At 43.1% G+C, this 144,179-nt stretch overlaps 1 protein-coding gene and 1 long non-coding RNA gene across 5 annotated transcripts; one reads left to right on the top strand and one right to left on the bottom strand.

Moving 5' to 3' along the window:
- The first annotated feature begins 29,123 nt into the window (after positions 1-29,123).
- Positions 29,124-133,772, top strand: LOC131089582 (uncharacterized). 3 transcript variants are annotated; one of them, XR_009115254.1, is made up of 8 exons: positions 116,251-116,348; positions 116,966-117,021; positions 117,490-117,617; positions 121,178-121,282; positions 122,009-122,173; positions 122,386-122,517; positions 128,466-128,553; positions 129,703-133,772. It is a non-coding gene; the product is annotated as an uncharacterized LOC131089582 (long non-coding RNA). The 3 variants fall into 3 exon arrangements; XR_009115253.1 differs by lacking the exons at positions 116,251-116,348; positions 128,466-128,553 and adding an exon at positions 29,124-29,199; XR_009115252.1 differs by lacking the exon at positions 128,466-128,553.
- IRX5 (iroquois homeobox 5) lies at positions 111,321-114,171 on the bottom strand. Of its 2 annotated transcripts, none has more exons than XM_058034400.1 (3): positions 113,917-114,171; positions 112,314-112,719; positions 111,321-112,066 (listed from the first exon to the last, which is right to left on the bottom strand). In XM_058034400.1, the coding sequence occupies exons 1-3, from the start codon at positions 114,163-114,165 to the stop codon at positions 111,321-111,323; spliced, it is 1,401 nt and encodes a 466-aa protein (XP_057890383.1). In that variant the 5' UTR covers positions 114,166-114,171. The 2 variants fall into 2 exon arrangements, with proteins under 2 accessions (XP_057890383.1, XP_057890382.1); XM_058034399.1 differs by having other exon boundaries at positions 111,321-112,063; positions 113,917-114,165.
- Positions 133,773-144,179: the final 10,407 nt, after the last annotated feature.

Here is a 144,179-nt window from a genome sequence, read left to right as displayed (position 1 = left end):
TCCTGCATTTAAAACAGCTTTGTGTCCGGTCCTGTTAGCTCATAATAACTGTGAGCCTCTTCCTAGACCCAAAATACCATCTCCACCTATGATTGTACCAGCTGCTTTGGCACTGTGCCCAGGAACTGCTCTTCATCCCACGTGGGGAAATGCAGGGAAGGGAGCAGCACAAGGCAGAGCCCAAAGAACAGCAATGGAGCCAGTGAAGGTTTTAGAGCCACAAGTCTTTTCAGGAGCAGCTGAGGTTGCTTAGCCTGGAGAAAAGGAGGCTTTAGGGTGACTTTCTTCTCTCTAGAACTGCCTGAAAGCAGCAGAAAGTGGGTGTTGGTGTCTCCTCCCAGGTAACAAGTTACAGGATAAGAGAAAATGGCCTCAATGTGCCAAAGGAGTTAAGATTGGAGATGAGGACAAAATGGTTGTCCAACACTGGAACAAGCTGCCCAGGGAAGTGGGGGAGTCACCATCCCTGGAGGGATTTAAAACACATGTGAGTGTGGTATGGAGACATGAGTTTGTGATGGACTTGGCAGTGCTGGGCCTTTTCCAAGACAGATACTTCTATAAGGAATGTCCTCTGGCTTCCTGAAGGTACTTGCTGTGGCTGACGTGCCTCTTTTAATAATTATAATGTGAAAAAATTGTCTGTTAATTCCTTTAGGTTACAAAAGCTATTTGGGTGAAGAAGAACATGATTCTCTGTATGTGCACTTGGGGAGGAGAGCTGCAGAAAGACAAACATCTGGCCCCTCAGAGGAAATTTGTGGCAAATCCAAAAATTGAACACAAGTCCTAAGTCCCCTGTTGCTGCTTTAGCCACAAGAATCCTGACATTTTACAGATAGACTGTAAACACATAGTGTAAGATGTTTATTTGAAATTCCAGAGAATCCATCATTAAGAGACCTCATTATCCTTGGCAAATATTTAGGGATCCTAAATACTCCTTAGGAATTTCTGGCCTAAGGGAGATTTGGTTCTGTAAATTCAGTGTCCTAATCATGTATTCTTAATTTTATTTTTTTTTTTTTTTTTTTGCACATGAGATGTCTTACAAATACATGACTGTGTGAAGCCTTTTAGATTTGTGTGTCTGATCCTGGTAGCTGACTGCACTAGTTAGGTGTGCATGACTGCACTCCAAAAGTGCAGACAAAATCATCTCCACTCCTTTCTCTGACCCTACAAGGAAAGCTACTAATTTTGTAACATTGCTCAGTTTCCTCCAAATGAAATCAGTGAGATAAGGATCTGTACTGGCAAATTACTCTCCCTATGCTATAGGGTGCTATAAATCAAAAGAAATTAAAAATAACACCTTCCTGCATTTAGTAGGCCTTATGAAACTGCAGTATGACAGAAAAGTCTGGAATTTTGATCTGAGCTTGATAAATGGGATAAATCTGCTCTTCCTGGAGCCAGCTGTGTTCTGTTCATGTTCCAGTTCAAGTTGAGCTGTTATCCTCCTCTATTCTGTGTTGCCGAGTCTGCACTTGGAATAGTGAATCCAGTTGCACCCCTTTTCTGTTCCCTTGTCCCATTCCTGTTCAGGAGTGATGTGGAGGAGTTGTAGAGGACTGTAATGATGGTCCAGGGCCTGGAATACTCGAGCTGCCAGAAAGAACTGAGAAAGCTGGTGTTGTTCAGTTCCAGGTAAGAGGCTAAAGGGACAATGGCAACTGGCAGTGACCTAAAGAGGGGTGACAAGGATAACAGAGACAGTTTCTTCTCAGTGCTGGCACAAACCATACGAGGGGTAACAGTTGAAAACAGCAGAAAATGGGAGGTTCTGGTTGGAAATTAAGAAACAAATTTCTCTGGGAAGGTAGAACAGGAAAGGTAGTGGGAAAAACCTATGGCAAACTTGGTCAAGTGGGAGGTAGGACTTGAGCCCTCCAGAGGTCTCTTCCACCCAAAATTTCTTTGATTCTGTTACAGAGCATGAATATTCAGTTCATTGACTGTTTTTACTAATTTATATTCTGAGATTTTAGTGGGATTTTGCTCAAGGCCAGATTCCACTGCTTCTGTGTTAAGAAGTAATTTTAATCCTTTGTAATCAATAGGACTATTTTTGGCACAAAGTTCTGGATTGCAAAATCCACAGATATCTATATTACAAATCCTCTTTCTTTCTTTCTTTCTTTCTTTCTTTCTTTCTTTCTTTCTTTCTTTCTTTCTTTCTTTCTTTCTTTCTTTCTTTCTTTCTTTCTTTCTTTCTTTCTTTCTTTCTTTCTTTCGTCTTTTTATAAAACACTGAACTTGTTTAATAAATAAGCAATGAATATAGCAAATAAGAAAATTACTGAAGCTGAAGAAGCTTGATGAAACTTGATTGCATTTCATTTTTTAAAATTCATATTCTGCTTGCTTTTCTTTGAACAGATAGTATGTTTCTCTGAGAAAGTGATGTTTGTGTGTATGCGATTTATCTTCTCGTAACCCATTCTTGTGACCTTTTACTTAAGTAACCTGATCGAAATCTCACTTTGTTAACTTTAATTGACATTGAAAGAAAATTTATTTTTTCAGAAGTCAGGCAGATCAATATGAATTTGCACTCTGCTAATTTTGCTTCCTGGACTTGTCTTGAAAACTGTAAAGCATGATGGAAAACATTGAGTCTCTGTTGTTACTCTACATTTGTTGTGTTAGTGGGTCAACCCAAAACATTTCAAATTGAACTGCAAAATGATAGTGCAGCCATTAGAGATGAAAGCAGCCCTTTAAAATAGTTCACTCTTTAGTGAAGAGAAGTATACACTCCTCCTTCTGTGCTTGATGCAGAATTAGAAGTTTGGGCTGTGATTATTACTTCAGACATTTTAGGCTGTCCAATAAAGTCATTGATCTAATTAAACCAGAGGGTAAATTACAGCTTTCAGCACCTAGATCTCCCAATATATAAGGTGGTGTTAAGAGCACCTTCAAAAGCAGAAATAAATAAGTTAATAGCAAATCTAAAGGGATCAGTTCTATCAAGGTTTAATTAGACAGTAGAAATTATGGCAGAAAAAGCACCATGTCCTTAAAAGTAGCAAGGTCCATTTTTTTCCTAAAAGGATAACATTTGGCTAAATAGTGTGGTCTGACATTAGGTTTCATTAGGTGTAAATGACATTGCAGAGCCTCAGGCTTTAAAGTGGCTTGAAGAGGTAACGGAAGGGTATTTTTCTTTCACCTGTCACCACTTATTTTCCTGAGCTACTGGCCAGTAGCCTGGCATTTTCAGCTAATGGGAATTAAATAATACAGCTGTAATACAAATGTTGTTTGTTGTTGCTTGATCTTATGTGGCAGTCATTAAAGTTTAAATAAAAATCTGGAAAAAGAGCCACATAATGGTTAAGGACCCTCAGCTAACTTTGGATTTTTATGGCCTTCTCATTATAGCCATTATACACTAACACAACCACTAATGAAAGGCTTGGAAACTTTGCGTGGGCTGGGGCTCATTTGGGGCAGGAGGAGAAGGAAGTGACCGTCTGCTCGGAAATAGCCGCGTGTGCCAGCCCCGCACAGAGCCCGCCTGCGTGTCTGCCTGCCCTCCCAAACCCAGCACTCACCTCCCCTTTGTGCTGGGCTGCTGAAGAGGCCACCCTTGTTCCCACTGGGAAGCCCAGGCTGCCCTCTGGGACTCGTCCCCCTCTTTGCACATATCCTCTCACCTCTCCTCCAGGGCAGGGCTTGGCCCAGGAATGGGGACTACTAATGCCGAAGGCTTGTAGAGCCCTTAGTTAAATCCTTAGTAGCAAGAGGTGCTGTTTTTACGGTACTGTGCTCTCAATTACATCATTGATATAATTTCTGTGTTAGTTTTTAGGATTTCTTTCCTGCAAAAAAAAAAAAAAAATTGCTCAGTCTAATACCTTTTGATTCTCATAGTTTGATTTATTTGCTCACTTTATGAAAATTGTACATCCTAGAGATAACAATTGTTGCTATTCCTGGTGAGAAATTTTCTGTTGTCCCCATAAGAAAGCAATTTCAATTTTAGCAAGACATTGTACAACTTGTTTCTGACTGCAGTGGTAGTAAAATAAATCTCAGAAGTAAGGGGGTGGATTTTTGGCATCTCTTTCTGGGCATCTTTATTTTTTTACACCCCAGGATGCTCTCTGAGGATGCAGTGCTGCCTTGCACAGGCCTGCAAGGAGCCACGCTGCTTCTTTGTGCCTCCATCTTCCCATCTGTCAGAGAGGCATTGCAATGCCTACCTCCCCAGTTAAGTACTTTGAAGATTATTGATGTTGCAGCAAAGCTTTTATATGAGCATTTGATTCTAATATTTCTTCCTTCCACAGTATGTTTTATTCAGGCCAAACTCCTACCCACTCTCCTTACAGCTAATGGAGCAGAGAATCTTTTATCCTGGCTGTTCCCTATTGCGGTCTGAGAGGTCTGTTTTGATATGTCAGCACAGGGAACTTTTCTTTTTATAATTACAGATTTTGTCAACCATTTTGACTACTAATCGAGCTGCAGTGTGGATTAGTGCCTTATTAGCAACACGAGCAGTTCTCCAAAACACACAGCCTGAGGCAGAGCCTCATTATGGAAGACTTCAGGCCAGTTTATTTAGCAAAGCTGTAAAGAACTGGAAATAAGATCTTACACTGGGAAATGTTGACACCCTAAGTGTAGGCATAAAGCCCTGCTTCCCATAGGGTAACACCCTATCCAAAGGTGTTTTGCTGTCCATGTGTTATGTGGGTGGTGCATTAGGAGAGAATCCACTCACTGGGGTCAGCCCCAGGGTCAGCCAGAGTGTTTAGGAAAAGGACTGTGAGGTGCTTCTCCTGAAACCTGCCTTCTGAGCAAGACACTTGCCTCAAGAGGAAAGGGAAAAGTGGTCAGTGACATAATTTGAATGCAAAATTAAAGACTAGTGCTGAACATTAAAATATTTCTTGCAGTTCCCCAGGGATTTTGCATGGAATTCACTGTGCTCAGTGTGAATGGCAGAGGGACTATATTTATACTTGGTAAATTGGCTGGATGGGCTCCTGGGATTTGAATTGTTTAACACAGAAAGCTCTTGATTTGAGGATATTTTGTAGCGTCCAGTGGCAAGATCCACCCACAACCCCTCAAGGGATGTATACAAAAGGATGTGTCTAATTTTGCATCATGAGTAGCTGGAGAAGAATATAAGCCAGGCCTTCAAGCTGCATGATTTAAAGAGCAATAAAAAAATATGACATATAAATTAAAATTATCAGAATGAAAGCCTTAGAAGCATACAGAATTGGACTCAATATTTCAATTGGTACTTCCTTTCTCCCTTCCTGGAGTAATTTTGTTCAGGTCACTGAAACTTTTTTGAATTATCTTGATTTTAGTAAACATTTTCAGAGGAAAGAAAATTGGATGCCGCTTCCAACCTTCCAAATAAATTATTATTATTTCTTCAGAATTACCTAATTCAATGTCATTTTTTAATTTTAACATTACTGTTACTAAAAATGTTTTTAAAGATACCTGTGTTTTTAAAATGTAAGTATTAATTTATTACAAATATAATTAAGTCAGAAGATTAAATATTCTGTTGTATTTAAAATATTTGTATATTTACTGCAAATTCTTCATATTTACTCAAATAGAAGTAGAAACCTTTTTATTCTTCTCTGCCAAGAACTGGCATAACTGACACAGCTTTGGCCCTGATCCCTAGTGTGTCAGTTTGATTCCCCAAATTTAGTAGCCTTCAAATTGCATCAATAGCACCACAGCATAGCTGTATTTCAGACTTTCTAGGCACATGTACCTTTAAATGTCTTACTCTGAATTTAGCCCAAAATGAATCTTATTTTTGCATATTTATTTAAGTACCTGGGCAGGATTTTTTTTTCATGAAAATGTTGCCTGTAACTAAGGCAAAAACAAACATTAAGCCACTTTGTTGTTTGTCTACCTTAAATGAAAATGTTACATTGGTATAAAATCACTCTTGAAGTATTTTTTATCTTGTTTCCAAGCAGAAATACTTCAAAAGCACATTTTCATCCACTAAAGTAAACGTTCTCAAAATGAAGGACTTTTAAATGCGAACGGTAGCAGGTAAAGGAAAGAGCCCTGTTAAAACAATTAATGAGAAAATAGCCCAGGAACAGTCTTGTTCTCTTAGACTCATCATTTGCTGTGAAAGTTAACTGAGTTTTGAATGTCTGAAAATGCAAGTGGCAGAGGAGGAGGATTCAGAGGGGTCAGCTTCAGATGCTTCAAAGGAGACAAGGATTCAGGATGGCTTTCTTCCAGCTCAAACCCACCAGGGCTGTCCTGTATCTGACTGTTGAGCTATGTGTCACCAATGGTGGTACAAAAGCTAGCTCCAGTCTGTTCATCTTTGGAGCAAGGACCAAAGGAAATGAGGAAGGGGAGTGATGGAATGAGTTTACACTCTGTGTTCTGTCTTCAATAATTAAGGTTCCCTTTAAAAAGAGACTAGACTTTTTTTACTTTGCCTTCATTGCTGTCACTATTGACTTTTGGTTCACAGTTTTTTGGTCATGTTGTTGTTTCTCCTTCCTATAAGGACTGCCAGACTGTCCAGAGCAGTATCTTGTTTTCAGCCTGGTACAGCAGTGGATCCCAAGGAAGAGGCTAAGATGTAGGACACAGACACAGCAGTGCTTCTCCTAACATGCTCTGTGGGTTTCAGATAGTAGTGGTTAGTGATCATCCGCTGATGGACCTTTATCCTGCATGGATTTGTCTAATCCTGCTTTGAACCTGTTAATACTCCTGACCTCTCCAACACCCTCAGGCAACAAGTCTTGCATGCTAATTGTATGTGGTGTGGTGTTTGAGCTATGTGAAGTAGGTCCAGCCTGTCTTTGGGAGAGCAGTGCCACGATTCATCTTTGTAACTGGAGGACTGGAGCCTAATAAAAGAAAGTAGGCATATTTTGAATTTCAACCCTGAGCAAATAATGAGGTGTAAGACTAAAAAATCCTGAGTTGGAGTCTCAGGGGACACACATTTTCTAACATGGACTTCTTATGCATCAAGACAGTTCAATCACCTAAGTGGGAAAGTTTTTGTGATTAGTGTTGGTCTTCACAGGGGGAAACTGCAAAAAGATAGGGAATATTGCATGCTTTGTGCTTCCATGTGTGCTTCATGTGTCATTTGTGACTTCCTCTGACTATCCCAGGGAAGCAGGAAAAAGATGTCTTGTTTTATTCTGTATCTAGGATTATGGATATTTCTGTTTCTTGATGCTGTTTGACCATCAGCTAAGGTGCAGAGAGTGAGGGAGATTTTTGTTCTAGTTTCATAACAAAGTGAAAGCAAAGTCTGGATGGCTGGGTGGCACTCAGCTCTGATATCTAAGGAGTCTTGTTCCTTATTTGATTATAGAAGAGGTTCAGATTTATATTTATAGGTTTTTCATTTAGTGTCTCTCATTTCTCTCTATGAACCTGTACAGGGTTTCTAACTCCTGCATCTGAGCACCATTCTACCCCAGAGTGGTGGTGGACACATCAGTGCTGTTCCAAAGAAAAGCTCTGAATTAGGATTTCAGCACGGCTGCTGAGTAGAGGCTCTCTGTGCCAGTATAGGTGTAGTGCTGATCTTGTAGACAGAAAACTTGGGTTTCCCAAGCACAGGGAAATCCAGCTGAGACTGAGGGATCTAAATCCTGCCCAGGAGGAATTGATGCTCTCCCTTTCCATGCTCCCACCTACAGCCAGGAACGTGGCAGGGTGGTGGGCTGCACATTGGTTACCAGCACTTCCAGAGCCTTGTGGAGGTGCCAGTGCCAGCTCTGGATTGAGTGTTGCAGTGACCAGAATAACAGGCTCACATTAAAAGTTGAGCAATGCAGACACACTGAGACAGTGGTAGCTCTCTACATCTGTCATGCTGACATGAAGCTGCTTTTAGTAATGCTGAGCAGGAAGAGGATGGCTTTTTGGCCCCTAGCAGTGACTAAAATGTGAGCTGCTTTTGTCCCTTGGTAGTTTTAGCTGTGGAGAACCTAATTTTAGCACAGTGGAGGTTATATATACATATAAACACACACATGTATGTATATATACACATTCAAGCTAAAATTTTAAATCATTGAAAAACCACAAAGTCTTGAATTAGAAGAGAGGTCAGGGGAAAGTTCATGAACCCCAGCTGGTGCAACAAACACAAGCAGCAGCTGATTCACCTCTCTGAGTTCTGTCAGTGTGGTGTGGCTCAGCAGGACCTTCAGCATAACCACAATCACAGGCTGCTCTTACTGGAGCTTCATCTCACACATCCTTGGCGTGTAGTGTCTAAGGCACCCTAATCCTGGCAGAGATGGCATGTTTTACTCAAAAGAGTACTTTGCAATTTAAATTATTTTAAATTGTGGCTTATTAGCAGCAGTTCCTTCCTGAGCAGTGTGTAGTGCAGCTGCATTTGGTGCCATTACTGTAGCACATGGCTTGGCCCAGCCACAGCAATTTTTTCATGGGATAAATAAGGGAGCTATGATTTTCTACATCTGTGAGTACATAAATATTTCTAAACCTTTGGCTCAGATGACTGCTCACCAACTAGAAGACACCCAACTCAGCATATTTATGATTCTATGTTTTACCTAGAGACAGAATCTAGTTGTGCTTTTCTTTTAATATGAATAATTCTGAGGTTATTTTTAATCTCATGGAATAAAATGGACTGTGGCCTTTTAATTTAATTTTTCTTTATTCTTCTGAACTGTAGTACCATTGCATGTTAAAAAAGAAGGGAACATTATGGCAACTCCCTTTTCTACAGAAGTTGCAGAGCATCCCTTTCCAAAGGCCAGCATTACTAGCAGCATGGTAGATGTGTAAAAAGTGAGGCCCATGGAGTTGAAATTACTTTCCTAACTTTGCACAATGGACTGCTGAAAAAGATGGGGCTGAGCAAAATTCTCGACAGACCTAACCTTATGCCAGGACCTGCCATTATTCCTTCACCAGACAGATACTGCTGTCATCTTTGCCTTTGGATGCTATGGTTTAGTGTTTTATAAGATGTACTAGTGGAAGGACAGTAACAAAACCAGAGCAGAGACAGAGAACAGGCTGAGATTGGACATGTTTGAGAGAAATGTTGGTAATCTTGGTCAAGCTTGAGAATAGGAGACATTTGAGCTGAATTCACAATTTCAAATCCCACATTAAATGGCTGCATTTGTTGCCCGCATGTATGTTGTAAATTTGTTTTTTCTTTGGAGACTTGCAGAATTCCTTTAACCTGGCCCTGGTAAGATTAATATGGTATCCTTTCAAATACCTTGAACAAAACAAATGCCAATTTTCTATTGACTATTTTTAGGCTTCCAGCTGGGCCTAAGAATTGAAAAGTTATTAAAGAAAGCCAAGATCTGAGCAAATGTGCCTGTTATAAATTGTAATATAAACCACTTATAAGCATAGGTTTTATCATCCTGGAGTTGTTTCTTAATTTAAATGTTTCATGTGCATATCTTGGAGATGGGGATGTGTTTGGGTGAGGAACTCGATTATAAAAGTTATTTCTTTGTCTGCCAGACTGTGATTGTTCCAGATTGTAAAAATAAAAGTATTACACATCTGTGAAATACCTGACAAACTTCTCTGACAAACCAGATGTTAGGCCATCTAATACTTATTTTACAGATACAAATACAAATGAGAAAATACACGCAAACTTCTTCTGTTGTGATGATAATGTTATTGCTGTAATGTTAATTTGTTTTGCTTTTCATGTCTCCGGCAGCAAGGGCAGTGTCAGTATTTGAATCTGGTTCCTATTTATTTTGCTTGGAATGTGTAGCACTGTCTTGAATATCTTCCATTATTATTTGGACAGTACATGTGCAATAGCTCTCTTAATGTAGGGCACGAAGACATTCTGTAGGTATATGGTGTAATTAACTGCAAAGCTATTTGGGAGCAGCTGTTCCCTATTGTTGTTGCTTAATGTTGTGCAGCACAACAAAGCCTTAAGGCAGCACTTGTTAGTATTTATGGAAACCCATTAGCCAGTCTGTGAATGAGCCTGCAAAAGAAGAGGAAATTCTGATGATAATAATAAACAGGGGTTCCTGTTAAAGCAGGAGAACTCCAGCCATCCCTATCACTCAGTGCTGGTAAAGGCTCTTGGCCCTTTGATTTGTACCACAGACCAGATCCAAACCCTTTCTCTGAATCAGCAATTGAAAATTCAAATTAGTGAAGTCCTTTCCAAGGCAATGCTTTGCTCTTCCCATCCCACTGCATTTTTTAAGGAAATCAGAAACCTTTCCTACTACAATCTCGTTTTGGTGCCAGGATGTACTTAGGAAATACTATTTCCTGCCTGTGCTGGCAAGTTCAGTTATTAAACCACTTCCTCCAAGAGCCAAACTTCTTTGAAGAAGAAATAAAGTTCAAAGTCTTTTTAAGAGACCATTTGTTCTTCTCATGTGCCTAACCTGAACGTTACATTGTGTGCCATTTAAATAAAAAGAACTTAATCTCTTGAAGATGGACTGGCTGTTGTTGTAGGTCACCAGTTTAGGAGAAGCAGACGTGGGTTACAACTGCATTTTTTAGGAAGCTGCTTTCTGAAAGTGGAGGATTTTATTGGACTGAGCAGCCACAGAGCCATGGAGCAGCTTCTTGCAGGACAGCAGTGGCTCTGGGCTGCTGGCAGAGACAAGGATGCTTGTGCTGTCATGGGTGTTTGTTTGGACATTAGGTAGCTCAGAGTCCAGATATAAGGCAGATACCTCACACTACTTTATTCTTTCTATCAAAGTCACTTCACTCTTACTGGAATTCCAGTTTTATGTTTTAACTGACTGTGTCAAGATGAAAGGTACCCATCCTGTTAGGAGTAAAAATGATGCTGTGTGACTGGTGGTCAGTCAAACTCAAGGAGGAGAACTTGGACGATAATCATCAACCAGTCTAAAGACAAAAAATTATTCAGAAGCAAAAATGTTTTCAGAAATCATTTTCTGTCGCTGCTTGTGCTCCAGCTTTGCCTTAAACAGTACAGAGACAATTAGTTGGGAAAAAAGCTTCCAGTAAAAGGTTCCACACTCTGAACTGATAAAAAAATAAGGGAGGTTTGCCAAGTGTGGTAGGCATTGTCTAACCTTGGAGCATGTTAGCAGTAAGGTACATCTGTGAGGAACAGCAGCAGTGAAATGTTTATTATTGTGTGCCTCCATCCTTTTTGTGAGTATTATTCTGTGAGGACAGGGCCTCTTTTCATCTGATCTGTGCTGCCAAGGCGGATAAGAGAGGTTTATGTGATGTCAGATCTGAAACCAAGGAACCTGTAGACAGGTTCTGAGCAGTGATGCCTCTGGCAACTGGTTTCAAGGCAGAGCTTATGTAGAGTGCCTGAGGTTTTAATAAGCGTATAGATGTCTGAGCAGCACATAAAGAGCATGGGAGGTGACAGGCTGACCCAGTCACTTTCATTAATTGGGATCAAGTTACCTTCTTACATCTGGGCAGAGCACTGTACTGGAGATTTAGGAAGTGAACAATAAGTTGCCATTGTCTCTGTGCACTGGGTTCTTGGTGACTGGTAAAGTGGGACATGGAAAGTAAGTTCACAGTAATAGAGGATGTTCATGGCTGAGAGAGCACCACACTGCATAAATCATGCCTGCAAAAGTGCCAGCATAAATCATTGAGATCTTTGTAACGTGGGGTTGTCAAAGGCTACTGTTCACATGTGAGCTCTGCACACACAGAATCAAGTACTCTGTCATGGTTCTCAATGGGTTTTGTTTTATGCTGGTCAGAATTAGGGCTAAATCTTCAGGCGGCTCCATCAAATACTCCATGAGTCAATGAGAAGTATATATGTGTCTACAGAATTATCAACTCAATTGAAAGGATGTTGAGTTCATTTTATTAGTATTAAAAAAAATATATGAAATAGCAGAAAGTCTGTCTCCTGGCTGCTTAATCCTGAGAAGTCATAGTAAAACTAAAAAGAATTATTAGTCTTTTTGGCATAAAGTAAAAATAGGAATATTTCCCTTATTTCATCCCATAACTTAAGACCTGCAACACAAGAAGGACTGTCTGAATGTGCTTAAAAAACATGCATCTTTCCTCAGTGTGGAAAATCTTGCAGTGTTTTGACAAAATTTCTAGAATTGGAGATGAGCTGGCTGATTCAAGAGAAATCCAGGTTTCTTTTTTTAAACTCTGAAAAGTTTACATTTTGAAAAATATTAGTTATTTTACTGTAGTACAAAATCAAATTGCTGATCCTTGCAAAGATATTTTGAGAACTGTCATTTTCTGGGCAGCTTTCCATAACATTCTTAATTATGTTTTTATTAATGCTGAATTGATTTTAACCTACTTTTTGTCTTTTTGACTCTTTAGGATATATTCTGGTCATTTTTGATGCTTTTGCCTAAGTGTAAGGTTAGAAGCCTAAATTAAACAGTCTGCCTGGTTTCAAGCATGTGAGGAGTTGGGGGCTAAATAAAAGCATGCAGTGTGTAAGAGTTGAAACAGAACATTGACAATTGGGAGCACTGGGTTTAGTACAAGTCTTCCATCCCAGTTATAGCAAGTGGAATCAATGATCACTGGCAGTGATCACTTTATTGTTAACATGAATTTGGTCATGCAAAGCTGAATCCAGGCAGGGCAACAGACTGAGGTCTGGGTGTGCATGAAATTTGCTTCTGGAGGTCATGCAGTTCTTGGCAGAGGGGTCTGCAGAGTTTGGTCAATTCAACCTAAAACCTATTAGCATTGTTTCTGTATAGTACAGAGCAAGGTATCATTAATGAATGTATATTTATTATATAGGTGTGTATGTTTCTTCCATGTATAAATTGCGGCTCAGACAGTGAACAGCCCGATGTCACCATGCTGTGTAGCAGGAGGAAATAAAATCTGCTTTCTACCCCATTTGTCCTTGGCAGCAGTTGGTGGTACCTGTGCTGCCCTGCTGGGAGCATTCAGAGTGTGGGCATCCCCTGACCCTGGGGCACTGAGGAGCTCTGGCTGCTGATTCTCTGCCTGGCAGCTCAGTCCCTGCACTGCAGCGTTCCCCAGGAATGTTTGCTTCATCTGCTCTCAGCTGATTGGGAAAGCCTGCTCATCCCCTCTGCAATGGGAATTTGAATCTTGCCAGGTTGGTGAGTGCTGGCTGGTGATGATCTGGCTGTTAATCAAGTCCAGCCTCATTCAGAATTCCTGGGTTAAGTATATCACTGCCACGTTATCTGACTCTTGAACAATATCTCAAAACTCCAGATCAGATACAACAGCATCTTGCTAGGAAACTCTTTTTTGAAATTATAGATTAGATTAAAAGCATGATTTTTTTTTATTTTAAAAGAGAGTATGGGGGAAATTTTCATCTAGCATGCTTGTTTTCAGGCATTTCATTCGAAAATGTTCATATCTACTCAGTTTATTCAAGTTAATCCAATATGGGTTAAAACTAATGAAATGCAGACTGCATTAAATTCCACTGCTATATTTTAAAGTTCAATATAAGTATACTTATTTTTTGTTACTAGTTAATTTTTTTTTATTGCTGCAGATCTTGGAAGCTCTGCTTGGGAATGGGAGGCCATTGTGCAAGTAGCAATGAACAGACACAGAAAAAGTTGTCCTTGTGACTTTCTGAAATTTGCACAACCATGCATCTGAGCACAGATCTAAGTCTCTGTCCTCTGTCTCAGTGTTGAACTCCACTGAAAGAAATTACCAACCCACACTCCTTGAAAATCTCAGGCCTTTTTCAAAATAAGAATGACTCTGTCATCTCTACTATCTGGGTTGTTTTTTTTTAAAGGGGATAAATCTTGTACTTCAGCAACAGAAAGAACTTCCTGTGAAAGATGGTTTCTTTTATCACTTTTATTTTGTACTGATTGAACAAAGATGTTTCATGTTTAACTTCATCTAGTACTTGCAACAACCCGCTGACAGTTGGTCGGGTCCCCATCTTACTGAAACCTGTGGCAGGAATCTAAGGGGTGTAACAAGGCACTATTTTTAGTGCAGGGTATAGGGAAAGACTGCTGGATGGCTGGATTTCATTGGTGATTCTAGTGCCACTTAATGGAACTAAAGTGGCCAGTGGTTTTGGGTGCTCTCATTTCATCAGTCTGTGATCCTTTTTCCCAGACCACAGTTTCACTGCACTGGTCACAGAAAAAAAAAATACTTACAGACTGTGTGAAATCTGTATTTACACTATTATAGCTGCCACAGGAAAATGCCAGACTATTACTTTGGGAGCTCATAGAATAAAACATATCTTGAACTCATAGTTTGGGGGGATTGTGGGGCTTCTGTTTGTTTTTTATCTAGATCCTGCATTAACTTTTTCCATCTGAACGTGTATGACACTAATCTGTCTGACCAACGTAGTCTCAGGAAGGCAAATTTAAGAGCAGATTAAATCTAGTATAGAATACCTTGTCTATTAGCTGTTGTCAACTTTTAGTTCCCCTGCTCAGTGTACTAAATTTGTTCTGACTGCTTTTGTTCGTATATACATAACAAAAGGTGTCTCACAGTACAGTCTTGTTATAAAGCAAAAAAATGTTAAGAAGAAAACACGTTGAACATTAAAGTGACAATCCTATTCCAACTATCAGGGTTGGTGATTTGCACTGTCTGTGCCACGTTTTGTAGCACAGGGAAATAAAGAGAAGCAGACAAGGGCTAGTACTTAAAATTACATGAGCAAAAAATGTAAATAGAAATCAACAGACTGGAGATTTTTTCTTTCATTTGCATAGCCTGAAAAAAATTATCACTGGAAATAAAAAAAAAAAGGCACAAACTTTTAAGCAGAGCTGTTTGCTGGAACAGTACACATCTTCCTTTGGCAGGCATTGATCTATTTTTGACATATAAGCCATACAGTGTATTAGCTGTATATATTAGCTAGGAGAGTAGGAGTTCTCGAAGGAACAGATGGTTATTCCCAGCCTGGACAGCACTTTTTAAGCATTAAGAAATCTATATAACTGTTCAAGTGAATTACTTGGGGTTTGCTACTGCAATTTTAAATCACAGTGGAAGCTTAAGCAGTCCCTACCACCAGCAGCCCCCCAAAAATAAGAAGTTTCCTTTCTTACGCCCTCTTCATTTTCCATGCACTTTAAAATGACAGTTGTCGTCCCTATGAAGATTAGAAGACCCATGTTGGGTATGTCACATGCTTTGATGGTAGTATTGCCCCAGGCATTTGTCATCCAACCTACAGGGATAACAATGTGTAATGGTGGTGCTTTTTTCAGAACACTGTAAGTATACAGATATTATTAAATTTTACAATTACCACAGGGAATGAATCAAAGCCTCCAATAAGCAAATGAACTATATATTATTGCCCTGCCTTTATAATTTTTGTTCAGTTCCATCTGATTGCATTTCTGTTATCACTTATTTGTTCCTCTGCATGTAGTTTTATCTAATTTCTCTTTATTTCAGTCACTTGCAGAGGAGATAAATGGATTACTTCAGACTAATTGCTACTTATTTAGAAACCGTCAACCTTTTGTAAGAGTTTCAAATCAGTGGTTTAAACTAGCTTTTACTATCTGTGGTATTTATCTTGAAGCCTTTTATCACTGAAGAGTCTGTTAATAAGTTGTTTTTATAAAGCCACTTTCAATTTTCCTTTACCTGGTCTGCCAAAATTTTTAACAGATTATGATAGTTAAGTAGATAATGAGATATTTTCTTCTTTTAATATGTGTATGCAATTGAAATACCACTGATAGACCTGGCAGCTGCATGGATTTGATTGTAAAGTGTCTGACAGAGAGAGAACTAGAATAAAAATAAATATTGCATTATCTTGATTTCCCCTACTTATGTGATGGAGGAAGCAGCTGCATTATTTATCTAATTGAAGGAATGTTACGAGTATGTTTAATTAAATGAAGAGTACTTAGTAATAGTGGGGGTGTAAACAAAGGATAAATGACAAAATGAGCTAACATCAGCTCAGATGTTTTAATTACAAGCTCTGTACCCTTTGGTGTAATTATTGCAGAATGTGTTTGTACATTGGAATCAATGTATTCAATCTATATTCAACAACATATCAGTTTCTCATCATGATTAGCAAGCTTTCTTATTTTCTCAATGCAATCAGATGGCAGGTTTATGGAGCCCAATTCTCACATATCCATTTGCACAAAATTTCAGGGAGATTCATCTATTCTTCCCTCAGTGTGAAGGTAAAATCCAGCTTCCTATCACCAGTATATAAAAAATTGTTGAAGTTGTCATGGTTTTAAAACATACCCTAATCCCAAGGTATTGAATGACTTTTGAGTGGGAAATGGGATTTTCATAGGGCACCTGAAATGAATCTTCAGCAACACAAAGTGCCTAATTTAGTCTCACTCATTCTAATTGATGTTCACAGCAATAGATCCAGTATGATAACCTCAGATGAACACAGTCCCACTTAGTGCTGGTATCAGAGGAAAAAGCACAGCACAGGAGTGAAAAATTTACAGGGAGTAGTTGAAATTTCACAGTTAAAATATAGTTTTCCAGGGATGGAAAGCCTTTATTTGTTGAAGACTTCCATATAAGTGGACAGAACATAAAGATTCTGCAGGATCTGGGATGTGAATTCGGATGAAAAGCATGTTCCTTGTGAAAAAGTCTTTATCTTTGCAACCAGCTACCTCAAAAGACTCACTGAAAGACCTAAGACATAATTAGATCATGGAGTTTGATCCCTGCCAAATTCATAATTTAAGTCAACGCTTAAGTCACATCTCTAACAACAACAACAACATAAAGGAGCTGCCATTAGTGCATGGAAGTGATGCTTTCATGTGCTAATACCTTGATCACTCCAATTTTCAGTTAAAATCAGGACTCAGGAAGTCCCAACTAAATCCTCCATCTCAATGAATTCTCTCAGTGGTGGCTTTTCCTTAGCTGTATCCACTTCTTAAAGATTTTTTAAAAATCCTTTACTACATATTTGGCAGTCTATTAAGTGTTTTATGCTAAAGTAAAGTTTAGAAAAAGTGTATTTTGCCTAAGGTTAAGTAACTCTTTGTTCCGAACTTGCTTCAGTAGATCAAGCTTTCCAGCATATCCATTCTTCCTAGGCACTCCCCATCTTTTACAAATACAGCAAAATAAACATGAAGGAATATCATCAAGAAAAAGATATGCTGCTTGTGTAAGTAATTATGTCCCTTGTTAGTTCACTATAAAGTAATTTTCTTTTTTTTTTTCCCCCACTCTTTACATTTCTTAGTGTGCCCTGGAAGGTATTTTTACTTAATTTTGTTTAGAAATTTGAAAAGCAAGAGAAAGTGAGGGATGATTACAGACTTTATTTAAGGTTTTGATTTTGGTTTCTCTCTGTTCTTATATCAAAGATAAAATGGAAGTGGTGGTGTCATGTTCAGGTAATGAGATTTTATATTAAAAAGAATAAATTAAGCTCATAAAGCCAGTGGCAGGAGGGACATGAGGAACCATTTCTAGCTCACAAAAAGGACTTTATACATTAATGCAGTGAGCATCAAGAGTTATTAGGAGTCGAAATTCAAAGCTCAAAGGATGTCAAGTGCTTCAAAAGCAAAGGCTTATTTTGTATTGTTTATATTTAGAAGTGATATGGAGCTCCCTTGAAATATTTTACCCATGATGTCAAAAATCAAAAGCATTAGGGGAAAAGAAGAACTCAGGACATTTCCCTTGCAAACAAGAGTTTTGTCCGTCACACACCAGAGGATTCCTCCAAGGTACAGATTTGTACACAGCACTGCTTACCAAAAAAATACAAACATCCTCTCAGCTTAGCTCTGTGTTGTTTCTTGCCTTGAAAAGTCATAGTATACAGAAAGGTTTTACTGTAATATTCACTTTTTTTTTTTCCTTAGTAAAACCGCAAATCCTGGAGTATCAGTATGTGGTCATTTTTTAAATAGATATTTTTTTGAAAAGCTGTGTGACATTTTTCTTTAATGGCTGATTTTTTTTTAATGTCAGCTACATTTTTAAAGCATGAGGCCTGGTTGTAACTAGCCTCGGCACTGCTACTGTACATCAGACTGTACTATTTGATCATTAATTTATCACAGTTCTAGCAGTTTGTTTGACAGGTGATAGTGCTTTCATCTAATGGCTACACAGCAAGTGTGTGGTGCACTAAAGAGTGGATGCCACTGACTAGAGTTAGAAATCAGCAGACAACAGCCACTTTGCGGAGCTTTATCGATTTACCAGAATCATTTAAAGATGTGAAACAACTGGAATAATGAATGCCAATTCCGCTCACTGTAGGGTTTTTCTTATTAAGTATGGAGTATATTAATATAGTGTTGTTGCTAGTAGTGTTTTTATTATGACTATTTGCAGTGATAAAAGAAGTGCAGAAATCAAGGTGCAAGTTTGAATATTTGTACTAGAAATACAGTCTCTGTGTTCAGTGCAGCTTAGGAAATAGATGCTTGGCAGAAATATGAGACATACTGCAGTATTGTAAATACTTAACCTCTAAATAAAGTCTTTCTTATGCTTATCTGCTGAAAATGTTCTCTGAGTTAGGTGTACAAATATGAATATTGCATGGATGGGAAGAGCAATATAAGGCACCTCTTGCAAGCATGGTGGGGTTCTTGGTGTTGTCCTGTGCTGGGCCAGGAGCTGGACCTGATGGTCCTTCCAAATTGGGACATTTTATGATGCTCCCTTTACTTTTGTCCTCAAAGGAAAGAAAATATTTAACCCATTGGTTCAGTTCCCCACTCTGCTCACGGCAGCGCCCGCGCCATGCTCAGTGTGAGCCGCGCTCGGTGTGAGGAGGGGTCTGTGCCCCAGCCCTGCCTCTGCCAGGGCTCCTGGTGCCAGGCAGGGCAGCACACCCATGGCACAGCCCATCCACCTGCTCCTGTGGCTGCAGAGCTGCTGTGCTGAGATCCTGGCAGGATCTGGGACTGTTGTGTGCATGGAAATCTGCACCTTTGCCTCCTACCCCACGGTGTGGCTGTGGCCAGGGGCCTTGTGTGCTTGAAAACCCAGATTGTTGCATTTGTGCTGGTTTGCCAAAGGTCTGTCTCACAGTTGTTCAGTTGTTCTTGGTTGAACAGTTGTTCTTGCTTTGGGTAAGCTGGCAGGGAAGGTGTGTTAGCATGAATCCAGTACCCTGTTTTACTGCAGCAGAACCTGATACCCCATTTCAGCAAGAAACAGTAACCTGTAAAATGTTAACAGCCCCTCAAACTCAGAGACTCTCAAATCCTGAAGCAGTAGGTTGGCTGCTTGGGTGCAGTAGGTCTTAGTTGAAATTATATCAGAGGTAGAAAGGGTGCTTTGAATTTTAAAGTCAGTGCCAGCAGACTTCTGCCCCTTATGTTGACAAGTCAGCTTAGGCTAAAGCACAGATGAGTCATGGAAGTTAATTAATTTTCTGAGGTGCTGATTGCTCATATGTCCCACTGAAACCAATAGGGAAACTCCCACGTGTTGTAGTGGGAGCTGGAAACTGGCCATGCTGTGTTGTGGGACATCCAGAAGTGGTGGTGCTGCTTTTTTGTAGTGGAGACAGTGGGAGTTGCTTACAAACATGAAGGAAACCAAAATTATGCCAAATGAAATTTTATTTTCCTCCTCCTTGGTGTTTGTTACAAAAATCCCAAGTAAATAGTAAACACAAAAGTTCCTCAAACATTTTTAGTATTTATTTTAAGCACATGTGCTGCCTCATCTCCTTTTAATTGCAAGTCACAGGAACACTGATGCCTGGGGGGTGGCCATGTACGTAGTCCTGAGTGAAATGATGCTCATTAATCATTTCTCTAAACTACACTACACTACAAACCAGTGTCTCTAGGTTTGTAGTAGCTGTGACAATGAGTCTAGGTAAGCCTTGCTGCAGGAAGGGGGACCCCATTCCTTGGTTTCCCATGTTAGGGAGTCATCATCACTGAAGCTGAGAATGATGGTTCCACTAGTTCTTCCCAGAAGAGGTGCCTAGTTCTTTTCAGGAAGAACTATTGGCACTTCCAGGCCCGTAATCCAAGGACAGCAGGCAGAATGATAGCAGAGGCTGAATGACATAGAGCCAGGGATCAGCCTTTTGCTGAACCTACAAAAATTTACACTGGTTCTGAGGTAGACTGGAATATGAGGGTCTCAGTTATAGAGAAATGTGTGTGAATCAATAGAGCTGGTACTGGATGGATCATGAATAATTTTGCTGTAGACTTTCATCTACATGTGTCAATTTGTCACATTTCCAACATAGTAAACCTTGTTTGGTTTGTTTGAAAGAAAGTTCTCTAGTTACTTCTAAGTAAAACCTAGTTAAATGTAATTGCTATTAAAGTGAATCTGATATCATCCTCTCTGCTGAGGAATTAAACCATTTTAGTAATAGTTGAAAAAAAAAGGCAAAGAATAAAGCTGTGCTTTTATCTTGTCTTCTTTCCCTCCATGATGGCACGCTAGTTAGGAGTTACTTAAAGTTCTGTATAAGCTGCAAATCATATTCTGCCTTTCCATTTATCTTCCTGCCTACAGAACCACAAGATAAAAATACTCTGGACGAGCGATTCCCTTCATCTTCTTGCTGCAACTTGCCAATTCCCAGTCCAACTCCTCCTCCTCCCCCTGAGTGCCAGTTTGAGGGGCAATCTTTGCATTTTTGGCTATCACATTTTCAGGAGGTAGGATGGGTTCCTCCACAGCCAGCCTGGTTATAAATAGTGACTTGCCTGAATGAAGAATTGCATCCTTGGCTGGTGGTCTGAAAGGGCAATTGCCATGTGATGGAGCCATATCTTGTCTTATCTTCTCTCAGAAGTGCTGCCTCTGGTTCTGCAAGGTCTTTCCTGGAAGATCCTGCTCATATGATTTCAGCATTAATTCCAGATGCATTTTCACTGTGATGGCAGTGGAAGTGCTCTGTGAATTTTTCCATTTGCAGCTGAGGAAAGAGGTTGGGCTCAGGAGACTAGATTCTCCTCTCCATTGCTGCTGAAAAACAGAAATAATTCAGCTGGAATGAGTGAGGTTCTTCCAGCGATAGCCTTATACCACAGAGATCAAAGTCCGCCCTTCTTCCCTCATATTCTAAGCTATACTTCAATGAATATGCAAACTGCATTTTTACCTTCTCTTTTCCTTCTCCTAATTCCCACAGTTGAAGTCCTGGCTTGAGCCACAATTAATATCCCCCTTCCCTCCAACACAAATGTTGCTTCCCTCCTGTCCCTCCCACATGAAAACCCCAGGCACAGTTTGTGTTTTCAGTGTTATTAATATGTACATCTACAACCCAAATCCTGAAGCTCCATCCCAGGCTGCCCATTCCCAGTGCTGCCAGCCCTCTCAGGGTTTGGCAGACGGGGCAGACGGAGCGGGTGGCCTACATGGATGCAAATGCACGGCGGTGGGCAAGCTTGGCTTGGGCCGGCTTGTTTGTTTGTTGCTGCTGTTTTTGCTGGCCTTGCTCATTAGAGCCCAAATCTCTGGAAAACATCTAGTATGATTCATGTAAACACCAAAGACAAACAGGATCAGACTCACGGAGGGGAGGAATAGAAAGTGGAGGGGAACAAACACTTGGCGGGGGTCGGCTGCCCGCCATGGCCCAGCGAGGACTGGGAGTGAGAGGTATGCCAAGCAGCTCTTTGTCTCACATGCACATTAGGATAAGTAACATTGCTCCTCGCCATCTGTCTCTCTCTATGAACCTCTGCCTCGTTCCCATGTAATAAGAAGATTCATAGAAGTACCAGCTGTGACCTTACAGGAAAGCCTGAGAAACTTTGCCTTTTTTACCAGCACTGGGAGAGTGAGATTTGGCACCGATGAACACAGTTGTGTGTAGTTTTTTTGTTGTTGCTCTGTCGCCATCTCTTCCCCCAGCAGTTGTGCAGTCTTCATAGAAAGATGAAAGCCCCCATGGCAGTTCAGGAGAAGTTGCCAGCTGCCAAACATGATTTTCAGTGGGCTATTTTTTTACACTGTTCTCTTTTATTCACAAGGTGAGGAGGCCGTCAGATGCAGCAAATTCCTACTCCCTGCTTGCTGACATGGGTCAAGAGGACCAAAGCAGGAGTGACCATCTTTATTTATTAACCTGATACAAGGCATAGGGAAAGGATGCCAGCCTTGGGGCTCCCTTACAGACATGGTGATGTGCTCCCCTGTGGGTTAAATATATAAATATGTGTGTCCCTGATGCCACATCCACAGGATGTTTGGCAGCTGAGGTTGCTGGCAGCTGAGCCCATGGGCACGAGTGTGTTGTAGGTGCCTGTGCAGGCTCTGTTGCAGGTAAATTTACAGGGAGCTCTTCCATAAAGCAGCATTCAAGTCCTTCTCTTTCACACATTTGTGGCAGAGAAAACTCAAAATTCACTGACCCATAAATTTGTGGTGACATCTGTGTGAATGACTCACTTTTAATTCAGAATCATGCTGAAAAATTACGGTGAAAAGGTTTCAAAGCAAGAAAAATTTGTTTGTTTGGCTAATCAAAATCTTAAGTAATATATATGAATTCGGCTAAACCATGTAATTTAAACTGAAATTAAGCACTTCATCTTCAAACCTGGTTTTCATACAGTAAAAATAAATTTCAAATTGGAATGTTTCATTTCTTAATATCAAAAGAGGCATTTTTACTTTTGCATTAAAAACAGCCAAGTGAAAACATAATTCATCAGGCTATCAAAGAATATTGCAATAGATATAAACCTACATTTTTACTGTTTAAAAAGTGTGAGATAAAAAGATTTCCATATTATAATTTTGAGGCAACTAAAATTCCATGGATATTTTTTCTGGAAAAAATAAAGGTAAGGTTTATAAAATGGAAGAATTAGACAAAAAGAACTGGAAATTTCCCCTTGGAGCATCTACATTTCTTGGGAAACTTGTTGTAACTGTATAAAACCAGCTCCTCCAAACTTCATAATTGTCAATGTTGAGATATTTCAAAAGCAAATCACCCTTAAAATTATTCAAAAATTTAGAGCAAAAGTCTATTGTCTCCCATCCCTTGAAATTGTCATGCAGGAGGAACTTGGCTTTTCATTGAGACTGTAGGAGTGTATGTTACCGAGGCACTTGAAAATTGCACCCAATATCACCAAGAGCAGCAGATGGATCTGTCAGCTGTTTTGCTGAAAATGGTGAATATCTTCCCTGGAACATTCATAAGTTGCCCGAGGCAAAATTTCACAGTGGAAACAGTGAGATTTCTCTTTACATAACATTCCGAGTACTCACGAAAGCCGAGGTGCCCCCGCCCGACAGACTAAAATCCCCATGAAGCAGATGATGATGAATAGGCACAGCTGGGCTCTGAGGAGGGCGTTTGCAGGAGCCCTTGGCCATAGCCTGACCTCAGGCCATCGCATTGCAGCAAGCAGCAAGTGAGCAGTGTCTTTAGAACTTACTTTTGTCACTTACTTTCCCATTTGGGTGGATACTGAGGTGGGCTCTGATGGTGACTTTGTGCCTCTGTCCAAGCAGAACCTTCCTCATGTGGTCACCTCAGGAGCACAGGAGTGTCTAAGTCTCGAGTTGGAGGTGTCCCAAGTCATGTGCCATTACATATTTACTGCCTTTGATTGTTGATTTGTACATCTAAGAGAGGAGTTGATCGCAGCTGTGGAGCTGTGGGGGAATCTGCTGAGCACGTGAACATATGTAGGTCCTCAGGTAGAGCAACTTCTGGGGCTCAGAGAAAGGGGCCACTCTTCTCATTGTGGAGAGAATAATTTTAACAGTACATTGGCACATTTCCTATCCATTGGGAGAGTTCAAATTGTCTTACTGCAAATATTTGTGAGCCTGATCCAGGGCCTATTTTGTTGGGCTTTGTTTCAGACAGTATGAGTAAGAGCTGATCATATTGGTGTTCACCAGAATAAAACAGTTCTCCTGAATTAGAATGTTTGCTTATAGATACAGTGCAAACCCGGCTCTACAATATTCCATTGGAAATAGAGATTGCAGGCCCACAGCAGCCTGTATTTAACAAAGGGTTATCTATGCTTTCAAGTTGATTTGTTATTAAGGCAAGGTGTGACATTAAAATGCAGTAGCTGCCTCTGAATGCTCTGGAATAAAAATATCTTTTGTTCAAAATGATGTTAAGTGGACAGATGTCAAGTGATATGTGGCCAGGTAGAGCTACTGTAATAAAAGCATCTTAGGAACTGTCTTAATTAATTTTTTTAACTTTATATTTTTTTTACTGTTTTTAATGCATTACAATGTCTTTAGCTAGAAATAATGCTTGAATCTCTCTTAGCTTTCACTGAATTAAATATTTACTGCAAAAAGGAAATCAGAGATGTTTCTGAGAATGAGGTTTGTTGTGGGCCTCTAAGTGTTTGAAGTTGTTTGGAAAATTTGCATAAAAGCCGTGTAAGATTCCAGATACTTCTGTGGGTCTTACACAGTTTTGATAATTCCTTTTCTGATGGCTTTGGAAATTACTGTTTATGAGTTTGCATATTGCTATTGTAGGTAAAAAAGCAGAAACTATCATGTCTGCACTTAGACCAAGGGGGATTTCCATACAGTTTCCAAGGTTCAGCCCCAACTTTTGTTAAATCTTACCCTTGGAAGCCTGAAATATTCAGTGGCCTTGTAAGGAAAAGCATTTGTACATCAGATTTTAACCTTTTCTATCCATTGAGCAAAAGTTATTTTATCCAAAATTCTAGACACTAAGTGGAAGATTTAAGATATTGGGCATCAGTTGTGTGAGATACAGACTCTGGGTCAAGTTTTGAACTCAAATTAATAGGGTAAGGGTTTGTGTGATTAGTCTTAATGGGACCAGACTCCTTCCTAATTGGAGAACTGTTGAGCAAGTGCTTGCATGTGAAGGGACTGCAGTCTGGGTGATGATAAATCAGCCCTGTTTTTTGAGCCAAAAGAAAGCAAGCTCTTGACTCAGGCTGCCATGAATTTCAGTTTATTTGAAATCTGATTGGAAAGTTTGTAGTGTGACTCAGTCCACACAACAAAAACAACAGCAATTTCTGGTGAAATTCCTCCCAACAGGCTTGGCTGTTTGCACTGTCTGTCATCTGCTGTGGGATTGAGCTTTCTTAGGTGACTAAATGCTGGGAAGGTCCAGAGTGGGTGAGAACACCAACCAGGAAAGGCTATGAATAACAGCTCAGGCTGAGTAAAATAATGGAGGTTTGGGGATCTGTGAAAACATGAAAAGTTTTAAAGCTTTCCTCTAGTGTCTTGTTTTCTCTAGGGAAACATGTGGCAGGCTCAGCAAACAAAATGGATAATATTTTATGTTCAAAGCAGACATCTAATTGGATCTCCCAACCACTGGGCTAGAGTATATTTACGAGTTCTCTTCTGTAACCCAGTGCAGCTCTCTCATTTACACGTGTGTGAAGCACAGAGGTGCAGCCACCACATCCCTCTGCTCTGCTGGGCTTGCAGCAGGGACTCAGATGCACATGCCAAACTTGCTTGTAGCGTGGGCATAATAAAGCAGAGGGGAAAAAAATCTAAACAAACCATTTGGAGCCTGATTTCAGCTCCATCTCCACTAACCCAACTATGAATCAAGGACAATTTCTGGTCCTTTGGGAACCTGTCCTTGTTGCGTGCACACCAAATGCAGGCAGAACAGAGAGGTTAGAGAATGAAGGAAAACAAGACCAAAGGTCCTTGTTTTCCTATTTATTGTTAGGCTTTTTTTTTTTTTCAGAAAAGAAAACAAACCTTAGTCCAAACACATAAATCTGAAGAAGTTTATCCTGATTCAGATAATAAATGCAGAGCATAATAATGCAAGATAACAAAAGGAATGACTGTTCATGCCACAGGATATCATCTGTTGAGCCCATCTCACAGTCTTCCAGGCTCTGAACCAGCCTTGGGACTGAGACAGTCGCTGATGATACAGCTGCAAGTTTGATCTTTACTTGCTGCTTTGTTGTGTAGTGTTGGGCAGGCTAAGTCTTCACAGGTAGCTGAGGATCACCAGAAGAATCTACAATTTCTGCTTTCAGTTTGTTTCAAAGGGGTTGCATTCCTTTTTCTTCTGTAGTGAGGAGGATGGTGAAAAGCTGGGAATGATCCTACTAACATCATATAATGTCCTGACTGTGGAAGAACGAGCCACTTAATTAAATTTTTCTACCTTCCTATCTTCTTAGGGCCTATTCAAAAGCAGGTACTCAGAGATTTGTTACTCCCAGCTGACAATGTGAGCAGGTTTAAGTCAGGCTGGAGTCCCATGTCACCAGATGGGAGTGTGCTACCTTTGCATCCTCAGGGTTTGTTCTGTGCAGACATGATCATGTTCCCTGCCAGCAGCTTTGGTCTCTGGGCTGTTCACAAGAAGAATGCACAAACTCATACAAATGGGTGGTAATATGAAAGTAAACCTTTGGTTTTGAGATTCATATTCATTTTTTTCAGAGTCATGGTAAAAAAAAAACATGCTATGAAAAATAGGCAAGCAGTTTTAGCATTGAGAATTTTATGTTAGATTAGGAATCCAGATTCCATATGGGATCCAAGGGAAGAGGTTTATTGTTGTGCTCATTCAGGAGAGTAGCCAGACTATGTAAAATCTGAGAAGAAAGGAAATTCAGTAGCAGTTGTGAGCAATAAAAGAGTATTTTGTGAGTTGGACAAGGGAAAAAAATCTGTTACTAAGTTCAAAAAAAAAAATCAGTGTGTGGAAATCAAATGCATCCAGAGCAGTTAAAGGAGACATAAAGGTAGTTATTAGACAGAATGATATGGGGAGAAATGCAAAAAACATGAATGATACAGCTTTTAGTTTTCACTTTTGGGAGGTTAGAACTTCAAAAGAAACCCACTGAAACAAAATAAAATGCTTCTCCCTCATGCTGAAGTGATTTGGCCCTAGGTGCCCGTGTTCTTTTAATAATTTGGTCCTCTGGAGGGCTCAAGTCCTCCTCCAGCTCACTCCAGGCAGCCTCTCAGGCTCGCTCACCTCAGTGATTAGCGGGAGGCCTGCGGTGCACTGCAGGGTTAGAGGGAGCCTATCAAGGAGCTCATCTCCAGCCCAACAGATTCCTGCCTTGGCAGCATTCCTCTTCCTGGCTTCTGAGATAAAAGGAGGATAGGTAAAGGTAGCATTTCAAAGCATGCAATTTGGGTCTTAAAATATTTGGTGAAATTATTCAAGAATAGTTCATTCATGTGGAAGTAGTGTCTGTGTATTGCTGTTCAGGTCAGTGAAAGCTAAAGTCTGACGCTGGCCAGGCAGGTAAAAACTGGCTGTGGGCTTCCTCAGCTGCATACCTGGGCACTCTGAGCCTGACACAGTGTGGGGAGCAGCATCAGGAACTCACAGGCTTTCTGGAGTCAGCTCTACTGTAGTTTTAAGTTGGACTAAACTCCCCAGTGTCATCAGAAGATGCCAGCATCTACTTCAAGAGTGCCTCTGGGATCTCACTCTGTTCAGGCTCAGGGGCTCCTTCCTTCCCAGCTGCCTCCCTCTCAGCCCAGACCTCTTCCCCACCACAGCACAAACCAAATGATGGCAGTCAGCTAGTGGATGATATATTAAATATTGGCTGTTCTTTCAATACAAAGCTAATGTTCAAACATCCAAGTCTTCAAAATGGCTGAGGTGTTGGATAGTGAGATGCAAGGAACCTGCCAGCTCTCAGCTGTGCTGCAACCATGCCAGCCAGGGATTTTACCCAGTGCATGTTGGGTGACAAGGCAGCTCCTTGTGGCTGGTTATTCAGGGCTGATAACATGAAGCTGTTTACAGGCACTGAACACTTTCAAAGCCAGCTCCTGCTTAGGGCACGGCTAATGACCCCTCATCCCGAGCACGCTGTGAGTGCCAGCAGGTACTGAGCACATTTCTGAAGCCCATAGGGCAAAGCATGGAAATCTCTGCTGAGCATCTGGGTAAGGACTACATGCAAACATTTGTGGAGGCTTAGCAGGTCCTGTTCCTGAGCATCTGATTCTTTGTTTAAGACCTGTATGCCAAGTTGTCACGTGTAAGGTCTCGGGTTCCAGTAGCTTATTGGAAAAAAGGTGCTGAGGAAAGGTTGCTCATAAAGTTGCTTTCTTCAAGTTGAGAAGGAAAGATACAAGAGCTGGGTTTTCAGTGGAGTTGGTTGCTAAGACTTTGGCAAGTGCAGGCAAGCTGAGATTGTGTTATCATTTCACACAGTGTGGTGAATGTTTTAGACTTAAATTGTAGAGATCATTATCTGCAAGCTGAAAATACTTGTTGATATGCCCTCACTGAATGGACATGTCTGCATTGAAGTACAAAACAACCCTCCTGGGATGTATTATCTCCAGCTTTGAAGGTGAATGAAAAGGTGAATAATCTATTGGACTAGCAGTAGTTTGGAAACCATGATACATGAAGTTTATGGGAAATAAATAGTGAGTTTCTATGTGTGCAGTGGGCAATTAAGCAATTCAGTATGATTCATATTGTTATGGAGAATATCTTAGTTTTTTGAGGAAATCAGGTGTGGACATCTGCCATCCAGTAAAGGAACAGGAAACATACATAACTGGTGTTAATAAGTTTCACCCACTGGTGTTTGAGAAAGTCTGTTTGGCAGAACTTGCAGAAGTCCAAAGCAGGCAGTTTTCTGAGACCTCTGTGAAGCTGGGTCATGCACCACATTGATGTTGGACTAGCATGAGCAAGCTTGCACTCAGCCCAAGAGAGCGGATGCAGAAATGTGAATCCAGGTGCCATTCCCCTCTCCACATAGCAAAAGGACTTCTTTGGTGGACTGGGGAAAAAAGAAATTGAGCTCCATCTTCAGTGTCAGTTTGAATCCTATCTTTGTTTCCTGCCATTTTGCTGTTGGATTCCGTAGCATGCCGTGTGATTTTACTGGGCTCGTGCAATGTACGTACTCCAACTTAAAAATCTGCATGTTCCCATCTGTACCCTGAGGATATTTCAAAAGGGGGGATTCAGAAACTGGGGAAGAAAGGTTTCATGAATTTTGCAAACTTTTTCCTTTAAGTGCTTTTTTTCCACTTGAGTGACGCTTACGAATTACTTACACCATCCGCTATAATTTAATGCGTTACACAATAAAGAGTATCTGCTGTTCTTTGTGTATTTCAATACCAATGCTTTCCTTATCTATTTTTCCCAGCTTGCCATTTCGTGCAGTAGAGGTTCTGTCATGTGATATTACTCTGCACCGAGGGAAGTTGGAGAGCCCTGCATGCTGCTTTACTCCACTGGTAAGCAGTCAGAAGGTTTACTTTGGTCATAAATGCAGTTTCACAATGTGTGCCTCTCCTCTCTCTTGCATGTTCAACATGGCATTTCAACAACTGAAAATTCAGTAGTTGTCAGCTGAGTCAGAATTCAAATTAATAGCTTGTGTATTTGTTTGGAATGTTTTCAGCCCCAATATTGATTTGTAGGCATTTCAAACTACACTCATTTGTAAATGCAGGTGTGCAGTTTTTGTGAACATCAGGGAGGTCATCATTTGCATGCTGAATGAAGCATAGATTGTATTTCTTGTCTTCAAGATTTTATTGTCTTCACACAGCTTGGTGTAGTATTTTTCACACTCTTTGAGACCTCTGCAAAATTAGGAACTGTTGCTGCATAAATATTCATGTTTTATACTGCTGTATATGTATTGTCAAAACATCCAAACTGTTGAATTACAGACCCTACCTGCATACATCAGTTACCTGATTCCTAGCCCTGTGCCTCCATACCTGTTTTGCTATTCTTCTGAAATACTTTGCAAGGGGAAAATAAAGTAAGGAATATCTCAGGGTAGACTCAGGCCACAGAGTAGAGTCATTGATAAGAGGTTAAGGGTTTTATTCTGATTTGTCCTTTATCTTTGCCTTCACTTGGCTGTTCATTCCACCTTCATATAGTTAACTAAAACAGCATTCTATCTGTATTTGGAAAGCAATCTAGGTTGACAATTTTTAAGTGGTGTAAGTAATATAAGAAAAATCCATTTATTATGTCCCTGCAATACTTTAGCAATTAAATTTTCCTTCCACCTTCTCCCCCTATATTTTTCCAGTGTCTTTAAATTCAGATATAGGTTTGGGCCCCTTTCCAGAAGATGGACTTCTCAATAATGGGTGTGATTTGTCTCATGTGAGAATCCTGAATAAAGTTACCAATAACGTACTTACATTCAATTAAATGTTTCAACATCCAGATCATTTAGTCACTCAGTAGGAAAATGCTCTCTGTTCAAGGAATGGTGATCAATATATGCTCACTAGTAACATGTCTGAAAATATCAAAACACTGTAAGGAGCAGGGTGATGGAGATGGCTTTGTCTTAGTAAATTGTAGTCTGAGAGCTTCCCTTAGCCCTAATGAATTCCTGTGCCTGCTGTTCAAAGGCAAACTGTGCAGTGCTTTAGTTGGTACTGACTCAGTGTCAGAAATCATGAAGTGCCTCTTCCTTGGGAGGGATGCAATCAGAGAATGAGCAGGACACATCCCATTGAGACAACGTTGAGAAAAAAGTTACATTGAGAGAAAAAGAACCACAGTGAGGTCCAGAGGTGACCTAGATGGGTGTTTTCACCTCTTGAAGTGTCGTACTCTGACACAGGCAGGGACACACAGGGTAAAAACAAGCAACTCAAACAGCCTGTTCACAGAAATGAAGTTTCAGATCTGTACATGCCTATCAAGGAGATGTGAAAGGTGACCTGTGATTCTGGCAGGTTGTTCTGTGCAGGAAAACACTGAGCTTTGGCTGTGGAGAAGTTGTGAGTGCCAGGGGAGCCCAGTCTGCTGGGCATGCAGAGCTTCACTCGAGCCCCTTCACCCTGCAGAAGGGCAGGCAGGTGGGAAAATGGGGAAATCTCTCATCTGAGTTTTCTGAAGGCAGCATGGAGCAGTAGGCAACTGAGAGGGGTGACAGCAGCCTCTGTCCAGAGTCTTTGACCAGTCTGACCCATTCATGCTGCATGTAGGCACCCTTTTGGCCAGTCCTGAGAGGTAAAAGATGAAGTTTTTTGTGATTTTCCTTTGGATTTGGAGGTCAGGCTGCACTTGCATTTGAACACTGGATATATTTGAGTTGAAACATGGGTATAGGCCAGCCTATGAAATGCCAGATAGACACTTGCCAGTGTCTGCCGTGTTAATTATTTGATTAATGCCTACTTCTTTCCCTAATAAATTAGTCTCCTGCCTTCCCAGTGAGCAGGTAAGGTGTGAACATAAAGTTGCTTTTATGGCTGCAATAAAATTACTAAGATGACAAATGTTGGTGAGGATCTGTCAGAGTTCACAAAAGAGACAGAACCAACCAACCTGATTTCCTCAGCTGTGAATACTCAAGTCAGACAAATGTATAATACATCCAGCTCTCTCTAACATGTATGTGCATCCTCCATGCTGGGACTACACTCCAGGAATTTGAAGTTTAGCCAGTAGCTGCTGTATTTCTGATTGTCTAGCACTGGCTAAAGAGGAGCTCAACAGCAACAGGATGAATTGGAATTTTTGCCCTGGGAAAGAAACAGAGAAAACAAAAATATAACCAGATCAGTGGAAAGCTTTTTGGAATAAGTATTATTTCATTAAGGAAAGATCTAAAAATATCAGATATGGATATCTTTTTCTGTACAAACTGAAGTATGACCTGAGAAACAGTGCAGTTTTGTAAAACTTCGGTAAAGTAGACATGTATAGAAATGGCTTGAAACAAATTGGTGGATGGAAAACTAAGCATGTGGAGAAATCAAAAACAGCACAAAGGTTTAAGCACCCTATATGATAAATATTACTACTTCAGAATGAAGCAGACTTTGAAGATGTCTTTGGTGTTTTATAAAATGTCCAACTATAAAATCTCTAAGAAGATAAATAGTTTCTCCATCTGCCCTCCCTTCACTTTCCTCTTTTCTTTCCCTACAACTGAGTGGCACTTTCTCTGGGGGAAGAGCCTGGATTTAGACACATTAATTGAGGGTTACATGGTTTGCTCCACTTGCCATTTCAGGCGGCTGCATTAACATCCCACCTGGCAGTGTTGTTTACAAGCAGTTTTGCAACCTTTCCATTCTGCTGCCTTATTTTTGTTAGGCACAGTGTAATAATGCCATATGACATTTTGAGTCTGAATTGATATTCTCTGTGGTACCTCCTCAGGCCTGTTATGCTTTGGGTGTTTGCATTGCTGCGCAGACACCCACGCACAGTGTGGTTATTTTCATTTGTGACTGAATGCAAGCTGTACGCCGGATGTCACAGGAATATCTTTAGAGCTTCCATTGATCTCTTAACTACAAATAATCATTAGAGCTGCAAAACAAATAGTGGATCAAAACTGTGGGAATGTGGCCCAGACGGTGCTGCTTGCTTTTCCTTCTGAAATGTGTGATGTGCAGGCTGAAGGTGTAATATATAAATGGCTGAAAGGATTTTAGCAAGAAATCAAGACAGGATACCATTAGGCAAGAACTAATTGGGAAAAATTATCTTAATGTAGTTGGTTCTTTAAAAGAAAAGGATAAGAAATAGGTATAGGCAGCCATGGGACTTTGTTTGGCTTGCGGGAGTCCTCAATGCTCTCTAAATCCCCTGCTGTAGCTTTGACTAAACACAAGGGTTTTCTTTTCAATGCTGTTGTTTTGCAGCAATTGCACAGTTTGCCTCTTCCACTCCAGAGATGGCTGCATCTTGTGTAAAGAGTTTGAGGGATTTATAGACATGTCCCATGTTCTGTGGGAATTACATGTAAAACTTGTTCTTAGGCAGTTGAGTAGTAACTGCAGGTACTGGTGAGCAAGACATGGTTTGGAAGCAGAGAAGTAAATGAGATATCGAGATGAGTTAGTTATTTGCTGGGAGAAACATGAGCTTGGGATGAGAGTTATTTGAATTTTTTAATCAAAATTATATTGGATTGCAGCATCGAGGTCGCAACACCCTGAGTCCCTGCACTCCTTGGTTTTACTTAGAAGAAAGGAAAATGAGCAAGATCTAGTCAAATATGAATGCTGTTTTTGTGGGAAGAAAGGTGATCCAATGCTTCCCTGAAAATTCTGGTTCACCTCTTTTCCTTGCACAGCTTCCCTGGGTGTAATCCTGGGCAGGTCACAGGGGGCATGTCTGTGCCCACAGTGGGGATGGAGCTGTCTCTTGCACTGCTCCTCAGCATGTAGTCAAACCCTGCTGAGAGTCTGATTTCACAAAGAGCCCAACTTGAACCCAGCCAGACTCATGTCTGTGAGCACGAGCTGTCACAGCTGCACATTGCCACAGAGGATGAGGTTAGGTCAGTGTCAGCTCGGGGAGTCTGCTCTTGTGCTGCTTCAAACAATCCACTCTGTCCTTAATGTCTCTCTGCTTTAGTCTTCCCTCTGCAAAATAATAAATTTCACTTCTTCCAGGAGGTCTAGATAAATGCATTGACAGAATATGGTGCAGGTAGCCACTTCAGTACTGCAGTTCAATTATTTATATATCGAAGGGTTTTAGATGTAGGCGATTGCTCGCTGAAACTTGTCCTTACAGAGCCAGGAATGCTTTTAGGTTCTCCCTAGCAGAAGATCTGGTGTTCCTTGGAAACTGGTGGTTTATGTGTTTTAGATAATTGTTCACAATGATTCCCGTCCAGAAGAAATACGTGGGACATGCTGCTCCTTATCTGGCAGCAGTGTGTGGGGAGCACACGGTCCTTGGCCCTGCCAGCTCCGTGCTGCTGGCCAAGCCCTTTCTGCAGAAGTGGTGTGGCTGCTAATGCTGACAGTGGTGTATCAGTAGCACTGCTCTGTCTTTGAAAAGTGGGGGAAATGTTGATTCTGGAGTTCATTCCATCATATCATAATTGTTTTGAGATAATTATTGAATGTGCACAAGAGCAGCCTTTTTCTTTCCCCCACAAATGAACTGCGGTTGGTGTCGTGCTATTTTGGTTTTGTTTTCTGCTTAACATTCCACTGTAAGTGCAGCTCCTCTGAGGCTTGAAGTGAGACAAAACTGAACCAAAGTGACTTTGTTTTCTCTGTGTAAGAGGATGGACACTGAGTGATAATGACATATTTTGCATGTGAGCAGCAGGTGCGAGACCAAGTGTCTACTGCAGATTAAAGTAAATACGGGGTTTTTTTCTATATTTAACTGATATGTGACAAAGAAACAATGTTTTAAATGTCACTTTCCAGGGGTTTTTTTGTGTGTCTGTAATTATACATTCTAATGTGCCAAGTAGCTACTCACTGAAGTTCAAATTTACATAGTAAAGTTGTGCATAACAAGGCAAACAAGATACAGTCTAGCATTCATCTCCATGCATCTGGGCTGCCTCCACCCAGCAGTTACACTACCAACAAATGAATGTTTTCTGCTTTCTTGAGTTCACATAAATAGCTGTAAATTCCTATAATTAACTATGATAAGTCACTCCCCACTATTAAAACAAAGACGTGTTTGTTTATCGGTCGTACTTGCATCCACCACTCTTAACATTACAGTGTCGACTGATGTTTTTTCACTGTGTTAAACAAAGCAGAAATATTCCTGTTGGGCAATGCCAGAGTCCCAGAAGCAGCCTCAAAAGCACAAGCACCAGGCTGTCGCCTGCTGAATGCTCCATTTCTCTGCTGAAGGCTGCTTCTTTTCCCTGCCCCTTTCTGCTCCAAAGACAGGAGTGTTTAGGTGGGGAGTTGGGGCTTTGGGGAGCAAAGCACGGCTTGGAAACAGGGAAGTAAATGCAACTGAGATATTGAGTTAGTCCTTATGGGGCCTAAAAGTAAAGCAGGTCCTAAGAACTCTGAATTTCCATGTGTGAGCACCATATTTAGTCATAGGCTGTTTGTAGCAGAGCTGCTCCCAACTTTGCTGCCTAAATTATTTTTTCTGATATTCAATTGAATTGTGATTTATCACAACTAGGTAGTGATATAAAAAATACTTGTAACTGTTTTCCTCATAAACCTGAATTGAGTTTTTGGTGGGATTTTAAGGGTGGTTTTTTGGGCTTTTTTTGTTTGGGTTTTTTAGGGCTTTTTGAGGCTAGGAACAAAAAACCTTGCCCCAGAAACTCAATTTTCCTCCCAAGTCTATTTTTGCTTTTTAAGCCTACTCTCAGGGCCTAGTGGAAATTGTGCTTTGCTTAATTTTTACATACATAAGAATGTCTGCTGCATTTTGGGGCTGTGCTCAGGTTGCCTCTACTATGACAAGACTTTTTTGCATGGCTTTCAATGTCTCAAAAGCAATACATTTTAAGAGATGCTGACCACAGAATTAAATTAGGCACACAAATTACAACTTCCATGAGATACTAAAAAGGCAGAGGTAAGATGGTAGGAAATATAACAGTGACAGTTTTGTTTTGTCTAAATTTTCCATGAAGAAGTATTTCATAAGTTATGTCAAATTGGAAAGCTGGTCATAGATCTCTCTCTGCACAGAAATAAGATCTTCTGTGGACCACAGATTACACAGGAGTGGGTGAGCAGTAGTGGCAGGATGCTGGCAGTAGGAAAATGAGGTCATTCTGTGCTCTGGCATCTCTATTCCGTGTTCTTCCCAGCATGGGGGGCTGTAAGTTGTCTTATGAATGCAGTTGAAGATTTACTCTTTAAAGACAACAGCTGTAACTCAGAACTTTGTATCTGCTGGCTGGAAGAGGTTAATAGTTGACCATCTGAGATAGGAAGGGTACTTAGACAGTGCCTTGTGAAATTTGGGGTCACTGATGGTTTACTGGTTGCTAATCATGAAAAAAAAATGGAAAAATTTTCCTTTTAGCTGGTTTCTTTGGATAGTAAAAATAAGTCCTTCCCTTCACACTTTAAAGCAGACTATATGTAGCTGCTTCCTTTCTTATGGATTTTGTTATACATAATTACCATGCATGAACAGCACGGCAGGTGGATTATACAGCAAATTCTGGTTTAGCCATGCAAACTCCCAGTGACACTGTGGGCTCTAACAGCTGGGAAGATGTGATTACAGACTTTCATGTTAATATTGGGTGCCTTAAAGACTGCTGAAGCTTGTTCCCAGGTCAGCAGAGCTAGCACAGACTAGCTAAGGCTTCACTAAAACAAGGAAATAGTGTAGAGGATTTTCTGTGGAAAATAGAGAAAAATAAACCCATCAAGTTTATTAAAATGCTGAAAGAGTTAATTCTTAAATCTTCACCCCAAACCAAGGCACAAGTCACTCCTAGATTGCTAGACTGTCCTTATTGCTTGTGAATAAGTTATTAGTATGGTGTTTCTCTGATATTTACAGGCTCCAGAACTAGTTCTGGCCTCATTGTGTTTATACTGTGTGTAACATGTGGCAAGACACGTAACAGTTGTAGCATTTTGAATAAAGACAAAAGGAGAGAAGATGATTCCTTATTTCACACTGGGAACCTGAGGCACAGGGAGATGTGGTGACTTGCCCCAGAAAGGGTCCCTTCACCTGGAATTGCTGCTCCTCATGCTGGAAGGGTGTCTGGGGTACAGCTGCTTGTTGCTGAGCTTTTACATCCTGTAATGGGCAGAGCCAGTGTGTGGAGCTCAGCCCAGAGCTGACTACTTGATTTTTAAATGGAGTTTATCTTCCTGAAATAAATTCAGTCTCCTCTCTCACTCTTCTCTAAGCAACATATTGATAGATCAATGGAATTTTTCAGCTCAAAACTCTGTCTTTGGATAAAAGCAGTCAAAGGGGTTGTTTAGAACTTCTGCCTTTTATTTTAAGTCCTGGTTTCGTATTCTTTCCAGGAGGGAGGATAGAAACACAATAGTTTGGGAACATGAGCTTTTTTCTCCTCCCAAGTCTAGGTTTCCCTGGGCCCAGCCTATTTTGCATGAGCTCAGCACAGCTGTAAAAGGAAGAACTAAGAAAAAGCCCAACAAACAATACAGCATAGCAAAAACCCACTTAAAATCTTACAACTCAGAATACCACAGAGCCTCATTTGTCTGTAATCCTGCTCTATTTAATGGAACCCCTTGCGTCCAATTCTCCTTGTATTTTTATTAATCTTTGTGATTCTCCCTAATGATCTTGTTATAAAGACATCACATCACATGGCACAAGGACAATGCACATAAAAAGTTAAGAATGCATTTAACTACCAGCCATTGATTAGTGTTCTTGATGAGCTTAAATACTACCTGGGAAAGGCTTTCTATCAAATGCAATTGTCTGCAAATGCATTAAGCTTAATGAAAGTCATGATTTGGGTATATATGAATATTTTTCCTAAGAGGAGGTGCCCTTGCCATGAGAATATGAGGACTTGCTATCCAGCCTCCTGCCCCAGTGGGAAGGGGTGGCAAATGGCAATGTGTGTGACCCCCCCAGAGCTCAGCCCCAATTCCCATTGCACTTAGTTTGCTATAAATCAGGAGAAATAGCACTAGTGTCAGTGAAATTAAACAGGACCTGATAGTCCTTGTGATCTGCTGATGCAGAGGAGATGAAAGATATCTGTTGGTGAGGTCTGGGAAAATGTCAGTCTGAGGGATCCAGCAGGAGATTTTGGGAAGGGAAAGCAGCCTGGTACTCTGCAGATCATTGAATTCAGCAGCTGAACCAGGAACAGAGGCTAAGTGGTAGTAAAAAACTTCACCAGACATTCCCAGGAGTTCAGGTGGGATGTGTGGAGTGTCAGATGCTCCATGCTAAGCACAGAGAGCACTGTGTGCTGAGAGAAGGATTTTGTCCCTCCCTTGGTCACTCTGTTGTGAGATAAGCTACATCCTTAGAGTGCATATGAAACCCCAGTGCAGAGCAGGAACGTGCTGCAAACCTGATATTGCCCTGCCATGAGCAGGACCAAGGGCACAACCCCCTACTTGCAGTTCAGCCACTGCTTCTTCCCCATCTTTAGAGACACAGTTCCAGAAGGACTCCAGAAGCTGCAATGTGTGAATCCACTGTCACCCCTTCCTGGACTGTAGTGATGTCTTCAGCTTCCAAACTTGCTCTTCTCTGCTTTCCAGAGTAATTTATGGTAGTTTGAATACTGGTTACCACGTGTATTTTGTTTGGCACAATGTTTTCCAAAACCTTTCCATAAAACTAAAAATATAACACGCTGAATAAACCACTCCATTACTCAAAGAGAAGAACTTATTACTGAGACTCAGGAAAGTATATTGAGAGGTATTAATTTTAACTGCAGCTTCTGTCATAAAATTCTGAAAAACAAAAAAATCTGGAACATGCAATTAAAATAATTGCAGGTGTGTGGATGCCTGCCTCCAAGCAAAGAATTTAATAATACATTAAACCCTTATTTTTGATTCTAGCAAAATATACAATTATAGCCATACAAGCTGCCATTGCATCACTTCTTGGCTTCATGGAGGAAACTTCACCTACTGCTATTTCTACTACATGCCAAGATATTATTACAATTCTTACTTACTTTAACAGGGCAATGTGCTGTCCAGTACACTGAACTGAAAATGACACACACGTTCCTAGTAAGATGGTATTTTCTACTGATTTATCTTGCCCTAGAGAGTTCTGGTTAGCATTCCAGTGATAATTGACCCTGCTTTATTTAACTCTTTCAGAAGTGCATCTTTGTTTCCAGCAGTGCCTTGGTACTAGAAGGCACTGAAGTGCTAGTTCAGGCAATAAATTTGCAAATTACTGATTCACACTATATTCATCATTTTCAAGATTTATAAGAAAAAATAGAAGTCTCAGGATAAGATTAATTAGCTCATTAAAGTAGCAGAGAATGTTCAGATCTAGATTAGGGAGTAATTGTCATCTGAGCTTTCTTAGTGCCTTTGTCATACTGCAAGCTTACAATCAGTGAGCATTTCTAACTAATGCTCTTGCAGAAGGATGCTAGCAGGCATCCTTCAAACTACACCTCTTCCAGTGTAAACAGCTACCACTGCCTACACCAGGAGAGGGATAGTTTGGTCATATTCCTGCAGAGGCAGTGCAAATGAGCAGTCTTGTACTGTTCTCATCCATGGAAGGTTCTTCTGCCATTTCACCAAGATCCCTGTTTGCCCTAAAGCCTTTTAGATTGCATCAGGGTAATGAAAGGCAGCACCTCTGCCTACAAACTGTGCTTTGCCAGGAAGACTTGAATCCCTTAAAATACAATTTGAAATATTCCTATTTCAAAGACATGAGTTGAAAAGATCTTCCAAAACAATAACAGTCTTGTGATAGTAACGCAGTATTCTTGGTCTTTATTGTAGAACTGGTTTGGGCATTTACTACAGAGATGGGACAATGTGCATCCCCTGCTCTCACCTAAAGGATGTTAGGAAGATGAAATAGAAAAATATATCATTGATTTGTGGCATAAAAAAACCTTTATTGTTGAGTTGTTTTTTGGGTATGACAGTTCTTAGTGTTGTTCTTTCTCTGATCTTCTTTTTTACAAGAACTGTACAGCCATTTCTGAACATTTCAGTGACCTAGAGACAATGCCACAAGTGAAGTTGCACTCTCAGAGCCTCCATCTATCATTTTGTCATCACAAGTGGACATGTGTAGGGCTCAGAACAACCTTAAGAGTCTTTTTTAGTTGACTTAGTCTGGAGAGAAGGAGTACATATAAGGCTTGATCTGTAAATGTGTGTGAATACAGTTAGCTGTGCACACCTTCCCCTCTAGTGCAGTTATCTGTGTGGGGGTTAGTAACTCACTCTTCCCCTGGATTGGGGTGAGGAGTGCCCCAGAGCCCAGTGGGTGCTCAGGCCAGGCACCAGCACCTGGCATCCAGGAGTGCCCATCCCTGGAGTGCAGATCCTGTCCTCTGCCCCAACCACTCTCTCCCCACCTTTCCTCAAAATACTTTGGTATCTCCTGCTTCTGGCGCACAACAAATCATGTCCACATCCTTCTTTAACTTGTCCCATTGCCACTGCTCCTTGCTACGTTTTGGAAATGCTGATTTCTGAATTAGTTAGATTATTGATTCCTTTAGAAATGGCCCTGGTGAAGGGTGATGCTTCTGTCACAATTGTCTCTGGTTTGCATGCTGGCAAATCTGGGCATGAGTGTGATTTTATTGCTGCTGTGCCCTCCCACACCTGGAACCATGTCTGGATGAGTTTGAAACACCTGCACTGAAAACTTAGAAGACTTTACTCTTTATATGATTATGTTGGTCTCAGGCCCTTAAACACTGCAGAAGTCTAGGTCTTGGCTCCCAACAGAAGGATTACACATATGACTTCTTTTGAATGTAGAATATTTATACATAGGCCACTTTTTTCAAAGGTCTACTATCATCCCATTCTTTGGAAACTGTGGAGCATTGAGTGAAATCTAAAAATTGCAGATGTCTCAGCCAAGTTATTTTCTGCTCAGTGCTGTTGACATACAGAACTGTGAAGTGTTGCTTTGCCAGAGAGGAACAGGAGGTGAATGAGACCTGGAAGACACTTGTGGTTATCCTATGGCTCTGCTGTTGCCCCAAGGAACATGATTCCACTTCCCTCAGCAATGCCCTTCTTCATCACACTGTGCTTACTTGGCTAATCCCAGAAGTGGCAGACATAAATACCTGTAATTAACACTGACAGTTAATGCTTGTGATGTGACAAATGATTCCTCCTGCCTCCCTCTTGAAGCAATCCAGTAATTATCCTGATCCCTATTTTGTGTAATCACAGATGTGCCCTCCTAACCAAAAGCAGCCTTCAGCAGTGGTAGTGCACGCAGGGTTGCATCCATGCTCAGATCCCCCAGCTGCCAACTTACAGCTTCTGTGTGGTAGCACTGCTGTGCTGGTATTTAAAACACAAAACCGTGGTTTGAGGGATAGGACAAAGGAAGGGCAGAGTCTCCATGCAGGTTTGCTGCTGTCCTTAGCAATGACAGCAATTACTGGCCCAAGAAACTGCCATGAGGGGTCCCTAGCTGACTGGGCTGCTCCTTCCCATCCATTCCCACCCCAGTTTCCTGACTCATTGCCATCAATGTGCCCACACTGCAGCCTTCATCATCAAAATGGTGCTGCTTGATAATTGCCCTTGTCTGAAGAGGAGGGAGCAGGAACAGACACCAGCTCTGCCACTGAACCTGACACATCTTGCAGCTACACCCAGAGTTCTGCCTCTCTCATCCTCACTGAACTTTCAGGAGGAGGTGGGTCAGGCAGTGAAGGGTTAATGTGGAAAGGCAGAGCAGCATTGCTCCCAGGAGCTCAGCAGAGGTGACAGGGTAGCTTGCTGCACTTCCTTCAAATATTGGCGAGATGGACTTTTTAAATGCAGGTTATGTAATGTGTTTGGGGACTATTTAAAGTAAATGTTATTGACAGCCATTACATCTGGTAGTATTAGTAAGCATTTAGGGAATTTTTTTAAAGGTGAAGTATTGACAGGAAAGGCTGTAACAGCTACTTCTGGGCCATTACAATTTATCTTCTAAATCAGTCTGGGTTTATGGTTCACTGACATGTTTCACCCTATTACCTGCTAAAGGGTGGTTAATGACAATGTGTGGCTACACATGATACTGGAGCATGTGTGACACAGCACATCTAGGATGCAAAGGCCTGGCAGGGAAGTGCTCCTCTGAGGGAAGCTGTTCACAGCAGATCTGTGCAGGGCTGTGTCTTAATAGCTAAATAACAGAATAGAACATTGAATTTCACCTCTCACAGTGATGTCTTAACTTGAAAATGGGTCAAATTATGATGGATTTTGTGTTTAGGACAAACCTGGGTATTACAAAGTTCCATACAGTGCATGGAGGTAAGAGCTACAGGGCTGTGAGTGGCCCAGCCTTTCTAACTGGGGGAAGCACAGACTGGCACTGCCTGTTGCTGTGAAATGCAGAGCTTTCTCTCAAGGGCAGTCCTTTCAATTCAGCCCTAGATTAGTCATGAATAGAGGTTATTTTAGGGTTATTTGAGTGTGTGGGTAAAAGCAGTTGGTTACAAACAGTGAAGTCCCAAATAGCATTCACCTCGACAGGAGTCCTTATGCACAGCCTTGTTGGAAATGTTTTTGGAAGGAAGAGAAAATAAGGACACAGCACTGCCCAAAATAACTTTGGTCTGTAAATAATCTAAGCTTGATCCTTGTTGGTCATATTCTGTGTCTTGATCCTTGCTGGATATTCTGCTCACCAATACTTTTCTCAGATATTTTCTTCGTTTGCATTTTTTGTTATTGAAATTAAAAGCAATTAATATATACCTGAATTCATCTATTTCCTGCTGAAAGGTTTTTTTCTTTCTTTATCCATACATCTGTTTAGAACTGGGATTTCCTTCTTCTTTGCCAATTCCAAACATCTCCAGAAGCAAAACAGATGTGGATTCACTTGCCCATAGAGAAGCCTCACCTTTCCAACATGAACACCATAGACTTTTCCACATGTATGGTTGGCCCAGGTGTTTACAACAGTGAGATTTTGCCATGGAAACATTTCATTCTCAAGGTATAGATGTGCCTTGCCATCTCTTTTAACTTCTGACCACCAATTCTGGACATTTCTTCTGGAGGCCAGCAGCAAAGAGCCTGATTTATGTCTAGTCCTGTCTTTTGTTCTTTCAGCATTGAGCTACTTTTTCACTTTTAAATTGCCAGATACTTCCCTTTAAACCTGCTCTTGCCCTCCATTGCTGTAGCTTGGTGGAGTTGTTTTCCTTGGGAAGCCAGCCTGCTGTTGGGATGCAGGGCTGCTTTGGGCCCCCTTGTCTCCTCCTCCTGTTTGCCCTCGGTTTTCCGCGGCGCAGCCCGAGCCGTGCTGTCCCTCTTAACATTTACACTGCAGTCAGCATCCTGTGCCCCGGTCTATTTTCTGCAGACATGTAAATAGAAGCCTTTTGCAAACTTCATTTAATGATAGTGCTGTATTATGGGTTGTTTAAGACAGTGTCAAGGGATCCTGTTTTCTTTTAACTTCACCGTTTGGGTAAGGTATAATCTACAGTACATCAACACAACACATCTCTCTATTGAGTGTTGAGGTGAGATACAAAGCTTTCAAAGCAGGCAGATTCTTTTACTGTTTCTTGGTTTCCTCAAGCACTTTGTACATGAAAGATTGTTTCCTTATCTCTTGGAAAAGCTTTTGGATGAAATTAACCCCAGTGTAGAGGGTCAGCCTAACGGCCTCTATACTACTTAAGTCCTACTTAGACCTTATTCTCAGAGCTTAAATTGGATTTGTATGGGGCACAAGGTGCATTTCCCCTCTGTGAATAGGTAAAAATTAAAGATAAAATAATTTATACTTAGTAATGATTTCAGTTCTTGACTGACTCTATTTTACATGGCTTTGTGGTGGGAGAATTCTTAAGAAGCAAGTCACTAACTGCATACAGCTTTGAGAAGCTCTCCAGCAAGCCTGGGGAAACGGCCTCCTGAGGAGGAGCTGGTCACCCCTGCTGCTGTGCTTGGTGCCACAGAAGCCCTTGTGTTATCAGGTGCTGATAGCAAACAGGGAGCAGTGGCAAGAGGACGTGCCACCCAAGGCACTGACCCCATGCAGCTTGTCCAGGGAGTGCAGCCTTCACCCCTCATGCCTCACTTGGCTTCCTTGGGAGTCACACACCCTGGGGCAAGTTGACAAAATCCTCCATTTCTGGCAAAATTCAGGGAAGCAACTGCAGCTGCTCTCTGAGCACTTCTCAAGGAGAAATATTGGGGGCCTCTCACACTGACTTTTTCCTTTCAAGCCCTGCTATTGAATTACACCACATGTATGTCCAACTAGAAGAAATTTAGAAGAAATCTTTTGGGAACTTTATCAGTCTGCAATTAGTCTTTTTAATACTGCAGGAATATTCTCAAACTATAGTCTCTTATTTTCTTGAGAAGTCTAGGTAGGGCTATTCATTTTTTGATGTGAGGGAAAAATAAATCAAAAAACTACCCTAATGTGAGTCTGTGGACATTACTGGTTACACACAGGTATATATGGAAGAATCATATCCCGAATGAGCACCAGAGGGACTCAATAAGGCATTTCTCCATCTTGGCTTTGTCCACCCAGTGCTACAGTCTGTTGGGGCAGGTTGCCTGACAGCTGCCCATGCTGTCTGTACATTTCAGCTAAGAATATGGTCCTTCTGTTACCAATTAGGTCAGCCTGGCACTGGTCAAGTCAGGCACTTGTCTAAATTCAGGTTGTCATTTTGGACATTTATAAATGGAAACAAAGCTGTGTTTCTCCGTCATGCATCTAAATAAGTTCAAAACCAATGCTAAATCCATTTTAAGCATTGAGTCCACCCAGTAATCTTATTTCCCTTTTTGGTAAATTATCTTTCTATTATAATGTGTGACCTCAGAAGCTTCAATGACAGTAAATCACTTTCTCTCCCACCTTAGAATCTGTGAAGCTAACCTGGCTTGACCATCTAGTTCAGGAAGTTCATTTGAATGTACTGTTATAGTAGAGGTTGGATGAGGAATGATTCCACACTGTAAGCAGCGTGATTTATGTCTCCATATGTCTGGGCTTCAGTTCAATTATCAGCTATGGAATTAGGGGCCTCAGCTCTGAAAGGATCCATGGGCCTCCCCAGACCATGATGCTATGGGCCTTTTCAAATCATCTCTGCCTCAGTGTGGTGAAGAATTTTTAAGATCAAATTCCAATACTAATTTTTTGGTGCTGGCAAATCCTTTTCTAAGAATTCAGAGTCCAAGGCTGAGTGCTTTATATGTCCCAAATAAAATCATAGAGATGGGCATCTAGCACAGTTGGGAAGGTACTCAACTCTTTGAAGGATCTAGTTCTGGGAATGTCCTTCTGATTGTATCGAGTCTTTTGAGTCTCCTGCACTCAAGGTAGTGCACACAAGCTCAGCTCATAGGAGCAAGCAGGAAAGGTTTGCAGAAGCAGCATCTGGCACTGGTAAAATACAGAACCAGGTTAGGGAATGTTTGTTTTCTTTCTGTAATTCAGGTATTTGGGTGTCATTGCTGTCTCATCCACTCAGCTTATGAATGACACATAAGGGGTTTCTTTCCAGTAAATCACAGCAGCAGTTGCCATATGTACAAGGCTGCTCAGATACTGGTGGGAACCAAGCCATGGAGGAGTGGAGATCCACACTGACTAATTTGCTGGGAGTGAACCCCACCCTCAGCTGGAATCCCTGTTAATGTAATAATCATCCAACACTGGGAGTGTTAATGGCAAGAAAAAAAAGCCCTGGGAGAACAAGCACTACAGGAGGAGGTGAAAGATGTGGGCAGATTAAAAAATAGAGCGCCAAATTCTTGGCTAGAGTAAATAAATAAAGCTCTTTTGAAGCTATTGGCGAGACACCAGGTAACCTGACCCAAAATTTGTACAGGTGGGTGAGCCCTTGCAGGACAAACTTCCATATGTTTGTCATTACTTTTAGATATCTCACAGCTGCTCAAGTCCTGCTCTTCCAGAACCTTCCTCCTTTCTTGTGCAGAAAGGGAGTAAAGTGCAGAAGGGTTCTTCTCTGAGATAGTGGCGTTGGTTGGGTGAGGAAGGTCCCATCTCGTTTTCCTTGAGGGTTGCTCTAAGCCAGGCCAGGTCAGTGGCACAGAGCAGAGCCCCCAGAGGGGCTGGGGGCAGAGCAGCTGCTGTGGGATGGGCAGGGGCACTCGGAGGACTCTGCTCCCTGCCCTGCAGCTGCTCAGGCAGCAGGAGCCCGTGCATAAGGCACTGTTTGAGAGTTGGCCTGGCGTGCAAAGAAATGACTTTCAGTGCATCCATCCACCTTGCACCAGTCCTTAAAGCCCCTGAAAAGACTGTCCTCCAGTAATAAGAAGGAAAACAAGTGAACCACAAATCAATGCAATATTTGACTTGGCTTTGGGAGCTATTTCTCTGAAAATGTTTAAGGCTCTTATGAGTAACGTGGTGTTTAGCTTAATGCTAATGTAGCAGCTCAAGAAAAATGTGTTTTGCTCTCTAACTTGCTTATTAGTCAATGGAAAATATAACCACAAACAGTATGACTCCATTTAACCACTGTATTAAATATTAAACCTGAAACTGTCATTACCAATTATTTTCAATAGGGCATAATGGTTTGAGGGTTAAGTAATATGGACTGGGAGCCAATGGATCAGTCTAATCAAATGAAAGTATTCCTAATGGGATAGTGCTGTATGGGAAGGTGCAGTGATGCTGAACCTTGGTTTCTAACACTGGGATGATTTGATGTCAAGTATTTTTCTGCTTTTTGTTCATTCATGGCTAACTTACTCTAATGTTGTTGATGAGGAAAGTGATTCGGGGAGGCAGAGAGACCAGAAGCCTGTAAACTTCTAGATTTAGCATGTATATCTTCTGCCAGAACTGAAGGCCAGCATATCAGCCCTTTCACTCTGCAAAATGCTTGAGCAAGATTAGAATTTCTCTACCTAAAGAGACATAATCAGATTGAAAGAAAGGCTCTGGTGCCTGTACTTAAGAGGAAAGGCTGAATGCCCTCTTTGAAGGTTGTAGATAAAAAGATGCTATTAATAGTTAGAGGTGCTCCTTTACAGCAATTTATATTGATAAATATTTGTGAAAAGAAATTTATATGTTTAATAAAATCCTACCCAGATTAGAATAATCCAGTGCTGATGGTCAGACACAGCAGGTTGCATTTTTATGGCCAGGTTAGCAATCTGCTAGGGAAGGTTTGCAAGTGTTCTGTATCAACAATTGTAAATTAAAACATTTAGTGTCCAACTCCACCCATGGCAGCAGGATGCCATGCAGAGACCTACACTCTGCTGCAAACCCTAGGGCTCTGCCCTATTCCTGTGTCCTCCAAAAGCTCCTTGGCATGAGCTGAGGTCTCATCCAATTCAGACAGAAATTAGCTTACATCTTGGGCCTGTCCCAGCTTTGTCTGCAGGCTGTTGGACCTGGGGTGCCTTGGTCATTCCCTGAGAGTTGCCAGGGTGGGCAGTGAGAGCCCTGCTGGGCTGGCTGGAGCAGCCTGAGCCTGCTGGGGATTGTTTGGAGCTCTGCATGCAGCAAATGTCTGTGGAACACGTTAGATTCTCATCTGCCTCTGCTAGTGAAACCAGGTTTTGTCAGAAGATTCCTGACCAGGGCCAGCCTTATTGTTCTCATGGTTCAGCTGAGGTCAGTAATGTATGTAATCTGTACCGGGGTGTGGATGCATCTGGCAAGTAATGGCAATACCCCAGCCTGTGAAGACTTCCCTCTGAATGACAGTGCTATAATTAAATCTCCAAATTCAGGACTCCGAGCCAGAATTGAAGTTTGGGAACTTCATAGAGGCTGGGGCCAGCTGTGAAGCTCATCTGGGGATGTGGATTGCAATTTCCCAAAGCCCTGGGGCAGTTTGGTTCTGGGGGAAGATGCTCAGGAGTTGTATAAAGAGATTGAGCAAAGATAGTGAGTTCTCTTTCACAGCACTAGTCTGAGTAAACAGGTTTGCAATAATCAGCTGTTGACAGATGGCAGCAAAACACCTGTGAGTGACTAAACTTTTCAGCCACTTAGTCAGAGCTCCAGGAAAAGTTGGTGCTGATTCTCAGAAATGAGAAGCATACCTTCTAATACATTCTGTATCTCTTGCAACTTTCTTCTTTAGCCACAATAAAATGCCTATGGATGAAGCTCATGGAAGTTCATCAAATTAATTTGGCTCTGGTTTATGCCTACTTTTAAAATATGTCAGATGTAACACTAATCCTGTGCAACCGCACTGTAATTAGTGTTTGGCTCAGCCCACTTTAGTAAATGCACCTGACTCAGCTATTTCACAGTTAGATATCATTATGCTTTGAAGTTGTATTTACCATCTGCAGCTGAAATATTTACCTAAAAGTATCCCATAGACAATAAGGCATTGGCCCCATTGTGTTGCTTGTACTTTGTTTATGTAATGACCCAGATGCATACCCAAAAGACAACTATTTGCTTACAAGTGTTAGAGCCTCACACATTGTGGGATATGTTTCTTGACTTTCTGAAGGGATGGTTTTACAGGACAACAAAGAGTAGTTCTTAATTGGACCCTTTGATAAATTACAGGCTCCATTACAGAGCCATTTTAAAATCAGAGTAGTGGGAGGGTTTTTCTCAATCTCATGAGAACAAGATGAAGGTAGGATAGACAAAATAACCATGATATGCCTCACAAAGGGATCTGTGTCAGAGCTTGGCTGACCTCCAGACTAGACCCTCTGGGCTAGTGCTGAATGTCAAGTGCAGATGCTAAGTTCAGACTTGTACTTTTGGTGGTGCACACAAATCCCACCATAAAAGGGACTCCAGGTCTGCTCCCCAAAGGACATCACAGGGCTTCACACCTGGTCTCTCCCACAGGCTGCCAGAAACCACTGCACAATCAGCCCAGTGTCATCAGCCTTCAAGAGTTCATCCCCAGTATTACACTACTTGCTTAAAGTTCTACCTTGTGGATTCCAATGGTGAGAAAAGTATCTCAATTTTCATGTAGAAAGAGAAGTTTTCATTCTTATGGTTATGGAGAAGAGCCTGAAAAAGAAACTTTAAAGGCTCAGCCCCCAGAGGCATTTAGATGTGATTTATGTGTGTGACTCCTGTTTTATGGTTTTTCGATGCTGAGGGTTAGCAACACAACCAGCTTTGTTTCATGAGGTAAAGCAGAGCTGGAACACTGCAGATAATGGAAAGTCCCTGCTACCACCGATACAGCTGGTTTCTGCCTGTCTCCCTGCTGCAGCTGTTTGCAGAAGGGCTCTTATCTGGGCCACAGCCTGGGGCATGCCCCAGTGCAGCCTGGAGCTGGAGTGCCTGTGGGCACTGTGGTGTCTGTGCATAAAAACCCCTTGGCAGTGGGGATGGAAGCATCCCAGGGGCTGCACCAAAAGCCTGGATCTGGCAGAGGCGAGTGGGGCCCGGGTGGTTTGCACACAGCAGCTGGGGGTGCCTGTACTTGTGCTGCCTGCTCACCACATTGCCAGCCCTGCAGAGCGTGCTGGTCACATGGGGATGACTGTATGGAGAAAATAATAAAATCATGCTTTTTCTGCAGAGGTCAGATTCTGACTGGACATCATTTATCCCTAATCTGTGGATCTGGGCTGCAGGCTGGTAGATGGTTTTGCTCACTGCAGAGCCTCTGCACATGTGTCCACTCATCAGCTGGAGTTTACAGGAAAATATGACCCTTGTGCATAGATCCCTGGTCTGGGTGGAGTTGAAGTTCATTCACTGCGTGCAGAGGTGATGGACACATGATTTTAGGGCTAAATTAACCCTTTGGCAGTTTTGTTTTGTTGCATGTCCTTGACACGTATTTGCAGGGTAAACTGTAGATCGTCTTTTCCTTTAGTATGATTTCAGGAGCTTGAAGAACCTCCTACTACAGGCTGTCTGTGATTTTTTTCCTGCCACTCTCTCAACACTTCTGTGTGTTTATTAGCATCAGGATGTGGGTACAGTGCACCTGAAACCAGTTTTGAGCAGTCCATCCCTGGGTGGTCAACTTCATTCCTAATCCAGACTCAGGTGTGTGTGTCTGCTTCAGAGACACAGCACAACTTGGGCAGTAAACTTGGCCCTACAGCCTTAAAATGTGCTTTAAAAGATATAATTAGATGCTTTATTCTTGCAAATGAGGCTGAGATTACAATGTTTAAAATAAGCTTAATTAAGAGTATATTCAAATATACATAGGGTTTGAGTTTTTGTGTAGAATTAAGCCAAATTGAGTAGAATTAAGCCAAACATCTTTACAGTCATATCAATGACAGCATAGGTATAAAACTCAAGAGAATTATAACTTTAATATCTCCTTTCATGTGGCAAAAAAAAGAGAGATCAATTTATTTAAATTGGAACATTTGCTTTATTTGAAACTTTAAATTCATCACTTTTCCAGGAAAGTCTATAGTAGCTTTTTACTGGGCTTTCTCTTTTAAACTGGCAGGGAGCTCATCTCTTCCTAATTCACTAAAACAAGAGTTCTTTTTTATTATTATTTATTTCAATAACAACCATTGCTATGACATCTGTGAAAGGAACTTCTGTGTTATTAAACGTCTTAATAAAAATGTAGCTCCCTCTTCTGCTGACCCAGATAATTAGCTGTTGATTTTTCAAGGAATAGGATTTACAAATATGTGTTCAGAACTGCAGCTGATTTCTTTTGATTTTCCTCTTGGTGCATGGATTTGTGAATATCTGACCAAAACTCCTTGTATGTTTCAGTGCTCAGAATTAGAGCTAACAGCATTAACTGGGTGAGCACTTCAATAACATGAAGGGTTTGCATATTCTAAGCATATAAATGTTATGTTCCAAAATAAAAAACATGCTCTAATTCAGATGCTGCAACAAATGCATGGCATTAATTTATCATTTATGTCTAAATTATGTTCATTCTGCTAGACAGGGAGAGTGTAGCCAGTTCTTTTCTCAGGCTTCAGTGCAATAGTCCAAGAATCATTCAAAGGTGTCCATACATCTTGCAATGTAGCTTTGGAGATGGCCCTTCTCTTAAATTGCTCAGTCTTAACAGAGTCATTAGTGAGTTCAGAGTAAGTAATCAAAAGCCACTCTGCCACAAAGTCCCTAAGCTTCCTTTTTAACATTATATTTTAAATTATTCATATTCATGACACCAAAAAAAATGGGGAGGGAGAGAGGGGGAAGGGACACCCCTCCTCCCCCCCCGCCCCCCCAGTTACCAGCAATAAACAGTCTTGGCTGTAAACTTCATATTTCAGGTAAATTTGCATGCTTTCACTCTTTCACTGGTTCAGAATCTTTTTTTACAAGCCTTGTTATAAAATGAGCATACAGCCTCTGAAGAAATCACTGTAATAAATGAGCTTTGCATTCACAAGATGAGTTCCCACATGTGTGAAAATGTTAATATTCCCGTGACTGAATTCAATGACATAATGAATCTACAGTGGAAAATCAGTCTGCATCAAGCAAAGACAGGCATAGCTGTGCTGGGCTGTTCTTGGCAGACAGGACATTTTGTATCTCAAATTAGGAAAGGCAAATAATTGCACTTGAGAGCCAAAGTGCGCTAGCTGGGCATAAAGGGCTAGATCCTGAGGTTATTTTATTCTACTTGTTGCTACACCTGATTAAAAAAATGTTGCTTGAGAGTAAACAGAATGAGAAACCTACTTGAAAAGAACTCTCAGATCTAGGATCAATACCCTTTTAACCTTGAGTCACATCAGGTGTGTTTATAAGATCTTTTGTAGCCAGATGTGAACAAACTCCTTCCATTCTTGCTGCCTTTGGGACTGGAACCAGCTGGAAGATAAAGACAATGCCCTGGCAGTGTGATCTCATGTCTATGCTTACATTGGAACTCTTAATCCATGGAGCAGAATTATTGCCCTCATGTGTTTCAGGTAAAAGTGAATCCCTAACACTATGCAGGTGATGAGAAAATTGAGTGAAAGAGTCTGTCCTGACTTTCTGGGACTGAAACTTGCAAGGGTAAGAATTTTGTTGGACACAATATTAGAAAAAATTGGTTTGTGCATTTAGAAGCAAAGGAGAATTTGTGAAGCTGTTAGTACTAAATCTTGAGTGCTGTTCCATTTGAGAGTGTGATCAGTTAGCCATAAATTCACAACAGATGAATTGACTTATTGACTCTTAGGTATGGGGCTTGCCAAACTGAGTCAAAAGCTGAATGACACCAACTTTACAAGAGTGGAATTGTAATTCTTTTGTGAAAGGGCTAGAGGAGAAGTAGGTCTGAAATAAGAGAGGTTTGTCATCCATAGCCATGTTTTCTTCTAATCCAAGATATTAAGGAAGGGAATTACCCTATGCTGAATTTAGGAAAGCAAAAAATACACAATCCAGTGCAACTTTTTACGAGATGAAATCCCCTGCTACTCTAGAGAATGTCCCCAGGATCAAAATCTCCAGTTTGGGAGATTTAGTCCAGTTTAGTTCGTGGGTATAGCTCACAACTCCTTAAGTTCAGGAGAATTAGCCTGAAAAAACTTACAGGAAAAGAAATCTAAGAGCTTGATACAATACCTGTGAGCATATTCACTTTGTTGTATATAATGCCTGAGAAAACTAACCCTACAAAATATAATGTATGGAGAAAGAATGCTTTAATTGTTTGTGAGTCAAGTAGTTGAGTGCTTTGGCATATAGTTTTGTTGTTGGTCCTTTAAGTCCAACAGGTTTGTGTGTTTTGAAGTTCTGAATGTGTGTTGCAGGAGCATGTTCCTTAGCTTTCAAGTTTTGTGCTGGTACTTCTCAGGAATTGGTTGATGAACTTTTTTACAGAATTAATCACATACCTTCTTATGGGTCACCAATCAGCTTCAAATCTAGGTTTTATAATGTGCACCAGTCATGCTGCTCCTTGATGTAAAGAAGTAAGTAGGCTGTTCTTTTGTTGTAGAGAAGAAGAAAATTAATATATTGTCAGTAGCCTCATCTTTTGGTGCCTTGGCTGTCAGGAGGAATGTTTTGGACCTACTGTGGCTGTCAGGTGGGAGATGTGTCATGTTTTGACAAGCAGCAGTCATGGATGAGTAAATCTAGAATTCCTGATTCTTGGCTCATCTTTGTTGCCTCTTCCTCTAAGCTGCCAATTATTCTGAGAAAGAATCCTTTTCCCTCCATCTCTCTCTGAAGTGTGGGGTGAGCTAGGGGCACCCAGTGGGGGTGATGGCTGGGTAGCATTCAGAGTAGTGGTCTCAAATGCTGAGCACCTGAACAGAGGCACACCAAGCCTTCTTGACGTGTTGATGCAACACATTCCTGTTTCACATGACCTACTTTAAAAAAATGAAAAAAAAAATGCAGCCACTCTGAGCCATAAAAATGTCAGAGTCTAATTGTGAAGGGGGCTGAACAAGCTATCATAAGATAAAAGCAAATGAAAAGATGTCTCACAAATTCTTGAAACCTTCTGTGAAAACAAGATCTGGAGCCTGAGCCAAGCTGTCTCTGAAGCAGTGCTGCATGTCAAGAGGACATTGCAATCCATTGGCTTCCTGCTGCTTTCGCTTGGTCTTAGGGCCATGGACATTTGTTAAGATAAATAACGACCTGGATAAGGCAGGAGAGGTCACCCTGGAGCTGAGCTATTGTGCCCGCATATGAGGAGAGATCCTGGCATTTCTTCTGAAAGATGGCACGGGATTGTATCTAACTGCACAAGCACAATGCTTTGAAGTGCAAATAGGAATAGCATATTACACTCAGCTATCTGAACATTCCCATCACATTGGCCACAGTGATCCTCTTTGTGACATTTCACAAGGGGATGAAATAGGAGAGGGAAACTTCAGAGGGTAAAACTGAAGCACGTTCAGGAAGCAATATGGGCTCTAAACAAAGCAGCAGTGGTAAAGAAAGCTGCAATTGTGTTCAGGTAACTATTAGTTTAAAATAAACACACCATCTACTGGCACACAGCTTAGGTGCAGCTTGTTCATAGCTGAATAGAGCTGGTCAAGTTGTTGGTCTACCCAAGACCTTTCGTTTGCACCTTGTAACAGCTGGTGTGTGTTAGTTGTTACAGCTGAGATCACTTAAAAGTGTACTTGCTTTTTTCCTGAATGTTCTGGTTTTATTGTTCCACCTCTCCTCTTTGGTTTTCTCTCAATGACTCTACCATAAACCAGAACTATTAATTTTATTCAGGTTTGCTGCAATTCTGAAATGACCTGCTTTACAGCAGCTTCTGCTGTGTCAGATGTCAGTCCAGCTTGGAGCTCAATGGAGGGTGAAGTGCTCTCTGTGTCCACAACACCTCTGTGCAGGAGATGCAGTTTCTTGCTGCAGGGTTTCCCAAGATAGTCTATGACATTTGTGTCCCATTTTCTGCCTCTTTGATGGGCCCAGTTCACTCAGGTGCCTTTACCACTCACAGCCCATCAGAGGGGCATGCCTGTTATTTTGCATCTTCCATTTCTGCTTTGCTTTGGTTTCACTGAATGGAACCATGTTTGATTTCAGAGGTGGCAGGATCAAACCCTTAATGCAGTTTTGATTCACATGTGAACTGTAATCTGACAATCCAAAAAAAAATCTTGTTAATATTATTCCAACATCATTTAACCAGGCAAATAACTCCAGAAGGATGGTAATTGGGTGCTGAGAATGGGTGTGAGATGGAGTAAGTTGAAAATTGGTTGAGAGAGAGAGGGAAATTGTGAAAAATGTGTGTGGTTGTATTTCAGACATATGTTTTAACCCCTTTGTAAGGGAAGGTTTTTCTCAGAGAAAAGTTGTAAACAGGTCAGAACAGCTCTGTGCTAAGTTATGGGTGTTACAAATGGATTTGAGCTTAAAATGACCTCTAGCACTGTCTATGTCCCCCATGGTGGCGTGTGGAGAGCACAGAGCCCATCTCATGAAACACATGGCCCATATTAATGTGGCTTTTCTGAGATATAAATGGACCAGGACAGCCAGAGGCAAGCCTGGAGCCAAGGCCTAGCTCACATTGCAGCTCTAGGATTGCTCAGCATTGCCAGCTGTGGTGATCCACATGGAAATCTGTGAAGACTTGGTGGCTTTCTTAAAACTTTTATTTCTGAAAATAGGTAAAAATGTAATAGACTCTCCATTTATAAAATAAACTTCTTAGATTTCGTGGTTGCAGAAAGAGATTTCAGATTGTGGGCACGGTTTTGACAAAAGCATTCAGTGAGAATGCAGAAATAAATGCCAAATTGTTAGTTATCATTATCTGAGGCTTTTGGAAATTTGTGTTTGGACACACTGGTTACCTAAGTGTTGATTTATGTTTAGACTTTGTGCTGAGAACTGGCATTGCAGAACAGTCAAGGACCAGCAGACAAGGACCAGCAGTCAAGGACCAGCAGACAAGGACCAGGTTCAGCCTTCTGTGCCCCAAACTCGTGTGTGTGAACAGACACTGTGCAGGGGCTGAATTCCACATGGGCCGTGCTGCTGGGCCATCTGCTAAATGGCTGATAATTCTGGGGGGACACACACTGGGAAAGGACAGAAATGCCTTTGGTAGGCCCTCCTTTGGAGGGGGGCATTACACAGCCCTCACACCCTGCCCACCCTTGTGGGGTTCCCCTGGATGTGGGAATCTCAGAGCTGCTGTCACCAGGCTCAGGGCAGAGGGGCTGGGGAGGTGTGTGCATGGCACAGCGCTGCTGATAACAGGCTGGGATGACAGAAAAGCCCAGGGGCCCAGACCCTTTTTTCTTTATATGTTTTCTGGCAGGCATCATCATCATTCACTCTCTAATAAAGGCCTTGAAATATTGAAAGGATTCCTGTTCATAAACGTATTCAAAGCCCATTTGTTACTGGGTCTGGACTCAGCATTCTCAGAGCTATTGCCACCTGATGTACACACTGTGTTTTGGTTCAAAACAGAAATAGCCTGGTGAAATTTCTTGCTAAAAGGAAAGTTATTGCACATGTACATTAGTTATTTTTCATTGCCTTAAGGGGAACCACAAATGTGTGTTGTTTCTAATTAATTGCTATGTTATGTAAAGAGTGCTCCATGTAGTGAAGTGGAGCAGGATGCTTGACACAGCAGTCAGATTCCTTCCCTTACCCTGCTGAGCTTTCCACATTTTTCTCCCTATCTCAAGTAGCTGTTCTTGTCCCACTGAGCCCTGGTTGCAGTACATGGTTATATTTCTTTAGAGTGCACATGTTTGTAAACAGACACTGATTTCCACAACATGAGCCCTTCAAGACCTCATTGGAGGATGAGCTTGGAGACTTCTGAAATAATGAGACAGAGACCTACTGGTAGTGGCATACAACTGTTTATCCTCCCAAAATCTGGTTTTGCCTTCAGGGTTTCTTTTTTTGGTAAGACCTATACTCAAGTTGTGTGCTTCCAGCCCTGCATCCATCCACCATCCAGTGCCACTTAGGCATGGGAAAAGTAAGAATTAAGTGTGATTGTATGCACTATGAGCAATGGCCCCTCTTGTAAAGCACCTTCTGCAGGGGCAGAGTTGACAGTCCCAGGTGGAAGGGCACAGCTTCTTGTTGTGCGCTGGCCACGCAGTTGAGCATGTCCAGAACATTCTGGTCTCCATGCCATGATTTTAACTCAGGTAGGGAAGTTTATCCTGGCTGTCAGAGGTAAGAGTAAGTGCAGGATGAAGCCCTGGATCTGCCAAATTATGGAACTATGTGTGTAGTGTGTTATGCTGGAGGAGGTCAGGCAGTGAAAATAGAGCAGGTACAGCCTGGGAGCAAGAGGGGGAAGGGGGGTCAAGAAAATTGTTTTCAAGGGTATCCCAGGTGAACTCACACCCTCATTTGCTGAGCTAACACATTGAAAGGGCTCATCCTCTGCAAACTGCAGGGAGAAAAATGTGCATCCCTCTGTGGAAGAGGGTGACAGCAGTGAGAGTTGATCAGAGCTGGGTCAGATCCTTAGGATTAAGCGTGCTTGCTTTTTCATGGCCCAAACCCTCCTTGCACTCCTGGAGAAGAATGTCAGGAGATGTTTGGGTTGTCTTTTGTTTCTGCTTTTCACTGTGCCAAAGGGTTTGGTGTGACTGGTTTCTAGGCACTCCCATGATGCCAATAATATTAATTTTTAACTGGTGTTAAACCTCTGGTCAATTATTGGCTCTGCTGTCTTTATGTTTAAATCTCTAACCCCCTCTCAAATGTTTATGGACTGGCTGTTGCCTTTGCTGAGCAGTACACTGTGTGTGTGATAGCCACTTCCTATACCTTGGGCAAAGATGAAAAACTGTTTTAAACTCTATGTGGAAATCCATATGTTGTCTGGAACCCTGCTTTGCTTTTCATGCAGAAAGAGACCAGAAGAAACAGCATGTATTTATTAAAGCCATATTTCTTCAGATAGCTTAACCTCTGTTTTATAAATTGTATTTAACATCAGTATCATATTCTGTCTTAATCCACTGTTGCATTTTAAAGCCTGTTCCCATGTCAGTCTGGAGTGGTCCATGCAAATCAGTCCAATGGAGAGAAAACAGAATAGTATTATGTAGTGTCTCTTTAGTGTTATATCCAATTTTATGCTTTGTTGAGAGCAGAAGTCACACTGTAATAATCCCTCAAAGGCTTGAAGCTAAAGGAACATTAATCAACCACAAGAGTAACTCTAATGTCCATGTTGGAGGAAAGGAGTTTGTATCTGGTTCCATGCACTCCAACTGATGCCTGGGATTTTTATCAACTAAGGCTGAGGGGGGAATCTTTAAAAAAAAATATTTGAGTAAGAATGATTTATCATGTGACTGAGATGAGTCTACTGGGAAAGGTGACTGGCCAAGTCCCACGTTGACTGAGTAGATCAAGAAGGAGCGCCACAGATATGTCTCAGTTTTAAATGCCTGTTGGCTGGTCTCATTAATCTGCTAAATTGCCCAGCTCAAATTGCTTATGTGTAAGTGTTACATCAAGGTACACTACTTGGTATTAGCTGCCATATAAAAAGGAAACAGCCACCGAAGGTAGGAGAGAGCGAGGGTGAGTTATTGGCTGTTAAATAATCCAGCAACAAAGTACTTACTCATGGGAAACAAAAACTGCCAAGAAATATTCACAGGGGTATCTGATAATGTCTAATTTGTTCCCAGAATCACACATCATTGTTTCTGCATGCTCCACAGAGGCAAAAACAACACAGGAGAGAAACAAATATGCACAGGGACATACAGATAATTAACAGCCACGGGATCATAGAGTCCAGTATTAGATCTAGAATACAGTGAAGACACAGCATAAGAAATATTTATTATGAGTAAAGATGAAAAAACTTGACATTAGGGCTGGCTGATTGCAGTTAGGAATAACAATTCTTAAATCATCCATGGCAAACTCTTCCTACAAAGGAAATGAATTGTTGCAACACAATACATCCTTGTTGTATCGATATGATTATCTAGTTATCCATAACATGTTGTAATTTGTTTTGATTTTTAAGTGTTCTTTAGCTGCAAAGCCTTAATGAGGCTTCTCTAAATTGATTAGGAACTGCGAGATATAGCATGGTTCACAGATTATTTCAGAGAGCTGTCAACATCCTGTGACTTTCATTTCATTGGATTTAATGATCGTTGGAAAAGGTGTGCATTACAGCCAGATACAATCACATTTGTCAGCATGATCCTTTTAAGTGCAATTCAATTAAAGTGTTATTCTCTAATTTTATTATTGCTCAAGCTGAGTGCTAATGCTAGCTACCAATAAAACTACAGGTAGATAATGGTATACAATTTAATTTAACTAATTGGAGTTTAGTGATCTAACATGCTTTTCATATCTTAATTCTTTGAATAATCTTTGATTTTTGCATCTGGTACAATTCTTTTAATGGAAAAGGGCAACTGAAAACATCAGTTACATTTGAGATTAAATTATCTAGTAACATCTGCCTTTAACAGTGTATCAGTATGCATGCGAATTTTCCTCTATTACCTGCCACTTGCATCCATTTTCCATTGTCAGTGTGCTTGACCTTGAAATTAATTTATCTAACTGTGCTTACATTCCTTATTAAGTTAACTGCAGACTTGGAGTGCCAGATACATTCTCACCAAGGGGAAGCTGGCTAGATGACAAATTAAAGGGTCAGGAGTAGAGATAAACCAGTCCCTTCAACTAGACAAAGCCTGTACTTTCTCCTGGTTGTGAAGAGTTACAGATAAATAAAGCACAGATGCATGAGCACATAAATTCACTGGAAAAAGATTATTTTATTTACTTGTAAACTCCTTACTGCTGACTGTCCATACCAGTGGTTTTTAGTTGGTTTCTTGTATTTGCTTTATTTTGGGACATGGATATTAAGACTTGTAAACTAGGGGAGGCTAAGTTATCTTCACTGCAAATTTATAACAGGAAATTGTACCATTGCAGTGTCTCAAGTTCTCTCAGCCAGTTCAGGCATTTTACTGTGAACTGAGTGAATTTAAAATATTTCATCAAGACACAACAAGAACTGAGGTCCAGGGTGGTGGTGCTGCCCCATCTGTCCCAGAGACCCTGTGGGTCCCTTGATGTGACTGTAACATTTTGCATTAGGCAAGCTTTTCTGAATTATTCTATAAAGAAAATGCAAGAAATTTAGGTCACAGCCCTTATGCAGCAGGATGGCTTTATTTTTGACTCTGCTTTCTCTTTCCCACAGAGCCCTAATATGAGTGCAGGAAAAAGGTTTCACTGTGTTCTCACTTTCTGACAGTGACGAAGGCATTAAGTCATTTTTTGTCCTAAAGTCACTGTAAGTGACTGCAGTGGCAGAATGTCCACAGAGCACTGAATTTCTCTGAAGACCTCTCTCAGGTACTTGCAGCAAACCTATTGCTCCAATAAACAAATCCATGTCTATCTTGAAAGGATTTGTGACATCTCTGTGACAAAGCAGTGCTATCATTCTCAAGATACATATGGCAGTAAAGGCACAGGGGAGCACAAGGAGTTGCCTAAGGCTGTGCACAAACTTGAGTACAGGTCTTGTGTGCTGTAGCAACAGAAGAGTAATGTCATAGGAAAGTAACCCAATAACCCAGGTCTCCTCCTCATGGCCCCATCACCAGGCTTCTCCTGCAGCAGTGTCAGCTATAGCCAAAAAGTTAATTCTGCTTTTTCTGCTCTGCTGTGTTCAGCTTCATGTTTTTCCCTTGAAGCAGCTTTTAAAATGAAATGAAAAGTACCTCTAAAGCCCATTTCTGGATGCTGTGGACCATTTTTTACCAAATGCAAAGAGATGCCACTTTTAAAAAAAATCATCATTTCTTTCTTCTCCATGCTAATCTGCAATGATATTTCCAGAAAGAATGAGCACAGAGACTTTCCCATATGTCCTTACTCAACTGTGTCCTCACCTCAGTTTCTAGCTACACTTGGTTATGGCACACTTTCAAAAAGACATAATCCAGTATCTAACATCAGTCATTTGCCTAAAACCATAGTTGATCAGATAGTTGGGAAATCACAAAATGTCCTTCTTCCTGGTGTGAGTCATTGCCTGCACTTGACATGATCTTTCACACTCTAGATGAATCGAGTCCAGACTTCAACAGCTGGCTTCTGCTTTAGAAAAAAAAGAAAAATAAAGGGCATAATATGTAAGAAAAGTAGCATTGATGTCCGAGGCAGGGTAAAGGGCTCCCTCTGCATGCACATATTGGCTTTGTTTGGTTTATATCTGGGAACAGGAATTCTGGCTGCCATTGGGACGTGGTGTTGGGCTAAGCATGAGAAAAGTCTTGGATGTTACTGAGGCTGCTGATTATGGGTGCTGAACATTAACTGATTATTGTCAAATATGTTGTGTTTAAAGAGTCCTGACAAGAGTTTCATTCTGTTCCTACTACATTGCAAAGTCATGACACTGCTGATGTGACATCAAGGCTCACATGTATACAATTATCTGACTTAATTATCATAAAGAAACTATTTAAATTTTCCTGCTTTTCCTGCTGTGATTGTAGAATATACTTTGAATTCCCAGGACAGCAAAAATTGTCCATTCTGTCATTTTTTGCATTGTGGCTACAGTATGTGATGTTAATTATTTGATTTGAATATAAACATTTTTAAACTATGCACACTTACTGGCAAAAGTTTTGTAACTGGCTTAGCAGCAGATCATTTGGTGATATTGAGCTTAGCAGGTACTATCCCTCAACTATATTCTTAAAAATAAAATTAATCAAGACATATGATTCCTTAAAAAGGCCAAGCTGTGTTCTCTATTTATAAGATTTTAATGACAACAAATTCAAATAGAAGGGTTGATGGGCCTTTAATGGCTGTGAACTTAGCCTGGAAACTAAGAACTACACTGGGCTCTCTCAGGGATGTGCTTTTCTGGGTTGAAATAAAGATCCTACTGATCAGATTCACTTCATCCAGCATCAACCTTGTCCATGGACAGATGATTTTAAAATTAAATGAGCCATTTAACTACCCCAGTGCTGGGTGCTTTGGTGTTTTCTACAAAACCTGAAGATATGCCATTAAAATGATACATCTTCTTCCTCTTTTCTTTGACTATGAGGATTGCAGAAGGGTCCTGCAGAAGGACTTGAACTTTGAGTTAAGAAATTATCAGTTAATTTTTGTATTTTGCCATACTCAAGATTTCTGTTCAGGCCACTTGAATTTGGGTAATGCTGAAATATTTCAACAGATAATAATATATTCCTTATATAATTACAACCATAACTGTTTTTTTTAATTGAGATGTATCTTACTGAAATATTCTTCTTTATTTTATGTAACAGTCCAGGTTCATGCTCAGAGAAACTTTTGAGAAGCAAGATACAAGTTCTGTAAACTAAACAGTGATATATTCATTCTCACTCAAAAAGTTCCATTTAGATTTTCCACCAGGGATAAATAGGGGAAATCTATTTAGATCTAAGTACTTTGTCATGATGCAGTGAAGTGTAGTCTGTGCACCAGACCTAGCAAACTGTTAAATGATGCCATGGGTGCAGTGCTAGTGGAATTTCAGATGAGATTTTATTTCATGTATATTAGTTTTTTGTTTCTTCTGTATTTTTCAGAAATATTTTATTGCTTCTATCAATTGCAAGAGTACATAAAACATTAATGATGAAGCAGTAAAAGAAATGATCTCCAAATATTACTGCAGATCCCTTGATAGATTTCTGTGCACTCTGCAACCTTTGTCTGAGCTAATTAAATAATTCTGGGGATGCTTACAGGTAGCACTGCTGTGATGCTATTTGCAGAATGGATTTTTTTCCTTAAACCTCCTTGTCTAGGAAGCTACCCCAGATCCATTTAACCAGGGAGATACCAGGCCTAGAACTGCCAATGATTAACGGGGTAACAGGAGCAGAAATGGGTGTGAGGGCAAAAAACAATCAAGAATATAGCAAGCCATCATTGAAGCTGAGTATAAATGAATAGAAGTGAAATGAAATGTTTGGTTGGTTCTGGAACATCTGCTTTTATAAATCATTGTTAATATGATAAAGACAGTCTATTTTTCCATTCAATGGGTTATGTGTATTTTCTTGTACAACTTGTGGTTGGGGAAGTTTCTGTTTTCCATCTGAGTTTTAAATATGCCATTCAACAGCTTAACTCCTAGCGTCTGCCTAAACTCTGCAGTCTGAAAAACATGTGTTTTCAGAACTCAGTACTTTTTGTTTCTAATCTGGCTGGTTTGTGTTACATTAGCACAACAAGGTCCCAAATGGATTTGGTGCTTTGTTGAACTGAGCTCTGGTGCAAAGTAAAAGAGTCTTTGCCCTGAAAAGTGTATCCTTAAAGGGAGAAAAATATTAATTTAATAGTGTTAAAATACAGAGGAAACTGAAGCACTAACTGGCAAAATGACTGCCCACTACTTCACTAGCAGCCAAACATCTGCTGAGCAGAAATTAGGATCCAGAATTCTGGCTGCTCAGTGCATCCTGTGTACCCATGCAGTGTCTCTCCAACAAAATGGAGCTTTTCTGTCTTTGCTGCCCTATCAGGGAAAAAAAGACCATTATACACAGACTTATTTGAGTCTTGTTCCCACTTTAAGTGCTCCAAGGATGGGTAGAACACTTAAGTATTCCTGAGGTAGAGGTTTAGCTGATGTGAAAAGTAAATGTGTTTCCATCTACAGTCTGATAGCACATCCACAGCTTTGACAGAGCATTTTCAAGCCCCTGATAGCATTTTAGCTATTTAAAGAAGTAAATACCAAATGCTTGCAGGAATTAATTAACACGAATATGCAGTCCACAGGGGCACTGCAACAGCTACATCAGAGACAGAAGGTCAAATCCCCATTAAATTGTTCAGATGATCCTGGAAAGGGGCTTAGTCTCTCAGACTGCTCAGCTGAGAGCAAAGGCCGGGCAATCTGTGGTGAGAAGAGTGATCTCAAGCCTTTGTGTGCTCTCCTTCTGCCCCAGGGTTGCTGTCCTGTGTTGTTAACAGCAGCAGCATCGTGGCTCACTGCAAGGATGCAGGCACTGATCTCAGCTATTGGGCAGATCAGACTCTGAGAGAGCCAGGAGGACCTGGAGGGGTTTGCAGATGAAAGCCACTGGGTTGAGCTGCCTTCAGAAGCAGAGGGCCCCATGCTGGGCTCAGATGTTACCTGCTTAGTGTGTCTTGTACTCTGCTCACTACAAACTGCTTCCTCTGGGAGGCACGAATTGCTGCTTGCTCCAGGGTAGGAGAAGACCTGTGTCACCTGCACTGGCAGGGGCAGAAAATGTGGTTTTGGGAAACGTGGGTGTAGGCAGGTTGTGTGAGCTCTGGGCTGGCTCTCTCTGGGTCCTGGCAGTCCCCACGGCTCAGGTCATGCTGTTATTCCACGGGGCTGTATTCACACAAACCTACAGAGCATGAAGGACCCAACTTGGTCTGCATGCTCTCTGGAGCAGGGATGCCTTGTGTTCTTCTGTGCACACAGGCTGAAGCAAACCAGTGATTGGCCTTATTACAGTGAGCATGAATTCTTTGTACTAGCTATTAGTACAATTAAGTGAGCAAATTATTTCTTTCTTGGAACATATTAGGATGCTCTTGAAGAAGAGCCATTATATACTAATAGTACTCGATGTAGACTCTGTCATTTCAAGGAAATTTTTTCCACTATGATCAGTGTTTATTTTAATGCTGAGCTTTCACCACAGCAGGGTAAGAAAAGATGCAAACACTTTGTTGCATGAAGGGATTCACTGCAGCTGAGACACTGAAGTTTTCCTGCAGCCTGTCCTGCCCTGGTGATGACATTGTCTTGCAAAGCTTCCCAGAAGCACAGACCTCTCCCTCTGAAGTGCAGTAATTCCTGGAATGGTGATACTTTTAAGTGGTTTCAGAGGTATCCAGAGTGATGCAGGTGTATTTTAGAACGCTTTTGAGCTGGCTTATTTCAGAATTGTGGTGTTGTATATTTTTGTTTCTATTTTTAATCACTGTGCTGGTTTGCAAAGAAGTTTTTCATAATGTCAGTGTCTACTGCAACAGAAGCTGCATGAATCATTCAGCAGAGCCAGTATTGCTCTTGGAAGCTGTGTCAAGTCTGGGTAAAATGTGAAATTATGAGCAGTAGTGACCAGAAAAGAGATGCACCCTTGATACTGTTTCCATTTGATTTGGTCTCCTCAGCTTTTTAATTTACTGCTTGGATTAGTAACTTCCCAATAACCTCTGAAGAGTGGCAGGTTCTCTCCTCTCCCCAGATGCTGAGGCACCCGGGAGCCAGCCCAGGGCAGAGTTTGGAGTTATCTCAGGGCTGTTGTAGCTGGTGCTTTCAGGGAAGGTTCCAGAGGGGTTGCTTTTTTGGTCTTTGGTTGCCAGAGCATCGGATGTGTGTATGCCCTGCCATCCCTGGCTGCTGCTGGCTGGGGAGGCTCCCTGCCTGCACAGGATTCAGTGCATGGAGCAATGCTGCCAGCAAAGCAGGATTGCCAGGTCCCCCACTGGAAACAACCTGGAGCACCTCTGTGTGCTGACTCAGCTGTGCCTCCTCCCAGGTGGGCTCTCTCTGAAGTCCCTCTGCCATATCACTGAACACTAAGTAGTTTGAGGCGAGTTGTCTTCTTTCTTTCTTTCCTCCCCAGGTCATTAGCGTAAAATTCGAATAGGTTAAAATATTATTCGTCTCTAACACTGTGAGGGGACAGAGGCCTGGCTAGCCCAGGTAATCATAGCAGAATTCAAAGCCCATGGTTGTGCTTTCAAGCAGCAATAGGTTACTCATTACTGCAGCTTTGAACAGCTTCCCTGTGGGTTGTGAGCGTCTCTGCCACCAGCACTACTGGCACCGATCAATTAGTGTCACAAGCAGTTGTGGAAAGGGCCAAGCAGGGAACGTGTGTGGAGCTATTCTCCCACCTGCTGTTCTTACTGGTGAAGCTGGAGGGATCTGGCCTGCCAGCATGGTATCTCTTTGGGAGCTAATTAGTTTGGAAGATTACAGAAAGCAGGATATATAAGCTGCCTGATCAATCTCCTCCACAGCCCTGTAAAGGGAATAGGTAAATGTCATTTTCATAACACCAGCATAAAAACTGAAGAGTAGAGGCCAGATGTGCTCCCTGCAACTGTTCAGAGCCATCACATCCAGGAGCATGGAGATTGGAGCAGATTCCTCTCTGGGAATATCTGAGGTGGGGGAAACAGCTCCTTTTGGAAGGAACTGAGGAAGCACAAGTGGCAGGTGACTGCAGTGAACATGGTGCTCTTTGAGCCCACTGCAGCCAGTGCTGTCCAGAGGGGCCCCATCATAAATCCCTGAGCTCTGTCCCTACCCTGGTGCTCTAGCTCCAGTCAGACTACATCCCTCCCTTTTCCAAATGCTTCTCCCACTCTGCTTTCCCCAGCCTGTGCCGTCTGGCTGCTGGAGGGGAGCTCAGTGTGCTTTGTGCTGCACCTCTCACCAATTGGGTGGCAGGGGGCTCATGCTCCTGCCTCATTACTCAGGTCAGTGGAAATAATGACAAGGTTTTTCTTAGATGTGCATTCAGAAAAGTCTGCAGTTAAGATTCTATCAAAAATGAAAACCAGTGTGCAGCAAAATAATTATTTTTGTAAGGCTTTTCAGATTTTACTGGTGATGAGGGAAACAGCAGGAGTTTGCAAAGGGAATATATTTTATTGATGCCAAGGAATTATTGCATCAGTATTAGAACTTCAGGGGCATGTAAATCGGGACAGTGAAACATTGCATTATTATGGAAAAATTTTTCCTTTGAATAAGAGAGAAAGAAACATCGAAGTGTTGTAAGAGAGTTATGTCTATGACTGTATGGGTGATTTAGAAATGTGCTGTTGATGAAGTGTGTTGTGGACAATTCTTCTTGTCCTTCCTCTGATGTCATTCAACTAAAGCTCTGCGATAGCTCTTTAAAAAAAAAGATAAATTTTCACCTGCATTTTAAAAAACTCAGCAAGAGTCAGTGACTATTGAAGAATGAGTGATTAAAGATGAGATTTACTTGAAGTCGTTGTCTGGAATTTGAGGTGTTCTAAAACATTCCAAAGTTTTTTGTTTTAGGTGTTCTAAAACATTCCAAAGTTTTTTGTTTTAAAGAAGAAAGAAGAAATCTTTCTTTTCCTTTGCCAGTGTCCCATTTCAATGTTCCAGTCTAATAAGCAGAAACCAAATTTTTTTTCCTGATGGATCAAAGAGTAAATGCTCAGAGCAAGCCTGTGTGAAGTACACAAACCCAGTGCCTTGCTTTGCAACCAGCAGCACAAACGCTTCCCTCGAGGGCAGCATTGGACAGGGCAGGTCTGTGCAGGGACCCCAGCACAGGAACCAAAGGTTTCTGTCTGCACAGGGAATTCCTTACTCAGGTACCTGTGTGGTAGCTGCTGTGCTGTGCAGTTACCAGGGGTGCTGCAAGGGCAGTGAGAGCCCTCTCTGAGGTACCTTTCTCATCCCCAGCTGCCCTCTGCAGGTGCACTTCTCTTTTTTCTCTTTCTCTCTCAGCATTTGAAATGCACATCTTGTTCACTTAAATTTGCTGCTCATTTCTGGAAATTCAAGCTGGGTTCTCTCTGGGGGAGAATTGGACAGTTAGAAGTTTAGTTCCACTTTTTCCTCTTTCTTAAAGCCTTTTTTCTCCATACTGGTAAGATGATGCCAGTTATAAATATGTTTTCTGTTTTGGTTTTAATGCCATCTCAATGCTGGCCAAAACCTTGTTAGGCAAAAACTCTAATTGAAGCTGCAATTATCCTCACATAACTTCTTTAATTAGAGGATCATTGTATACTCTACCACCAAACACATTTTTGGGAGATGAAAATTGCTAGAACAAATTTTGCTGGAATAGTTACAGTAGCAGAGTCTTTTCAACACCAGCCCCAGCCTTGCCAGGACCTTGCAGCTGAGCAGCTGCTGAAGAAATCCAGTACCCCCAGGAACAGGCCTTGCAGAGTACATTCATTCATTCATTCATTGCCTCTCAGCTGAGCATTGCTGAGCTCAATGGAGATTTGAAACTGCTAAGAAGTTAAGTGAAAAAGCCCCTGGAAGCACTTTGGAAGTGGAGTTGAAGAGAATGTCATCCTCTCCTGCCCAAGCTCAGTCCTGTCCTTGCATTCATCTCTTAAAGACATTCTATGCTCCCACATTTACATGCTTGCCTTCCCCCCTTCAACAATGCACGGCTCCTTGACCTACTATTCTTAACCTTAACTGACAAAAAGATTGTAATATAAATAGGACATTTACAACCTGCATTGGAAATCTCTTCTGTTGTGTGATTATCTACAAAGTGTTATTACCCCCTTTTTGCACAGGAAAATACGCCTAGATTCTCATTGATCCACCTTGAATCAATGCTTTTAAAAATCTTAGACACATTTTACTTAAGAGCAAAAGCATGCATTTTATGTTTTGACATGGTATTATTGATTGGAAAGGAGAGAGCAGTGCTCTCCACCTGACTGTCTCCTCAGTTTCCTAGTCTGGCAGTGTCTGGTAGCACAACATCCTTAATGGCTTTGCTCCTGTTTTCTCTGCTTGTTGCCTCTCCTCTTTATCCTTCCAGTCCTCAGCACGGTGCCTTTCTCAGTTTTTTAAAGTAATCAATATTGTGCTCAAGCCTCCTGCTGTTCGCTGTCACTCATATTTGGCACAGCCATAAATTATGGATGGGTCTTTCTCAGCCTATATAAAATTTCTGTTGCATTTGTCAATTACTAATCAATAGTTCACTTTTCTTATCCTCAAAGACACACACACGTTCTGAAGTTTGAACACAAGCAGACCTCCCCCCTCACATGTAGATGAGGAGAGCAGTGAGACTTCAGCTGCTAAGTAAGAAGCTGCAGAAGTACAAATCTAGACCTGGTGGTCTGTTTGAGAAGACATTAATATAAATTTTCTATCTTCAGGGTTTGGTTTCTGCATTTCGCTGTGGAGCTACATGTTTCACAGCCATAGTAGATGGTGGTTTAGTGTGGCTTTGCTTACCTGTGACCCTTTCAACCTCCACTGCACAAGATGCTCACAGTGGTAGACTGTTTGAACTTTCAGAGCTAATGGCATCTGACATTTAAGTCAACCTTAAAGAAATCTCAGCAAACCCAGTCACTTAAACTAATATGTCAGTGTCTCTTTAAGGAGGCATATTGATAGTCTTTGTAAAATGTCATGTTATGCTGATGTCCCAATCAAGCACATGGTTCTCCCTCCCCCTACCCAAGTTTTCACAGGCTTTGAAATTGGGTTGTAAAAAAAAGGAACATATAATTCCTTTGTATAAAAAGTGCATTCTTAAAAAGTTGGATTGCTGACTATCTGAAATAAGTGAGCAAGCCCTGTAGCATCAACTTCTGCTGCAGCATCTTTAATACATACACAAGTGCTGTTAGCTGAGGCAAGGAGAAAGTACCAGTGGAGTGAGACTGCTTGAAACCATATTTTGCTTCAGGCAAAACAGTGTGCTAAAAGAGCTGAAAACAAGAAAAGCTGCCTACTGCTATCCCTGCAACATTAAACATCAAAACTTGAGCCATTTGCTAGTGAATGTTGGTTGCTTGAATAAAAGCTTGAGATTTGAGAAACTACTGGTCACAATGGGGAGAAGAGAGAAGAGAAAAGAGAGCTTATTCCTCCAAAAGCCTGACACCTCTCATCACTGCAGAGGACCAGTTGCTGCCTAAGTAAATCCTCAATTAGGGCTGCTGGCTGCAGATCCTGGAGCAGTGCTCAATGGAAGGATTTGCCAGAGCACTCTCCATTTACAGCTACGTGGGCTACAGCACTTTGTGATTCGGAGTCCAGCAGGGTTCGACCTTCAGGCCATGCTGCAAAGGTCTCTGCGCTTTGGAACAGATGGTGCCACTTTTATTCACACTGAGTAGTGTTTTCCTCCTTAAGAGGGCTGACATCTCAGCTAAATTACACTAAAGTAGGTCCAGCTGTCTGGCTTTTCCAGGCTACACTGATGGGAGAGGGAGCTTTCAAACAGGCATCATACTCCAAAATGCAGAGGGCTCAGGGGCACTTGAGTGACTACTTGGTGTCCAGGCAAACTGGGGACATGTGAGCCAGGTGTCATGCAGCAGGGAGAGACCAAAATGACAAAAGCTTGTCCAAAGGGGTGTGCTGCTCATCTGGACTACAGCAAATGACTTTTTTTTTTATAATAAGGGAGCACAGAGTAGCTGACAGATTGGTAACATAAGAGGTAAAGAGATTGTGTTATTAATGAAATAATAAATCATTCATAGAAAGTTGGCTCCCTTGCATGGGTTAAACCCCTTTCTCTGAAAAAGCTGAAGGTTTTGGGGTGGTTAAGCAGAGGAGTTTGGATGACTGGATGGTGAATCCAGATCATGGAAATCAAGAGATGGAGATCTGGATCATGGATGTCTAGAGGTGGAAATTACAGAGATCTCAGCCTAAATCATAGAGACCTAAAGAGACTCCACTGGTCTTGGCTATTCCAGGTTCACACAGGTGTGACCAAGAATATTATGCAGAATGTCACCTTTTAGCCAGTCCAGAGGTCCCACCTGCCTGAATGCAACAGGAGTCCCTTCTCTGGGAATGCCTGTTCCTGAGCCAAGAGAATAATGTGGGAGGGCTGATAGCCAGCAGGGGTAGAGACTTGTCCAGTGCCGTAAGGCATCAGAGAGGCAGACTTGGGTGGCAGGATCACCTCTGCTGCCTTCCTTCTGAAGCTTCTGCCCATTAGCAGAGCTCCATTAAGTACTTAATAAATTAATTTGGGAAGGACTCAGTGCCCCATGCCCTGGGCTGATTAGCAGCATCACTTCCAGATGATTTGGGTGCAGCAAGCCCTGTGCCTTTGTGCCTCTCATTGTAGTTCTGGCAGAGTTTTTATCCAGTCGCTTTTATTACAATATATTAGATTTCTGGACTGAACTTAGATCGGGGAAAAAAAAGAAAACATGGGGAAATATAAATTCAGAGTGTAAAACTTCTTTGCAATGAGAAATGGGTTGTGCATGTATCTCATAGCAAGCACTCAGGTATGATCTGTGCTGTTTGGCTTCAGTAGCTTCTCCTCTGCCAAAGGCTCAGCTATGTGACAAGTCAGGCAATTCTGGAAGAGTGTGGGATTTCAGTTCAGAGTCATAGCAAAACACTTCAGTAAAGGAACCCTGTGAGCTTACCAGGCTTACCTAAGAATCCAGAAATGCTTTTAATTTTGTGACTTTTAACTAATTTTCTGATTCTGGAGAACTGCTTACTTTGGCATGTGTGATGCTGAATTGTAATGGACATCAGATAGTAGCCTTTTCTTTTTTGTGTTCTTTCTTCCTTGTCTCTGGCAAATGGGGACAGATTAGCTGAGGTTGAGTGACGAGGTCACTGCCCTCAGCTATCTGCGGTGTCCCCACTGCATGGTCAACTGAGCCATTTGTGAATTAGCTGCTGAGCCACTGATTCCTACAGCACAGAGGTTTAAAGTGGGCTGAAATTGTTTATGGTTAACCTGCACATTAGTTCAGAAGCTGAGCCACAATGCAAAAATTGTTTGAATGCTGCTATATCAAGAGTGAGACTGACAGTATGGGACAGTAAAGCCTCCTTGCCTATCAAGCAGAGCTGGTGCTAAGTGTCTTTTTATTTGTGCAGTCTGAGGTAATGATTAAGGCTCTTGTTACAATTTGTATTTGTCTCTACAAAACCTATGTTCTCTCCCTTTCCTGAGAGAGGAAGCCATTTGATTCACTGCTTTTCCCTGGTGCTAGAGGGTTTCTGTGTGAGTACAGGACCCACTAAAGTCAGCAGAGAAACTGAGAGTGAGAGATTTGACCGTGCAGAGAAAGTTGCAAGATGAATTTATTTTTTTTCCACTTTGAATTTCCAAGAGGATATTTTTCCTAGTTCTGTTAAAATTTAGATCATCCCAGGGACACTGCTTTGTTGATATCACTCCTATATAATTATTTTGAAGACTCTTGACAGAAGGAAGGCATACTTTCCATGGATGCACTGGTCAGCTCAGTGTCTGCCCACAGGCAGTATCCAGGAGGTGCTGTTTTGATACATACCAACCAACTTCCATGCATCTTTCAGCCTCTATTTTTTCTGTTTGTAGGGGACTGTTTTATATTTGGAAGTGGGGGAAGAAGGATTTCTCCACTGCACACCTTGCAAGTTTTGCTTTTCTAGAGTGAGTCTTTTGCCCTAATATTGAACATTTCCATTTTAGAGCAGATGGTTAGGAAAGTTAGCAGGGGAAGAGCGACTGTTCTTGCTGAGACCCTAAGAATTTGTTTGGACTCCCTTTTCCCATGTCTGTGCTGGCCAGGCCGTGCTCTGACAGTGCTGCAGAGTGCCCAACAGCACAATTCATAAATTGCTGGTCATTGTATGGTGTGAAACCTTTTCTTCAGTGGAAATCTCCCATGGTCTCTGTCTGGCAATCCAACAAGCAAGGCCAGAAGTGCTGCTCATTTCCTACAGGCTCCAGTTCTCATGGCGCCAATGGGAGCTGCTCATCCCTTTGGGAAGGAATGGGAAACAGGAGGCCAGGAGCCCTGCTGGCGCCCGCTGCCAGAAGTCTGCAGAGGGGCTTGGTTTGTAGGATTGTAAATCATCTGAAGCAAGAGAGCTCTGTTAGTTAATCCCAGATGAGGATCAGATCACCTGCCTTGCAGCCCAGACCATTTCCCCAGGACCACTGCACTGGCTCAGATCCTGTTGGCTCTAATTCCACCCTTTGTTCTATTTTTGTACAGTAGGTTTTTTAATTAGTAATTCTGCTGAATTTATAATATGTTGCGACTGCACGTCCCCTGAGCATAAATAGAGCACAGAGAAGAAAGGGGGCAGTGATTTAATGCCAGATCATCGTGGGCCCAATTCATAAAAATGTTATACTTTTTATGTAGGAGAAGGAGCATCCGTGTAGCATATTTGGAATTCATTGAATCTTCTTTCTTATGCATAAAAGTTGCCAACTGCTCATTACTCACTGAAGGGATTCATAACTCAAAAGAGGGCAGAAGCAGAAGAAAAATGAGCATGCCCTACTTAATGTGTAAAATTCAAATATTAAAAAAAGAAAGAAAATCTGGCAGGGATATAGGGTAAGTAAATCATCTCTTTAAAAAAGAAACCTCTAATAATTACCTAAGTACAAGATTCATGGCTGATAACTAGACAGAGCAAAGATATGTGCATAGCCTTGCTTTAGTTTTTAAACAGCATTCTTGAGTATTTTTGTTTTAAACAATGGCAAGTCTGTTTTCCTAGCAAACTAGGAATAGTTCAAACAAAACTTTAATATATTTATTGGGGCAGCCACATGCAGGAAATAGATTATTAGGGAAGAAGATGTTCTTCCATTTACGGTGATCCTAGAGCAGAGAATACAGAGAAAACACATTAAGAAGCACTTCACATTTTTCCTTTGCTGTAACCCAACCCAGACTTGTGCCCAGAAGAGACAGCCTCCTTTGATCATTGCAGATCCATATTGACATGTCCCATGCCATCCTTCACTCTCTAATCTCTCAGCACTGTGCACATTGAACACATTGCTGTACACACACTCATTACCGTTCCGAACAAGAAACCACATATGCCGTACCAGAAACCACAACTAGACAAAAGTCATTGGTCAAAGATCATTTACATTCCTTTTTAGTTGCTTCTCCCTCCAGAGAAGCTCTGATTTATCAGGAGATTTGGGCTGTAGTTTTTTCCCGGCACAGTGCTTCTTTACACTTGAGTGGGGACAGGAGAGGTGAGGGGAGGTGCAGCAGCTTTACTTGGCTGCTGCTTTTTCTTTTCAGTTCCCTGACTTCCCAGCTCCTTCTTTCACATCAAGTGTGAGAAACTTCACTCTGCTGTCTCTTCTCACCTGTCTTGGCACCTCTTTTGGAGTGGAAGAAGGTGGAAGGATAGATGGTGGCACATGTGTTGTAACTCCAAGTACAAAACCCTTGCAGCAGACAGAGGTGCAGCTGTGCCTTAGGGAGTGCAGAGCTGGGAGCCAAGGCTGTACCAGCTCAGTGCACCACCCCAATGGGGTGAGGTTTAGGGATCAGAACACTTGGATGGGTAATAGTGTTGATTTCAGACAGTGGGTGTGGAAAGATGTTGTTCTGAAAGTAGTGTCAGGCAATGGCCTAGCAGCCCAACCTGGTGCTTTTGCAATGCAGGGTTTCAGCTGGAGAGCAGTAACATTTTTGCCACAGCACTGCTCTGGTATGGGCTGGGCAGCCCCTGGGTCTGTGTTTGTAGTCGCCTATGGGGCACCAGGTCCCTTTTCTACCCTCCCCCCCAGAGTGGGAGAGAGTGTGCAGATTTTCTTGGTGTCTCCTATTTACTGACAGTACCTTGGGGCACTCCCTGAAGCTACATCTGTGCTTGCAGAGACCTCAGCCCTCTCCAAAACACATCAAGAATTCTGGTGAAAGTGGCAGACAGAGAAACAGCCAAGCATTTTTTGACTTTCAACGCTGACTAGTACATAGATATCCCATAGCAGACTGCAGAAGTCATTGCCATTGGTTTCAGTGGGAGCATGATAGAGCCTTTAATGAGGTCAGCTATAAGGATATGGATTTGACATCAGAAGCAATTCCTGACATGCTTGTTATCTGCTCTTGGAGGAACCCTGGCTTGCTTTCACAGCTAGCAATATACCAAATCCAGCAGCTTATTCTGGAGTTCTCTTTGTTTTTTCACTAATAGGCAAGATACACAGACAGGCATAAATATTAGAGATGGGGTCTATGGTGTGTCTCTGTCCTTATTTCATACTGGAGATCTTAAGAGAACTGCAGGCAACTCTACCCACACCTCTGCTGTTTTAGGGGTTGATGGTTTCGGTTGGCAGGAGTCGCTGAGCTCCCAGCGGGTTGTTAGGTGATGCATTTTGAAAGCACGTAGCAATCAGGTGCCATAGCCTGTCCTAAATCAGGCATGGCCAAAGTCTTCCTCCCAGGCAGTCTTTCCCCTGCACTTCCAAATGGATGTAGCATTTCCCTGCCCTGCCATTCCCATATAGCATATACAGTTTCTGCAACTCGTCAAGAGCTGCTGAGTGGCATCACAGAAATGACCACATCTGAATGGACCCCCAAGCAATTCCTGTACACATAAAGTTCATTTTAAAAAATGCCTGAGGTAAGAGCAGCTGTGTGAGCATAAGATGCTTCATTATTTTATTGAACATCTGATTTGTATCTCACTTGCACAATTTTTTCACTGGATTGACCTTATTGCCCTCATTGAAGTTTACTAATAATTTATACAGATCAGAATCAGTCCATATAATTATATATCATAATTATCAGCTGCTGTAAATTGGGGTTGGTCCACTGAAGTCTAATTACACCACCTAAGGAGCTGAGTCATTTGTTATGACTCTGTTATACAATAGACTGAAGCTAATTATACTGTATGTCTATTTGTGCATCTTGGTGTGTATTTTCCACCTCTCTTTATCCTCTTTATTCCCCATTGATTCTCCAGTGTTTCCAATTACATTAGTCATTTTGCTCTCTGTGGAAATAGTTTCCAAGAGACACTTTTAGGAGCCTGGAATTAACTGACGGTCTGGAAGTTCAGTTTTGTTGCCTTATGTTTGCTGTGATCTAGAGGTGTCAAATTGCCTACATTTTTACAAATCTAACCTTTCAACATGTTTCAGAGTCAAATTTATAGCTGTGTATATGTTTGCTGTTGTCATTGTAACATCCCAAGCAGAGAGTATTTCCCTTTCTATTAGAAAATGAGCCTTTGATGAGAAATGCAAGGCAATGACATTTTTGTTAGTGCTGTTGCAATGGTGAGAATCAGAAACCTTTGATTACACCTTTTGGTAAGGTAGGAGAGAAGTGACTATGGCCTGTGTTCATCACAGCATTCTCTGAATCTGAAGTGATCTTTCATGTACAAGGGGCTCTTCAGGGCTGGGCAAGGCTGTTCAGGGCTGGGCAATGCTGCTCAGATGGGCAGTGCTTTTCAGGTGGGCATTGCTGTTCAGGGCTGGACAGTGCTGTTCAGGTAGACACTGCTGTTCAGGTGGGCAATGCTGTTCAGGAGTGGGCAGTGCTGTTCAGGAGTGGGCAGTGCTGTTCAGGAGTGCTGTTCACAGGTCCCCAGTCCCTTCACTGGGATCTGGGGAAGGCCCCGCAGGCTCCATGTGTCCCTGAACATGCTGTAGACAGCTCTGAGACTCTGCCATATGATCCAAATGAACTTGTCTAATGACTGGTAGCAAGTTTCAGCTGTTACTAAATCAATTGGGGAAAGCTTCCAGAGATGGTGTTGGGTACGTGAGATGGAAATGTCCTGATAAGGAGAGCATGCAGTGGGCATATCCAGTGCTACCAAGAGTTTCAGGAAACAGCTGACATATGGCTCATTCGAATTTCCGGAGGCTGGGACATATACACAGAATGCATTTATATGTATTAAATATAGCCAACATTTTTCTTTTGCCCTTGTGCTGCAACCAGAGCGCCGTCCTTTTTCTAACCTCGTCCTGCGTTTTACTGCCTGCAGCCATTTTATTCACTGATTTGTTCTGTATTAATTGTAGTGGTGTGGCTTGCTGAGTAACAGGTACCTGACTGTCCCAGCCCTGCTGTTGCTGTAGGATAATGCTGACCTGACAGGTTAGCAGGGATCATCACTCAGCTGCTGCATCCTTGTGGGGTGAGACAACGGCGTTTCCACAGGGCAGGTCCCTGCACGCCGCGGGTCACGCCAAGGGAGAGGCCACGTAACTGTAGATGGCACAGCCTCTGTGCAGGGTGAAATATATCCATGTAGGGCATGCAAAAACAATATTAAAAAGTAATCTCATATTTAATGGAGTTCTGCATGGAATGCTGTGTTTTTACTGAGCAAGTTGTCCATTGTGGTCACCTTCTCCATCCTTCCAATCAAGGCAAATGTTGTGCAACCTCTATTACAGCATGGAGACCTAAGGGTCAGGAACACAAACTTAAATCAAGCTTACTGTGTTGTAACACCTGTAGGACAGAAGAATGCTCACTCCTAACCACTGCTCACACCTTGACCTGCCAACAGGACACAAGAACAAAATGCCTTGGCTCATGCCATAGCTGTTGCTCATTGATTTCCATAAGTGCTGTGGGAAGACAAAAAACCTCAAACTCTCTGAAAGAAAAGTTAACTTTTTATTTTTCATTTCTGCAACAACTTTCTAGTAAATCATCTCTCTGCTTAGGATCAGGGCATTTCTGTTTCCTTACTGCTTCTGTGACTTACTGTGTTCACGCTCTGGTTTTGTGAGGTGCAATTGTGGTATTAAAAAGAGGGACCTTCTGCCAGACACTTCTATTTAGGTGATGACAAACAGATTAAAGTCAAACTTGCAAAGGAAAGTAGACTAGCAATTAAACCATCAACAATCACCTACTGCAGATTTAGTTAAATCCCCTAGGTTTTAACCAGGTGGAACCCAATCACTTTAAGAAAGCTGATGAGGTTGTGGTTTTACGGGTGCAGCAATGGCAAGGTTCCACCCTCTGTGCAGAATGTTTACAGTCTCTGTCTCTGGTTCTTCTCTAGTTTCAGCTGCTTATACTCATTGTGTGAATTTATTAGTCACTTGTAATTTCTTCATTGATTTTTGTTAAACTGTTCCCTGGCCTATGATCTTGGCAACCAATTTCTGTTGGTTAAACAAGCTTGCTTGTCAAGCAGGTTTTCCCAATGTCACGGTTCCAGTATTAACTCTTCTTATTGAGTAATGCTACTTCTTATCCAGGATGAGATCAGACTTTGTAACAAGTGGATCAAAGCCATCCAGTTTAGATCCAAAACTGGAGCTGAATCCAAATATTCTTGAAATTTGAGGATGTTTAAATTGAGTTCTTGTTTGACCCTGAAATGGGGAAAGGTTCAAGCAGTAAAGTTCAATTAGATTTATATTATGGCATTAATTAAAGGCTTTTTTAGTCACACATTTTGATGCTAGGTCCATCTTTTATAACCAATGGTCAAATATGATGAGCCCCTAAACTGTCCAAAAAGGAAGTTTAATACCTGCTGAGATGGGCAGCACAAGACTTCCCCAAAAATGCTCTGTTGTACTTAAACAATGGAACTTGTGCTGGCAGCTGGAGAAACCTGGTCACTTAATAGATGGAAACCTAAGAAGCAGCAAAGGGCCAAACTATTTTTTTATCAGAGTACTTTGATTCATATTAAATGCTACACATTTCTGAACACTCTACTTGGATTTCTACCCAAATACCAAAGGGCTGTTACAGACATATCCATAACAAAGGCAGAATTACTGAAACCTCATGTGAGAAATGCTGTTCTTAACATATCCTTCAGCTGAGTTTTGCAAATGAACTACTGCTGATTTGTTCAGATATGGCCCAAATGCTCATATTGATTTTGTGGGCTGTTCACCCAAACATCTCAACTGTGGAAAAGTGTTTGACCCATCACCCCCCCTCCAATGCCTAGACCTAGATGTTATGGTGTGCAGTGATGCTGATAATATTGGATTTCCCAGGAGCTTTTAATGCTGCAGTGATGAAGACACAACATGATACATGAGTTTTAAATCCAAAAAATTATATGTCATACCAATATTTCAAAGTAAATTCCTTAGAATGCTTTTTTAATCATATACTCAGGATCTTATCTTTCAGTTGTAAGTGAAGAATTGTACCATTATAAGTTGTTCATTTCTTTCCTTTCCTTTCCTTTCCTTTCCTTTCCTTTCCTTTCCTTTCCTTTCCTTTCCTTTCCTTTCCTTTCCTTTCCTTTCCTTTCCTTTCCTTTCCTTTCCTTTCCTTTCCTTTCCTTTCCTTTCCTTTCCTTTCCTTTCCTTTCCTTTCCTTTCCTTTCCTTTCCTTTCCTTTCCTTTCCTTTCCTTTTCCTTTCCTTTTCCTTTCCTTTCCTTTCCTTTCCTTTCCTTTCCTTTCCTTTTCCTATTTAATAATGAGAGTAGCTGTTTCTCTAGATAAACACACTTTTGCACCAGCAAATATTTAATATGTTTCAGCCAAAAAGAAACAAAGTGTAATAACTGTGTAATAACTAGGATCATCTTGGAAAGAGCCATGAGTTGTGTAATTGTGGCTTTGTAGTTTATATAATCTGGGAAACCTGATATAAACCTTTCAAGCATTCTGAAGTTAGTGCTATGCCAGAGTTTAAATGAACTTTGGTCCTGTTCTCCATGCTCAGTTGCTGATGAAAAAGGAAACATCAATAGTGTCTTCATGAAGTGTTTTTAAAATATTTATCTAACATGAACATTTTGGAATTAAAATGCTTTTGCAAACTAGTAATATCCTTGTTTCTGTCTGCAAATCACATCAAAAGCAGCTATATACATGATTCCTCCACTAATATAGAATTGTTGTAGGGATCTGTGATCCTTTATGGGCCCATACTACATTAACATCATGAACCCATCACTGCTTCTTTATGGTTTCTTTATTATGCATGGTTTTGTACTGAAAAACTTTGACAATGTTGGCCTAAATTAAAGGGGGGTTAGGAAATAAATATGGCTTGCTAATAGTACAGCCAGTGTTTTTAGAGGCTTCTAGGTTTCACATTGACACATCTGGTCATTATAGTTTGGCTTTTATATTTTAAGGGACATGAAAAGGAGAATCAATGTTATGTATTTACCAATTATTTGACTTTTAGCCTTAAATGAAAAGAGAATTTTCTAGCATGTGCATTTAGTTACCTCTAGCATGTACCTCATCTGTGTCACTTAAACTTTTTTTCTCTTCTGTAACTGGATCCAGTGACACTTTATCTATTGTAGAGAGATATCATGAAGATCCATTTCATGTTGTAAAGATGTTCCATCAAAAGGTAATTTCCAAGGCCCGATACCATCAATACCTCCTATTGATTTCAGTGAGCTATGCAGTGAAAGTAATCCAATAATAAAAGCATTCAATAATAATGTGAGGCGCAAATGTGAAATTTAGCAGAAATATTCCTGGGTTTCCATCTCCAGTGGTTTAGTTTCACCTTTATCAATGTGTAAGGATGATTTGGCTTCATTCACAATGAGCTATGCCAAACACAACTAAGGTGAGCATTAGGCGTAGGAATTTTCCACTCTTTCCTTTTTTTCTGGATACTTTTAAAATTATTCTACTGTGTTCAGCATTGCTAGCGCCACTTAAATCAAAATAAAGAAAATTATCCACTGATGTGAACTATTTAGCTGATATAATACTGATGTGCAGTATTCTAATTTCCCATCTCCAAGCAGGGCTGTAAATTCCAGCAACTACAGCTACACATAAATGAGGGCGACTTGGGATCTGTCTGTATTTTTCATGCTAAGGTCAACACAGAGGTATTAGAAGTAAATATAAATACAATACAATGTATATTTTTATTTTACTGTGTCTCAAAAAAAAAATTGGATTAACATAAAGAGCCCTTTGTTCTGTGGGGATGTACTGTGTGATTCCAGGATGGTTTATGGCCCAGCTGTACATTCTGCAGAATAATCTCCGCATCCCTGAACTTTCACACAATAGCTTTGCAGTGGCATGTCCAAAAGATTTGGGTGAGTCTCCCAGAACGTGATGGAGATGTTGTCCTTGAAGCCTTTGTACAAAATACCTGACACCTTTCAGTGCCAATGAGAGAACCTGTCTTGGTTTTCCCAGCGTGTTGGAACAACTCTCACTGAGCTGAGCCCCGCTCTGGCTGCAGCAGCAAGCTCTAAACAAAACCTTCAAACGTGTGTTTATGCTCAGTGCCAGATTTCAAGCACAGGAGAGAATCCCAGTGCCAATTTATTACTAATTGTCCCTCCTGGCATTGTCTGTTCAACTTCTTGGAACTGCCAACCCTACAGATCACTGTAAATACTAATCTTCTTATACTTGAGGTATCAGGTTTTCTTTGATGTTACCAAACATGTTGACTCTTATCTTAGTTGGATGCACAATCCAGACGCAGTTATCATTAATAATGTTGTGTCTGCTGCTTCATTATGGAGAAAATAGCAAGATGCTTCCTTTCAGAATGATAGCTTTTCAGCACTTCAATAATGATCAAGCCTATTTGATTTACACCTTATTTAATGTTCAAAATGAGACACATTTACATCTCTGAATTTAAAAAGGAAGCTAGGCCCTCATCCTGGTTATGTGTGTGTATTTTAGCTCAACACTCACAAGCCCCTTCCAGTAAACAATATGCATGAATAAATATGTGCAGGACTGAGGTCCTGTGCTCCATTTGATTGCATGGCTGTCCTGAAGGCAAGGATTTTTCTAATATATATAGTCAGCTTTCAACTCACAAAGGGTCTGAATCTGTTAGCTTTAACTGGCACAGGCAGATCCATTTCATTCTCTATTCATGTGATATTTTGCCAAGTCATTAGCTTAAGTAGAACAATTCATCCAAGCAAAGGCTTTTAGGCAGAATCCAAAGAGTTAAAAAAATTACATGCACTAAATTTCATTATATAGAAGATTAAATGTCATTCACTAAATTCCACACTCTTGTAAACATAAGGCCTGATCTTCACCTGCAGTAAATTGGCATGGAGCTATTGACTTCACCGGTGCCACTGCAATTAATATCAGCTGAGCACAAGTCAGTTTTCTATACAGTGACATTTTAGTCTCTTCATGACTCATTAACTTGACCACATACTCCCTGTGAAGCTGATCTAAAACCTGTATCTCAATTACTTGATCATCCTAAAGAATGGCTAATTAACAACGGCAGGCCTTAAAAAAAGGGAAAAAAAGAAGGGGAGATATATTTTTATGTTTTCCATTTGGCAGAGTATTATGCTATGAATAATATAATATGCATTTCAAGATCTTGTTAATTTTGATGTGATAATAAATGGGAATTCCTAGTGGAATTTTTTGTCCAGAAATATGAATGGTATTAGCTCAACAGTTATATGATTAAGCAATAAGACGTGCTGAGGCAGGCACTACTCGGGGATGATTGACTGCTTTAATTGATTGACATCCAGAGGTAAAGCCAAGGGCACCAATTTACAGATCAGGTCAATTATCTCCTGGTAATGCCCACTTGGTATGTCTTATTGCTATGCTAATATTAACTGTTATTGAAACATTTTAATGAGTTTTTAATTTAAAAGTGGTAAATTTAAAAAGGGTGAGCATAAAATTATTCAACTTGAAATAATGGGAACAGAAATATTCTGCTTTGCTAATGGTGATGTAAAAGTTTTGTTGTGCATACCAATACTTCTAGAGATCATTTTAGTTCATCTCCCAGGGAAGGCAAGTTCTGTTTGGCATTTAATGAAAACCCTCAATGTGGCAGCACACAAAACACTCAGGAATCACCTGAGCAATTCCCAGAGCCTGGGAAATAAACATGGACTGCCACATCTGCATATTAGTTGGAAAGTCACCCCAGGGACAGGATGCCTCCTGTGACAATTAAAGGTCTTATGGAGGCAAGGGAAGGCACTCAGTGTGACCCCAGACAGACACCCCTAAAAGGCAGGGAGCTGAGTGCAGGACTGCGTAGGGATCTCACAGAGGGGACCAAGTCCCTGGAAAGGGACACACTCAGCTCTGCCTGTCCCCACCCAGCGACCCCCTGCTTTCTCCACGTGCTTTAGAAGCACAGGCACAAAGTGCTGCAGGGGAACCCAGCTCCTGTCAAGGTCTCACTCCTGTAATTTAGCCCAAACTCTGTCAAGGAAGATTTAATTTCAAAAAGCCCTGTGTTTTTTACAGAGCAAGGGTCTGAGTCCTCTGGCTCACCTCCCCACCTGTGAGCCCCCGTGGCCTGTGGCTGTTCCAGTGCCCAGAGAGCCAGCAAGAGGAGCACATGGAGATGGGATGTGTTGGTCTCCAGGATGTGCACAGCTGCCTCAGGGCCAGGTTAGAGACAGTGACAGACCTGCAAAAACTACCAGGGGGAAAATAATCTGACTGTAGTTGCCATATGAGCTTGCAATGGCAACCAGGAAGGTCCAGGATATAAGGTTCTATGTGAACAACCAATTAACACCTCTGGAACACAGGCTCTGTTAGAGAAGCCTCACTTAGCCAGTCACTGGAAAATAAAGGAAGCAGATGGATTAGGCTGGTACTGAAATATAGTATAAATTTTCTGTGTGTAAGACATGCAATAGAACAGGTACATGAGTTGTAGCTGAAGGACAGGAACTGTGTATGAAGCCTCAAAGTAAAGTTCCAGTGTGGTCATGAAATCTTGTCCAAGGAAAAAGTCAAACAGATCTAGGAACTCCTTCAAGAACAGTATGAAGTGCATAAGTGCAGAGTTCCTGTACAAACAAAAGGGAGGAAGGATAGTAAAAATCCAGTTTAACAAATCACAAATGTTTCACTTCAGACACGGGGAAAAGGAGAGAAAATAGCCTTAAGATCAAAGATTTATGATTTGTAAGTGGAATGGGATGCAGTTAGACAGACCAATGCAGAAAACGCAATGCAGCTGGGACATCAGTGGCCTAACACATTTCCTTGTAGTTGCTGTAAGAAGCTGGAGTAGTCACAGAGCTTCTGGGAATGAAGATCATGTCACTGGGCTACAGCACAGCAAATGTGGTGTCTTTCTCCAGAGGACTAGGTATGGAGTGTTTTAAGGCTTTTGACATCATCCCATGTGCTATTTGCATCTGAAATCTAGGGAATTGGTTGAAAAATGTTGAAAAGCTATAGTTGCTAGCAAAAAAGCATTAGTGGGCATTTGTGGGAGCCTGCTGCAGGCCCTGTAGTTCTCAGTACTTTCATTAGCTGTGTGGAGCATGTAGGCTGCAGTATCTCCAACACTGGGGGTGTTTCAGACAATGTGAGGCAAATCTGTCATGTGGGACACAACAGTTGATCCAGCCTACAGGCAGAAGCATCAACCAGGTGACCTCCACAGTCCTTCCAGTGACATCCTTCTTTGCTTGCATCAAAATATTTTAACTAATATGCCAGAATTTCAACTGGAGTGGCCAAGACAGAGGAAAATATTCTTTTCCGCCAATCCTGATTTGTAGATCATAACCTTTAGCAGAAGTGGGGGGAGAGCAAGGGATGCAGTAACACCTTAAATCACCACTGTGAGACTCAACAGAGCTCATGTGTCAGCAAGCCTTGACAGGAGACTCCTGAAAAAATCCCCAAACAGGACTATCGAGTCTGCAGACTCTGTGAGTTCTTTCTTGTCTTTTTCCCTCCCCCACTTCTCCCTCCATTTACTCTCTCTATCAGCCTTTATTTAAGGGAAGACAAACTCAGTTATGCTCTAGTTCAAATGAAACTTTCCAACTTACAAAGTTTCATTGAGTACCAAATGATGCCAAGCAAGCTTTCCTGTCTCTGGCTGACATAGCACTGTGCCACTGCAGTCCCTGGGAGCAGCACAAACTCCAGTTCTCAATCTCCCAGGCAAGGTGAAGTTAAATGAAAGATTGAGGGGAACGTGCATGATGACAGACGAGCTTTGCATGCCCCTCTTGGGTGCTGCAGGTTGCTCAGTCGTACTAAAAGTGTAGATGTCACATGAGATGCAAACAGCTTTTACATTATCAGTGTTTGGGGTCAGTGCCTCAGACTGTCCATAAAAAGAATGGTTTTGTAGATGTGGTGTGCAAGGCAGGGGACTTGGTTTCCCAATCACTTTTCTGCAGTTTGGTTTCTCTGAGTGAGGTGGTTAACATTTCCCACCCTTGTGAGTGCTCTGAGCTGAACAGATTGAAATAATTGTTTGAGAGCTAAGGATTTAATGCTACAAGGGTTAAAAATGCTACTGGTAGTCTTATCCAAGGCTTGACATATCTTTATACATTGTACAAAAAAGATCCATAGCTACCCAAGAGCTGAATTAGGCACCTAGCACTATGCTGAGTGAGGATTGTATAAATAAAAGCTCGAAATATTTTCAATTCTTGATGTGTGTTTTCAAAATACCCTTCCTTAATGCTCTTGAGTTTGGAATAGCTTTTATGGGCAAGGGACCAAGAGTGATGTGAAGATGAATTTTACGCCCCTCTTAATCCATGCCACAAAGTTATTCAAAAGTCAGTGAAAGATCAGTTCCAGTTCAAGCCACACTGATGCCCTAATCTGCATGCTGTCATCAGGCAATAGTGACTTTGGAACTTGCCATATGGGAGCCTGGCAGATGTTGCACAAATGGCCTTTTCCTTCCTGCTTCCTGGATTTGCATCACTCACAGGCTCTGTCATGGAAGCATGCTGGAGCAGGATCATATCAACCCTGCAGCAATTGCTCTGACATTGCTCCATTTTGCCCATTGCACGCTCACAGGTCTCTGCCATGTTTTTTATTTTCCATAATTCAGCCACATACCAGAAATTACATTGCAGTATTGTCCCCACTGCTTCTGTTTTTAGTGGCACGAGTTCCCTGACAACTATTGCCAGTGGCTTTGGGAACAGGTAATTTTTCACAACCTACAAAATCCCGCCTGGGGGATGGTTAAGACAGCATTCATCAAACCATACAGTATTTTGCCTTTTCTGACTGCTCATTGAAGGGGAAGTGGCTGGATGGTTCCAGGATCCCATGATCAAGGCAGCCAGATGCCCCAGCACTGTGCAGGAAGCCATGGTCAGCATAAAATTGAGCATGAGCTCATGAACCCTGCCTAGGCTGTTCTGCATTAGCATGGCTGCAGAGTGTTTGTGTTAGATGGGCTGGCATGAGGATGAGCAGAGGACACACACATCCACCTGGAGACAAACACACAGACTTTACTGAGATCCCTTTTCTGGCTCTTTGTTTTTTTCATTGCCAAGGATGATTCCTTGAGGTGCAGCACTTCTTTACAAACTCAATCTCTTTTGCTCACTAAATTTACAGCTTTTGTATTTCATCTCCTGAATGGCAATGGACTTTCTATTTTGCCATGCTTCTAAGTTAGGGTGTCATCTTTGTTGCTGCTTTTTCTTTATATACAAACAGGATTCAAATAGCATAAATGCAGCCATTAATGGTGTGAAACAGATCCCCATAATGTCATTGTGAGAATCAGGAAAGAGCTGCTGGATTATTTAAAGGGACATACCACCTTCCCCAATCCCCTCTTTCAAATTTGGAACTGTAGGAGATATAATTAGATGCAAATCTGTACTGAAATGCATAAATATTCTGAGTTAGGCATCTTTTTTTAATAGTCATAAATAAAGTAATAAATGAAAAGAATGCATAATGAAACAGAGCTTTAGTTAAACCCTTGAAATTTCTCTCACTTAAGTATTTTGGACTATCTGGGACCTTGATCCTGTGGTAATTGCTTCCCTGATGCCAGTTGAACTCCTCTCTGGGTGGATTTTGTTACAATATCAGGTGCTTCTGCAGAACAAATACTGGTCTATTACAGCAACAAACAGATCTGGGTGAAGTTATATTCCATTTCAAAGTATTTATTTTCCAGATATGAAGAAATGTAGAAAAGCATCCTTGTGATGTTTGTATTAGAAGTGGAATAGTGTAGTACAGTATTCATGAAATACATATATTTATCAAAACCATGTCAATCAGATAAACAGAGGGTCATGTCACTTCCTTTTAAAGGGCAGAAGAACAGTGTGTCCTACAAGAAAACATGCACTGATGATTTGTGCTAAATCTCATCCTTTTGTAATGAACTGATATATTTAATTTTCCTTGATCACTGAGGAGTTTGCCTTTCAAATCACTCAAGCTGCAAGAAGAAGAAGGAGAAAATACACATCATACACGTATAGGCAATTTGTGCCAAACTATTCCAAAGCAATATAGGTTGTCAGCAAACAGGGCTATTTGCTGTGTGCTGGTATCTGCTGTATGTCTCATATTATCTGTAACAACTCTGCAATTCGTTCTTTCACTCGTGTTCTCTCTCTTTCATCACATTAGATTATGTAGAGGCACTTCAAGGTAAATTTTTAAAACTGTGTGGGAGATGCATGTTGGGGAAAAGCTAAGAAGCAAATATCTTGAATGTTTTTAAGCACAACTCCATCTGTCACCTGTTTTGACAACTTACCTGCACATGTCAGCTCTGTCTCATGCTGCTGTGTTGAGTCATATTGTATTATCTCAGAATAACATATTTTGGAGCCAGGGCTGCCTTAAAAATGCCATATGCTTAGTAATTATAAGATAGGGTTTTGTGCTTAAGGAATTAAAGGAAATTTAAGGAAGGATTATTTCTGTTCAGCCCCGTCCCATCCCTGCTGTGTGTGTGGTGTTACACTGTCATGAACCTGCTCAGTGACACCTCACACTTGGGGAAGCTCAAGGTCAAGAGACTCATCTGCATCATGAGTGCAATTCCTCTTGCTGAAGTGCTGTTCCACATTGTCCCCACTGATCTGTCTTATTGCCAAACTGCTCCTTCCAAATTGTGCAGGGTAACAAGTCAGCCAAGAATGCTCAGAGATGACAGTGGTATAAAATATTAATATGGCCTTATAGGAAATAATCTTACAGCACCTGTGATTTTGTTTTGCAGTTTACTGTATTAAAAGAGCAACTTGCAATCTTACAAAAGCATGTTACCTATAGGCTTCCTGATCATTTACAGTCACAAATTATTCTTTAGGGCTTTTCTGTCTCTGTGTATAGGGGAGGAGCAGGAGAGAGAGAAGTACTAAAACCAAAGTGAAGGCAGACTGAAAATACAAGAATGAACCTGCCAGCTACACAAAATAACCCACCAGAAGGAAATCTTCCCTCCTGCTCTCTTTTCCTTTATGGCTACTACTCAGAGCTCCCATTTACACAGAGGTGCATGGCTCTGATGAGAAATGGCAGGCAGAGTGTGGCCCTTGAGAAAGTCAGTGGAGGGGGGAGAGCCTGAGGGGCTGGCTGGTGCCTCCCTGTCCTGGCCTCCAGGTAGCTCCAGCTGCTCTGGGGGGTTTGGGGTGGGAGAACATTGGTCAGCACAGGGGAGCTTCAGTAATTCCCCAGGATGAGATGCACACTCAGTGGTGTTTTACAGAGTATGTAATTAATTACTCGCTGAGGGTGATGAATGCTAAAGCCAGCAGGGATGATCTCTGCAATGGTGGCATTCAATCTGTATTACAACTGGTTGTAATGAACAGAAGGAGTCTCTCTGACTCCACTCAGCTGTTGATCAGACCATACCCATGTCCAAATGCCAGAGCTGTCTGGCCAGCTTGCCTGCTCACATTCTTGAGGGAAGTGTGATACGTGAGACTTGTCGTGGAATTTGGAGCCCCACTGCTCGTTAAGAGCAGGAGCACTGGCCCTGCTGCTGGTGTTAGAGCTGAGCACACTGACACTGCTGTGCTTGGAAGCTGTGCAAAGAGCAAGGGCAGAGCCTGGAAAATGGTAGGAAAGGGGAAGCTTAGGAGTTTCCATTAGTATCATCCCTGTCATGAAATGCAAGGACCTGCTAAGGGTTACTCACAGAGATGATAAAACTGCTTTAATTAGCTGTGCAGAATGGATGGGCCAGGAGAAAGGAGTGCTGGAGGACTGAGCTTTCTATTTGGGCCTGTAACACAAAAGCCCAGGCATTCCTGGCATTTAGGGATTTCCCCATCCTCTGGAGACCTGGTGGACCTGAGAACAGGCTGTGCAGTGCTCAGGCATTGTGTAACTCTTGCAGTTAGCAACCTCTGCAGGAGGTGCAGGCTGAGCCTGGCACGCACTGTGAGAGTAGCTGGTGTCAGCACAGACTTTTGGCAAAACAAAATATAAGCATCAAATCACATGTATTTATCCAGCTTGTACCTGTCCTGCCAAGCTTGTGTGAGCTGCTAATAGGTTTGGGGACACCAAGTGGCAATGGAAATAAACTGACTTATTATCCACTGATTAGCTTTGCAGAGACAAAACAGATTTGCTTTAAAACAGCTCTGTACTTCTGTAAGATCATTTTGGAAAGCCAATGTATGCACATTTCTGGGGTGGCTTCTGCTATGTTAGTTTAGGTGGATTTTTCTGGCCTACATCTTTCCTGAAAGCTGTGGGAGACAGTCCATGGTGTAAGAGGCAGCTCCTGAGCTGAAGAGCATCAGGCATGTGAGACAGCACACAGGCCTTTGAGTAATGAGCTGAGACAATTATCTATTGGGAATGGTACATCTGATTGAAGATTCCTCCACTTCACAGCAAGAACTGAAACCCTTGAGAGAGGAGTTGCAAAAGGCAATTGAACATGTGGCTTCCACCCAATTTCCCTGGCATTTCGCCCTCTTTCTCTTTTACTGAAGAGATATTTCATGGCAGAACTTGGGAGTTGGAACAGTGCTTGTGTAGCTCACCAGCAGATCATTGGCCTAGGAGGGTGAAGAGCCAGCCTGAACCAGATAAGATTTAAGATTTAGTCATTGGTTTATTCATTCATTTATTCCATCTAAGATTTATTCATGAAGGCAGATTTCTTGTTTGTACATGGGCTTTGGATGGCAGAAAGTCACAGGGAAGCTGCTACTGTCAGTCTTTTTCTCTTTAAATATTGGTCTAACTCCAGTACGCCTGAGCCACAAGTACAGAGTGCTCACCCAAGTTTTGGGTTCTTTCCCATAAGCTCTCTAGACTTTTCTACACAGCTAAAGTTTTTGTTTAGGCCTTGTGAACCATGCAGAATGGGGTCTGTAAGGTAGAGTCCCATGAAATACAGCTTCAGCTTCAGGCAAGAAGGAGACACTGTCATTTCTTTCCTGGGGTGAAACTGCACCAGGTCAGACATGGTTGGACTCATGGCCACACCCCAGAGGAGACACCTCAGTTCAGCAGCCATCACAGCACAGCCCCAGCAGCCTTGGTTTGTGCATCCTGGCTCAACATGCTCAGCTGCTGAAGGCTTGGCACTGGGAGCATGGTGGGTGCAGGCCAGCCCTTCTTCTCCCTGGGTGCACCTGGACCACCTGGCACTCCCACCTGAGAAAACCCTCCCTGTCTTCTCCTGACAGCACTGGAAGAGTGAATGGGTGGATGCTGCCCAAAGTTTATCTTGGGATCAAACCCCAGATGTTATAAAGGTCATTAATGTTTTCCAAGTAATGTTCTGTTTGCTTCTCAAAGCCTCTGCCAAGTTTCTTCGAGGTGTGTTCATAAAATGCCCTGGATGTCTCATACAATATAAAAGGTAGCAGGTTTCTAAAGCAATTTGTGATACATCAGTAGCATCTCAGAAGAGGATGTTCTTATTACTTGGAGTTGTTCAGGTCAGCTTCCTCAGCAACTGAATGCTTACACTTGGAATAAAATAAAATTAAAAATAAAATCCATATCGTTTGTATTTCAGCAGTTTTTCAGTTTTAAGAGTGTTACGTTAACCAAGACACAGCCCAGCTGTAAATTTAGGTTTCACAATCTATCCCCACTGAATGTTATTTTTATGATATAGTGACCTTATGATGTGTAGCACTCTTGGCTGGTGTTCTGTTGGCATTCAGTTCAACCAATTTAGAAATTCAGAGGAGGATTACTTGCAGAATGGATGCAGTGAAAGATGCACTGATTGAAATTCAGATGCAGGATTACTTGCAGAATGGATGCAGTGAAAGATGCACTGATTGTTCCAGTAACAGCTCATCAAGTAAGAAAAACAGGCCAGTGAGGGATGGCAAGGATACTGTTTTGTTTCATTTTAAGAGAGGTACCCAGGCTTGATGCATTTTCCAAATTACCATATGTAAACAGATTTATGAGTGTTCAGTGACCCATATATTCACTCTTTTTCATTTCTGCTCTGCCGAGTACAATGGGAGATGTTTGTTTACGTACCCAAAGCTATATATCTCTTTGTTTCTAATCAGCGTGTGCACACATGGTCTTTAGCTGCTGTCCTGTTCATGCTCCCTCGCCCCCTCCCCAAGTTCTTGTCACCTCTAACATTTTGTCTTCTGCCTTGACCTTTTTCAGTTGGAGCAAGGCAGGTTATTTTAACAATGCCAGTAGTAGATCCTTATTAATGTGGTTCCTTGTGCCTGAAATGAGGTGAGGAGCAATTATGTGAGCAGCTGAGCAAGCAGATGAGAAGGGATAGCAACCTGCAGCAGAGGGAAGTGGTGAGCAGATGGAGGATGGGGGAGCAGCTTTTCAGGTAGGGTACCTGTAATCAGACAGGCTTGGTGAACACATCCTAATTGTTAGCTACTTCCTGTCAACGAGGAAAAGAGAGAGGTGCATCAAGTCTTCAAGGCATGGCATTTTTCTATCCACAAAGAAGATCCTGAGAATTCACTTTTCAATTTAGTTAATTTTATTATTACTGCAGTTGAATCTGCTTATGCTAAATATTTATTTATGTACAGCCTAGTTGCCTGAGGTATTATTTTTTGAGCTGCTTTAAAATTATTCCTCTGCTTCTCTTATGTTGAGATTTCAGAAGTGAGTACTGTGTCCTTTGGGAACACTCTGCCAGTGGAGCAAGCAGGGAGGGTTTTGACGTGCTTGGTCACTAACAGGGTGTTCTTTCAGTAAAGCTCCAGGTTGCATTAGGCTTCCATCATTCTAGATTTTTTGCAAACCATTCTAATTAATTACTTACTGTCATATTATCAGAAATACCCTACTGAATTTCAACTGCAAATTACCTCTTTCTGTGTATTTTGTAGAACAGGAACCAAGGACCATGTTTTGTAGTAGCAGTCTTAGGGACCTTATTTGTCCATGTCAATCAACTCTGCAAGATGTATTTTTCAATAAGAGCATCTGTCTTTAGAGAAAAAAAAAAAACCAAAACCAGTAGGATCCAAGCCTAAATAATTAAGGCCAGAGCTCTAGCTAGTGTGAACAGGAATATAGAAATCATGGGATACAGAGCAGATGTTACCAGCTCAACATCAGCTTTTTTTATTTTACAGCTGTGATGGAAACACTGACCGTATGTTACAAGTAACAATTAGACTTTTCATGTATTGTAGTTGGCTTACTCTTTCTTCTCTTTTCCCCCCCTTTTCTACCCTTTCCCCCTTTTTCTTTTCTTGCTCTGTTGAATTATTTTATTAGAGTTCAAGATCTGGACAAGTCAGGCATTCCTGATAAACCTCTGTTACCAGCACAGCACTTAGTCATAAAACTTCAGAACAAAGGGAATGAAAAACATATTTCACAATATTTATTTCCTTCAAGTCTTAGAATAGACCAATATTCTTCCTTAAGTTCTTTGCAAGCATTCAGGTATAATTTGGGTGAGTTAAGTATAGAGACAAAAGGGTAGGTTTCAGCTACATGAAAGAGGTTTATATTGTCATTTCAAAATGGAAAGTGGAGTATGCATAAAAAATATGTCTTGCAATTTAAAGACTGTGTTTTGGCTAAACCATTTCTGGACTGCTCAAAATATTGGCTGACAGCACAGAGAAGGAAGGAGGTGACTTCAGCAAATGCAAAGTATCTCTTACATGATATCTAAAATGAAATATAATAGGTACCTTTCAGTACATAATAAGTCTCTCAGGTTAAACTCCTGCTCAGTTGCCACTTAACCTTTCAACCCAATCAAGGAAAAGTTAGGGTAAAGTAGTAGATTCATTTCTTTGAGTGAGAACTGGACTGAGTTTAGGGCAAAGCCCAGGAGACAAATCTGACAGTCAGTGACACATGTGTGGGAGGTTGGCTCCCAGGATTGGGAGAAGGTGTTCTTACTGTGCCCACTTCCCCAGAGCTGCAAAGGGATGCTCACAGGAGGACAGCACACCCTCCATGGGCATACCTGAAGAGCAGGGCCTCCATGCCAGGGTATTTTTTGTATGCAGAGAGAAATGGGATGACAGACAAAACATGGGTTAGAGGGGAAACTAGACTGAATAAATGAGAAATGAGATTGAACTGGAGCAGTCATAGAAAAGAGTGTCTTTTCCAGACATAGGAATGAATGGTTAAACTTTAAGATAGGATTCCTTGCAATTGGCTTGAGCTCTGTATGGAAAATAGATTTAGTAAATTAAAGAGGACTAGAGACTTGGGAAGAAATATATCCAATTTTTGACATAAGGGCTCTTTAACCATTGATTCCCACTGCACAGAGGTGAGCTCCACAGGCATGAGGCCCTGCTTGATCAGTTTAGCTACTCTGCAGAGCAAAGCTACCAGAGAGATCTGAGCATGGCACTGCTTTCAGCTTTTCTGGCTCTGAAAAGTTACTCTAAAAGTAGAGATAGTGAGACACTGGTAAGGTAAAGAGACTTGCTCAGAACAGCAGGGTGCTCTGCATGCACTCTGAGCATGAAATCAGAGGGGTTTGGTCTTCCTGTGACAGGACTTGTGGGGATGCTGTACCAGGTCTGTGGTGAGGAGTAGACTCTGACTGATTTTATGGTGCTGCATGATAATAAATTCAGGCACTGTGGACTGAGCTGGAGCTCTAACCTGCAATATTCAGTGGTTGTTCTTGCAGCTGCAAGGTTGAGTGCCTCCTGAACACTTGGCTTTTCTCTCATGGACACAACAACACAGCTACATCCGATGGCCAAGGCTTTGCCCCAAAATCCCTGGCTGCTTCTGTTTGCTTTCATGCAGACCAATTCTACGATGCCGCTGTTCATGTGTGGGAATGAGAGATTAAATTTTGCTGATAATTTTATCACACAAATTGTGTCTGTTTCCTACCTGATGCATTTTGAGACTAGGATAAGCCATCTAATATAATCAGTTATGCAGATTCTCTGCACTTAGTTTGCTTCATGTGGGCTTTGGAAGTTGGGACCATTATTACATTAAGAGCAGTTTCCTTGATACACTGTTAAAATCATCCACTTCTATAGTTTGCTGTTGCCTGTGTGAACTTGAGTTGGCATAATTAGTTGTAAGAGCCAGAAAAGAACTGCCTATGTGTGACAGAATTTTTTTTCCCTCCTAACTCATGAGCTAAGAGAGCCATAACTGTGGAGACTGTAGGAGGCTTCATATCCCTCCTGCTCCTCAAGACTTGGTGTGCAGTTGCCAGTAAGCACGAGTCAAAGTAGATTGCAACTGATTCATCAGCTTCATGAGTGCTAGCAAACAAGCTGATAAAATAATGAATCTTCACTTGGCAAAAAGGAAAGGAAAAGATTAATGAAATTTGTTGGCTGGAATTGGAGACTCACCTGCTCCTACTGACCTAAAGGTGACAGCTGTATGGTGGAGGGAATATGAAGATTTTAGGAAACAGACTTCTTGGAGCAGAACTGCTTTCTTCCAGGAGGACAGTGGAGTATTTTTATTTCAGAAAGGACTGAAGGTGATTGAGGAACTTTCTCATCCTCCCCTGGGCTGTACTGTAGCATCTTCTCCACAGGGCAGACCTTTACAAAAGCTTCAGGGTGTCAGGGAGATATCTCTGCTCCTTCAGCCTCAGCTCTGGCTGCTTTTCCTTCGCCCTCTGAGGAGTGTAGGCAGCATTTGCTTCCTGCTGAGGTGTCCCCAAGGGCTGTGTCCCTGCCCTGGGCTGGGGATAAGGAGGCCTCCCACACCCCTGCCCTCCCTCCAGACATGCGGGAGTCTCCCATTCATTCATCCATCCATCCATCCATCCATCCATCCATCCATCCATCCATCCATCCATCCATCCATCCATCCCACCTAATCAAAGCAGGTTGGTGTGGGAGGCTGGGCTCACACCAAGCTTGGCAGAATTATCAATTCTGGAGGAGAAGTGAAGTTCACAGAGTGATAGACACCCTGTCACCCCACAGCACCCAGCAGTGCCCATCTCAAGATTCATCATTCTGCAGGAACATCCTAGCAGCTGAGGCAAATGGAACATAAAACATGAGAACAAAGAGTGCATGTTAGAATTACCCTGAAGCATGCCTGAATTAATTATGCCTCTTAATTTTTTGGATAAAAATCAGGTGCTTATTTCATTATTTATAGCACAAAATCAAAACATTACTCTTTTATTTATGATGATGATGATTCTGCCCAGATTGTGTTGGTTTTCCTGCTATCAACAGCAGCTCTGGAAAGTTTGACATCCTTCCATGCTTTTGGAGAGCCAAGAATTGTCCCTAGACTTAAATTGTAGTTTAGAAATTTTAAAATAAGAATGTAACAAAAACACAACCAAAGAATTTGAGTTTTGTATGACTGGGAGGAAAAGAGTATATTAACCTTTAATCTAATGTGTGAAATAAGTTGTAATTACTATGTGGACTGCACACATCACAGAAGTGCAAACTATTTACACATTAATCTTGAAAACACTTTTGTGAGACAAATATGTTGGCTACTCTGCTAACCAGTTACAGGATATTTAGATTTGTCAAAATGAATACTTACCTACGACCAAAAGAGGAGGTATGTGCTGTCAGTTAAATTTCCTGAGATGATAAATATACATTTAGAATACATGTTTTGCCATCTAAATATTACCTAGAGAATTGAAATTAGTATAGAAAGGTAGTGTATTCTCCAAGCATTTACCCAGGAGCCTGTGCACACTCTCAACTTCAGAACAGCTCATTTAATTTCACAGTCAGTTCCCTTCAGCAAATAAAATGCAGTCTGGCAAACTGTAACATGAAACATTTCTGTAATCTGCATGTAACATAGAACAAAGAAATTTTTAAAAATGAGAAATCTGTCCCACAATTATATCCTTTGGCTTTTCTATCAGTAGAACTGTCCTGCAATCAAATTGTGCTGCTTTAAATCTGAAATATTGTAGTGATGGATAAGTCACGTCCCCAATTTAATGATGTGAGCCAATGAAAACTGAAAGGAGTTGCTCCTTTCCAAAGCTGGTTTAATGTTTCACAGTCTCCTCCCATTTAACCAGAATGTTTGCATTTATTATTATTTTAACCCATCTCTCAGTCCTCAATAACAATAAACCTTGCATCCACATTAAGATGAGCTGCAGGAACAGTAGCATGGTGCTGCAGAGTAATTGTGTTTATTACTGTAAATACAATTGATTGCCATATGAGCATGAACTTCACATACAGGGTCTATTACACTGGGAAGAAATGTTTTAAGTGAATTCCAGTGTCACCTAAATTGATAGTTAAAGGTATGAAATTCAGCACTGATAAATGGAAATGCTTTTTTTACACAACACATGATTTAACTGTGGGCCTGTCTGCCACAGCAAATTGTTCAGACTGAGATTTAGGATTCAGATTTAGATGTCTATATTGAAATCAGAAATACCTAATGTTGTATATAATACAACACATAGTGAAAAGGATATTGAACCACGTGTTCTAGGATGTAAATCAGTCTCTAACTGCTGGGGAGCAGGATATGAAAGCAAGCTGCTTACATCTGCCCAAAAATGAGCTTTTGCATATCTCCTGATATATTAAGTATTGATCAGCATCAGGCAAGAGCTGCTGCTTTGGTTCAGACACAGAACCAATTGTTTCCAAAAGTGTTTCTTATACTCTTCCTAGCAGGAAGATGTTGCACCCCAATTCTTTAGTCCATGCTCAGAAAAGCAAGGCAGAAAAATCTTCAAACATACAGCATCATACCTTTTTTCCTCCAAAGGTCCCATTTAACTTTCCTTACAGACAGGAAAGATTCAAGATCAGTCTGATTACTTCTTTTGGAAATTTAAGATTTGAAACTGGTCTGCAGAGCAGGTTTACATCACCCTGATTTATGGAGGGTGGAGCTGCAGGCCAACACCTTTGAGAGAGAGGGCAAGCTGCATGAAAAAGCTTTTGACTCAATACTGTGTCCTGCCTATGGAGCACAGATACTTAACAAAAAAATCCTGTCATAGGTATAACAGAAAAAGTGTTTAATTTGAGCACCATTGAAGAAAAATTCTTGATTATTACCAGTTTCTACTCAGGGGTTTATATAATGGAGAGATCTGATGGCACAGAGACTGCATGTGCTCCCTTTGTTTAAACCACAGGAGACAATGCTGTTCTGGGCTACAGCTAAAATGTTAATTCAGTTCACAGGACCAGAGTAGAGCTAATCAGAGTAGATGCCCTGGTATTGTGCACTTCAAGTGCCTTAGATTGGCTACTGCTGGCTGCACTGTCCTCTAAAAATGACTTGGCCTTCACAGACTTGCTGTTTTAGAGAGTGGTCATCACCACTCCACTGTGAATTGCCTGAGGCAGCTTTCCTCTTTTTCCCACATCTTTTAGCATCTTTCATTTTCAAGTGTTTTGCCTCCCTCTGTGAAGTCATTAAGACATTTTATGAATCTCTGGTACAATAACTAGCCTGAAAATGATATTTTGAGTGGATTTGATAATCACATGGACTATGAAGTCATAGCTTAAAAGTGATGTTAGGGAGTAGAGCCAGGAAGTAAATGGAATTTCTCTTCCTGAAAAGATGCCTCATTTTGAAATAATGAGAAATGTAACTATCTTGTAATTATCTATATTTACCATTATCCAAGTACTCTATAATATTAACTGGTGGCCCCAATGTGCTGAGGAGGTGTGACCTCTTTTTCTGTTTTGGGTAAGTCACATAGCAAACACTTAGAGCTGCTTTTCTTCTGCTGCTAAGAAATACCTCAAAGAGTGCCATGGAAGATGCCATGGCAGGTGTAAATCAATCCCAGCAGTTCCAGAAGCCTTTGGCCATATCCCACCAAGCAGGCAATGTTTTCCAAGGGGTGGCTGAGCATCCCCACCCTCCTGGAGTCCATGTTCAAGGGGAAGATGCTGCTTTTACTCAGCTGACAATCAGCAGTGGTACAGTTTGAAACAGATACAGCCCCAGCACTCTCAAAGTCACCATCATGCTCAAATCACAGTGTCTTTGAGAGTGCAGATGCTGCAAGTCCTAGGAGACAAGTATTCTGGGCTGCTGGTAAAATTGGAAGAAGTTATGCAAAGCACAGATAGGACATTCCTAAACTGGAAATAAATAGTGCAGTGATTTGCAAAGCATTAGCAGCACTATCCCTGCAGTAGAGGGATAGAGGCCGAACAGTCACAAACCCCAGATATATCCTATAATAACAAATACAGAGCTAAAGTAAAAGCAGAGGGAGCAATATGGTTACTATCTGATAATATATCTACCCTCTAGCCACTGCTGAAAGACATTCTAGCCCACACTAGATTTAAGATGGATGAGAGGTTTTCTGTCAAACAGGCAAGGCTTAAAAGAGTAGAGGAACTGAAGGTTTGATCTTTAACACCAGATGGAAAAGGGAAAGATGAAAGAAAAGTTAATCAGAGACTTTTCTTAAGCTCTACTGATTACTGGAAAGCTTTTGACATGGTCTGTAGTATGCAGAAGTCAGTGGTGAGCCTTGATATTAACCAGCTCACCTAACAGTTTTTTTCCCCCTGAGTTTCACAACTCGGTCAGTAGCCTGCTGGTGACTTACTGCAGTTTCCACTCCTAAAACTGACAAATTTCTTTTATTTCTTCATAACCTTCCCAAATGCCACTGGTAAATTTTTTCTTTAAAAGTCAGTCTCATCCCTCGTGAAACCAGCAATGGAAGAAGGTCAGGAAAAGAAGTGATGATCATCTCCCAGGATGCAGAAACTGCTTTATGAGCAGGTGCTTTAGGTCAGTTATTTAAAGACTAAGGACCCAAGTGGCATTTGAGCAGATGATCTCTGTAAAGGTTTAGTGCTTTTGGTCCATTCTGAAGAACCATTTCCACTCTTGTTCTTTAAGCCACACAGGACAATACCCAATGTAGGAGGAGACAGCTGCAGGGCTCTGCTCACCCTGAAGTTCTAAGCAGCCCTCAGGCATGGCCAGTCCTTGGTTAAATGTTCCCCCCTCACCTGAAGAAGCACATCAAGTATCTCAGCAGAATTGGCCAGCACAGAAACCCAGTTCCCTGTGTGGGGGAGTCTGAGATACCTTTTGAACCAGAATTACCCAGGCTGCGGGCAGGGAGTGATTACACCACCAGATCTATAACATCCATCTCAGTCTCTCTGAGACCTGAAGTGATAACCCAACAGATCATCTCTCCAGCCAGCCCTATGACCTACAGCCCCACAGAGCTGCTGCTCATCCTCACAGCTTCCTGCCCAGGAGAAGATGAGAACGATGTTATCAGTTTGCATATGGGCACCGGATGCACAGAAGACTTTGGGATTTGCTTCAAGGTCACGCTGTCTGTGTCTCAGAACTGAACCCCTTAAACACAAGACCTTTCTACCTCATTCTTATATCTAATGTCTATGAGTGTATTTTTCCCTTAGGGTTTAAGCTGGACTGTTGGTTCCCAACTTTGAAGCAGTTTCCTGCCTTTCCATGGCATGAATTTTGAACTCGTCCATTGAAAGCATATGGGCTTTTCCTAGCGAGCAAGTGAATCTACAAACTTGGAAAGGCATGTGAACCAGAGTTTGAATCTCAGCCAAACAATTTGTTCTGGCTTTAATCAAGATGTCTTCTTTTAACTTCAAATATCGTTTTTTAAAATCCCATATCAAAACTTCTAGTGTCACACTATGAAATCAATAAATGCTACCAGTCATTCAACTCAGAAGTACTTCAAAGCAGCCTGAGTGATAACCATTATTTTATTTTTAAAAATATTCATCAAAGAGATGCAGTTAATATGAAGGCAAAACAAAATTAACAGCAACAAAGAAATGTGTCAGTTGCATTTTGAACTTGTAGAATACCACAAATCCTGCTACTAGTTTTGCTTTTAAAGTTTCTCTTTTTCCATTCCTATGTTGACATATTTTAATATTTCCCTTTTTCTCTTCTCATCTTATCTAGTAATTTAGTTGGGCAAAAACTAGTTTAGATGCAATCATTTAATTAATCATATATTTGATGTTATTTCACACCTTAAAAAACCAGATTTTTAAACCTAAATCTTCTACATAAAGTGCTGTGTGAGGAACCAGTCCAGGCTGAAGTGTGCAGTTTAATTGTGTGTTGAAGTTTCATCAAGTTCAATGGCTCTATGTTTAAAGCTAAGTATGTGACTATGAGCATTCCTGGGTAAGGGTCATGGGTTTTTATCTTATTCCATAAATATTTCAGTGGAAAAGCAAGGGAAGTGTTCATGAGTAAACAATTAGTTTAGATGAAAAGTAATGGAAACATGTCTATCTGAGTACATTGTGCTAGGAAAATTTCCAAAGTGGAGCATAAACAACTTTCTCAGCACCAAGTTACCCTGCCTGGGGCTTCTCATGTTTTACAGTTGGTTACTACTGCCACTAACAGTTTTCCATGCTCTTGTCCACTTATCCAATGATAATCACCACCTAGCTCAACTTGGGCCATTCAGAAATAGGACCAAAGGCTAGAGTTGCATGGGAAGTTGTTTAGAATGGATTACTGCCAAGGGCATGATACCATGAATAAGAAAATGGAAATTTGAGTGTAAAATTATCTATTTAGTCTTTATCCATGGCTGTATCTTAGGTTTGAGTTTTTTAATTGCAGCTAAGAGTGACTATAGTATACTGTGTAGTCTTAACAACATTGGTCTGTAAGATTTCTTAAAAATGAAACCTCTAAGTCTCTGTGAGGGTCATTAAGACCCTGGAAGGAACCCAAAAGGAATGTTCAAAATCTAGATACAAGATGATTTTGGTTTGGAGTCATACACTTCACTCCTGGCGTAGGACTGGCATAGAGTTAGAGGTGGGGAAAGGTCGACTTTCAGAGCAGTCCTGTTCATCCCAGAAAGTCTGTCTGTACCTGGTGTTCAAGCATCATCTGTGGTTAGAAGGAAAAGGAATTCCACCAAGGATGTTTCAGCAGTGGCTGGTGAGCTCCAGGAGGTCCTGTCCTCTTAGATCTGGCAAACAGATTTACCTTCAGTTTTCCAACAAGTCAGCCCTTTGTCTGACTGAACTTTTTTCTAACCAGGAATTCCAACTGCTTTGTAGTTTAATTCATTGTTCAGTACGGCTGTTTTAGGAAATTTATGAACTCTTTGATGCTGTCTTCTCCTTACGGAAAGGATTTAAGAGTGGGACATTGTGTTACGGTGTGTGTGCTTGGCACAACAGCCAGTAAATAGGATGTTTCTTGCTAGCTACATGATTTGTGGTATGTTTTCATCTTCATCATCATTTTTAAATGTCTCTGTCCTTGTAGTCCATTACACTGCCTTTGCCAGCAGTGTGGAAGTGAGCATGTTGTAGCTGTGTTCCAGCTACTTTCCTCACCTAGGCTGGACTGGGAAGGCAGGAGCTGGGGGAAGGGGGAGGCTGAGCACAGCATGGGAGGTTGAGGATGCCCCAGTTCTGGGTAAAGTGGAGAAGAACTGAAGTTTGAAGCCTGATCTGCACGGGCAACTGCAATTCTGCACAGGCTGCTGGAGCATTAGTGCAGGAAGAGGGGATTGTATTGGGAAGGCTTGTCTCTGAGACAGAGTGTGGAGACTGGACAGCAGGCTCAACAGGAGCCAGCAGGGTGCCTGCATGGCCAAGAAGGCCAATGGCTCCTGGCCTGTATCAGGAATGGTGTGGCCAGCAGGACCAGGGCAGTGATTCCTCCCCTGTGCTTGGCACTGGTTAGGCTGTCCCTTGAGTGCTGTGTCCAGTTCTGGGTCCCTCAGTTCAGGAGGAATGTTGAGCTGCTCAAACACATGCAGAGAAGGGCAGCAAGGCTGGTGAGGGGTCTGGAACACAAATCCTGTGAGGAATGGCTGAAGGAGCTTGGAGTGTTCATCCTGGAGAAGGGGAGGCTCAGGGGAGACCTCATCACTCTCTACAGGGGGATGCAGCCAGGTGGGGGACAGCCTCTTCTCCCAGGAAACCAATGACAGGAAAAGAGGACACAGCCTTAAGCTGCTCCAGGGGAGGTTTAGGCTTTAGGATATTAGGAAGTTCTTCATAAAATGAGTGATTGAGCATTGGAATGGGCTGCCCAAGGAGATGGTGGAATCACTGTGCCTGGAGATGTTTAATAAAAGACTGGATGTGGCACTCAGTGCCATGGTCTGGTTGACAAGGTGGTTTTTGGTCATCGGTTGGATTCCATGATCTCAACGGTCTGTTCCAACCTAGTTGAGTCTGTGATTCTGTGAACCCCTGGAACAGGACACATTGGTGTCTACTACTTTTGATCTAATTTGCAACTGTGTGCATTTAGGATGGCAATGCTGGCCTGGAAGGAAGGTCCTCAGCTGTAACTGAGTTACTGTTCATTGGCTAATGTGTTTTCATGAACACTGTTGGTTTGCTTTTCGTACCTGCTAATGTGATATAGTGGAGGCTGTTTGGTCCTGTGCATGCAGAGCTAAATCAGGCCTGGCAGGCAGCCCAGGGAGCCGTGCCACGTGTCCCAGCTGCTCACGGCGCTCACCGGGTGCTCCGCTCCCCAACCTTGCTGCTGCACATTCTTCTCCAGCTGCTTGCAAACAACAGAGATCTTGTGGTCCAGAACTTCCTCATGATTTGGCATAGAGTAAACTGATAAAGTTCATGAAGAGGATTTCTTGCAAACATGGAATGCGTTTGCAATTCAATTTTTCCCTTTTTTTCCTGTTTTCAAATACGAATGTGTCAGACTCCTCCCTCCACAGGTGAAGTCAGCAAATTGGTGGAGGCATTACAGAGACTGACTTTCAGGAAAAGGGGGAAAAATTATTTTATTTTTTTCTAATTCTGAGCACCATTACCCCTCACCTCTGAACCAAGAAAGACTTTACGTGGTGTCATAATTTAGCAAATTACTTCCTCAAAGGAAGGTCAAACATTTTACCATTCGATCAATAGGAAGCGACTTACAAATCATGTGTATTGATCATTGTAATCATTCAGAGGAATGTAGGGCAGACACTAAAATCACATGCACTTAGTCTTAATTGCCCACATTAAAGCAATTATGTCCCAAAACTGTCATTGTCTAATGCTATGCACACTACCCAGCATGGTAACTTTTAGCCATACATATTTAATCATAAATCAGCCTCTTAGGTCTATTGCACTAAAGACTTACAATATTGCTGTAATTATGCAAATATAACTATGTCTTTTTTCATCAATGTGTAAGATCATGTTGCTTTGGGGAGCCAAGTGGAGGAAAATAAACCCCTATATTAATGCAGCTGGCATTTAATACATATATTTTATGGCTGTGCTGTGTGTTCATGACACAAGTACTTAAAGTGACCTTAAATTGCTAATGAACAGAGAGCCTTTGTAAAAGCAGTCACAAGTCAAGGACTTGTAGATAAAACTTGTTGAGAGGTACATTGATGGTAGGCTTGTGTCAGGAGAGTGCTATTTGTTCAAGGATGTTTATAAACATTATTTTCCAGAGGATCATTTCAGCTAAAAGTGTCTCAGACAAATACCAATTGGTAGAATGAAAATAAATGTTTTCTGATCTTGTTAACATAAGGTGGGTGCCTTTTTCATTTTGTCAAGGAAGCCAGTGTGTTTTCTCAGGAAAGTTTTGTTTTGATGAAGTAAAGATTGGTCAGGATTATATTCCTTTTACCATTCCAGAAACTATTTCTAAACAGATCTGAAAAATGAACAAATCTTGGTTTGCTACATTCCTTGTATTTTGCAAACAAGAATGTTTGAAATCACAGTTCTTATCTAATATGGAACAGCCAAATTTAAGAATTTCTCAGAAAATATGAGCTAAAGTCCCTTAAAATTAAGGAGAGCAATTTTCCTGCCTTCCTGGGCTGAGATCTGGACTTGACTCAGTCAATTCCCAAGCAGCTTTCCAGAAACATAATCTAATACAGCCCATAACAGAACAGGTCATGGAAAGAAAAAAAATATAGAAGAGACTGCATTGTAACACAAGAGAGCAAAAGAAAGGATCATTTACAGCCTGCTTTCAGTTCTTGAGTCACCTCTGAAGGAGTGCAGAGCAGGCTGTGCTCTGGCTCTGCATGCAGAGCACAAAGGGAAGGTGCAGAGGGGGAAGACAGGCTGCTGGGATTGCCAGGTACCCCCACGTTACCATTTCCTGCTCCTCTGGGCCTTATGGGAGCCTGAAACATCACATCATCTAGCAAGGGGTGATCACATCAGCAGTTCTGCAAAATGTTCTTGCACCTTCTCAGTCTTCAGCACGGTGGGCTGCTGACACACAGGCCTGAGGGTACTTCTGAGAAACCTCAAAAGGTAATGAGACACGCTGCCTTTTTGGCAACAGGCTCCAGATAAGGCATGTGCAGCTTCGCTGGGAGACGTGCAAGCCGCAGATCTCTCTACAGGCTTCAGAGCTGCAGGAACAGGGAACTGTGCATGGAAGCTAAGAGCTAAATTGACTCATTCCTGAGAAGATCTCTGACTCCAAATCTCAGGAAAACTTATTTTAACAAGTTTTTGAAAATATCAGCAACATTTCTGATCTTCTGGGGGTCTCAACCTGTTCAAAGCAGCAATGTGTAGGGCATAAGATACCCTGTCAGTCACATCTGTATCCAGGTGGGCACTGAATCACAATTAATTTAGTATTAGGGCCCTAGTATTTAGGGGTTTTAAAAGGGAGAAGGTAAGGAGTTTCTCTCAGAAGCCCTTAGCCCCAAAACAGTGATTTGAGCATTAAACACCGAGCAGAGGAGAAAGATGTTTCAGTGGAGGAAAAAGGACATAAAATGTATGAGCTCAAAATGGTTGCACCAAATCTGATCAGAGTATCAGTAACCAGGTTACATGCCAGTAATCTGGCATACCAGTAACCTGGATATGGCCACTTTGGGGGCATCTTCCCCGTGTCTCCATGCACGGGGTGGTGCATGGGTGGTGAGGTGCTACAGCATGCCTGATTGCTCGGGAATCCCAGCACTTCCTGCCCTCGCTCGTTTTTTCAAGTAGCAATGAAGTTGTTTGGCTGGATCCTTTATGAAAGTTAAAATTGGTTTATCATTTTCTTTTCGCTTCTCACACCTTATCTAGTTTCTACATTCTTCCCACTTCAGTAGTCAAAGTGATTGAAAGCCGAAAACTGAGCAGATCTGTCCCTGCAGCAACTTTCCTCGCGTTTCTCATTTAGCGTTTTATCAAACGGGCTCTTTGTCTTTGCAGTCCCCTGATGTTGCCTCTGTTACACGGTGATATTCTTCAGGTCATGGGGGTTAAAAGGGGGCTAAAAAAGAGATCATATTGGACTTGCTTTACACAGACATGTAGCATTAGACCCAATGCCCAATAGAGGAAAGATATACTACTCCTATTTGATGAGCAGCAGGCCAATAAATTCATTAATCATCATTTTATGCCTCATCAAACACTACCCAAGTTCCTCCATGGGAGTTATACAAATTAGCCACTGAAAAGGCAGTAATTTTAGTTTAGCTAGGTAAGTGCTTTTTGATTGCCTTCCTGAACAATGCTTCCCTTGACAAGCTAATAAATCAGCCCTTTCTGAATCAGAAGTGCAGCAAGTGCGAACAATAACTCCACATAGTTTCTCCGCTGATTTCAGCTGGAAGGCCTAAGAGGATGATCTGGGATCAAAGTCTCTTACTTTATTGCAGAGCAAAAGCTTTCTTTATGAAGAAGAGCTACAGAGAAATGAGGGAAGGGGGATTTTTTTAATCAATTAATGAGAGAAAAAGTCTTGAAACAAAAAGGAGGCCTAAGTCTCCGATTGCAGGGATGCTGGGAGGCCGGCAGGGCAGCTCGGGCAGGAGCCAGCCCTGCCGCAGGTGAGGCTGGAGGCATAAATCGAGGAGCTGCTCCTGTGGAGAGTTACAGATTACCAGGGCGAGTCAGAATACAGACTGTATTTAATCTGCGACCAATTGATTCCTTGAGTGTTTCAGGTATTTGTAGTGTAGGTTTAGATTTGTTGGGTGGCTTTACAGTGGGAAGCCTTGAGGCTGTACCGTCTTATCTTTTTTTCAAATTGCTGCCTTTGACAGTATCATTTTTTTTAACTTGGCCGTAAATCATTTCACTAATCAGCTGTCACCAGCCAACATGCATACATTGGCATTCAGCCGGAGAATTTGTTTTGGAAGGCCTTTAGCAACAAAAACTATGTTTGTATCAATAACCGTCTGTTAATATCTCATGCATACGGATGTAGAACACGGGGAGGAACAAGGGGAGACGGGCAGGAACGGAGAACAATTTTGGTGGAGGGAAGAGGGGAAGAGCATTAATTGCCACGCAGGGCGCAGCCTCCCCCCGCCCGCCGCGGCTCGGGCGAGGAGCTACGTGCGGTCCCTGCGGCCGGGCCGGGCTGCGCGGAGCCCCCGCCGGTCCGCAGCGGCGGAGCTCGGTGCTTCCCTCTCCCCGAGTCTAGACCTGAGGTATTTTAAGTACAGTGTGTCTCTTCTCCTCTTCATTAACTTTCCCTCCACACATCACTGCATGCCTCTGAAAATAACTTGGCAAACTGGGAGCCGTTTATCTCTTTTATCTTGGGACCTGATCCAATTAAATAAGTGCACATTTACATTTGCATCCATCAGCCATGAGCGTGGAGAGGTCTGTGGTTAGCTTTAGGCAAATAAGAGCCAATTTCGGGGGAAAAGAGGTATCAGGACGATGCCGCTCCCTTGCCGTCGCGGACGCAGGGGCGAGCCGAGCCAGGCCGGGCTCCGGGCAGGATGCGGCCCCAGCCGGCCCTTGCCGGGCTGCCCGCGCCACGGCACAACGAGGTGGTTATTGCACAAGTGCCTGCATCAACCCGAGCCGGGCTCCCGGCACGCTGCGAGTTCGCACATGCTCTAATTATAACAGATGAGTAACGCCGTGTGGAGGACATTTATTTTCTAGTAGTTGGAGGTGAAGGGATCCTCGGCTGAGGAGGCAGGAAGCGCCCGGCGGGGTACGAACCCGGGGAGTCGCTGAGCATCCCCGCACCAGCCTCCCGAGTTCGGCCCTGCCGAGACGAACCCGCAGAGATTTCCCTGGCACAAAAGTGCGGGAGGAGGCGAGAGTGGCTCGGGCAGCCCCTCGCCCGCAAACTGGCCGTGAAAATAGCGCGGGTTGCTCCCGTTGAGTACCGGGCATTGAGCGAACGCGGCCGCCCCCCAAAAGAGGGGACGGGGAGCGGGATGCAGGTGACCTCTCGGCACCTCCTGCGCGGCTCTCCGCGCCTTTCCGACCCCGCTGCCTCCCGCCCCTTGCGGGGCCCGGCACAGCCCTCCCGGGGGACTCCGCGGCCCCGCAGGGAAACGCTTCTGCCTTCGGGAGAAAAGCAGAAGGGCCCATGTTGGGGGCCCCTCGCTCCAGCGCTAGGTGGTCCCGCGGAGGTATCGCCGAGGGTGCTGGGTGCAGCGAGGGAGGCCGAGGAGGCCTTAGGGTGCCGGGGCTCCAGCCGCAGCCTCGGAGCAGGGGCAGGGACTGGGAACGGCGCTGTGGGACTGCCGGGGGCGGAGGAGGCGCCTGCGGAGCGCTCTCGGGTAAGAAAAGGCAGAGCCTGCGCAGGAGCCTCTGCCGCGGCCGCCCCGTCGGGCAGGGCCCGCACCTCGGCCAGGCACGGCCCGTTCGTCCCTCCCGGTCCCGGGCGAGCCCTTTCCCCGGCAGAGAAAGGTCCCCGGTTTGAGTCGGGCCGCGCCGCCGGGCGGCCGCTTCCGCGCCCGCGGAGGCGCGGTGGAGGAATGCGGGGACAATGCGCCATCTGTCACCGCCGGGTCGCGCCGCGGCCGGGAGCGCCGCCGAGGGCGCTGATTTATGCTGAATGCGCCTTAGAAGATCTCGATGTAGACTTTGTCTTTCTCTGTCAGAGCCAAGTAAAAAGAAACAGCTGGCCTGAATTTTTAGCACCCATAATTAATTAAGAGCTTCATTCCTGGGATTTGATGATTCAATAAAGCAAGACCCTTATTCCCCTATGTGATTCCAGTGAATATCTACTCCACTCCAATCCTTTTGGGTCCCAAGATAGGGCAGATTAACACTCTTTTTCTGTGGGAGAGAAGGGAAAAAATGCCTCAAGATTGCATCTGAGGCGCACACAAAAGGTAAATTCAAAACTGCCACTTGTTCTCTGCAAAGGCTCCTTATTCTCCGCCATTGATGTATTTGTGCCAGGTTTTAAAGAAACCAGAGGGGGGATGAGGAATTAACATATTGCTCATTTGGAAAAACAGCCGGTTCTGGTTTTGGTAACACTTGTTCCCTTGCCAGCCACAGATGTCCTTACTAATAATCGTGGCAGGTTACAGAAAGAGGGGAGCGGGAGGGGGATGGTGAGGGGGGCGGGCGGGCTCCCCGGCACTCCCGTGCTGCTCCAAGCCTGGCCCGAGCCAGGCTGCTGCTGCTGGGGCGGGCGGAACGCCGCGGAGCCGGGCGGAACACCGCGGAGCCGGGCGCACCGCACCCCGGCTGAGGAATACCCGCGGCTGCGCACCCGCGCTGGGCGCCGGCCGGACCGGGCCGTGGAGACGAATTTTCCTTTGTTTTCTTTCGTTTTTGTTTTTTTGGTTTTTTGTTTTTTGTTTGGTTTTTTTTTTTTTTTTTCCTAAACTCGTCTTAGTTTTGCGTTGAAGTTCCTGTACTTTTCCCTTCTGCAAACCCCTGTGATATTTTTTTATTCGTCTCCTTTAAACTTGCTGACTGTGTGATTTCCCGTGTTTTCTTGGCGGAGGGGCTTTCGCGTACTTCCTAGGCAGGGCAGGAGAAGATGCTGCTCAGAACCTCTCGCCGGGGCGGGGGAGGTGTGCGGCGGGAGCTCCAATAAGCCAATTAGACGCGACCGCGCCGTCCCGGCCGCGGCGGAGGCTCCGCGCCGAGCGGGAGCCCCGTAGGTTAATCGTGACAATTGGAAAGGCAACACTCGCGGGGAGAGCAGCGGGGGGGATGTAAACACGGTCCGGGGTGTTGAGGGTCTAAATTAGGATTTGTTTTGTTTTTAAGCGTGAAGGAGGAAGCAGCAGGGCTGCGCCAGGCTCCCCGCCTCTCTCGCCCTCCGTCGCCGCGATTGAGAATCGGGGCTGGAGGTACAGGGGGCTCCCTGCCGGAGCCCGGGGGCTGTGCTGGGCCGCACCCCCAGCTCTGTCTCTTTGCTTCCAGGACAGAGAGAATTTCGCCGTGGCTGGGATGGATGGGAGCAGTGGCTGCAGCCCTTGGGCTCGCAGTCCACCTGGGGTCGGTCCCTCATCCGGGCGCGCTGAGGTGTCGGTAGGCCCATCGGAACGGGCACGCCTGACCTCGGGACACTTGCCTGGCTTTCTCCGGGGAAGCCTCATCCTTCCCCGGGGTCAGGGCGCTTGGCTGGGACGGGCGAGGAGGGGAACGTCCCCCCGGCTCCCCGAGGGGAGCTGCGCTCTCTGCCCGGCGAGTGCCGCTTGCCGCCGGGAGCCCCGCTTGTCTCCTCTGGGGTCCCGGATCCTCGGCCCGCGGTCGGGACCTGGGGACTGAGCTGTTCCTGTGGGCCCAGCCGGGCCAGCCGCGCCACCACGCCTGTCGGCCGCGCTGGGGGGTTTTGGGGGGACGTGGGACTGTCACCTGCGGGACAGGGCGGCCCCGCTGCCATCTGCGCCGCTCCACCCGCGCCGTCCAGCAAGGGCCGTGCCGTGGGGCCCGGGACGGCAAGGGGAGGGAGCGGGCATGGAAAGGGGCCAGCGCTTTCTTCCGGGAGCGGAGCTTGGGCCATTCCCACCTGCACCCCTGGGCAAGCACCTGCTGCCAGGCGAGCTGATGAAAGCCCGGGCTGGAGGAGCCCACCTCCATCCCCTCTCTTCCCCCTCAGCTGCCCAAAAAGCGCTTCGCAGCGGCAGCGAGGCCCTCGCTCCCCAAAGCTCCGCGGGGCAGCCGCGGCCCGGGAGGGCTTCGCTCCCAGCGGGAGAGTCGCTCCCGGCTGCTCCGAAGGCTGCTCCCCAGTAACCTACGGCAGCTCTAACTGGCAGCAGGCGTTATTTTTATTTTAATATATCCTCACGTCTTTTTTTTTTTCTTTTTTAAACAACAAATTAACATGCCAGAGGCAAAAAAGGCGAATGCTGCCCCCTCCCCCCTACTCTGTTACGGGAAAGAAACTGGTAAATTCGTGCTTATGTTAAAGAATGGCTATACAGTATATCTCCTGTGGCAGGGGAAAAGGGTGATGAATAAAATTGTTGTATGAAATCGTTTGGGTTACAATAATAGTTATGGTTTAAAATAGGCGACAGGCTGCAACCTAAAGGAAACGGTTAATTCCCTTAGGAATTTATACATCAAACGAAAACCGTATTGAGATCGCTAATAGACCTATTCAGAATAGCCCTGAGTATAAGGAATAAGGCTTTTGAACGAGCGAAACTCCTAAGCTGCTTTGCAAAATAGCTTTTTCAGAGATCGGAAGATCAGCTGTGGAAAGGTAGCGCGACAATTCAAAAAAAAAAAAAAATCCATAGCTAGATGAATAATTGAAACCTATTTATTTTGAGGTTAGTCGTTCCTCTGCTGAACCTGTTGTCTGGGGAGCGCGGTCCTGAGGGGCTCTGTCCCTCCCTCTGGCACAGGGGCCGGGGAGTTTCCCCGAGTTCCGCCGGAGGCGATCCCCGCCGGGGGACGGGGTCGGCACGGCCCCGCTTTGCCTCCAAACCCTCACAACGGGGCTGATCCTACCCGGGCCAGCGCTACCCTGCCCCTCGCCGCCAGAACTTTGTCCCGTTTTAAACAAGGCAGGTGAGTCCAGTAAAGCTCACTGCTGCGCGAAAAATACTCCTTCCTGCACGTCTCACTGACTGGAAATGAAATACCCAATGGAGGAATTCGAGCGTTTTTTAAAAAAATCATTTATCATTAAGAGAATGGAAAAATAACATACTATTATCCCAAGAGTATTTGATTCTTTGCACGTTCAGTTGAAACAATTTTGATTTTAAACCAAATTATCTACAAAAAATCGTATAACCAAGAGAACATCTTTAAAACTCAAAATACAAACTACTATTTAAATTCCCGTAAATGTAAATATGCATGAATAAACCTGTTACAGCTAATAAATGGCTCTGACAAAGTTGAGGAGATTACAAAATAATTATCTGACTCGTAAAGAAAAAAAAAATCTAAGCAAATGGAGGGGTGTCTCGGCACCAGCCCCAGAGGTCCCAGTCACACTCCCATCACATCAGCAGTGTGGATGTCAGCGTACAGCTGACACCCCAAAATGCACACACTGCACAAGGAGGGACCTGTTCCCGCAGTGCTGGAGCAGTTCTCGCCGTTATTTCTGTGCAGAGCACCCGGGCTGCTGGGGCAGCCCCACGAGCGGGAGCTGACTTTTGCTTGGGGGTTCTGCGCTGGGGAGCCCCTAATCCGCTCGGGGACCGCTTCCCCCTGCCTGGGGCTGCGGAGCGGGGGGGCTCGGGGCGCTCTCTGTCCCCGCACCCAAGGGATTTGCGGTGGCATTGCCCCGGGATCGCGGCGCCTGTCCCACACCGGCCGCGGCTCTGCGGCCTCAGCGCGGAGCGGAGCGCGGCCCCGCGGGACTCCCGCACGGCCGAGCGGGCGGCGGGAGCCAAAGCCGGGCCGAGTGTGACACCTACCTGCCAGCGCCGGGAGCACCGCGCCCGCGGCCGGCCCTGCGCGGGGCTGCGCGCCCCGGGCCCCGCCGGGAGCGCCCCGGAGCGCGGGCCGGGCGCCGCGGGGCCGCCACCGGGGCCGGGCAGCGGGACACGGCAGAGGCAAAGGGAAAGGGGCCGCGGCCGCCCCCGCCGCACCGAGCGCCTTCGCCCGGGCAGCCCCGGCTGCCGCCGCGGCACCGCCGCTGCAGCGACGCGGGCTAAATCTGGCAGAAAATCGAACTCATTAGCAAAGTTCACCAGCTGATTGCTTTGCATAAAACACGACACTGATTGGAAGTAATTAGGTTAAAAGATGGGACTGCGCTTCGATTTGGTGTTTCTAACAAGTGCTTTTGTGCGTGGCCTGATTTAAGCCTTCACCTCTGGGAACAGCGTCCCTCCCGCTCCCGGCCCCGTCCCGCCGCCGCCGCCGCTCGCCTGTCCCGGCCCCGCGGGCGGCTCTCGCCTCCGGAGCCCCCCGACCTCTTAAAAATTTCTTGCCACTTCCAAAAAGGCTTCAGGTACTACTGAGAGGTCCTAAATGGAGCTCCGCGTCTCTTTTAAGACATGCTTTTATTTTTTCGCAGCTATGCACGTATCTGCCCGTTGCAAAAAGAGAGTGGTTTTGATTCTGTTAAAAATCTCTTTTAATTAAATATTTGCATTTTACAAAGGCGGCTGCAGGTTTGGGTTTTTTTAAATCTAATACGTATAACCTATTTTCTTTTTTTGTCTCGTTTTTGCATTATAGTTTAACTCACACCCAAGGAAAAAAAAAACAATAGGCATAAAAAATTAAATTAAACTTGTATATATATATTTTAAAACTATGAAACAATTCGGAAAAAGACACAGAAATGTATATATTTATATTACGAAAACAACATTAATGCCTGTACAGTTGTCTTGATTTCATAATTTACTTCAAAGATACTGTATTATCAATTTAAATACAAAAAAGCTACATTAAATATACAGAATAAGATTTAATACAAATCTTTCTTCTTTGTGTGTGTGAGAGAGAGCGTGTCACTCGTTTGCTTTTCACTTGCTTAAGACATTTCTGGGCGGTTTCCACCAGCCATTTCAAATAGACTCTATAAACTTTTGAAGAGGGGCTGGGAGGGAGGGGGGAGCTGGTCTTTTTCTGTTTGTTTTGTTTTTCTTTTGGTACTGGAAAAATAACTGCCAAAGCAATTTATTATTTCTCTCAAAATAAATTAAAAAAGGGGAGAAAAAAAAAAAAGGAACAAAACCACAGTCCCAGGAGGGGATAGGGAGGAGAAGCCGATATTAAATGTTGGACATACCTTTCTTCAGTTCGTAAGGTGAGTCTTTGCAAAGGTCTACTTGGGACTGGCTCCTGATCATTTTAGTGTCTTTAGCCAGGCTCTCGGCTCTGCTGAGGACAGTCTGATTTAATCCATTGAAGTGGGCGCCGGGGGCGGCGGCGGCGGGGCCGCCGGCGGGGTGCCCGTGCAGGGCCCCGAAGGAGCCGTAGTTCGTGTAGCCGGGGTAGAAGGGCGCCGTGTAGTAGAGCGGCCGGGGCAGGACCGCCCCGTTGGGGAAGGGGCACTGCGCGGCGGGCGAGCGCGGCCGCGGCGGCGAGCGGGACGGGCCGCTGCCGCCCAGCACGGCGGGGCCGGGGGGCGCCGCCTCGCCGCCGGCCTCCTTCGCCTTGTCCGCCGAGGTGGCGATCTCGGCCAGCGACCAGAGCTTGGGCTTGGCGAGGGCCGCCTGCTGCGGCGAGTGGATGACAGAGGCGCCGGTGGCGGCGGGCAGCAGCGGGTGCAGGTCGGCGGCGTGCGGCGGCCCGGCGGCGGCCGAGGGCGGGCGGTACGGCGGGGGCTCCTCGCGGCCCGCCGGACACGGTCCCAGCGGGGAAGCGCCGGGCGCCTTGTGGGGGACGGGCGGCCCGTCGAGCCGCTCCTCCGCCAGCTCTTTGCAATCCGAGTCGCTGAGGCCGCTCTCGGCCTCCCGGGGGCCGGGTGACTCCTGGAGGCGCTCGCTGCCCGGCGCTGCCTTGGGATCCGCCGCTCCTGGTAGGGGGAGAAAGGACAGGCATGGGGGGGCAGCTCTCGGTCTCGCCCTGCGCCCCCAAACCCGCCCACCCACTTCGCCGCCCACCCTTCGGTCCCCGCCGTGGCCAGGCCGGCGGCGCTGCCCGCCGGCTCCCCCCGCCCCGGCCGCACGCTCGGGGGAACAGGCCGCCCCAACACCGCCGCACCGCACCGGGGCAGCCCCGAGGGCGCGGCCGCGCTGACCCCGCCGGGCCCGCTGTCCTACCTGTGTCCGGAGTCCCGGGGTCCCCCTTCTCCTCCAGTTTCTGGGGCTCGTCCTCGTCGTTTTTCTCCAGGTCGATGTTCTCCTCTTCCTCCTCGTCCTCGCTGCGGTTTCGTGGGGTCCAGGTCATTTTGTTCTCCTTCTTGAGCCGCCGCCGCGCGTTGGCGAACCAGGTGGAGACCTGGGTGAGGGTCATTTTGGTGATGATGGCCAGCATGATCTTCTCGCCCTTGGTGGGGTAGGGATTTTTCCGGTGCTCGTTGAGCCAGGCCTTGAGGGTGGCCGTGGCGTCCCGCGTCGCGTTCTTGCGGTACGCGGGGTCCCCGTAGGGGTAGGAGCCGAGCGGCGCCGCGTACGGGTGGTACCCCAGGGAACCGGCCATGCCCGGCGTGTGGTCGTAGGGCGAGCCCTGGGGAGAGAGGGGACAGCGGCCCGGCGGGGCGAGGTCAGCGGCCGCGGGGCGGCAATGACAGGGCAAAGGCAGCACCAGGGCCTGCCCGCAGCCCCTGCCCCCGCCCCGCCGCCTCTCCCCCGGCGCCGGGCCCTGCCTGGCTTGTCCCCCGGTTCTTTCCCGGGAGGAAGGGCCCTGGGGGCTCTCCGGGGCCCGTAGTCTCCAAGCCCTGGACACCGCCGGCTGCTTGCAGCAATCCAGCGGCTCTCCCCCAAATGCAGGAGCGGAAAAGCAAGTGGGCAGCGCGGCAGGGGGACCGGAGCCTTCCCCCCGCCCTGAGATCGCGGCAGACAACCTGCCGGGCCCAGGCGGGCTGGGCCGCTCCTCCCTGCCCAGGGACGGGAGGAGGAAAAAATAAAAGCAAGAAGAAAAGAGAGAAGAAAAGAAGATAAAAGAGAAACAAAAAGGGGGGAGAAGAAGGGCAAAAATAAAAAGGCAAAAGAAAAGGATACAGAAAAAGGAAAGAAGGAGCTGTAAAACTCTGCCCTAAACAGAGAGGAGAAGCTGAGCCAAAGTCGCCGGTTTTTGGGGGGAACTGAGGGGCGTTGGCTGTGGCCGCAGCCCTGCGGTGTGGATGTCCCGCACTCGCACTGGCCCCGCGGTGCCCCGCGGGCGCGCAGGGCGGCGCAGTGCCCTGCCTTCCCCTTCCCTTCCCCGCGCAGCCCCGCGGAGCAGCTCGCGGCCATGGGATTAGAGCTCTGCAATATTTAAGCCTAATTATCGCCGGGCAGGGGAAAGTTGCCTGGATTTATCACCCGGATTTCTCCCATCGCCGACCCTTCCTGAATTCATTCCCTTCTCAATCACAACAAGCTAATTGTTGCAGAACTATGATTGGTGGTTTTTACACATTTAACATTTTTTTTCTAAGGGAATGAAACCGGTTCCCGCCTGCCATGGTCCCGCTCACCCGGGCCGTGCCGGCGGCTCCCCCCGCGCCCGGCCCTGCCCGCCGCTGCCGCCAGCAACAGTGTGAGGCAGGGCACGGCGGCGATGCGGGAAAGTTGGGCGGCGAGGCGGTGAGCCGCGCTCCCTTTTGTCCCCGAGATCTCAAAAATAAAATGGGAACAAAAAGCAGGCCCGGGAGGGGGGGACAGGCGCCCACGGGATGCCGTCGTGCCCGGCGCGGTGTCGGCTGTCCGCGGCTGCTCTTACCACGTAGGAAGTGAAGGCGGCGGCGGCGGCGGCGGCCGGGTCGGTGCCGTACTGGAGGTGGGAGTTGTAACCCGGTGAAGGGGCGGTAAAGGCGGTAGATCCGGCATAAGGGGAAAAAGCGGAGCCCGAAGAAGATCTCCCAAGTTCATCGGTCCTGGGTCCGGAGATCACGCTGGTGCTGTACGCCGGGCAGGAATAGAGAGCCAAGGACGCTGACGGCTGGTACAAGTAACCCTGAGGATACGACATGGCCAGGCGCGCACATATACCCGGGAGCCCAAGGCGCCGGGAGGGAGCCGCCGCGCTGCCGGGCTGGGGCGGCTGCGGCCGGGGCTTCGCGGGCGCCTCTCCGCCCTCGCCAGCTGGGCAGAGGCGGCACCTTGCTCTGCGCCGGGGCTGCTGCTCCGCTTTCGCCTGCAGCCGGGCACCGCTTCCTCCTTTTTCTCCCCCCCTCGCTTTCCCCTATTTCCCTCCCCCCCTCCTCTCTTTCTCTCTCTCTCCCCCTTGCACTGGGGGGCTTTTTTTTTCCCCTCTTCCTCCTCGCTCTCGCTTTCCGAAGGGTCCTGCCAAGATGCTAAGTTGGAAATTGCAGCTCCTGACGCCTTCAGCGCGGCCCGGCGAGGCTCCTCCTTCGCGGGGTGTTGTCAGTGGAAGGACTGGCAGGACCCCGCTGGGCTGCCGCGGCCGGGCCCAACCAGCGGGAGGGCTCCGCGCTTCCCTGGCCCTCCCCAGCGCTTAGAGGCTCAAGTGCGCCGGCTCCTGGATTGCAGTCACCTCCGAGCCATTTAAGATCAGCTCCAACTTTCTGCATGTGCTAAATACCGTGCGGAGCCGCGTTGCGCCGGAATGCAAGCCAATCAGTATATGAAAAAAAAAAATAGATCTTTAATAAGATTTATTAGCCGCCCGGCTCCCCCTCTTCACAGCCACCCCTCCTCGTGCTCTCTGCCCCTGCCCCTCCCTCCTCTAAATCATTGGAGGTGGGATATACGGCGGACCGCTGGTGCTGTTAGTTTTGATTTTCTTAACAAAAAAAGGAGGTTTTCGTCGGGGAAGAGCCGCAGCCCTGTCCCTGGGCTGCTCGGCCGGTCCCTCCCGGGGACAGGGGCCACCCCGCCACCGGACCTGTTGCGGCGGCTGTGCGGGCGGAGCGGCGGCGGGGTCCGGCCAGGAGCGGGGATCAGCTTCGCGGAGGGTTCGGATTTAGACTCCCAGCGCCGGCCGCAGGAGAAGGGCGATCCGGAGGGGAGCGGAGGGGGCTGATATGGGTCCGCAGACACCGCTCAGAGCGAGGGTTTGCCCGCGGATCTAAGGAACACACCGGGTATCCTCCCCCCGCCCTCGGCTCAATGAAGGGTCGAGGCGAAAGCAGATTAAAACCATATGAACCGGGATAAATCCCTGCCGATCAGAAGATGTAATCTCCTGTGATTCCACCAGATATATTTCTCAATAGAAACATATCCCGATTTATTTCCTCCTCGCATATTTTTTCCCTTGCAGTTGAGGAAAGGAGCTGCTCCAGCGGCCGCGGACCCCTGGCCATCGGGATCCCTCGTGCCTTTCTCGGTCGAGGGAAGGGGGAGATAGCATAAGATTTATATTTTCAGAATTAATTTTATTTTGTAACTTTTGCATTTCCCGACCCTAATGCTCTCGCTGCGTTCCCCCGTGGGACGTATGCGAAGACGCGAGGAGCAGGGCTGTGTTTTAAAACGGGCAGGCCGGGGCAGGAGCTCCCCGCGTCGCCGTGGAGGCGACACCGACACCGCCCCGCTTTCTCCGTCCCTCCCTCCGTCCCTCCCTCCCTCCTTCTCCGGGGCTCCGTCCCGGCGGCAGCATCCACAGCCCCCAGCCGGGCGCAGGCTGGGACTCGCCGAGCGGCCGCGCTGCAGAGCCGGGGCTGGGCGGGAAGGGCGCGCTGTCCGCGCTGCCTTCGGGGGGACGCGGCAGGACCGAGGCCGGCGGGGCGGGCGCTGCCTGCCGTACAGCGAAGTCAACCCCGTCCCCTGCCCTGCACTACAGTACCCATCAGGCCGCGGCCCCGCCAGGCCCGCCCCCGGCCGTCCCGGCGCATGACTGGCTGTGCCCCCGCCAGCGGCGGGCGCTCCGCTTCTTCCGCGGGCCCGCGGAGCTGTCCCTCAGCGCGGGGTGTGGAGGGGCGGCGGCAGCAGGGGCGCGGTTGCGGCGGAGTCCGGAGGCGGCGCTGACAGGACGGCGCGCGGAGGCGCTGCGGCCCGCGGCTGCCGCCCCCGGCCCGGAGCGGCACGGCCCGGGGCAGCCCGGCTGCGCTGAGCTCGGCTCGGCCCGGGGCAGCCCGGCTGCGCTGAGCTCGGTCCGGCCCGGGGCAGCCCGGCTGCGCTGAGCCCGACCCGACCCGGCTGTGCTGATCCCGGCCCGGGGCAGCCCGGCTGCGCTGAGCCGGGCCCGAGGTGAAGGAGCGGGGCCCGGGGGCCGCTCTGGCGCTCGGTGCCGGCGCTGCCCCGCCGCGGGGCGCCCCCTGAGGGACGGCGCGGTTCGGCCCCGGCCCCGCGCAGGTCCCGGCAGCGCCGGGCGGGACTGGCGGGGCCGCCCCGGGCTCGGCTTCTCCTCGGCTGCTGCCGAGCCGCGCTCGGTCTGGCCGTTCCCGCCTCTATCCTCTTGCGTTTCCCTCGCCCCCCCGTTTTGTTTTGACTATTTTTAATTTAATTTTTTTCATGTGCGGTGTGCGGAATTTCGTCTCTTTAAACTCCATGTGGTTCTGCCCCGGTAAACGGGACGGGTCCGTCCCCGGCTCGCACGCTCCCTTACATGCTCAATCCACACAGGTGTGCACTTTCATCAGTTTTCGACTGCACGGTGTCACCGGTATTTGTCCCCGGCTTCATTATAGCGATCGCTCTGGAGCACTGCATTTCTTTCTCCACTCGAAAGCTCTTCTGTCATAATCCTCTGACAATCCCCCTTGTTCAGAGAGTGAGATATCATCTGGTCAAGTTTTATACATTTAACATTCATTTTATATGTGAGTAGAATAACTAACTGCTTTTCCGTGCTCCTTTCTTTGTAGGAAGAAGTAGAAGTTTTAACCATCTTCCCATGGCATCTGACTTTTTTGAAGAGGAGGTAAGGTTAACGTCATGTAAAATTACCCTCTTTATTTCTGATGTTCCACTAATCTTTCTTCTGTAGGCATACATTTTGGAAACTGGTGAGTTCATGCATACTTTCATGCCTTGCAAACATAATACCAGAGCTGATTAATAAACGGTAGTGATAGGACTCTTATGCCGTCAGGATTGTAAGTGCCTATCAAACTGACATTCTCACTACATTATGCCACTATTATATTCTTTGCAGTTTTAAAAGAACTGTAGATAATTATTCAAGATATTGAAACATTTAGTTTATAGTTCTATTGCTGTGGTTGTCACCTTCACTTTATATCAAATTTGAGACTCATTTCTTAAGGATGTCTCTATTTTCTGCTTTATTTGCACATTGATAGCTTTACTGAATGACTAGTCACAGCAACTTTTTCCTCTGATAGCAGCATATTAAAATGTGAAAGCCTAAGACTAATCTGCTTTGCAGGACTTTTCAACCACTTGCTGGAAGGGAAATAAGAAGTTTGTTTCAAGACTCTTATGTTGTTCATCAGTGCTGTGAACAAACGTGGGGCTTGAGGATACATTTGCTGGTTCTCTGCATTTTTGCTGAAGGTATGTGCATTTGAAGGTATGGATGAGTTCTTGGCATTAGGAGTTTGTGCATTTTGCAGCTGCCAATGAAGGTATAGCAGTGCAAGTTGATATTAAAATTCTGGACTGTATATTTTTCTCATAATTTTTTTGAAGATAAATTGTTATTGCAATAGAAAAAATTATTGTCTTTAAAATCTTATTTAGTAGCGGGAAAGATTTACAGTCTGGCTGTGCACTGTTCACGTTATTTAAGTTTAGGCATGTGAATTTAGATTCAGCTTCTGTAAATAAATAATTAAAGTCCCTGTTTTTATAGCCTTCAGTCTGTTCTGTTGGTCCTGCAAAGCTGTTTAAAGGGTCACTGGTTAATTTAGTAGTTGGACTCCAGTAGGGTTTTTAGTATGAGAGGAACTTGGATTTGAGATACTGCACAAAACGTGACCCAAAATATGGCAACATTTGAATTTGCATGTTTGTTTTTTCTACACTGGTTTCTTTTGCATGATTTCATTTAGATTGTGCAAACAGAGTACAGCATAAAATGGCTTAATAAATCAGGGCATGAATGTAAGCTGAGAATATTTTCTTTCTGGGAGAAACAAATGGAAAGAGGCAGAATGATCCTAAAAGTAACAGCAAGCTATAGTTTAAAAGTACAGCTCTTGGTATGCTCTAACTGTAAGTGGTTTGGTTCCAGGTGACTTATAGTGAATGGAGTTAAACTTGGCTATCTTGGATATGATACACCTTAATTTAATTAATTTAATAGCTACTTTCTGTTGAAACTTTAAAATCTAACGATCCTGTTTTTATTGCAGTCCTTAAAGATCTAATCGTTCTTCTGTGTGTCTGAGATGTAAAACTTAGTGCAAGGAGAGGCAACAGATTGGTTCCCTCATACGATTTTGTTGGGTTTTTTTGAGAGTACTTAAAAGATTATGATGGATAATGCTGTCTTGCCAAAGAATGCCGACACAGGTGTTCATCATTATCTTAATTAAGATCCTGAGAAAATGTCATCTTTCGGCATGAATTATGAAGGGAGATGCATTAGGAGATCATTTCAACTTTTTTTTTCCTTTTTTTTTTCTTTTTACAGGGGTAGATGAGAAGGAGGCTGTTTTCTCAAAACCTTTTTGATAATTCTTTATCAGAATACCTGACCTTAGACACTGAATTTGTTTCTCCAGTTCAGTTTGGGACAATATTACCCAACAATTATGTATGTGAACCTAAAGGGAGTCCTCTTAAAGAAAAAAAAAAATTAGTAATTCCTCTACAAGATACCCTGTTTCAGTTAAAGCTGTCCTATTAAAAAAAAATCTGTGAGACTCAGATGGTAGGGGAAATTGCTGCTGGAAACATCTGATAAGAGATGTTTCATACAGTATATTTTAAAGTATTAACAACTCGTAAGAGAAAAATAAATACACGTGAATATTCATTCTTTTAATTAGGCATGAAGAGAAAATTTTCTTTCTCATCTTTGCACAACCAAGGATTAAAATTAATTAGTGTGCAAAGAGGCGGGAGGGGCCTGTGTATTTCTATGTTAAATCAATACATTATTAACTGAGAAAGTGCTAAAAAAATGCATGTAAAATATTGGCTGTAAAACTTAGAGGCCCTTTCCTGCAGACACTGCTGCTGCTTCCCTCAGGTGCCGTGCTGGGAGTTCCAGGTGCAGTGGAAGTGCTGGTGTTTTGTGGCTCTCAGCCTGGGTCAAGGAGGAGCTCTCTGGGCAAGACACCCTCAGTGCTCTGTTGTTTCTTATTCCTGAACTTCCTCTGCCTGAGATGCTCCTTGTTCACACTCTCTGTGTTTGTGGTCTGTGAGAGAGGTGTAAACTCGTGAACACCTAGAATTTCTCTTCTGTGCCTGGGTATTAGGTAGCTTAGAGTTTTGTTTTTCTCTCCAAGCCTTTCTATTTTAAATCACTTCTTGTCTGCTAAAAGAAGTGTGATTATCAGTTCCAGTCTTATTTTTTTTTTAAATTGCTTCAGCAGCCTTTTTAGTGTTTGGAATAAAGTACAGAAGTGCAGCTGACAAGTCTTTCAAGCACCTAGTTATTGTACTGAGCATGTAACTCCAAAGATCTTGACAGTATCATGGGAGAACCTGAAACTGCATTTCAGTTTCCTTGAAGTTTCCTGTAATTAACTTAAATGGCATTATTTGCTTGAATTTGTTGGCATAGTATGGACTAAGTTAAGAATGTCTTTAGGGTTTATTTTACTTACAGTTCCATGGACATATGCAGAAAATAGACTCGGAGTGAAAAATTAAAAACTGCTTTCTTTCATGTCTAGAACAAGTTTTTCACTTAAAGCCAGCCACATCTACTGTTAGTTGGCTCTTACAGCAAATGAGGAGCAGCTCAGTGGGAAGGATGGCTGTGGCTCCCTGTGCTGTTTTATGGGATCTCCCTGAGCCCATAGCTTCCCTCATGGTAGCAAATTCCCTTTTGCCTGCAGGCTCTGCAGTGTGGTGGGAGCTCCTGCAGCTGGAATCTGGCCTTCAGTGTGGGTGTCAGAGATGAGTGTCTTAATAGCAGCGTTGTGTTCCAAAGGTTTTGTGCTTTATCTACTTTACTTACATATATTTGCAGTCTTTATGACTGGTGTTTGCAAGAGCTCAGCAGTACCTCTCTGAGGAGAAACATAAAGCCAGGTAGCCTTTCTGGCCTTACAGCCAAGGAATTCTTTTTAACAGTTCATAATTTCTGGGGTTTTATTAGAGCTTTTTAGTCTGTATTCCTTAATGTGAGTGGTGCAGATGTAGGTGATTCTTAAAGCTGTTTTTTGCAGATTAAAGTGAATGTATTTATAGAACCAGCATTTTTTCTTTTTTTTTATTATTAAATCATTGCTCGAGGAGAAAAACAAACCATACTCACCTTTCAAGGTGAATATGGATCACCATAACAGAGTTTACTGTACTAATAAACATGTGACTGATTACTCTCCTGCTCTTCTTGAAGGAGTTGCACCTTTCTGAGCAATTTCTTTTTTTCCCAACAGAGCAAAAACGAGCTTTTTCTTCTTGTAAGCACATATTTTTCACAGTATTTTTTAGCATTTCTAGCGCAGATGACGAACGCAGCATTTACCTCTGAAATATTCTCTGCTGACATCTACAGAAATTTTCATGCCCTTCAGATTTAATTTTGTGTAAAATAATGCATGATATAATATGTAGGTCCTGTGTTTTCAATTAAGCTGTATTAGGTAACTATGCTCTTCTTTCATATCCCATAGCAAAGTATCAATATCCAGATGGCAGTGTGCTGGGATAAAAGATAGCTACAGGCTTGGCTGCTACTGTAAAGCCAAGAATAAACATTTTAGCCTGTGTGATAAATAAAACCCAGCTTGAGACTCTCAGCGTATTGGAGTTGCACTAAATAATTCTACAGTGCTGTTTATTACTGGTTTCATTGGATAATATGCAGCTGTAAAACCTGCTTGAAGCTTTTATTAAGAATACTCTGTCATTATAAAAAGGTGCCTATGACTTCTTTATGATATTGGCAGTGTGAGAATTGCTTTGTTTGTGCTGACTTTCTGGCTTTTATCTAGGAAGGACCTTGCTGTCTCCCAGCTCCTGTGGGCATTAGGTTTCATGGATGTCTCTTGGGAAGAGGACAGCTCTGTAGAGCCTAAGTTTCAAAAGTAATTTTAAAGGTATTTTTTTCCTTTATGCTTTTTCTTAAGTTTATTTCAGTATTTAATTTATTGCTTCAGTTAAAGTTCAGCTGATATTCCCTGTAATATACACTGTGCTGCTGTCTCCCTAAATAAAACTTAAACTGAGGTCATCCAGGTTATCCATTCTTTGGGAGGAGGCTGCAGTAGGGTGGAGAGACTTTTAGGCTGGCTGAGAAGGGATTGGAAAACTTGATAGCAGGCAAGGGGCTAGACCTGGGTTTGTTTTCTCCTTGCATTCCTGGCACATCCTATGACCTAGATTTGTTCATGTAACCTTGGCCTCAGTTTACCTAACAGGAACTCTGCTTGTCTCAGAAGTATTCAGATGGAAATTGGTGTCCATGCTCATATAGTTGTTAGACTGTTGTGCTTTTGAGCACGTGATTAGTGCTGTCACTATGTCATTAGCAAAATGCCATTAAACTACCCCATTTCTCAGATCTTGGACTTCCATAGGTACCTGTCTGTGGTGCACTTCTTGGAACGTGCAGGACTGAACACCATCCAGTGGGATGTGGCACTAACATAGTGTCTGTGGGATTTAAAAAACATGCAGGATCAATGAGTGAAGAAACCCTTGCATTGCTCAGTCTGTAATCCTTGTTGGTCAGAGAAACATGCTGTCTGAATTAGTGACAAATACTGTATTTTTGTTCCAGCCCCCATTCTCCAAATATCCCTTTTTTTTTCTTGCCTTTCCAGATTGCACCCAAGAGAGAAGCAGTGAGATGCACAGTGGGGAACATGAACCCAGCAGTCCATCCTATCCTGTACCTGCCTGAATATGGGAAGAGACCCAGTAGAAAGCCAGAATGCAGCTGGGCTTGCAGTATTTTTAACCATATTAAGTCCTGTTCAGAGTTAATGGTAAGTAATCTGCTATGAGTATGATATGATTCATTAAGCAAAGCATTAGAGCTGGGGCACTTCCCTTTGTGGTGCTGGGTTTAGTCACTTACAAAATGCAGAATTAATGTTTCCAGACACATCTACTTTATTCCATTTCTGTTGAGAAAATTGCACAGTGCACGTAATATTGTGCACATATATTGTTTTCTTTCTGTTTTTGTTGTCTCCAGATGAGCTCAGTGAGATGGTCTCAGCAATGCTGAAGAAGGGAAGGACAGAATTGGAAGGCAGGAACTATTTCAAAGCAGGATTCTTCATCTTTCTGTAATGCCCAAACATGAAGACTTTATAAACTTCATTAGGTAGAGTATTGCTAATAGTGTCATGCCAGTAATGTTGCATGATGTAATAGGTCATTGCTATATTGTTTAGTGATCATGTGGAGCTGCATTAAATAAATGAACATATGCCAGTGACTTAAATGAACATTATGAGTGAGAGCAGTAGGTGGAGAAGGTGGGTACTAGAGGAAATGCTCGTAGCTTCTTCAAATCCAGTGTCTTTCTTTTTTCAGCTCTTTCCATAACCAGTAGTGCTTTTGTTTCTTGATAGAGATATAAAAAAACCCCAAAAAACAAACAACATCTTTTCATTCAAGAAATTGAATCTAGTTCAACTTCTTAACCAGAAAAACTTCACAGTCCTACTAGCTGTTAGAGCATCTTAGTGCTTTGTCCAGCAGGAAATTGCACTCTCAGTGCTGACCTATTAACATCTGTAGTGCAGCAGCATGTGCTGCTCTTGCTCCTCAGGGCTTGTGAAATGTCTGCTGTGGCACAGCCCTCTGTGACCTCTTGCATTGAAGGATGGAATTTGTGAGTCCTTTTCTGTCTGGAGCTTGTGGGAGCTCCCTCCTGAGCCAAATAGTTCTGAAATACTGCAAAAAAAGATCTGACAGTGTTGTCTGGGAGATGTGACTGACTTAATTATTATTAACATTTATTAAGTGCCTTACAATGGAGTAGAAGAGCCATTGCCTTCCTTTTTACAAATAGGAGAGCTGGCATGTAAGGAAGAATGAATCTCTTCTATCTTCTGCAATTCTTGACCCACCTAATTAGGTGATTGTCACAAGAAATGAGAAGCTGGCTCAGGGGAATGGCACCGGGGGAAGCTGCCGGCACGTTCCGCGCGCGCCGCGCTTCCCCTCGCACAATGGCTCAGCCTGGGGAGCAGGGCTTCCCTCTGTCACTGTCCCTGGGCCAGGGAGGACGTGTGAGGGGGCTGAGGAGCCTGGGGCTGTCTGTTGGATAGCTTCATTACAGATCTCATCCAGGGAAAAAGTGGGGAACTGCAACTCATTTCTAGGAGCTACTTTGGTTTTTAGCAATTGCTCACCCACTGCCTCCTCCCGCTTCCTTTGGCTGTGGACTGGCCTTTCCCCACAATAAGCTGATTTTCTTCATGGCTGATATTTACACTTAGTTAGCCTCTAAGGCACTAACTGCTTCTTTAAGACTTCAGTTTCTTTCTTTTTTCTTTTTAATAATTTATTTTGCTGAGAAAGGGAATCTGTCCAGCTGCTACAAACAATAGTGGTTTTGATGTATATCAATAAAGAGTTAGAGATGTATGTTTTCCAAGTAGAAGATAAAGAGACTTAAAGCCTGCTTTAAAGGAAGGCAAACCTTGGAGAGGTTTACTTAGATGTACAATATGCCCTATTCTTTGATTTTTAAAAACAGTATTAAGGGATTTTTTCAAGAAAAGAGAAAATAATTTCATCTTTTTGGTTGCATTTTTTTCTTAGTCTCACAGTTGTAAGATAAATATTCAGAATTAGGAGTTGCTAAGGTTAATGTGATTAAAATGAGTATGTGATAACGGGCTCTGCACATTAAAGATTAAGAGCTCAAATTATAGACTCCAGAGGGAAACACTCCATGAGCATTTGTAAATTTTTTTTGTGCAAAAAATACAGGCTTAGGCCTGTGGTTGCAGTTGCTCAACAGTTTTATCCTGTTTTATCTGCAGAGAATTCTTTTAAACACTGTAGTGTTGGGGTGAAAATGTAGTGAGGTGGGGGGACAAATGAGGAAATAATTTTAGTGTAAGCATAAGTGTTACTCTGTAAAAATAAATTAGTTTTACACAATTTATTCACATTTACAAAGGTCAGTTTATAGCATTCTGAGTTCAGTAGCTAATTCTTTATGTATAAATTGATCCTTTATACAGATATAATTCCATATACAACATTTAATCTTTGAATGCAAGTTGAAAATATATTAGCAATTAATTTATGTAGGTTATGACTTTCTTTCATACATACTTTGCAGTGGTTCCTGCCCTAAAGTTGAGTCAGTGTGTGGTTAATGAAAATTAGATGTGAAATGTAATATGTAGAGGACAAAGAAGCATTGAAATCCTTATTGCTCTTAAAAAGACAAAGGTACCTCAGATAATTCTCCTTTCTTAATCTCTTAAGAATTTGATGCATAATTCTGTTATGAGCAATTTGGAGTGAATAAAATATTTTTAGAGGTAGTATTAGTACCAGATATTATTTCTCACCTTTTATGAGGCATAGTTTGGTTTTAAAATTCAAAATGCTTTGCATTTTGAGAGGCTCATTTATAGGCAGTCTTCCACTGAGAAGGAAAAGCACCTTGGACGTTTGTGGAGGGGCAAGCCTTGTTGTTATATCTGTGAAATTTGCTAATGTTGCAACCATTGAAATAAAGTGTTTGTTTACATAACAGCAGTGGCATTTCTCCTCCTCTTCCTTGTGGTTTTGTCCAACTAGATGTTATGAGTGGCAGTTGCAGTGACTGCTAAGTGTTTAAATGATGACACCATTATGTGAGGTGATTTTGAAATGAGAGATTCCAGCCAAGAATTACATCTGCTCTCATCTCCTTCAAATCATACTCTCTGGCTGTGCAGATTATGATTGATTTGTTTGTGACAGATTGCAGGAAACAGTCATTGATTTTTCAATATTTTACCTTAAAATTATTTACAGTTGTAACCAAGGGGAGGTATTTCCATGGGCTGTCAGCCCCTGAAAGACTGGGATAATATTCCCTGCTCCCTGACAAGACAAATTACCCGTAATGAGTGCAGTAGCTGAAGGGTATACTTTTATTTTAAAATATGTCAATAACCCAGTGACTAAACGAATATTGATTCAGCATAATGAAGCCTGAGTAATGTGAAAATGAGCTCTTCAAGGAGCATGGTAAAGACTTTCTTTTTAGCTTGTAGCAAGAAGCTTTTCATTCTTTACTGTTAGGTAGTTGAAATGTGCAGTCTTAAACAAGTCATCCTTGAACATTGGTAATAAGTGGAGTAGTGTAACAAAAGAACTTCAGGGGTTTTTTCAGTTTATTTTTTCTTTTTTATTTTCTCCAAGTTGTTTTTTCTTCAATACGTTTCAGTAGATTAAACACAGGAAAATGCAAGTTATCCAGGGCAGAGATAGAATTACTATAGGCGTAAATATCTTTTGCAGTAATATTCTTCAGCAAGCCTAATGGCCTTTTTAATGTGGAATCTCAATATGGGCATGGGAATATATCTAAATAAACTGTAGATTTAATTTCCTATTATTGACTTTTTGACATACTGATGTGTGTTCTGTGTGATCAGTCTAATATTCTTGTCCTTCAACAGTTTAGAATGGCTGGTTTATGAGCACCTAGATATACTGTGGTATAAAAGTTAGTTACCATAATGCACATTTTTCTTTCCATAACATATAATACTGCATGTTTCTTACCACATGAGAATTGTGAAGCAGTAATTCATTTAAATTACAGTAATTTATGCAGTGCCATAGGTGTGGTGTGGAAAAGCATCTAATAGATTAATACTAATGTACTCAAATTGTTCAGGGTAAGGATTAAAGACGATGTTGAGGTACAATTTTTTTAAACATTAGAAGTATTGAACACTAAAAAAACCCCACCCTATCATGTGAAAGGATCAATTGGTCATTTGTATTCAAGAGCATCGTGCAACATGGGGAAGGCTCTGCAGAAGCTCTGGGTATAAATAGCCGTGTAATCCAGACATAGACAAAATGATATTTTCTTGGGCTGTTTGTGTATAATGTGTCAATTATGAAATAATGTCATAGCCAGAAGCATTTAGTGAGCATGTTTGGGCATGAAGACGACTTTTCTTATTTTCTGAGGACTAACTTCAATTGCATCCAACTAGCTTGTGAAAATCTTCAGAAGGATGTTTTCCTATCAGCACACAGGTGATTTTTTTTCCAAATGTCATTCCTTTAGCACAGCTAGAAACTATTTCAGGAGGCACTTGAGAACCTGTGGCATTGAGAGTTAAATGGCAACCCTGGAATGTGAGATATGTTCCTGTTTTTAATTTGCTAGTTTTCAGAAAGTGTGATGTACGTTTGAGCGTTTGAGTGAGTTACAACTAAATAATTGTAGTGCATATTTCTGAAATATTGGAGAATATTAATAATTTTTTAATAAACTGAAATATATAGCTGTGACAACCGGAGAATCTGGGGCTCTTGTAAATGTTGCAAGAGGTCTACAAATGTTACAGTGTTGAACCTTAACTTCCTGCTCAGTGACATTTTACACACCTCAGGTTCTCTGCCTGTTCTTTGTTTCTGTACCTTTTTGTTTCTTTGGCCAACAGCAGGAGATGGAAGGGGAGGATTTGTTCAGTAGCTTTCCCACAGTAGCGAGGAAGAGGGAGATTGTTCAGGGCTGGGTGCCAGCTCTGCTGTAGACTGAAGGGCAAATAAATGTTTGTTTTAACAACATCTCCTTTTCCTGGATAACACTGCATGAGCTCATGGTACCAAACTGAGTAGCAGCAGATCTCTGCTTGCATGCCGTTGGCATTTTTCACTTGTGAGACAGGCAACAACTCTGCCTTTGCTGCCTTTCTCAATGATGAGTTTATTTATTGAAAATCTGACATTCCAACTCAGGCCTGAACCATGTACGTGGCACTAAAGGCAAATGGTGTGGTTTTGGCTTTTTATTTTAATTTGTGGGTGATACTGGAGATGTCTGATGATGGTGCCTTGGAAGCTCTGCAGTTTATTCATACATCTTTCTGTGTTAGAACTGGGACAATCGTTAGTCCACTTTTATGGAGGAGAAAATAAAAACCTCAGACAAAAAATGCTAAATAATTAATTGGTTAAAAGTTCTTGTGGCATTTGGAATCTCCTAGGAGCAGAACATAAGCCCAATTGCTGTTCAGTTAGGTAAAGGTAGAAAAAACACTGAAATTAAGATCATGGGTAGAAAACAGAATGATATCATTTGTGGCAGAAATGAGGCTATTGGTCAGTCATGAAGGGCTCCTGTGTAGGGGCTGTATGTCCCTCAGCACTGAGCAACTTGCTAGTTTTGACCATTGCAGTCAATATCACAGTGAACACAGTGCATCAGTATGTTCTTGTAGGTGGTTTTGTGTAACAATTCAGATCTTGATTCCATCATGAACAAAGTAGCAACCAAAACCAATGGTGGATTTAAATTTTTTTTTCTGTTTACTCAGCCTCTCTGTTATCTATCTGCTCTACAGACCAGCCAACTAAAACAAGTTTAGTTTAAAGTGAGAGAGGAGAGCATGCTGTTGTAGGTGATGGAAATTGTGCTTACTGGCTAAGCCTTCTCCATGCTGCCTCCTTCCCATTGCCAAATTACTTATTTGAAATCTAAGAACTAAGGTGTGATGGAATCCAAATCAGAGCAGTCTGCAAGTGGGCAGACAGCTCTATGTAGAATTTGCTCATGTAAATGTCATGATTATTGAAACCAATTCTTTGTGCCCTAAACTGCACTTTGAAGGTGTTGCTTCTTTTTGTTTCAATTTGTGGACAAATTATTGCTTTCCCAAAAGCAATTCCATATATGCAAATATTTTATTCTTTTGGAATGACCATTTTATGTATTAAAAGCTGTCAGTAGTGCAGATAGTATCACAGTCTTTGGTGTGTTGGCATATGGCTTATGGTGAACTGTAAGACTGAGATAACCCTGTAAAAATATGTGAGGGATCCAAGATGCTGTGAGAGTCTTGCTTAACTGCAATGGTTAAAAAGGCCTGGCTGACTTAATGCATGAGTGTTGAAATCTGTGTCTGGAATTATAGAAACAAGTTGAGAAACATGAACAGAATTGATTGTTGATTATTTTCCTTTGTAAGAGCTGGGAAAAGATGTATTGTGCTTTTCTGTGGTCTTTAAAGCCTGCAGTGTCCTTATTTTCTTTTTTTTTTGTTTCCTTTTGTTAACTTATCTTTTAATATGAAGTGTCATTCCCAAAATGAAGTAGTGTCCTTGGGCTGGTGGCAACAGCTGGAGTTGCAGAATTCATAAATAATTCAGAGAAGGATAAAGGGTAGGGGAATTTTTTTGTCATTTGAATCTTTATTATGTGCACACATTTCATTTTAGATACGGCATCATTTGAATTCATTCAGTATGATGATTGCACTGACCTGTCATATTTATTTTGATGTCCCTTCGAAGGACCATATGCTCTGTCCTCAGCATGAAAATGATGCAAGTTGCAAACTGAAAGGCAGCTCTGTTCCTGTAGGGATGAAGCCCTCACTTCCATTGTCACATCAGTGGATGTACAGCTGCACTGCAGCAGAGAAGGTGGAGTTGTTATGTCAGTGCAGTGACTAAGTGGCAGTGTAGCCTAGCAAAAGGTGGAAAAAAGGACAAAACCCATTTGCATCAAGGTACTGTATGGCATTGAAAACTCAGCTGTCACTGAGGGCCAGTTGGTGTGAGGAACCTGGCATGTGGAGGGTGGAAAGGATTAAAGCCAGCTAGAAATCTGCCAAGGTGGAGGTGTGCCATGGTAGCTTTAATGTGGGAATACAATTAATTACTCTGTATGTTGGAAATGGGGTTGCCATGCACACAACCTCCTGGGGTTGCACGGGACTTAGTCTGGATATGCAAGCTCAGAGCTTTTTTCTTTGCCCAATCCATGTCCTCCTTTTCTCTTGAAGCTGCTTGCTTAGTCAGAAAAAATCTTGGGTAATGTTTTTTGGGAGGGAACAGGGGAAGGAAATGTGCAGTTTTAGTTTGCCTGTTCACTAATTCTGCTGTAACCATTGCATCTGGTCCTTCATTTATTTTGTTGGTATGTTCCTGTGGATGAGTGGTGCATTTTCCAGAAGTTACAGGCTCAAGTTCAGCCATGTCCCATAAGTAATGAACTGCATGATAATGAGTAATGTCTGGTCCCTGTTGGCTAAAGCACTGGCTGGTATTAGCAATTCACAGTTGCTGGATAACAGGGCTCTGTTACCAGGACTTTGTTTCTGTTACCTTTGTGTGTGATATTAATACCACAGGATTGCAGCCACCTGGATATCTTCATGGGGTAAGGTGTAACAGGGAGCAGTGATTTATATGGTCCACTGTGCCCATGCCAGGGGCAGAAGGAAGCCAGTTGAGTGCAGGTTGGTGAAATACAATAACTGGAACCTGGGAACGAGAATAACTGTATGCAAAATTGTTTCTTTTCTAGATCCTGCCATCAATGACTGAGCCTCCCTGAAATCTTATCAGTTACTACCAAGATGAGAAGGATAACAGGAAGGAGGAGTGCTTAAGTGGCTTTAATGACAACTAATTTCTACTGTTTATCAAATGACAGGTTGTTTTTTCCTCAAAACTCGATTGTCATGACAAGATGCTTTGGGAAGTAATTTTTGTAAAATAAAATGACAGTTTTTAGGCTACAAAGAGCTATTGTATCTTACTATTGAATGTTGTCATTATGGTAAAATGCTGGAAAGTATTTTTGAAGTAATTTAACTTGCATACTTCATTCATTTATTTTAATATCTGTTGAATGCCATGTAAAAAGTTTCTTGCTGGAATTCTTTTATTCAATGGAATGCTTATTGTTACAATGCTCAATTTATTAATGTCTGAATTATTGTTGCCCTAGCCTCCTGCAAAAAGTTTCTTTTTAGTAATTCTTAAACAAATAAGGAATGAATGAAGTTTTGTCCATTTTGTGTTTTGATCAGTGTATTTTCCCTTTCAGTGAAGGTGTCTTCACTTTTTGGTATGACACAACAGAAAGGTGTTTTGGTTTTTGTTTTTTTTTTTTTTTTCCCAACAGCACATGTCTTTTGTGCAACGATTTTTTAATATGTACACTGCCAAGATACAATTACTGGAAGGAGAGAGAGAAGCTGTTGGGAATGTCAAGTTATGCCAAATTAAGAATTATTAGCTCTTACTTTCTGTGCAATCTCTTCGACTAGAACTCGACCTATTGCGTCTGGCGCGTACTTTGACTCTAGTGGAACTAATGTGTCCTTGGAGTAGCATTTCAGAGTAACTTCAGATTCATGCTTTTTCACAAGTCTGCTCTAAACTGCTGGGATTAACTTCAGAGAAGGCGAGAGATACAGGCTCCTTTGTCAGCAGCTGTGCTGGGTAAAGAAGGAGGCTTCGTGCACGCTTGCTTGCTCATTCTCTCCCTGCTAGGGAAGCAGACTGAGCTGTTTCCCTGAGCACACACAGACTGACTTCAGCCAAAGTGAATCCTGTTATCAAATATTAGTTATCAGTGCCCTGGGTCAGTGTGATGAAAGGACAGGGCATGCACAGACCAGCTGTGCAGACGTCATGTCTGGGAAGGGTGCTGTGTTGACAAGAGTTGCTGAGGGCTGGCCCTGCTGTGTCGCATTTTCAGCAGGTGCTGTTGCATCTCTCGGATGTGGTAAAAATTGGACGTGTTAGAAAGCTGTGCAGATCTGTCATGCATAATATTCACATTCCAGGGGTACCCTGGATAATGCAGAATAAACCTGTGCTCTTTGACCTACTCCTTCTGTGTATGAGGGGAGAGAACTAGTTTGTGTGTACATGCCAGACGCCTATTTCAGGAAAATGTATCTGGTCAAGGTATGGGAATGGTACAAGTGTTTGCATTATCTAGAGAACACACTTTTTACTTCACTCATCAGAGAGGCTGCCTCAGCCAACACATGCCTCAGGAGAACTGCTTTTGACACATCAGCTGCCTTGAGTGGAGAAGGGAGAACAGCTCCAGCAGGAGTGGCTGCTGTTGCTTCTCTACAGTGTTGAATCAGTAGATGCTGGAGTTTGGTGAGGCATCCAAGCTCTTGCTATTCCCTGTGCCAAAATTACAATGGTATGGATAATCTTTAGTACTCAGAGACATAGTAAGTGAAAGCAGTGCACTGAACAGCTCCTTCCACACTGACCCTTCCTGTGCAAAGGCTGTGGAGTGTAGGTGCCTTCCAAGAGCCAGCCTGGGCATACAAAGAACAAGACAAAGCTGAGAGCAGCAGCACTGCTTGTGTCTCCTCCTCGGGCACTGCCAGGTGAAAAGAACACAGTCACAGAAAGGACTGAACCTCCAGCTCAGGTTTTGAGTTGTCCATTATCTTTTATTAGTCCTTAAGGTAAAGGATGAGGAATATGCAGTGGCAATGCTGTACATATGGAAGGGAAGAAAATCAAGTTCCAAGTGTGAGAGCTGAGCCCTGTTGCAGCAGCTCAGGGTTGGGCCATGGCTGAGCTCTCAGCGCTGGGTTCAGGAGTGATGACTGTCACATGTCTCCCCTGGCCATGAACTAAGTGCAAATGACCTCCCCAGCTCCCTGAGACAACCCATAATCCATATGACTTTTTATCTTAAAATGGCTTATTAAAGTACTGAGATTGAAATGTTTAAGGAAATGCTTGTGATTGCCTAGGAATCTATTTTCCTGCCTAAGTGGTAATACACAGGTAAACCAGTAGTGCAAAATAGCATCTTACATAGAGCACTGTCATGGATGTTAAGCTGATGAGTAAAATTTTACATACAAGCACTTAAAACCATCAAATACTGTAGTTAAACTGCCATACTGTTTATGTAGTGCTAAAAAGACAACAAAGTAAAACTTCAGGGAAAGCACATTTTCTTATAAATATTCTAAATAAGAGGTTGGTTTCAGGTAGACTTCCTGGCTCTTTGGTGATTGCTGAATATGGTCTGAATCTATCAGGAATCCCAATCATAATGGTGTGTTTAGCATTATAAACACATAACATTTATATAAGTTCTCCGCAAATATGTTGGAGAAAACATAGTTTACCTTCTTAACTGCTACTATATGGTTACTTTCTAACTCCTTTAATTTCAGTTCTAACTTGATTGAATAAAAGGTGCATTCCTGACAAGAATCTTTGCATCTGTAATGGAACACTTGATTTTATATGACTGTTTGCATACTCCAGACATAACATTTTTACAGCAGTATGTGTTGACAATACACAGAGATAAAAATCAGCTTATGACAAACTAAGGAGCAAACTTTTAATAAGAACAATGAATCATTAGAAATTATTAGAAAGTGAATATTAGATTTTCTATCTTTCGAATGAAGATGATATTTTTATAGAGGTATAAGCTTGAACAAATGGCTGGGGGTGGTAGAGGAATTCCTCACTGGCTTCTGTGGCTTTTGCAACACCTGGAGTCAGACTGGGTCATCTTAGACATCCTTTTGGCTTGGAAGGGAGTGCAAAGTCTCAGTGTGGCAAATATATGTGAATAGAATAGCAGCTTCCACTGAAAAGTTACTCAAAGGTAACTAATTATCTTCAAAAAAAGATTGGGAAAGGCATTGGGAATGTTCCTGTCTCCTAGTGCCATGCCTTTTTCAAAGATCCTCTTTCACCTGACTGCTTGCTCCTGTGGGGTGTTTCATTGGCTGAGGTGGGTTTTTCTGGTTCATCCATCCTCGCCCCATCCATATTAATCAAACAGCACATGAGCATCTTTTCCAGGGCAAGTGTCTTCTGCAGAGTGTCTACTTCTACAAAGTGTAATATTGCCTTTCTGCTGTAAGTAATTATTAGGTTGAAAATAATCTGACAACGTCCTGCTGTGGATAAATTAGGTTTGCTCTCTACTAAGATTAGTTAGCTGGCATCCATTCACTAACACATTACAAGAAAATTATTGCAAGTTGATTGTATCCAGTTATCTGCCTTTTTGTGTTTAATAGGCTTTTTGTTGCCATTCTGTCACCAAATGTGTGCAAGTCATACTTTTCCAAGTGCCCTACCGCCTGGGGAGATGGTGTTTGCTGTCCTGTACCATGAAAAGACTTTGGGGCAGAAGTGTTTGGAGAAGGGGAGAGGTTGTCTCCGTGTAGATTTCTGAATCTTATGCACCTTTGGTTTTGGCCAACAGGGGTGTGTTCTGCTCTGTGGCAATCAATACATTGCCACCAAAGTCCAAAATGCCAGTATAATTAGCTCATGTGTTTAAATAGGTGTTGTTATTTTTCAGCTTGTATATACAAGCCTGTTTTCATGCAGAAGTCCATATTTTACTTGGGAAGAATGCCATGCAAATCAGAAAAAGCAAGAAAAGTATTTTAAGTTATGTGCTAGTGTTTAACATTTTAGAAGTAACTGTGAGATCTTGCAGGTGCACAGTTTGTGATAATTGGGACTGGGGCTGGCCCAGCCTCATCCCCAAAGGGCTCCAGCTGTGAGCAGCAGGTGAGCAGCACTGACAGCAATGAGCCATGGAGTGCCCAGGGGCACTGAGCAACCACCAAAGGGAGCAGAGGGCACACAGGGGCAGGGCATGGACAGTGAGGGGCACACACAGGGACAGGGCATTAACAGTGAGAGGCACACAGGTGCAGGGCATGAACCATGAGGGGCACACAGGTGCAATGCATTAACAGTGAGGGCACACAGGTGCAGGGCATTGACAGTGACGGGCACACAGGTGCAGGGCATTAACAGTGAGGGGCACACAGGTGCAGGACATTAACAGTGAGAGGCACACAGGGGCAGGGCATTAACAGTGAGGGGCGCGCAGGTGCAGGGCATTAACAATGAGCAATGAGGGGCACACAGGTGCAGTGCGTTAACAGGAGGGGATAAAAGGGCTGGGCTAAAGAACAAGAAGGATAGAAGTTTGCCCCCTTCTGAAGTGAAAGGTGTTACTCTGTATGGGCAGAACATGAAGCCTTCTGATGAGGTAAGGTGTTACTCTGTTTGGGGGAATGCTTAAAATCTTCTGAAATGGTATGGTGGCACTCTGTGCATTGTGGCTGTCTCAACTGCATTGTATATTGTGACAAGATCTTTATTTCTTTGTTTACAATTGATTAGGGTTAGAGTTTTAAAAGCTTAGTGCTGACTCAAAGTGCTTTACAGTCAGTAACTGAGAAATATGGGCTTGGCACAACTCACGTTTTTGTCCTTCAGTATATCCATTATTGTTAGATGCTGAGTGGTTATTGTACATAGATGACTGGTTTTTTGGGGTATTTTACATTTTTACATGTTCAGAGAAATACTTTGTTAAAGTAGCTGCTGAGTGAACGGAGTAATTAAAGAACTGTACTGATTTTATTGAAGCTGACATATACTGCACGTTCCTTAAAACTCGGTATGTGAGCAGAATGCTTCCAGGATTTATTGAAGGCAGACATCTAGAGATACTGGGGAGCTTTTAATAGTAGTAAAGATAACTTCCAAGTTTTATACTGTTATATAAATCTGTCTTTAAGAAGAGAGCTGTTATTGTAATACATTGCTCGTGTTCTTTGTATTTATCTCTGTATGTGTTTTATGTATATACTTGTACGCCTACAAACGTGCTTGACCTGGGCATTTTCATTTGGCAGTGATTGTATATTCCATTTAGTATTTATTTGGGGGGGAAAAAGTGTTTTAATGCTGACTGAAAATCTCAATTTTCTTGGTATGAAAAGTAATCTGTGTTATATTGTGGCGCTTTTTAATTAATTTATTTCTTTTAAACTGGAATACATCCCTTCTTAGTTTGGATTGCAGCTCTTACTGTGTGAGTGCTTTGGTAGCAAGAAAGGAATCTTACTCAGCATAAACTGAGGCTGGGCTTCATTTTGGCTAGTATGATGAGTGCAATGTTCCATGCATGATGCTTTTGCAAGTTGTGAAAAAATAGACTTGTTTATCTCTCATCTGTATTTCATATGATTTCAGAGTAGAATGTTGTCATTACTATTGAATTCTTCAGCTAAAATGAGCAAACTTTTGCCTGTATATTTTGTAATGTTTAGACCTTAAGCAGTTTTCAAGCAATATGTTCAATTTGCCATTGTTGCACACTGTAAAATAAAATATGCTATTAAAACACATGCTGAAAGAGCATTCTTCATCAGCTATGAATAAACATGTGGAAAAGACATTTTCAAAATTTCAGGGTTTTTTGCCAAGTTGTTCCCAGTTGAGTCCCCATCTCTAGTGTGGGACTTTGACGAGAGTTTCCCCTTACCAGGATACATAAGGTGCTGTTGTGTGTCAGTGTTCTAAACTTCTAGGACTGTGTAAATGGAAAATGCACTTTATAATTTTAGCATTGTGTTAGGTATGCAGGAGAAGTTATTTCTATGCCTGGTTGTTTGCATGAGCAGGCTAGGTACAAAGACACTACACTACTAGGTACAAAGAGACACTACAAAGTGTCTCTTTGTAGTCCAAAAAACTTATTTTATGGACAAGTCTTTTCACATTGGGTTCTGCAAGTTGAAGACAAACATTTCTAAGCTACTTGTGTGTTTTAATACTGCGCGTCAATTCCCATGTGTCAAAGTGTAAACTACTAACTAATCCATGGGAGTTTATGCAGCAGAAAGTCATTTAATTAACACTTTTAATTTCAGCTATGAAAGAAGGTGAAAATGAGGTCTGGAGAATGGAGAGAGGCTTTGTTTTTCATTGCTGAAGTCTCCCTGCACTCTAAGTCTACTGATGCCCGTGGTGCATGGACCATCTCCTGCCTGCTAATTAGGCCTCTCCAGTGTGCTCTCTAGAAATGTGCTGGAGAAGTGTTTTTCAAAAAATCACCATGCCATCATAAATAAGGGAATGGTACAGTATGTAACTATTATACACCACTCATTTGGCAGGCTATAATTTAATAGAACAACAATGATCAGACCAGTATATCAGTTAATTTTCAAAACATTTTATTCCACGCAAATTAGCTCAGGTCCTGGAGGGCAAAATGACAAGAGGTTACTCGTACACTATGTATTTAATTAATTGAAAAATGCTCAAACTGCTTTTACAGTTGTTATTAAAAAGTAGAATCAGTGTTGCCAGTGCTCAACCATAATTAGAACCCCGGGGAATTAAATATTTAGCATTAGTAATGTAACAGCACTTAGGACACAAATTTCTATTTTTGTAATGAAAGCAATACAGTGTAAGTGCAAATGGCTGAAACGACAGCTGTGACAAGCAAACCAGCCTGGGATATTTCAATAAGACACCTCGTTGGACAGCAAGTCTTACTGCATTACTCGTTTGTAAGAGGCTAAATCCCAACAGCCAGGCATTACACCCAGTATTTAGATTTCTAATTGCTCACAGGATGAACGCTGGGGCAAATGTCAGCCTGTGGGGTGGGAAGTGGGGAGTGTTTTCCCAAATAACCCAGCAGAGGTGGGTGCCTTTGGCATTGGGGCAGGGCTGGGGCATGTCCCAGGGCAGCCGAGGGGGGGAACCAGCCCTTGTTTGTTTTAAGTTTAATTACATTTTAAGCATAAGTGCTTTCAGTGATACAACATGAAAAGTCGGATATTGGGCTCTAATGAGCTGTAGTGGTAGATGGCTGGAGACCCTGAGGGATTCATTCACTAAATTAACTGAATAACAGTGCTTGGTTTGGGCACGGTAGGATGGCTGAGCTGTGCTTAAAGTCTCCCTTTCAGAGCTGTCTCTCATTCCTGTTTTTGTTCTAAACACTGTAGTGACTTCCACAGACGCCTGCTACAACTGCTCAGCTTGTCACAAGTATTATGTTACCAACTAATAAGTAATAAAGCACATTTGACTTCATTTGTCTTCTGTTTTGCTGGGCCTTTTTCCCCTGGAATGGCAGGGGAAGGAGGAAAGCTTGAAGGCACTTGTGTGTCTTCTAAATAAGATAAAAAAGCTGCACTTGGGAACAGCATGCTTTGGCCTTAAAGCACTGATTTGCTCCTCGGAAATAGGACAATTGAGCAGAGGAATAGACTACTTGTTTTTGAAGGTGTTTTTGTTCCAGTTGGCACCTGCTGGCAGGATAGAGCTCGTGTTGGAGCTGAACACTCAGCAAGGACCTGCTGTGTGGATGGCACTGGCCCAGGACAGCCTCTTTCTTGGGAGAAGCAAGCAGGGACTGCTCAGTGCCACTTCCAGCACCAGCAATGCCCCAGCTGCTGCTCTCCTGCTTTGCAAGCACTTTTTTCTGCTGCAGGTCACTCTGTAGAGAATCAGGGGCTTCAGTTTTTTTTCCTGAGCAAGTGAAAAATCCTGAGAAAATTAGCTTTTCTCTAACAGGTTTATGAATTTGGGGCTCAGAGTGTAGGAAGGAGCATTTTTTGAGTACACTGAAGCCTTGTAGAGTATCTCTGAGCTTTCCTGGGTGCTTCCATCCCACCTACTTTGATCCAGCTCCCTGAGCTTTTTCCCAGAGACTTGCAATTAGAAACCCTTCGTGCCCTGTAATTTGTGCGATGCACTGAATTAAGGTACCCAAGGGTTTGATGTAATTGTGAATTACTGCTGTGTGTAAATAATCCTCATCAGCCCTTACTTTCAGAAATGAAATGGTGGCATTTTCCCTCTCTCCTTGCCTTTGATGCAATTAGGAGGCCTGGGAATGGAGCTGTGTCTTGCCAGCAGCCCTGACTGCAGCAGGACGAGCTGCACCTGGACTGAGCTCTCTGTGCTGGCATCTGGGAGCTGTGCTGAGCCTCTCCTGTGGATGAGCCAACAGCTGCACAGTGGCACCACTGCTGCCTGTCTTGTCAGTGATCTGGGGTCTAAGTCTCTATTCTGGCCTGGGATGAGATATTTATTTATTTATTTTGAGTGTGTGTCTACAGAGCTGCTCTTTCCTAAGGTTTTTGAGGCTTGGGCCGTGTCTGTCATTGGCAGGATCAGTTCTGTAAGTCCTGCAGCAGTTGGTCTGTCTCTCCCTGAGGATGGGGAGGGAGGGGGGCTGTGGGTTTAGTTGCCTGGAGATTGGCAGCTGGAAAGGCATTTCTCCCTTCTGCTTTATTTTTGTTCTTTGGAATCTCTTCTTCCAGTCTCTGTACCCCCTGTGCCCAGTGCTGTAAAACACACAAAGGCAGCCTCAGACTTTTGCTTTCTCATTCTTTGAGGATAAAATTCCCTATTTGGCTCCAAAATCCACCAGCCTTGCCTCTTCAGAGGCATGTTACAAGTTACTCCATCACCAACTTCTACCTTAAAAATTAGGCTGAAAATACAAACTTCAGAGAAGCTTTGTTCTGCCAAAGACCATTAAAATTACTTCTAAGGCTCTCCATAGCCTTGGCTGCTGCCTGGTGGGTATGACTGTGCTCTGAGCTCTCTGGCAGGCAGGCAGATCAGAGGCAGAGACAAACAAAACTTTTCCTTGGGACCTCCTTCCAGTCCAGCCTTGGTTGTTCTGACAGCCCCTGATGCCTAAGGCAGGGTTTATTTTTAGCATGTTTCATTACATTTCACCAATTAAGATAATTTTTTCAGGAAATAAGTGTTCCAAGTATGGTTTTTAATATGAACTTGGGCTAACACCTTTAAAGGAGATGCAGTGGTGTTGGTAGGGGTGTGGTGTTGGTCATAGCCATGTTTTTTGAAAACACCTGACCAAACATCCAGCATTATACTGATGGATGTTTCAGTTGTTTAAACAAGTGAACCTAGTGTAAAAAATGAGATTTACCTGCAAAAATATCTGGGCACTGCTGGAAGTTTTCCTGCAGCCCTGACTGAATGATGCTCCAGTGGCTTGTTGGTTTTACCAAGGTAATGGAGCAGCTCTCTGATGCTATGCTAGGAGAAAGCAAATGAGCTGAAAGTAAAGTACAGCTGTGTACAGGAGTCCTGCTCCTTGTTTCTTCTGATGCTCTTCTTTCAGTTATTGTCTAACATGAAAATGAAGTAGCTGGATAAGAGAGTTTTTCTGTTTCTGTTTATAACTGTATTTTGAGGCAGGGTAAACATCTTTTCTGTGTCCCTTTTAGATATTGCCTCTTATTTCATGGCTTAAACTTCTAAAGCTACTCTTAGTAAAAAAATTTGCTTTGCTTTTTGTGACTTGTTGCTCATATCCCCTGTTGCATTTATATTATTGAAATTATATTTTTAAAACACACCCCTGCAGTATTTTAGATCTCTGATTCTCTCCTAAGGCTTTCATTGTGTGTCTTTTGTTGTTGGCTTTAGTTTGTTGTTTTGTTTTTTTTTTTGGGGGGGGGAGGGGATGGGAAGGTTTCTTGTTGCTGTTGTTTGGGTGTTTTTGTTTGGTTGTTTTTTTCTGTTACTCCTTTTCTTTTTAACATTCCCATCCTCAGGTAATTGCTAGAGGTATTAGAGCCACCCTGATACTGTAATGTGATGTTTCAGGTCATCTTTGAGCTTTGTGCAGTTTTCAAGACCCAGTCCTGGTGCTGCTGCTGGGTCTCCTGCTCAAACCCATGACCTGCCAGTGCTGATGGGGTGGGAGCTGCCACTGTCCTGCTTGCAGCAGTGCCCCGGCAGTGGCAGCTCATCTAGCAGGGCTTGCAGGCTGGGATCTGAGGGCTTTGCTACTGTTTTCTTATAAATACAGCTGCTAGTCCCTGAAATAATCCCAAAACTTCCATCCAACTGCTTCAAAAGCTCTGGAATTGGGTTCCTGCTGCGTCGTGCTGCTGACCAGTGTTCCCAGATGGCTGGGAAAGTTAAACTCCTGTCACTGACCTGGCCATGTTAAATGAGCAAGGGGCAGGTTTTGGGTCTCACTGGTGGGGGTGGAAGCAGAGTTGTGAGCTCTCAGTGTTACACTCCCATTTGTGTGCGTGACGGTGAAATGAATTGGTTAATGAGTTCCTGAGCATCTGTTCAGCCTCTGGTAGATGCCTTGCCAAGGTTCAAGTTCCCTGAGGAGGATTAGCCACCTGGTCTGGTTTTCATGATATAGTGACAAAGGGGACACCCACCTTTCATTTTACTGCTGAGGATGGCCAAATGCACAGGGTCCCCGGGAGGTCTGAGAGTTTGATGTCTTTTTGTAATTGTTACAATTTAGGTTACAGCAGAGCCTGCAATCACTGTGTGTTTTTGTAGGAAGAGTGACATGTACTCACCCAGTGTGTCTCAGTCTTGCCAAGTAGACTTATTTGTTTCCCTTTTTCTCAAATGACACACAGCTCTTTACGCAATTCTCTCTTGCTGTATAACATCTATAATCAATATACAGCATAGGGCAACAAGGAGTGGTGATAAAAAGCGGTGTAAATAGGAAAATGAGCATTTCATAGCCTGAACTTACAATTAGGCTTTCCAAAATGTCTAGATTTTGCTGCATGGACAGCATTATGACTTGATGAAAGGCCTGCACTAAAAGGCTCAAATTTATGTGTGCTAGTATTGCTTTACGATGAGCTTGATTTAGTGGGGGTTTGACCCATCAGACACAACACAGCAAAGGAACTTGGTGTTCTTGATAGACAGAAACATTACACATTTGTTGCTGAACTTTGAAAAAGCTGAAATCATGTACCCAGCCTGGATTCAGGCAGTGAAATGGATGAAATCTGGCAAACTGCAAGGAAGGCTTGGCTGGAGTTTTGCATCTGGGTTACCTGCTGAAGCCATGCAGAATCACCCTCTGATGTTGGTTTATTTTGGTGTGGGGCAAAGGAAGGAGCTGTAGGGTTTTGTTAACCTGTGGTTTGCATAGGTACAAACCCTGCAGTGAGCTCCATGGTGAAGAGAAGCTGGAGCAGCTGGGTACAGGTACTGAGCTCTCTTGAGGAGAAGAGTCTGAATTTTGACAAGATTGCTTCAGTTGAGCTGCATTTGTGACCCTGAGGCTGCAGGACCCTCAGCCTGTGGTCAGAAAGATCTGCCCCAGCTGGGGATGGTGCAGGTGCCACCATGGGGGAATGGCTGAGGCAGGACAGGGCTGCAAGGGGAGCTGCCCCTCCTTGTCCCTGGCCTTTGGGCAGACACACCGTGGGTGTAGCCTGTTCTCAGGGAGGTGGGAAAGAATGGGGAAGGAGCTTCAGAGCTCTGTCTGCTGGGTTTGGCAGTGGTTTAGGTGCCCATGGGGAAGAGGAGACAATGCGACCATTTGGACTGATCATCCAGCTAAATGCTCAGCTTTAAGCAGTTCATGAGCAATCCTGGAATGGTTTGGATTGGAAGAGATCTCAGAGACCATCCTGTTCTGCCATGGACACCTTCCACTAGATCAGGTTGCTCAAAGCCCCATCCAGCCTGGCCTGGAACACTTCCAGGGATGGGGCAGCTACAGCTTCCCTGGGCACCCTGTGCCAGGGCCTCACCACCCTCGTGGCAATTGTTCCTAACATCTCATCTAAGCATCTCTGTACATTTTTCTTCATATCTAATTTAACCCTGCCCTCTGTCAGGTGAAGCTGTTCCTTCTTGTCCCATCACTCCATGCCCTTGCAGTCCCTCTCCACCTTTCTTGGAGCCCCCTTAGGTACTGGAAGGTGCTATGAGGCTTCCCCAGATCTGTCCCTGCTCCAGTCTGAGCAGCCACAGCTCTCTCAGGTGTGCTCCAGCCCTCTGATCATCCCCATGGCCCTCATCTGGACTCACTCCAGCAAGTCCATGTCCTTCTTATGCTGTGGGTCCCAAAGCTGGGCGCAGTGCTTCAGGTGGGCTCTCATGAGAACCTGTAGAGGGGGAGAACCACCTCCCTTGAGAATTTACTTCACTTAGGTGTCCCCAGTGGCACTAAGAGTGCTGCTGCAACCTGCTGGTTTTGGGCAGCCTGTGTGTGAAGGACATACTTACAGCCTGATGGTTGCCCTTCCCAGACTGACTGAAGTTATTTGTAGTCACAAGTTCTGGTCACACATTTTATTTGGCTTTATGTAGTCAGTATTGTTTAGCCAGAAGAAAAGGGGATATTTTTCTGGCAGCACAAGGGAGGACCTGCCAGTTGGGCTGGGCACCAACAGCACGGGATGCTCTACAATTCTTAGCTTTAGTTTCTGAACTTATCTGTCATTTAATAGTGATTTTATATGTTTTTTATGTAAAATAATGATTGAATGGGTAATCTGTGGAATATGACCAAGAACAACATGGTAGAAACTCATTCTAAGTCTCACCGCTGGTCTTTTTGCACTGTTCCTCTCCTTACAGTCCCCAAAAAGCCTCATCTCTGCAGGAGCTTGCCCGTGGCAGTGCAGGCAATCCCTGCTTCTCCAGCAGAGGCTTGCTTTGGTCCTTGTGGCTTGGGAATAAGAGATGTGACAAAACTTGATGGTTAAAAGGTGGAGGAAAATAATGCACAGGGACTGTTTTTAAATACAAACAACCACGTAGCATCATGTCAACTGCTTTGCCTTCTTTTCCTTTCCTTTGTTGGAAAAAGCATCTGAGAAATTCTTTCAGGTTTCTAAAGCCCTGTAGAAGAGCAAACATGTGAAGCCCCAACCTTTGAGCTGGGTGTAACAGGAGCCACAGTGCCTGGTGGGGTTTAGTGCTGCAGCTGGGTCGCTGACATTCTGGAGATCAGCTTTCCAAGGCTGCTTTTGGCAGATCATACCAGGCTCCCAGTCAGTCTTTTACATATTGCAAAACCATTCATTTGATATTCACCAGCATCAGCTCAAACCCACTTTGTGAGTAGTTCTGAGTTTCTGCATGTGTTTTAAATATATTGGGTTTGCCAGCAGTGAGAATAAGCAGCACTGGGGTTTTATTCCTTCTGATTTTGAAACCTTTCCTGCTGGTTTCCTTGCTCTAGCAGATCACAAGTAGATTTCTGAGCTTTCAAACTGAAATGTAAGTCTAAACTGGCCTTTCTGAGGTAATGGATAATTTAATGAAACTGGATGAGTGAAAGCATTTTTAATTAAATATGGCAAGAATAGTAAATAAAAGTTGTGTAAAATAATCTCACTTGGCTCTGTGTATGCAGTCACAGAAGCAGTTAACAGATGATCTTTTTCACTTGAGGTTATGTGGATTTCTTGTACTTGTGTAGTCAGTTCTGTTCCTGACCAATTTGTCCCATCTCCTGTGTGTGAGCCCACCTGCTCCTGGTAGGGAAAGCTCACAGGATCCTTCTTGGCTGCTCTGTCTCCCTTCCACTGGCTGTGCCTTTTCATCTTTGTGAGTGTATAAAAGGGAAAAAAATCTTATCTTGTTAAAGGCTGAGCTTGTCTGCTGGAAAGATGCCCATTTGCAGGTGAGAAATTGTCTGTCTCAGGACAAGGGAACTGATTGTTTGGCCCTGTCTGGCTCTGAGCAATCTGGGCTCTGCCACTTCCTCTGGGAGATTACCTTGCTCAATACATCAGAGTACCAGGAAGTTGGTTTCTTGCCCTGGGTATTCAATTTAAAATTTTCTTTAATTTAATCTCATTACTGAAGCTGGCGAGAAAAATAAAATATTTTTCAGAGCAGGGGGTTGCTGGTTGCTCAGAATGCTCTCAGCAGCCTGAAACCCTGTGTGTCTCCAGGGGAATTGCCTGCAGGTGACAGCCAGGTTGGAAAGGCTCTGATGGAGCCTCTTCCAGTCCCCTACAGACTCCTCATCTGTTTGGCCTTCCAGAGTCCTGACTGGTTCCTGCAGGGTGTTCTAACATGTATGACACATTTACATGTAATTACTTTGACCTTTCTAAGCCTGGTAAAACTTTGTCATGGGAGAAAGAAATAAGAATGTGAATATTTCCAAGTACCAGTAATTAGGGGGAGATGGGAGATGTATGTGTGAGAGGTTCTGTCTGCCACACCTGGTGACTCAAGCCCCAGCCCTCGTGCCCGGGGTGGAGATGAGGAATGGCCTCACCCAGGGCTGGTGGCCTGGAGACAGCATACATGAGTTCTGCTGTGCCTTACACAGATTTATTTGGTGACCCTGTACAAATCACTTAACCTCCTTCCGCCCACAGTCCCTACAAGAAGGATGGTGTTTCCCTATCTCACACAAGTGCTGGA

Source organism: Melospiza georgiana, chromosome 14 (assembly GCF_028018845.1).
Source record: "Melospiza georgiana isolate bMelGeo1 chromosome 14, bMelGeo1.pri, whole genome shotgun sequence".
In the NCBI taxonomy this organism is placed as follows: Eukaryota; Metazoa; Chordata; class Aves; order Passeriformes; family Passerellidae; genus Melospiza; species Melospiza georgiana.
Note: the sequence above shows the minus strand (reverse complement) of the source record. Positions and strands in the feature narration are given on the sequence as shown.

What these genes read in the sequence shown, in the direction of transcription:
- IRX5 (XM_058034400.1), bottom strand. Translation starts at nt 114,165, where the DNA reads ATGTCGTATCCTCAGGGTTACTTGTACCAGCCGTCAGCGTCCTTGGCT. An exon ending in CCGCCTTCACTTCCTACGTG is followed by an intron (nt 112,720 to 113,916) that starts GTAAGAGCAGCC and finishes CTCTCTCCCCAG; the next exon opens with GGCTCGCCCTACGACCACAC. An exon ending in CCCCGGGACTCCGGACACAG is followed by an intron (nt 112,067 to 112,313) that starts GTAGGACAGCGG and finishes TCCCCCTACCAG; the next exon opens with GAGCGGCGGATCCCAAGGCA.